Source organism: Musa acuminata, chromosome BXJ2-4 (genome assembly GCF_036884655.1).
Source record: "Musa acuminata AAA Group cultivar baxijiao chromosome BXJ2-4, Cavendish_Baxijiao_AAA, whole genome shotgun sequence".
NCBI lineage: Eukaryota > Viridiplantae > Streptophyta > Magnoliopsida > Zingiberales > Musaceae > Musa > Musa acuminata.
Genome location: NC_088341.1, coordinates 27,176,102 through 27,320,280, shown reverse-complemented (window position 1 = coordinate 27,320,280; position 144,179 = coordinate 27,176,102). Strand labels below are relative to the sequence as shown.

The window sequence follows — 144,179 nt, the reverse complement described above, 5'->3', positions numbered from 1 at the left end:
TACAGCCCCTATTTGAGGCATGTGGATAGCAAGAAGTGACAGCCCGCTCTTGATGTGTGGTGCACGCGATAAAGAGATTTAGGCAGCGATATGGGAGCGACTTCGCAGCCCCTATAGTATGGATCACCACTAGTGAGTACGACAGTTGACCTCCTTCATCCTCTCCCATAGATCTGTAGGATTTCAAGGATATACGATCTCCCTATGTAACATATCTTTCTTATACACGTAGTTTTTCAGTTTTACGGATTTTTACGCACTAATCTTTGCACGATAATGAAACCTTATTATTTTATAGGAATTCTATGATTTTATTTTCTATTCTTCCGTTGCATAGATGTTGCCCGAGATTTCCCAATAACATGTGCTATAGTAGAATAAGATTGTTGAAAGGCAAAATCAAACAATTATAAGAGCTTGATAAGTTATTATTCGGTACCTGAATCAATATGAGGAAAAGCTCTAAAGATGATTATATATATCTTAACAGGGTTCCTAATAAGTCAATTATATATATCTTAACAGGGAAAGCTCTTTTGAGTTAAGGATTGATAGAAAACTCATCTTGAGACATTTACATATTTGAAATTATCTTCATCTTCAATTCACATGAATAGAAATTACATTCAATGATTAATTTTAAATATTTTATTAGTTATCTATGAAAATTTAAATAAGCATAGATTTTATTGCTCTAATCATATTACAAGAATAGTTTAATTTAGTAACAAAAGATTCCTAAAAAATAAAGAATTAATAGAAGTAAAAATCTTAAAATTTAATCTTGATATTGAGGAGATACAGGTTGATACTCCTTTATCATTTTATATTTAAAATATTATTATTTCTTAAATCACTAAACTCTTTGATAAAAATGAATAATAAAATAACATGAACTCACTCATAAAATTGATATCATTGTTGATGAGCTTGTAGAATAAATCATAATCGATAGTTTTAATAATATCTTAAAGAAAAAGAGATATATTATTATTTTTAATTATGTATATCTATAAGAATCGAATTATAATATATGAATTAAAAGGATCTCTCATTGTTTTCATAAGTTATGAAAAGTAATTATTCTGAAACATTATATGATACAATAAAAGAAAAGTTAAAATTAATAGGCTAAAATGGTGTTTGAAAACTCGTTAAATTATATAATAACTATAAAAGAAACTATTATATAAATATTATTCAAAAGACAATATCAAACGATATAACGACTAGACTTGTGATCAAAAGTTTTACTCATAAAAAATATATTCATCATAACAAGATATTTTTTAATTTTTTAAATGAACTCATTAAGAATAATCATGATATTAGTAGCTCATTATGATCTTAAATTGTATCATATAGATGTAAAAATATGTTTTTTGAATATGGATTTAGATTTATATAGGTTCACTTAGATGATTCATAGAGAAAGTGAAAGAAATACAAATTTTGATATGTAAATTAAAAAATCTATTTATGACCTTAAACAAGCTTCTAGACAATGATATATAAAGTTTCTTGATATTATTACTTTCTCTATATTTAAGAAAAATACTATTGATTAATATGAGCAAGTTTATTATATTAGTCTTATATATGGATAATATTTTATTTGCTAATAGTGATTTTGGTTTATTGTACTACACTAATAAATTTCTCACTAAAAATTTTAAGATGATTGATATGAACGAGGTATCTTTTGGTATTAGCATTAAGATGTCTAGGGATAAATCTCGAGGATTATTAGAATTATCTCAAAAAGGATATTTTAACTTAGTCTTAGAAAGATATAATATACAACTTTATTCGATAAATGATAACATTAAATATTTTAGTCAAAATAAGTGTTTTTATAATAACGTAAAAAAGAATCAGATAAAAAAATATTCTTTATGTGTGCGTAATTGGAAGTTATTATATACTCAGGCCTATGCCAAATCATATTCTAGTTTTATTATTGAAATACTGAGTAGATATTAGAATTACCTAGGAATAAAAATACTAAAGGACTACAAAGAAAGTAATAAGATATTTGGAAGAGACGAAGTATTATATGTCATATATATGAAATAAAATTGGTTTGAAATGATGATATTTTTAAGTGTTGACTCTCTAAATTGTCTCAATAATAGAATGTCCACTTTATGATTTATATCTATATCGGTTGGAAGGATAATTTATAGAATAAAATAAAATAATATATTATTATATTATTAATAATAAAAGCTAATTTTGTAATATACTTTGAGACCATTAATCAAGTTTTATAACTATGAAATTGTATCTCAGGACTTGGTGTGGTCAGACTTAATTATCAATTCGCTAAAAATATTTTATGAGATATCATTATAGTTTTTTTCTCTAAGAATAACAAGTACTATTGTAGCTCTATACATTATGGTATAAAATACTTAATGATCAGAAAAAAAGAGTCTAGAAATAATTAATATCAATTAAGAACTTAATTTTTAATATATTGATTATTGCTTCATTCACTTACGACTTATAGCCTAGAGTGTTTGAAAGAATATATTATTATGATTAAGTTTATGAATAACTTATAAAATATATGATAATAAATGTCTGAGTGGATATTATAATTGATATTCTTATTTGCATAATCAAAATTATTTGTTTTTTCCATCATGTTCATTTTTATGCATTTACATATTATGATTGAACATGAATACTATTGACAAGATAAATTACATAATTCATTTTGGACTGTATTAGGAAAGACTAATAATATTATAATATATAGAAGGAAGTATGATAGTATGCAATCACTATAACTCGTATTGCTAATCACACTTAATATACTATTATTATATTTATTGAACTTAGTAGCTTTTTTTTTAATTCATGCACATATAAATGATTTTCAAATTTTTAAAATTCAATTGAGTAAAATTATTTTTAAATAAATTTTATTTTATTTATTTTTTATTTTGAACCTTTTTATATCTTTCTAATTAATAGGTTAAGTGAGAAAATATTAGATTATGTGACTCTATTTAATTAGGTAAAATATATTATTGGATATGATTGGATTTGGATTACAGTTATCAACTAATAGAAATGAAGTTCAATTATTATAAAATTCCTTAAGAGATAACCATGTGAAAGGGACTTTTTTAATTACTTATCCTAGATTTGTACTCATTTGTAAAAAGACAAGACCTCCTAAGAACTTATTGTGAATACATTGATACGTAACATTATTGAAAGATTATAAATCTTCTCTCATCTCCCCTTGGTTACGTGAACTAGTCAATGAGAGATTATAGTTCTTCTCTCATTTTTATTTTGTCCCTAATTCATCGCTCGTAACAGTCGTATGAAGAATAGGAAGAGAAGAGAATGTAAGTCTAGTTCTCCTTGCATATCGGTATTGCTATAGCTTTCAGATCCAACGATGATGCGGCTATAGATCTGATAAAAAAATTTTGAATGGCATCGAAAGGTATGTATCATAAATTGAATATATTGTTACTTGATTTTATATTTTGATATTAAATTTTTTTGCATAACAATAGCATAAGGATGATTTTTATACTTGCAATAGTGACCTTTTTGTATTTCTTCATAATGTGTATGACATCATAATTTTGCATCACCAATGAAATATATCATTGCTAATGATACTATGGAATCTTTTGGTTTGATCACTCTGAAGTATTATTCTATATGGAAGAAAAAGTTTTCTAACTCCTTGGCATCTCAAGCACTCATGTGACTTTATAATTTGAGAGTCTTTACTCTTAATGAGAGATGGCCATGAAACATTTTTCCGCTCATGCTCATATGCACTGCTTGCATGAGTATTGACACATGAGCAATCAATTCCCTTACTTTTTTAAGTATTGCACAAACTCTCTCATGTCATTCCTCAACCTTTTGACTTGGATCTCCAATTGATCTAGTTGTGATTCGGACTCTACCACCTTGAAGTGTAACCTGCTTAGAGAGTTCTACCGACTGTTAGTTTATAATGTCAAGCTGTAGTTCTAACTTAGTCATTCTTTCTTTGGTACTTTTATGCCATTCACGCTATCATTCAACTTGTGTCTCTTTTGCATGAGAGGACTTTTGTGTTGTGGAAACATCACTACAAATGCCATGCTTCTCTTGAGTCTATATGAGTGCTTATCTAATTCTCCGAAATGATCATGCATTGTCATTGTCCATCTTATACAATAATGCTAGTTTTGTCATGCTACTCTGCTATGGCAATTCCATATTTGCATAGCCTTCCTTAATAGCACTTTATCATGTCCTTAGTTGGGATTATCTAAGGCTTACAACACCCAAGCAAAATTTGTTCATAGGGGATAACCCAAACCTTAACCTCATGTAGTTCATAAAGGATCTATATAATAAGAAAATATTAGAAAGGTGAAAGTATAAGCAATATGTGCATGAAAAGAGCAAGATAACTAAGATTGCAAGTAACATAAAACAACCACCTTTTATTAGCACAAAAGGCTTTCGAAAATGGGCTAAATGAATGCACTCAAATGGGGTTCTAAAGGCAAATATAAGCCTAATATTCACTAACACTTTTGTTGAATAAAAATAAGCACACCAAAGATATTGCATCACTCTTGGAGGTCTCAAGGTGCTCAGATGTTTAATGTTTTATATCGTAAGACCATCAACCAAAGATCAACCTGCGACACGCTAGAATAGGATTGTTTTGGACTATTTTCTCCTTTATGTGACACTCACACCCAAAAATATTTTTGAGTTTTACAAGACAAACACAAAATAAAAACATTGATGATAAATAAAAATAGGATTAATAGTAGTAAATTCTGTCTCATACATGCTATTTTACATAAAATACTCGAAAACACTATGAAACGATAGAAAACAAATCATGAACATATGTCGATCACCTTGACTGCATAGGCAAGGCGAAGGTGGTGAAGGCCACCGAGAAAGAAAGGGAAGGAAAGGATATTTATGGGATTATAAAACATCCGGCACTATTTAGGAAAAACAAAAAAAAAAGGTACATTATGAGAAAAAAAAAAGAGGATATTTTCAAGAAAGTAACCCATAATGTTTTGTGCTAATATTTTATAAAATATAATTATCCTAGCTAATCACAATTTACCATCTTAATTTTTCTTTAAAAATGATAGTAATTTGATAATTCTTGGTTAGAACATGTACCATGCTAATTGACAAAGTATTATCCTTGTCTTCACCATTCATTTCATATTAAAGTAACTATCCTAAATTCTCGAATATATTCGGACCTAATAATGTCAAACCCTTAATCAGAAAAAAAAATTGTAATATCTCTAATTTAATCTCATTTTTGAAATAAAAGTATATTTGAATTGGTTTATAAAAGTTTATGAATGTGTTACCATGAATTAATTTGGACTTAAGGACTTTATCATATGGTTTAGACTCAACAAACTAATGGGTCATAACAGAATTATAATTCTTATCTGTTTATATCCTATAATGTCCATTACAAAGAAAATACAAGTTTTCTTTCGCTTATCGAGGGATGCAGTTGAATTTTCTTTTCTTTTTTGTGCTCAGAAAAGATATCTATTGTAATGCACATAAGAGAAGATTTGGTTTGGGTTATAAGGTTTAAATGGATCTACTTACTACTAATTTAAACTTAAATATTTTGAATAATGTGATTGTAACTTAAATTGAAATCATTTTATCTCAAAAGGATAAAATGCAATCGTATTTTCTTGTGAGCCTACAGCTAAAAACTTGTCTTCTCCTGTCCTACATTTCATAATTGTATTCCTTAGAATAGCTTGTTGATGGGGTCCTTTAAATGATGCCTTTATTCACCCAATAAAAAATAACATACGTGGATAGAAATTAATATCCTCGAAGGTTGGCTCTCACAATATTGAAAAATCCAAAAATCATGATCATTGATATAATGGGTCCATTATCCCCCATTTACATAAATGACATATAAAAGGTGGTTTACTATAGACTAAAAGACAAGAAAGGAGTAGTCATATCAACAATGTTGTGATGCTTAAGTTAAAAGTGTTGGACAAATTAATTAACATCTAGAAATGGACATCATACTTATTTAGGATTGTAAAGCTTTAGTTATTGGCTTACTGAGAGAAATATAAGTTACCATATTCACCTTTGGATTATAGTGTGGAACTTCAGACCTCATTTCCTTTTAGAATACTTCATGTTTAGCACATAATTTTTGTTTTTTTTTTATCATTTAATTCTTACATGGCTCATTTCTTGCTAATGCTCAGTAATGAGAGAGAGAGAGAGAGAGAGAGAGAGAGAGAGAGAGAGAGAGAGAGAGATAGATGTGAGTTCAATATGCAGCAGCCTGACGAACCTTGTTCAGTGGTACTGCCGATGCGTTCAGTAGACGTGAAAAGTATGCATATAAATGGAGGCAGTATGCTTCACATTGGACGTCGATGATTCACTGACAACGGCGCAGTGGTTTCGCGTGAGGCTGTGGAGGTCCGGCTGCAGTAGAGGAGGGCGGTCCGGAGCCTATACTACATACCGCAGGCTACGGGGGGCTCTTGACGACCACGATGTCCCACAGAAAAGGGTCCAAGTTGCTGATGTCCCAGAGATAAGATTCCACGATGTTGGCCGTGACGACGGTGGCTTCGCCCAGCATCGGACCGTGTGACGGCGACCGGTCCGCCGCCAGGAAATCGCCGAAGAAATCCCTGAGCATGAAGTGGAGGCCGACGGGAATGGGCGCCCAGTCATTGCGGGCGCCGAAGGGGTGGTGGGAGGACTCGGGTGAGGCGTCGCTGCAAATGAGGCGATTCAAGATACTGCTTCTGTTGTCTGCCATGGTGACCCAGCGGCCATGGCCAAGGTAGCGGTAGCCCATGAGTTGGTGGCTGAAACGGAGTCGGACATGGTTTCTGCTGTTGGTGATGACGTCCACGGTCCACTGGGCTTCGGACGGGACCCGACCTTCGTAGTCTCTGAGATATATCGATCTGCCGTCGGTCATGAGGGACCGTCTGCAGCTTATGTTCAGCAGGCTCACGACATTCTCTCCATCGAGGAAACCACATATCCCTGTGAATGGGAAACCAGTCAAGGATCCGTTTTCCTATCTTCCAATTATCACACGGAGAGATGGATATGTAGAGAGAGAGAGAGAGAGAGAACTACATGATGATGATGATGATGATGATGATGATGATGATGATGATGATGATGATGATGATGATGATGATACCAAGAAGAGCTAAAACAAGGCATGGCCATACATATGCAGCCATGAGGAGATGAAGAAGACGAAGGAACTCACCTCCCCAGTTTACATCGAACACCGCCAGATGATGAGTCAACTCGTACTTGGGTGGCAGCTGTAAGTTGAGCGGTGCAAAGCGATGGCTTAACCGGTTCCAGGCGCACACAAATATGTCATCAAGCTTTGTTGCCGCCTTCAACGCGTTCGTCAACTCGGCGGTGCTGGTTCTTGTGAATGCCAAGGTACCAACTCCGCGTTTCTCATTTACGTTCCCAGAATTGTCCGCCATAAGATAGCCGATGTTCCGCTGGCTCACCTGGTGCTTTCAGCAGAAAAAATAGATCCAGATTCATCTACGACGGAAAGCTTCAAATTAAAGCAGATGGGCTTCTGCTTGACAAGGAAAGAGAACAAGTTTCTTGATAGTCCCATTGCTTTAGAAATAACACAATCCAAGAACTATCAAGATTACCAAGTGCAAGAAGATCATAGTCATGCAGGGCCGCTTTGGGGTGAGACCAACGGACCTTGATCCCAGACGGGGATGCCTTCGCTGCTCGGGACGGGGGCGGGCATGGCAGCCGCTCGAGGATTTCGACGTGCCACAGATAGCATTCCATGCTGTCGCGCCCCCAAGGAATGCCAACCGCCACCGAGTCGTTCAGGTCGTCCTCATCGTAAACCCGGAGGTAGCGGAACAAGTAGCACCTGAACAGGAAGCCGAGGCCACCTTCGACCGGCTCCCACTCGACGTTCATGCTCAAGGGATCCGGGAGCTGCTTCAAGACCGGGTCGACGGCGGCGAGGTAGTGGCCGCACCAGCTCCGGAGGCGGAGTCGGCGCTTGTTCTTCACATTGGTGATCACCTCCACGGTCCACCGGGTGCCGACCAAGCTGCCATCTGCGTCCTGTATCACGCTACTCTTATCTTGCGCCGCCAAAAGGTAATTGTTGCAGAAGCTTCGCAGGCGGACTACTTTCGCATCGGTGAAGAACTCCATGCGATCCGACTCCTGCAAACAAGACACTGGTCCTTGATATCCAAGAACCCAAGATATCTGTTGTATGACAAGAATCGGTAATCAAGCTACTTGGTTTCCTACCTCCTAAATGTCAAAGGGATGGAGGTGAAAGGACACCTTGATTCTTATCCGTTTGTGCCCTTCATTAAGAGGGATTGTTATGAACCTACCTACGCGGTAAACAGAGGGCGGGCGTGCGTGCAGCGAATAGTGGCGGCGCTGTGAAATGATCGAGTGGTTAAACTTTATTAATTTTACTTTAAATTTTATGTGAAGAATTCTTATAATAAGTTTTATAATTTTACGATACTAGTTTATCCTCTCTAAGATACATTTTTATTATATCTATTTTATAAAATTTAAATTTTTTTTTTTATAAAATTCATATGTGATGATGATGATATGTGTTGAGTCAATATATATGTTCTTGATGTTATTATGATTCTTTGATTATTCTGAAGAAGAATTATGAAAGTTTGAAGTAGACTACGGTCCGTGATTTTTTAGTTTTTCACGTAAAAATTTCAGTGTCTCATTTTATGATTGATTTATTATTCTACTATTTATGATCGTTCTGGTTAATATTTATTTTTTATAATAAATTAATATTTTGATTAAGAAACCATTTTGATATAGGGAAAAGAATTATTTAGCTAACTTTTCCCAATTGTAAACATCTTGACGATGGACGTCGGAACAAGAACGGTGCCGGTTTCCCATCTCCGAACGCAGACACATCCGTCGTGGATCCTTGTTTGCACCTCCATATTGCTCATCAATTCAGAGGTGATCGTTCCGACGAATGTGAAGGAATAAAATCCACCTTCCTCATCTACGTGTCCATCGTCCTCCGCGACGAGAAAGCTGATGGGCTGATGGTCCAGCTAGCTCATTGAGCAGAAAAAGAAGGCGACGGAATGCTGCAAGAAGATTTCAGATTCCTGTGTGAGACAACATCCCAGAAGATTTCAGGTTCAGGAACTCCGAAAAGAACACGGTCCCAGAAGATTCAAGACTAGCGATATCAGAAAGAAGATTGATAGTATGACTCATGACGAGAGGATCAATGAATCGGGGTTTCTGGCGAGCGTGGCGAGGCAGGGGAGGAGGGAGCAGCTGAGATGCCGACGCTTAATGTGCAGATGGAGAGGACTACGGTGGAAGAGGATGCTTCGGCCTCCATGGAGAAGGCGGAGAGAGAGAGAGAGGAACGACTGAGGGAGAAAAGAAACGGTTTATTTAATGAGGGCTTCTCACTATGGTGGCTTAATAAACCCACTTTGAAGGTGTAAGTAATCTCAAATTATGCGTCCCTTAGGTGCATAAATTACGTGTAATTTTGATTATAATCAATTGCAATTGGAACTTCTTGATCCTTTCGATTATAGAAAAATCATCACTAATCATAATAATAGCTTTTGTGATGAGAGGAAAAAAGAGAGATCATGTCTTAGTGACTGCTCCATTGATCCAAGTGTTCTTAGTGACATTGATGCACATACAGACTTCAATGGCTGATCAAAGCAAGGGAGTTCTCATTTCCTCTGTTACGTCAAAAACATGTCGCCGTAACATGAGACAGTGCAGATGCACTATGGTCGTGAGGAGGGCCCGGCTTCGGCGGCGGCCAGGGAGGAGGAGGGTCCGACAACCATGGACGAGGAGGCGCCGGCATCGCTCTCGAGGATTTCGACGTCCCACAGAAACGGGTCCAAGGTGTTGGACGAGGACGGGAGTTGGACACCCGCCGCGTCGCTCCCCGGCAAGGGGTCGGCCCACAGGAAGTAGTCCTCGAAGTTGCACCTGACCATGAACCGGGAGCCCACGCGGATCAGCGCCCACTCCTTCCGAGCGTCGTGCAGGCTGCGGATCTGCCGGAGGACCGCAGAGGCATCCTGGCCGCCGGCCAGACGCTGCAAGAAGAAGTCGGACAGGGGAGCGGCAAGGTCGACGCCGAAGCAGTTCTGGAAGCGGAGTCGGAGCTGGTTTCTGTTGTCGGTGATTCTCTCGACGCTCCACCAGGCGCGCACCAAGGAACCGTCGTGCTGCTGCCTCAGCCCAAGCATGTCGTCGTCCACCGTAAGGTACTTGTCGTGGATGGTCCGCAGGCGGACTACTCGCGCCCCAGCGAGCGACTCATATGCCCCTGTTTACCGGAAGCCAGTAAAGATCAGAGAGCTTAGGATCTTTGTGAAGCATGTTGACTCACCTCTGGAGTTTGCATTGAACACAACCAGATGATGAGTGCACTCCAACATGGAAGGCACCTCCTCGTGGAGAGGAACAAACACATTCTGGTCTTGCCAACTCCGAGCGCAGACGTATACGTCGTCGAGCCCTGTTCTCTCCCGCAATTTGCTCGTCAATTCAGACGTGCTGGTTCCTAACAATCTCGAGGTAAGAACTTCCTGCGGATCATCTGCCTTTCCAGCGTCGTCGGCGATGACATAGATGAAAGCCCGGTCCTCCGCCTGGTGAATTGAGCAGAAAGAGAAGATCACTGAGGGTCGCAAGAAGACATCGGATTCATCTCCTAAATCATTCGTTCGGAACAAGAAAAATGGAAGCTCTCAAATCAAGGTGACGATTAATTTCAAGAACATCCGGGATACCTATCTAATAGAAAAGATTAAAGATCGATTAACAACTCCGAAAAGAATACGATCCAAGAAGTATCAAGATCACAAAGAACCGAAAGAAGATTAACAACATGACCCATTTGATCGTTGACAGACGTACCCTGAATCCAGACGGGGGTGATACGGTAGAGGAGGAGGGACCGGCTGCCATGGCGGAGGTGAATGCTTCACCTGCCATGGAAACTGCTGCAGGTACAATCTCCGATGAGGAAGGGATGGCTGCCATGGAGGAGGAAGCACCGGATGGTTCTGCTGCTTGGGACAGGGGTCGGCGAGGAGGGGGCTCGTCCAACCGGATGATATGTACCTCCCACAGATAGGAGAGTCCCATGTGTTCACCTGATGGCCTGTCGACCATCACCGAATTGGGGAATATCAGGTGGCCAACTCTCCCTCGGAGGTAGTCCCCGAATGAGCATCTGAGCTGGACGAAGAGGCCCTCTCGGACGGGATGCCACTCCGCCAAGATTCTACGGCCGTCACGGTGCTCCTGGAACACGTTCTGATCTTTGAAAATGCTGTGGAAGCAGCGGCGCTTCGAAGCGTCGGGGGCGAGGTAGCAGTTCACGTAGCTCCTCAACCGGACACGGGGATAGTTTCGGTCTCTGTTGACGATTTCGACGTTCCACAAGGCGTTGTCTGAGGCGTCCGGCTTGCTTAGGCTCACGTGCTTCTCGTCCTCGTTCGCCATGAGGTACATGCCATAGAAGCTCACCAGGCGGACCACGCTCGCTCCGGTAAAGAACTCCATGGACGATTCCTGCAAGCAAGAAACCCACCGGATCTCCGAGTCCAAAAATCGAAGAATTTGTTGTGTGACAATCAATACTGGGGATCAGAGCATCGTATTCCTACCTCTTCGTGCCAAAAGAACAGAGAGAAAGAGATGGGAGACTGGCTGAGGAAGACAACAGACGATACAGTGAAGGAAAGAAATGGCTCAAGGAAGACGAGAGAGGAGGAAGAGATAGGAACGAGAAAAGGTTCCTCAGAAGATGGATTCAGTCTTGGTTTCCCGCCATCTCTAACTAATTAGTTACTATCTACTTAATTCCTCCATCTATCTAAATTTGAAATTTAACAAGGACATATACGTAACATTATTGCGGCATAGGACATTAATCGACATCACAGACAATAACAGGGGAATACTTGGATTAAATGAAATATAACACACAATAAACTCGGCGTTACATCATACATGATTTGCTGCAAGTAGATGGATACGATTAGGTCACCCTTGATTGCTTATATAACAAGTCAACCTTGATTTGACTCATTCTTAATGACAAATCAACCTCTCTCTCTCTCTCTCTCTCTCTCATGCGACTAAAATCTTTGATTCTTGGAATCAAAGACTTGGTTTCTTTGTAGTCCATGGAGTTCTTCGCCGGAGCGAGAGTAGTTCGCCTGCGGAGCTTCAACAACAAGTACCTCATGGCGGAGCACGACATGAAGCGCGTGAGCCTGCACCAGCGTGATGCCTGGCTCGGTGGCCGGTGGACCGTCGATGTCATCACCAATCACCTAAACATGCCTGCGCTCCGTTTCCAGAGCTGGTGCGGCCATTACCTCGCCGTGGACAGGAAGGTCTTGCGGCAGATCCCCGATGGTTTCAGTGAACATGTAGGGTGGCAGCCGCTCCAAGAGGGCTCCCGTGTCCTTCTCAGGTGCAACTTAGTGGACTACCTCCGGGCGCATGACAGCCACATGCCGTGGGAACCCTCTGTGACGGTCGGCACCCCGTCATGGCGACAGTACCGGAACTGGTATCAGTGGCACGTTGAAGTCGTCGAGACGCAAGAGCAGCCGCCAATCCCACCGCCGCTCCAACCAGTAGAAGCAACCTTCGGCACTGCCATTGCCTCCACATCCACGGAAGCCCGACCCTCTTCCTCCCGAGGAGCGGAACCATCCCACCGTCCCAATGTTCCTACCCGAATTCTCAGCCGCGCTGGTGCTTCCTCCTCATCCATGGTTGTCATCCCCTCCTCATCGGCCAATGCGCCCACTCCGGCGACCGGAGGAACTGCTGCCTCCTCGTCCATGGCTGCCATGCCCTCCTCATCGGCCAATGCGCCCGCTCCGGCGACCGGAGGAGCTGCTGCCTCCTCGTCCGTGGCTGCCATCCCCTCCTCATCGGCCAATGAGCCCGCTCCAGTAACCGGAGGAGCTGCTGCCTCCTCGTCCATGGTACCCGTCCCCTCCTTGTTGACCACTGACGCTGCAGCCTTCTCCTTGACGGCCAGGGCTGCTGCTCCCTTACCCCTTACTGCATTTCAGCAGTTACAGGTCTGTTGGTTTCGCAGCAAACTGGCCATGTTCTTGGACTGTATTCTTTCTGAATCTTGAAGATATTCTCTGCCCGATGATGTTCTTTAACTTACTTTCGTCTTTCATTTTTCTTGCTCTAAACGTGCTTTTCTTCTGCTCGATGCACCAGACGGAGGATCGGACTATCAGCTATTTGATCGCGACTGATTATGGAAACGTATATGAGGGACGAGGAGTTGGCAGCTTCATCTTCACTGGATCCAGTACCTCTGAGTTGACGCGAAGGTTGCAGGAAGAAACAGGTCTCAACGACATCTACGTGTGCGCTTGGAGCCGGCTAAACCATCACTACATTCCTCTCGGCAAGCAGCTGCTACCCAAGTACGAGTTCACTCATCACATGACGGTGTTCAATGCCAGTTCCAGGGGTGAGTTTTCTTCTTTCCATGGCTGTGAGTTGTGTCTTCTTCTTTTCGGGACTGGTTTCCTTCTTGGTTGCAGCTGTGTACGGTTCGTTCGCCGGGAAGGATATCCGCCTGCGCAGCGTCCAGGAAGAAAAGTACGTCGTGACGAACAGGTGCCGGAACCCGGACAATCACGATGGCCTGGTGGACCGTGGCCGATGGACGGCGGAGGTCATCACCAACAGCAGAAACCAGCTCCGTCTCCGGTTTCGGAACTGTTGCGGCAGGCACCTTGCTGCTCGCCTAGAGTTGTTCATCTTGGATGGGCTCCGCGACGACGAAGCAGCGCAAGTTCGCCGCGCCCGCTATGAGTGGTCGCTGGTCCCCGTGGGGTACCGGTTCCTCCTGAGGTGCTTCTCCGACGACTTTCTGAAGGCGGTTCCGGACCCGCAGTATGTGGTGGTTCACGAGACAGCCCTAAGGTTGTACAAACTATCGAACTGTCACATGCAGGGCATCCACACGTTGGACCAGTTTCTGTGGGAAATCGAACTCGACTTTGCCGATGCATCTTCTTCGTCCCCACCCTCTTCCTTCCAGCCAGCATCCATGGCCAATAATATCGAACCACGTTAGTCGATGGGACCACCCTCCGCCGCTTGTTGTCTCTCAATTCCGTATGAATGTTGTCCTGATGCAAATCTGTGGATTCTCGATTGGTCTGTGTTGCAAACTGGCATCCTTGCTCGTTGTTTGAGCTCAAGTTCGATATGTCATCAATTTTAGTAGTGCTGAGATAAACTGAACCGAAGTTGTTCGGTTCAACCAAAATAAATTTGTTTCGCGGAGGATAAGTCTTTGTTGAAGCTTTTCACCGATGGTTACAGTGCACATATAAGATATCCTCCACCAGGTCAAAGATGTGCGATCATCAGATACAGCTCCACAAGTGAATGAACTCAAACAGTGATAAAACACAAAGGTTCAACTAAGACATAACTATTATACTCGTCTAAAGTATTTTGTTCCTTGCATATATATATATATACTTGAATCAATCTCTAAAGATTAGGTGGAAACTTAACGAGGGGTAGAAGTAACTTCTCCTCACATGTACCATGGTGAGTGAGGAAGTCAGAAGGCTAGTTCGCTTCAGATGGGTGAAAGAGAATATTGCTTGTTCAAACCTCTATCGAATCAAACTCAATTTGCTCAAGAATAATTCAACAACTCAATTTATTCAAGATATTCATTGTAACTTTAGAATCGGACCACAGGTGGAAGGAGTCATATTCTTAGAGCTAGCTTTCAAAAGAACAAGTAAGATAGTGTGTAACTCGTACCTAAGGATGAGACTTCTTTGGCTATTTTTGTCGCCACTATAACTATTGACATGCCCATATGATCTCTGAGTACTCCACCTAACTCAGTTATGAAATCAGATAACAAGGCATTTGCATGTACTCGAGAATCTTAAACATGGGGCGCAAATTTCAATTTTCAGTGATGGCTTGATTTGATGCATTGTTCTTCAACATAATTGAGACATCTCTATAATATTTTTGTAACATCATCAATTATTACAGAGAAGATAAGGTCTAGAGATCTCTAAGTATTTTTTAAAAATCTATTATTTCTCTTAGCTTATACATAATAAAACTATTATTTCTCAGCCAACTAAAAAAACTATCATTTGTCACTTTGGCTACTTTTATCACTTTGGCTAGATAGGAGACAAAGTATATCCCTCATTTAAATAATCTATTCATAGTATTCAGCCTATTTAAACAAGCTAACTAAGAGATAAAAGAAAAATGAGGAAATTTACGGCCTCCAATGTTTGATAAGTTGATTTCAAAATGAATTCACTAGAATTTGAAAGCTTCCAAACCACACAATCTTTATGGGTTATCGAAAAAGTGTTAGTCATACGGAGACTATCCCAAATGAGAACGAGGGCTGGGGAACGGGGGTGGTTGACCTTCAAAGCTCGTTCCTTGTGAATAGGAATAATATGATATCTCATATTATATAAAATCTCCGATGACAAACTTTAAAACTTCTTTCCGATGTTAATAGTCAAGTCAGATATAAATATATTCCCCATCATCAATAATATTAATAATATTGTATAATTCATTACTTTGAACCTACAATATGCTTGTAAAGCTCTAGGAGCAAATACTAGGGATAGAAATAGATCAGAAGTTACGGTTCATATACCTTCTTGTAATCTATCAAACCCAAAGTGAGTCCTTTTTTAAAGCAACTATCCAAATAAACCATTACAAGGATGCTTCGTTGAGGGATTTGGTGTTTTGAAGACCAATCCCACATGTATGCAGTGATTTACATACAACTTACCTAGTGACCTTATGAAGTCCCTTAGATTCCTCTCCTTATTATAGGAAATAGATCATCATTTGCTCTAACCGATGGATAATTTTCTAACGGAGAAAAAATATGCTACTTAATATATTATTTTTTCAATAATAATTTCTGGAATCAATTGAATACAGCCAGCATAGGAGAGATGGTGACTCTTTCAACACCTAGATTATGTTCATAATAGACTGCACGAGGGATATGTAATCTAAGTAGGATAATATCTTGCTAATCAAATGTATGTCTAAGAAAGTGGTAGGAAGAGAACCAATAGGCATGTGCAATAAGTTTGATACATCTGAGTATCTCATAGACATCTTGGAAAGAATAGAGAGACTTTTCTACATTGTCTTACAGTCCAAAATCATTACCAGGGCTTATGACAATGATAATATAGTTGAAAATTTTCTTAGATATTTGTATTATTTAAGTGATTGGTTAGATTCTGCATAATAATTAAAAAGAGATAAGGGCCATATGACAACCTTGTTTGAGACCCCTAGTCCCCTTTAATAATCTCACATTAATACTACCTTTAATAATCCCCTTTAATAATCTCACATTAATACTACCTTTAATAATCTCACATTAATATTATTTAAGTTAATAGTGAAAGAAGTGATTCTGATATTGTTAGGATCAAGAGCAATAAGAGGGGGGGGGGGGTTAATTAGTAAAACAGAAAACTTTCGACGATTAAAAATATAAAAACGATTTCGGTAAGAAAGCCGATTCGAAAATTACTTTAACTTGTAATTAAGCGAGATGCAGTTAAAGTAAAGATATAGAGGCAGTTTGCAGTTAAGATAGAGAATATAATGTAATTGTAAACCAAAATACGATGTTCGTACGATAAAAGCGATTTCGATATGAAAGCCGATTCAGAAATTGCTTTAACTTAGATTAGGCGAAGTGCAGTTACAGTAAAGCTATAGAGGCAATTTGTAGTTAAGATAGAAAATAGAAAGTAAATGCAAACCGAGATTTAGAGCGGTTCGGTCAATCTTGACCTATATCCACTTTTGGCTTCCGCCTCCGATGAGGTCACCGACGTCCACTAGAGGCCTTCCTTCAATAGACGAAGGCCAACCACCCTTTTACAGTTTCACTTCTTTTGACGGGCTTAGGAGACAATCCTTACAGAATTTTCTCTCCTCTCTTGAAAGATCAAAACTTAGAAGAAAAGAGGGAGGAGAACTTCTAGCCTTTACAACACTTTTGAGCTCTAAAAATCATAGAGTAAGATTGGATTTTCAGTGCCCTTTCATACAGGAAAGGGTATGGTATATATAGGCCCCAAACCGATTTGAATTTGGAGCTCAAAAATATCATCTCTCGGATTTCCAGGGTCCTGGCGGTACTATCGCCATACTAGGTGGTACGACCGCCTGACAGAGCTCGGAGATCGAGCTCTGGCGGTGCCACCACCTGACCGGGCAGTTCCACCACTCAGTCTTGCTCGGAGACTAAGCCCAGGCGGTGCCACCACTTGACTAAGGCGGTTCCACCGCCCAATTTTCTTGGGAGACTAAGCTCCTGGGCGGTGCCACCGCCGGCTAAGAAATTTGGGTCTGAATGGGCTGATCCATTCGACCCAATTTGGGTCTGTTAAGTGCCCAATTGCCCCTAGATTAAGTTAATGGCATCACCTCACATTCCTAGCTTAATCTACATGTTAACTATGATATTTCTTAAGACATTTACTGCAAATTACTCCGGTGCGTCAATCGCTTCTTCCGACGAGCTTCCGGTGAACTTCCGACGAACATCCGATGAACGCTTGGTGATGCTCCGGCGGACTTCCGGCAAATCTCCTGGACTTGCGACGATCCATTTGGCGAGTTCCGACGAGCTTCTTTGGCAAACTCCTGGACTTCTCGGATTTATTCCCGTAGAACCTCCGACGACCATCCGGACTTCTGTCGAACTCTCGAATCCCCAACGTGATCATGGTCTTGACTCCGACGTAACTCCTACTACATGTCTTACTGCCATAGTAGTTAATCCTATACACTTATCTCAACATATGGATTAGATAACAAATGACAATTGACTTCATCATCAAAATCCGAGATTCAATAATCTCCCCCTTTTTGATGATAACAATCAATTGATAACGGAGTTAACCTTAACTCCCCCTATCTATATGTCATACTTGAGATAAGTCATTCTTGAATTCAAGAGATATATTGATAAGTTAAGATCATTTATCCTTATCAATACTCCCATCATGATTCCTATCATGATGTATTTCTCTGAAAATAATGTCAAGACTTGACATCCATTTTCAAGTTTTACATTTCAAATGTGAAAGATAGCAATTGTAGTAATTCATCATATGGTAAGATATCAACATGTAAAATTTGATGTAAGTTCTTGATATCTTAACATAATGCAAATATTTCAAGTGTTTAGCAATCATAGCATTTCTTAGCAATCATAGCATTTCATCACTTGACAATATATCAATTTGTAGAATTACGATGTAAGCTCTATATATCATAACATAGTGCAAATATGGCATAGTGCAAATATTGCAATCATAGCAATTCTATCATCAATTTATCATATATTTCAATGCAAGCTTTTGATATCTCAACATAATTCAAATTTAAGTATAGCACTCATAGCATCAATTCATATAGCATTAAATTCAAATATAACACTCATAGCATCAATTCATAGGATACCAATTATACAAACATCTCAAGGAAAACATGACATGGAGATAACTTTTATTACTTCTTCCTCTTTATTTGTTATTATCTTTTTGTATGAAGGAGGAAAGTCATTTGTGAGCTTACTCGAATGAAGTTAAAATTAATAAGATATTAAAGCATGCTTCATTTTTACAAGGATCAAGAAATGTGTGTGAATCAAATCCTTGCACGTAAAACTATTTCTCAAAAGATATAAGAAGGAATCATCAAATCCATTTCTCAAAAGATATTTTTCACATGATAAGTCTATGAGAGATGCATTTGCTAGTTGATTCCATAGGTCAAAAATCAATAATGTGAATCAAACTCGATATGACATATGTTTATTAAGTCCGGAAGAGAATAATGTATCGAGAAAATCCGATTGTTAGGATCAAGAAGGTTCGAAAATGAAATTTAACACTTTCATGTATTCAGATAAGGTTTTGCTATAGATTTTCAAATTCAATCATGAAGATAAAACATGCTTATTATCATGTAAATTTTTGTATCCAAAACACATAATTTCCAACATGTAATTAAGGCATGTAATTATGGAAAATCATCATGACAATTAAGTGATTTGATCATTAAATTAAAAATGTCCAAAAAATAATCTTAACAAGTTCATGCATTCGGACATATTAACATTCCTAATTCTCTTCTAATGAAATCAAATTGTTCTTCACTTAGAGGTTTTGTAAAAATATCAACTAGTTGATGCTTAGTATCAATAAACTCTATGATTACATCATGATTAGTGACATGATATCGTATAAAGTGATGTCTAATATCAATATGTTTTGTTCTTGAGTGTTGAATGAGATTCTTTATTAAACATATTGCACTTGTGTTATCACATTTAATGAAAATATTTTTAAGATGGACTTTATAATCTTCTAAGGTGTTTTTCATCCATACAACTTGTGCACAGCATGCACTAACTGCAATATACTCAGCTTCGGTTGTTGATAGTGCAATCGAGTTTTATTTCTTAGATGACCAGGAAACAAGAGAATGTCCCAAAAATTGACATGTTCGTGATGTGTTTTTTCTATCTAGTCTACACCCAACAAAATCCGCATCAGCATAAGCAATTAACTCAAAATTCTCAGTTTTTGGATACCATAATCCAAGATTTGTGATACCTTTAAGATATCTAAGTATTCTTTTAACCGCTTTGAGATGAGATATCTTATGGTTCGATTGAAACCTAGCATAGAGTCCTACAATGAACATGATATCTGGTATAGTTGCAGTGAGGTAAAGTAAACTTCCTATCATACCCTTATAAGTTTTTTGATCGAAGCTTTCTCCACTTTCATCAACTTCTAACTTAGTGGAGGTGCTCATAGGAGTGTTAATAGCTTTTGAGCTATCCATATTAAATCTTTTCAGCAGATCTAAAGCATATTTAGTTTGACTAATAAAGATATCATTGCTTAGTTACTTTATTTATAAGCCTAAGAAAAAGGTTAATTCTCCATCAAACTCATTTCAAATTCAAAACTCATGGTTTTAGCAAAAGATTCACAAAGAGATTCATTCATAGAACCGAAGATAATATCATCAATATAAATCTGAACAATGAGAAAATTATTTTCAAAATTCTTGATAAATAATGTAGTATCGACCTTGCCTTTTGTAAAATTATTTTCAATAAGAAAAGTACTAAATCTCTTATACTAAGCCCTTGGGGCTTGTTTTAAACCATAAAGAACTTTAGTTAATTTAAAAACATGATTAGGGAGGCTATTATTTTCAAATCTAGGAGATTGTTCAACATAAACTTCTTCAGAAATAAAGCCATTAAGAAAAGCACTTTTAACATCCATTTGAAACAACTTAAAATTATTATTACTAGCATAGGCAAGGAGCATCCTTATGACTTCTAATCTAGCCATAAAAGCGAAGGTTTCTTCATAATCGATATATTCTTCTTGGTTGAAACCTTTGGCTACTAATCTAGCCTTGTTTCTAACCATGATATCATATTCATCTTAGTTGTTTCTAAAGACTCATTTAGTGCCAATAACTAAATGGTCATTTGGCCTAGGAACAAGCTTTCATACCTCATTTCTCTTAAATTGATTTAACTTATCTTGCATTGCGATAATCCATGAATCATCTTTCATGGCTACGTCAATATATTTAAATTTAATTTGGGAGAGAAAAGCGGCATTGGCACAAAAATTTTTAAGAGAAGAACGTGTTTGAACCCCCTTAGATGTGTCTCCTAGAATTAGCTTCTTAGGATGAGCATCTACATACTTACAATCCTTGGGTAAGGATGTTTCGGAAGTGGATGCATCCAAGTTGCTAGTTGGAGAAGGGGTTTCATTTAAATTCAAAGAATCGAAATTAACATCCTCATCAAAATCATTTTTCTTGATTTCGAAAATCTCATTGAAAACAATATTAATGGATTCTTCTATAATTAAAGTTCTTTTATTGAAGATATGAAAGGCTTTAGAAACCAAAGAATAACCAAGAAAAATTCTTTCATCGGATTTAGCATCAAATTTTTCTAAGGCATCTTTTTCATTTAAGATAAAACACTTACACCCAAAAACTTTAAAATATGAAACATTAGGTATTTTTATTATTCCACAACTCATATGGAGTTTTGGTGAGTAAGAGTCTTACTAGAACTCTATTCAATATATAACATGTAGTGTTTACGGCTTCGGCCCAAAAATATTTGGGTACGTTATGTTCATTCAACATGGTTCTTGTTATTTCTTGTAAATTTCTATTCTTTCTTTCTGCTACTCTATTTTGTTGAGGATTTCTTGGAGTAGAGAAGTTGTGGTTGTATCCATTAGATTCATAAAATTCTTGGAAATCACGGTTTTGAAATTCACCACCGTGATCACTTCGAATTGATAAAATCATAAAACCCTTTTCATTTTGAACAAGTTTACAAAACTTGGTGAAATATCTAAAGCATTCATTTTTGTGTTTCAAGAAATAAGTCCATGTGTATCTACTATAGTCATCTACAATGATGAAGGCGTATTTGCAATCTCCTAGGCTTGATATAGAGATTAGTCCGAACAAGTCCATATGGATCAATTGTAAGGGCCTAGAGGTGCTTATTTGATTCTTAGATTTGAAACTATCCTTAATTTGTTTTCTTAATTGACAAGCATCACACACATTATCTTTAATGAACTTGATATGAGAAATTCCTCGTACAAGTTCTTTGGATGATATTTGAGTGATTAGTTTCATGCTAGCATGACCTAATCTCCTATGCCAAAGCCAAGCATCCTCATTCAAAACTGAGAAACATATTTCATTGCAAAGATCATTGATGTCAATGGTGAATACATTATTATGTTTTAATGCAATCATAGATGTGTTTTTATGTGGTTTTTCAATGATGCAAGAATTAGATTCGAATTTGATGATATATCCTTTATCACATAATTGACTAATGCTCAAGAGGTTATCTTTTAAACCATCAACTAACAAAACATCTTCAATAAAGAAGTTGGATTTGTTACCTATGGTTCCTTTGCCAATGATTTTACCCTTGTTATTGTCTCCGAATGTGACATAGCATTCGTTTATGTTAATGAGCTTAGAGAATTGAGATGAATCTCCAGTCATATGCCTTGAGCATCCACTATCAAGGTACCATCTCTTGCATCTCTTGCTCCTAGCTTGTGATGGTGTATGTCTTTACAAGAAAGGATAATTTTTAGGCACCCATTTACTTTTGGGTGCCTCAAAAACTGATCTACATTGTTTATTATGTTGCATATAGTTTATCATGGTTCATTTAGGAACCCAAATCAGTTTGTTCGGGCTAATTTTCTTGAATGGACAATGATATATTTTATGTCCATGTTTGCAACAAAAGTTACATTTGCTTTGGTGCCGAACATGTAAGATATGGCCTTTTATGAAGGTGGTTGGATTTTGGTGAGGATTTCTCATAAATCTGATTTCATTTTTTTTAGGAACGTGACCCTCATTTGTGAGGATCATGTTCAAAGATTTGCTACCAACCTCGAATTTCTTCAAGGCATCCTTAAGTGGCAAATTCTCCTTTTATAGAGTTTCTAGATCATGACATTTTTCACATTGAGCTAAACTATTATGTTATTCAGTTTTTAATTTATCAAAATTGCTAACAAGACTATCATGCTTATTTTTCAGCAATTTATATTTTCTACTGATTATTTTATATTCATCAAATAAGTCATGGAAGGTATTTAATAATTTATTAAATAATAAATATGCATCAATTAAATTTGTTACATCCTCTCCGATGGCCATTAGGGCACAATGAGCAATTTGCTCGGTGTTAGACTCCTCTTCTTTGGACGTACTTAAGTCATCCCACGTTGCTTTGAGCGCCTTCTTCTTTGATATTCTCTTCTTGGCTTGGGGACAATCACTTTTGTAGTGTCCCGGCTTTTTGCACTCGTAGCAAATGACTTGGTCATTTTTTAGTTCAACTCTATTTTTGTGTCATTTTTAAACTTGTTTCTCTTAATGAATTTTTTTGAATTTCCTTGTTAGAAGTGCCAAGTCATCGTCACAGTCCTCATCACTTAAGTTTTCTCTCAAGTGGTCATCTAAAGTTATCATTTCCTTCCTGTTCTTTGGAATGATATCTTCTTGCTCTTTATGAGCCTTGCAAGTCATTTTATAGGTCATTAATGACCCAATTAGTTCTTCAAGAGGGAAGTTATTTAAGTCTTTAGCCTCTTGAATAGTAGTGACTTTAGGGTCCCAACTCTTATGAAGGGATCTTAGAATCTTATTTACGAGCTCAAAATCCAAAAAACTTTTGTCGAGTCCTTTTAGACCATTGACGACATCCGAGAAACGGGTGTACATGTCGCCAATAGTCTTGCTCGGTTTTATTCGGAAAAGTTCAAAAGAATGTATCAAAAGATTGATTTTTGACTCTTTCACTTTACTTGTGCCTTCGTGAGTCACTTCGAGTATATGCCAAATATCAAATACAGTTTCACAAACCAAAACACGATTGAACTCATTTTTATCAAGCGCACAAAATAAAGCATTCATAGCCTTTGCATTAAGAGCGAAAGTCTTCTTTTCCAACTCATTCCAATCGATCATTGGAAGAGAAGACTTCAAAAATCTATTTTCAACAAGATTCCAAAGTTCAAAATCCATTGAAATAAGGAAGATCCTCATTCGGGTCTTCCAATAGGTGTAGTCCGTCCCATTAAACATGGGCAGACGTGTAATAGAGTGCCCATCTTAGATTCTAACGTATGCCATCTCTCTTGGGTTTTAATCCGTTTGAGAGTTAACCCCGCTCTGATACCAATTATTAGAATCAAGAGCACTAAGAGGTGGGGGGGGGTAGTGAATTAGTGTAGTGGAAAACTTTCGACGATTTAAAATGACATTCGTACGATAAAAACGATTTCGATAAAAAAACTAATTCGGAAATCACTTTAACTTGTGATTAAGCGAGATGCAGTTAAACTAAAGATATAGAGGCAGTTTGTAGTTAAGATAGAGAACAAAATATAATTGCAAACCGAAATACGATGTTCGTACGATAAAAGTGATTTCGGTATGAAAGCCGATTCAGAAATTGCTTTAACTTAGATTAGGCGAAGTGCAGTTAAAGTAAAGCTATGGAGGCAGTTTACAGTTAAGATAGAAAATAGAAAGTAAATGCAAACCGAGATTTAGAATGGTTCGGTCAATCTTGACCTACATCCACTTTTGGCTTCCTCCTCCGATTAGGTCACCGACGTCCACTAGAGTCCTTCCTTCAATAGGTGAAGGCCAACCACCCTTTTATAGTTTCACTCCTTTTGACGGGCTTAGGAGACAACCCTTACAGAATTTTCTCTCCTCTCTTGAAAAATCAAAACTTGGAAGAAAAGAGGGAGGAGAACTTCTGGCCTTTACTACACTTTTGAGCTCTAAAAATCATAGAGTAAGATTTGATTTTCGGTGCCCTTTCATGCAAGAAAGGGTGGGTTATATATAGGCCCCAAACTGGTTTGAATTTGGAGCTCAAAAATATCATCTCTCGGATTTCCAAGGTCCTGGCGGTACTACCGCTAGGCTGGGCGGTACGACCACCTGACAGAGCTCGGAGACCGAGCTCTTGCGATGCCACCACTTGTCCGGGGCGATTCCATTGCCCAATCTTGCTCGGAGACTGATCTCAAGCAATGCCACTACTTGACTGGGGCGATTCCACCACTCAGTTTTCTTGGGAGACTGAGCTCCTGGGCGATGCCATCGCCGACCCAAGCGATGCCACCGCCGGCTAGGAAATCTGGGTCCGAATGAGCTGATCCATTCGGCCCAATTTGGATATGTCAAGGGTCCAATTGCTCTCAGATTAAGTTAATGGGATCACCTCTCATTCCTAGCTTAATCTACATGCTAACTACGATATTTCTTAAGACATTTACTGCAACTTGCTCTGGTGCGTCAATTGCTTCTTCCAGCGAGCTTCCGGCGAACTTCCGGTGAACATCCGACGAACTCTCGATGATGCTCCGGCAGACTTCCGACAAATCTCCTGGACTTGCGACGATCCACTTGGCGAGTTCCGATGAGCTTCTTTGGCAAACTCCTGGACTTCTCGAATTTGTTCCCGCAGAACCTCCAACGACCGTCCGGACTTCCGTCAAACTCTCGAACCCCCAACGTGATCATAGTCTTGACTCCGGCGCAACTCCTGCTGCATGTCTTACTGCCATCGTAGTTAATCCTACACACTTATCTCACCATATAGATAAGATAACAAATGACAATTGACTTCATCATCAAAATCCGAGATTCAACAGATATGTCATACCCAATTGATGAACTATGTTAAGAATTTATATATTTTTAATAAATATAGAAAAAAAATCTCATCTAACATAATCATAGACCTTGTGGAGATCAGTTTTCACACCCATTCTCGGAGGAGCTTTATGAAGATTAAATTTTTCTAACACAAAGACTATATTTTCACAAGTTGACCAACCCTTGAATAAAGCATGTTGGTTTATGATAATATCATCACGCACCTTAACAAGCCTATTAGATATAATTTTTGAAATAAATCTATAAAGTGCTCTCCAAATGAAAAAGGTCAAAAGTCTAACAAAAGATTAAAAATTCTTCTTAGGAACAAGGGTAAGAGAAAGAAGTCCTTATGGTAGAAACAACATCATTCTTAATAATATGCGAATAGGAAATATAGAAGTGAGCATTAAAATAAGGCCTTGTTCGAATTAACATTAAGGATAAGATATTCAATTTTTTTTTAATTTTTTTTGAAATATATCGCTCAAGGGCATACTTTGAATCAAGAGAAAACTTTCTGATATCTAGAATTATAGTTCCCATAAGTACAAAGAGATTGAAAGAAATGAGGGGTATTAGCATCCTCATGACTTTAATCGAAGGTCCCTAGATTTCTATATAAGGATGGATTTTTTTTGACGTCAAGGAGTTTGCACAGCTCCATAGAGAGAGTTTGTTCATGTTTTTAAAGACTTTCTATCTGAGGAAGAATCAATATTTGTTTGAATAAAAATTAATTGATCTCGAATAAATTGGAGAGAGCTATTATGATATAAATAGATAGAACTAGACCGAGCTTAGTTTTAAGTACTGTCAGTTTTTAAATCAAAATAAACATATGAGTGGGAGAAATATGGTTACTATGAATTATGAAAAAACCATGTTACTAAGTCCAAAAGTTGAAGAAGTGAAAACTCCTATTCTCCCTTCTAAGTTGACTAAATCAATTAATTGTTATTGAGTAATTAGAAATATCTTGGGGTAGAAATCAAGATTCAAAATCAACAATTCTAGATATCTAATTTTGGTTCACCAACATTATATCTAACTTATGATTCGTTGTGCTCCAATTGCTTTATTGGATCATAGTAAATGTTGTCCTTTCATTTTTTAGGAAACATTTATAAGACATTTCTAATATCAAAACATATTGTTTAGTATAGAATTTACCTTAGTTTTCTAAATATATGAAAAAAAATATTTGATATGATTTTTGACAATAAAATCTCTAACAATCTTTTGTTTAATAAGGGCATTGAGGCCCCTAATATTTTAAATTCTAAATTTGATTATAAGGAAAATTAAAGATCATATGGGTACTCAAGGGATCCAGAATAATGGGGGTGACTGTTTGCTTTACTACACATAATTACATTTGAGAACCTTATTTTTAAAATAGGAGTTTCATCATTGATCTTGTCATCCTCGTTTGAAGGAGAGAAGAACTATCTCATTAAGTTCGTAGAATCTGATTTGGAGGTCTTGCCTTTACCGTGATCTCTAGTGGACTTTATCTCACCAGTTTTGGAGTAAGAAATGCTAACAAAATTGATCATATTCGTATTCTCAAAAGAGGAGGAAGATTCAAGTATATAAATTACTATAAAATCTTTAGGGGGCACATTCCCCTTAGAATTCTCCTCAATAACAATAGCCTCAACTATCTTATATAGGAAAGTAGATGTAAATGAAACGAGTGCATTAAGAGTTTCAAGCACGATTGGAACATCTTTTTGTCATTGCTTCATTTGAAAAATCATTTGGACCTAGTATTATTAATAGGACAATTCTATATAGCATGACTAAATATATTGCAATATGAGCATCTTATTGGCTTCTAGTCATAATCAATCATGATAGTATAATTGTGCTTGTCATTTAGAAAGATCCGAAGATAATCGAGTAATTCTCTTAAAGAAGGGATATTGATATACACATTTACAAATTCAATTTATTCCCTTTTGCTGGTAAGCTGATCCATAAATAGGGGCAGCCTATACTACTAGCAATGGAACTAATAAACTTTGGAGTCTACATAAACAAAGGAAGATGTGGGATGACAGTGAAATCTATTTTTTTCAATTGAACTTAACAGCCCTTAAGAGTAAATAATAACAAGTCTATTGTGTATGTACCAAGGATGATTTTATGACTTTAATAAGATAATCCTGATTACTAAATTTAAAGATAAAGAAGCTCGTTTCCATAGAAAATACATCAAGAGGACAAATAAAATTTCAAAGAGACATATTATGACTTTTAATAACTTAAAATAGTGATCGAGATTCAACAAAGCATTGATTTGTAGAATACCTTTATTTGAGACAATAAATTTTCAATGGAACAAAGAATTGGTCTTAAAGTAATTTATTGTTATAAATAAGTAGCTCTAAGTCCAGTTCTAAGAAATCTTTCTAGCATATTAAGAAGGGGAGGAAGGGGTACCCTCCTCTACTCTAGCATAATTCATTGAAGCAACCTTTGGAGAGACATTCACAATAATGGTAACTTATAATTTTAAGTGAAGAGAATCTTTACCCATATTTACTTAGCCCCGTTTATTAACTAAACGAGGAATAGGGTTAACGCTACTACTAGATGGAGCTATCTATAATCAACGTATAAACTAATTTGGATTTGATTTATATTTTGAAATCTTGATGTTGAGATTATTATAATTTTATAATATGATGTTTTAATTTTAAATTTTTATGATTAGTAAATAATGATAATTATTTTATGACGTTAGAATGATTATTTGATTTATATTGATCTTTAAAGCTTAAGTAAATTTTAATATTGATTTAATTATTAAATTCTTATTTTTGAATTAGTATAATAGTTTTAATTTATTTAATTAGATATATCTATGTTTTTAAGAAGTACGTGTGAATTTCTATAATGTAATTAGTTTTAAATTTAAAATTATGAATTTAAAGTTTTAATTAATGTGTTTGAGTCATTCTTTAGTTATTTTAAGAGGAGTTCAATTGGGGTTTGACTTAAGTCAGGTTGATCTATAAGACCAAATCGACTCAACCCTAATGAAAATAATAGAAGATAAGAACAATTATTGAATAAGCTTTATTGAAGAAGTAAAAAAGCTTTATTGAAATAGCTTTAGCTTGAATACATTAACATGTCCCTCTCCTATTTATACAGATTAGGAGGGAGGATTTTCTCAACAGAATAGAGGATTTCCCTCAACATAGTAGAGAGATTTCCTCATATAGTTCGAAAAATCTTATCTGTTATCATGCCCCCACAAGATGGTGCTCTTGTCAAGGATATCAGTCTTGGATTGATGCAAAGCAAATAGTTTACGAGCTAGAGGCTTCGTGAGTAGGGCAAGAGTAGATCGCTGTTGCTGTTGTTGCTGTTCCTACGGCTACAACGGTTGAGAAAGCTACAGTAATAGAAAAAGCTATAGCAATGCTGTAGTAGAGGAAGAAGCTACAGCAGAGAAGTTGCAGCGATGTTGCAGCTATGCTATAGCAGAAGAGGAAGCTACAGCAGAGGTATAGTAGAGGAGAAAGCTACAATAGAGGTGTAGTAGAAGAGGAAGTTACAACAAAGGAGGAAGCTGCAGCGATACTACAGCATTGCTATAGTTGGAAAAATCTTATCTGCTATCAAACCCATGTGATCATATATGGCCTAGCCCATGTGGTTAAGTACAACCTAGCCATTGTATGTAGGCATGACCCAGCACATGTGATTAAGTAGAAACCTGCCCATGTGATAAGGTACGACCCAATCCATGTGGTCAGGCATGACCCAACCCATGTGGCCAGGTATGATCCAGTTCATATGGTTATATATGTCCCAACTCATGTGACTAGGTACGACCCAGTCCATGTGGTTAGATACAACCCCAACTCATGTGTCTATGTACGACCAACTCGCGAGCCAAGCATAGCCTAGTTCAATGGTAATGCTCAGCTCAACTTATGAATAAGGCTTAGCTTAGTCCATGAAGTTAAATCTGTCCAACTATGTGATTAGCATTAGACACATCATTGCTCCTCTATCTAGCCCGTTGTACCTCAACTCAACCTATTACTTGGAGCAGACATATGTAGCGTATGTGACCCATTTAAGACTTAGGTGGGTTGGTTCGATTTAGGCTAGCACTATACGACATAGTCCAATTTCCTCTCCTTCTATTGGTTTGAGCTCATTAATTGACTAAATCAGATAAGTTTGAACGATTAAAATCAATTTAGGATAGTTCTAGACTAACTTGACTAGTTCAAATCTACTTAATCTAATCGAGATCAATCAAATCTAGATTAGACTAGTATAGGGTGATTCCAAATCGGTTATATAAGGATTTGAGATTGTTTCTGTTAGATCATAATCGAATTGAGTTTGGTTTAAGTCAATTGAGCTATTCGAATTAGGGTTTTGGTTAATTGAGGACTATTGAGAGATTGATGTTTCATGCCTTTATGATTTAATTAATTTAAAAGTTTTATATGAAGATGTCATTTGAAAATAATTATTGATTATATATTTTCTTAAGTTTATGATATTGATATGATTATGTAGTAGATGTGACTATGCTAATAGTTCACATTCGAAGTGCAACATGTGAAAGGAGCTACGGGCCCATCACAAAGCCACCAATGAACATAGTCTAGTAAATTTACATCAAGTATGGTCTCTCATAATATTTAATTATATTGATTTCTTAATGCATGCGTGAGTGAATGAATGAGTGTAAATGAATGATCATGGATATTTATATATCCCTGCCGAGGGTAGGTATGATGATTCCCTTTGGGGATTAACGGGCCATCAGACATGATGGCTAGATAGTTCCTCCATCTGCTATTGGGAGTGCGATATTGATTATCTCCATCCGCTGTTGGGAGGAATCTATCCCATGGAATATGCCTCTCCATCTGCTGTTAGAAGAGTACACCATCGGGTGTGATGTACGCCTTTGTTAACTAACTATTATGTATGTGCTATATGTGGCTAATGTATGATTTTATTTATTATGTAAAAAATTATCATCATTTTTTTAAACATAAGTTTTATAATGAATCGATATATTATCATTTCTTATTGAATTATTGATATTTATTTATATTTCATGAATATTGAAGATTATTTTTATGATTTTTCTGAAGTTCATACATGATTGCTGATATGTTTTATCTTATATTTATTTTCAGAGTAATAGATTTGAAGCTTTGGTATAATAGACTTGTGACCTTACCAAGAACATGTGATTATTTTTTTTCTAATAGAATATTTGCTATTGTAAAGACAAGGATTTGAATTAAAAAAAATATAAAAAAATATATATTATATAAATTATAGATAATAAAATATTAATTTATTATTATTTTTATAAATCTGAGATGTGACAAATATCCCTACGTTGATTAAAAAATATATAACAACACATGCATTGGAGAGATATTAATCAGACGTGCACATAACCCAACAAAAGATATTTAATATAAAACTTAAATTTAATATACGAAGACAATATTCATAGATGATAAGTGATTTTAAGTCTGAAAAAAAAAATTACAAAGAAAAGTCTAAAAATTAATTAATATTTATATTAGTTGTTATATAAACATGTAGATGTTGGTGGTAGAGGATGTGAGAAAAAAATAATTAATGATCAGCGCCGTCTAGAAATGAATGTAGGCGGCTCTGATCAGACCAGTCACAGATAATTTTCACTTGTGGGTTTGGAAGACCATCACTTTAGACCGGGTGGCATTCTAAACCCCTCAATTTGAACCGAACCAACATGGAGTCATTGGCTTATCAAACACAAACAGTACCTTCACCACCGTCTCAACTTTTATCCATTACCCTTCACAAGCTTGCAGGGTTCTTGGGATCAAGAATTCAAGATATCTGTGTTCGCAGGAGTCGTCCATGGAGTTCTTCACCGAGGTGAGAGTGGTCCGCCTGCAGAGCAACCACAAGAAGTACCTAGTGGCGGAGGAGGACGGGGGGCGCGTGAGGCAGCACCCAGATGGCTCCTCCGACGGTGCCCGGTGGGCCGTCGAACTCGTCCACAACGACAGCGACTGCGAAGAAGAGGCCCGGATCCGGCTCAGGAGCTGCCTTGGCCACTACCTTGCTGTTCCCTTCGCGAGCCATCCCCGCCTCGACCACTTCACCGACAAGGTTGTCCTCCAACTCGTCACCGGCAATCACGACGTGGACTGCGTGGAATGGCAGCCGCTCCCCGTCGGCTCCGGCTTCTTCTTCCGTTGCTGCTTTGGAGACTTTCTCTTTGCCGACGCGGGGTGGCGCAACACGGTGATGGTTAGCAACTCGAAGCGCGTCACCGGCGACAGCTCCGACTGGTTTCTTTGGGACGTCGAAGTCCTCGAGGGTAATGTCAGGAGGCCGCTTCCGCCGCCTTCCTTCAAGTTTCGAGGCAAATCTCGAGCCCGCGACGGCGCCTCCTCCTCCGCCCCGACCAATGTAGTCGGCGACTCCGCACCTTCTCCCAGATCATCACCCTGTCGTCGCAAGATTCACCACCAATCTCGAACCAGCGACGTCGTTTCCTCCTCTTTCGCGACCATTCCAGCTGCTGTCTTTCCCGTCGCAGCCGACGACTCGTCTCCTTCTCCCAGCCCTCCACCCCGTCGTTTCAAGATTCGCCTCAAATCTCGAAGCAGCGATGGCGCTTCCTCCCTTTCCGCGACCAATCCAACTTCTGCCTTCCCCGTCGCAGCCGACGACTCGTCTCCTTCTCCCAGTCCTCCACCCCGTCGTTTCAAGATTCGCCTCAAATCTCGAAGCAGCGATGGCGCTTCCTCCCTTTCCGCAACCAATCCAGCTTCTGCCTTCCCCGTCGCAGCCGACGACTCCTCTTCGTTGGATGATCCCACACCTCCACCCCGTCGTTCCATGACCCGCCTCCAAGCTCCAACAAGCGACGGCGCTTCCCCCTCCAACGACGGTGCTTCCTTCTCCTGGGTAGTTGTCCCCTCCTCTGCCACTACCGTATCTGCTGCTTCCTCCTCATCCACCGTGGCCATAGGCTCCTCATCGATCGACACAACTGCTGCCTTCTCCAAGGCGATCGACGAATTCGTTTCTGCCTATGATCCCTCCGGGCTTCTCACAGGTCGCCATGCCTCCTCCTCCATGGCAGTCGTCCCCTCCTCTGCGACCAGCGACGCCTCCTCCTCCTCCACAGTTGCCATTGGCTTCTCAGCGACCGACACAACTGCTGCCTTCTCCAAGGCTGACGATGAATCCTTTTGTCGCTATGTTCCCTCCTGGCTTCTCACAGGTGGCAATGCCTCCTCCTCCACGGTGGCCATCGGCTCCTCAGCGACCGACACAAATACTGTCTTCTCCAAGGCGACCGACGAATCCTTTTCGTGCTATCTTCCCTCCTGGCTTCTCACGGGGGGTCATGCCTCCTCCTCTGCGGCCAACGACGCCGCTGCTTCCTCCTCCTCCACGGCAGTTGTCCCCTCCTCTGCGGCGAACGATGACGCTGCTTCCTCCTCCACGGTGGCGATCCTCTTCTCCCCAACAAACGCAGCTCCAGTCTTCTCCAAGGCAGCCGACAAATCCTTTTCTTCCCATCCTCCCTCCTGGATTCTCACAAGCAGCCATGCCTCCTCCTCCAGGACAGTTGTCCCCTCGATTGCGACCAACGACGCTGCTACCTCCCGGATTCTCACAGGTGGCGACGCTTCCTCCTCCAGTGCAATTATCCCCTCTGTGACCATCGATGCTGCTGCCTCCTCCAAGGTAGATTTTCCCTCCTCATCTTCATTGCACCGACTCGATCTTGAGGATTTTGTTCGACGAGCTTCTCTTGTACCCTATACGTATTGTCACATCGTACTCGTTTCTCTCATCATCAAGCAGAAGACCATCAGCTTCATGTCAACGCATTTACTTTCCCCTGAATGCACAGGTCGAGGGCCAGAGCGCGACTTTGCAGTGGAGAAATAAGAACTTCATGGACCTCCATGCAGCTTAAATTACTCCCTTCTCTTTTCAGACATTGCAAATAGATTTGAAGGACAAAATCTAAAATGGGAGTAGCAATGGAAGATTGATTCGGGTCCATGTTCAAGTTCAGTTGAGATCGAATTATGCTAGCGAATTAAGATGATCCAACTCGACCAGGTTCTCGTTAATTATTACTTTTACATATTTATTCCTAAAAAGTTTCAAAATAATGTGAACGTCCCTATAAAATTTAATGTAACATATGTATATTAATTGAAGTTTCATGATTCTCCACCCCTCCCATTTAACAACCATCCAAAACTTACACTAAGAAGCTATTAATCATATTTACTCATTTTAAATTTATGTAAAATTTCTAAAACATCCTTAACTCTGATTGTCCATAAGACAGATATGTAAGATTTTAAGTATTACATGAATATATATATATATATATATATATAGAATTTGGGATCCAATCATCTAACTCATCCCACCCGTTAAAAGAAAAGATCATCCTCATGGCACTAATCTTAAAGCTTACGAAGAAGCCGTACCTTTTCAATCGCCATAACCTAATTTGAACTGTTGAGATTTCCAAACCGCCCGCCGAAACTTCAAACACATCTCTTCATCGGGAGAAGTGAAATGAGAGATCAACGCATCAGTTGTCTCCACAATCCGCTTGCGGTCCGCTTCGCTTCATTTATGTCCGACATCTCCTCGGCCGCAGCATCTGCCGGAGTTTGAGGCCCGTCAGCACGGCCGTCTCTTCTCCTCTTTCCGTTTCCAGGTCCTCCTCCTCCTCCTCCTCACCCAACACCAGGCCTTCGTTTTTTTTTTCTTCTTCTCTTTTTTGATTCTCAAACACGACATTGAAAATATTCTTTGCTCTTTAAGACGAAAATTTTCACGATCTGCGTGCAATGTCGAACTTGTTGGATCTGATTATCATCCTAATCTCTAGATCCGCGTTTTACTTTCGAGTTTGTTTCTTTGGATTTCATCTATTTATTTGTTGTGGCCTTCCTTTCTGATTTCTTTGTGCAAAATGGGATTTTTTTGAACCCTTTCGCGTTGTTTTGATGAATACGTTCTGGTTACTATCTCTATTTAATGAAAGAATTAATGCTGCTGCAATGTGTTTCGTTTTGGATGTTCTCACTGCTTTGCCCTTAATTTGGTTGACGCATTGTTCACGCGGTGTTTTCTGGAGTTTCATCCGTTCACCTTTTGCGACCGCTTCTGACGATTTCCAAAATGAGAAACTTTCTCGTTGCTTTGGTGATCCGGAACTTTGTTCCGGTGAATTAATTTGTAATTTCCGTTTAGCAGCGGCAGAGCCAAAATTACTGTGATGTGTTGCCTTGTAGTATGTGTGTTGCTTTTTTCCTTATTTGTCTGATGCAATTTGAGGAAAATTTCTTTCTATAAGTTCAATGGATTCCTCCTGTGACTAAAGAACTATGACAAATTATTTTAGGTCGGAGATCAAGAATCATAGCTAAACTGGAGATGGAAGAAGTGTGCAGAAAATTGGAGGACTTGAGGTCTGAAATGGAGACCCTCAGAGAAGAATACCGGGCCAAGTCTGAGTTGTCCGAGAACTTGAGGCGAGCCCATGAAGCGCAACTTGCTCGGCTCCAAGAGGCGAAGGCACAGATTGAGAAGCAGTCTGCAGAGATTGATGGAAGGGTGGAGGAGATTTCCTTGTCCAAGAAAATGTACGAGGATCTTGAATCTCGGTTAATGGAGAAGGAGTCTGCTCTGAAGCAGCTAGCTCTCCTGAACGAGAGCCTCAGGGTCAGTACTAGGGAGAAGCTGATGGATTTGGAAGGGAGAAATAGAGAGCTTGCCTCGGCTTTGGATGAAGCAAACACAAAATTGGAAGAACAGGAGAGAGAAATATGTTCCTACAAGGAAGAGATTAAAGGGCTCAATGGTCTTCTGATCAAGTCTCAGAAGCAGTGCTCTGATGCAGAGCTTAGAGCTCAGGCTTCTAAAGAAGTGAGACGAAGAGGAGAAATGCTGCAGAAATTAGAGGAGGAGAAAATGGATGTTGAGAATCAACTAAAATGGAAAATGGAACAATTTATGCATCTCGAAGAAGCACATGGTAAACTTCAAGATGAGTTTCGGGTGGCCAAGAAGTTGTGGGGATTGGAGAGATCTACTTTGGTCGACAAGATTCAAACTTTGCAATTGAACTTTGATTCTCAAGCTGTAGTCATTGAAGATCTGAGTTCCAAGCTGAAGATGTGCAACCAAGCTTTGGCCCATGAGGAGAGTCGAAGGAAGCTGCTTGAAGTTCAGATTTCTGAATCGAAAGCATTGTATGACAACATTTTCTCAGAATACGAAGAAGCTAGATCAACAATTGAGGCATTGACAGAAAAAAGAGATGAGGAGATCGTCTCCTTGAGGATTTCTTTGGCTACTAAGAGTACACTCATTAAAGAGATAGAATTCAAGAGTGCGCACCTCGAACAAGAAAATCAGGAGCTGCAAACATCTTTGAGAGAATACCAAGATGCTCAAGCAATTGAAGCTGATACTGCTTCTTCCTTGAAGACTCTAAGAAACAAATTTCGAGCTCTGGAGCATGCCCACAGGAGATGTTCTGAGAAGCTGAAAGCCAAAGAAATTGAATGGAGGACCCACGTAGTGAAGCTAGAAAAAGATTTGGATGATTGTCATTGCCAATTAAATTCGAAAGATAAGCGGCTTTTGGATTTGCAGCTTGAGTTGGAAGACTGCCAGTCTTTATTAATGCAACAGAAGTTGGATATTGAAGAGATAGCAACCGTTCTTTTGTTGGTTGAATCGAAGTTTTCCAAGTCTTGCTCAGTTATTGAGAACTTAAAACTTGAGATGTCACAGCATAATGCAATATATGCAGGGAAATTTGATGTTTTGATGGGACAATCGGATAAGAACACTGCTCTTATTCAAGCACAAGCTGAGACACAAAAAGAACATGATGCATTTGAGTCATTGCAGAGAAGGGCTAACTATCTAGAAACTGTCGCTCAGAAGAATGGTGTGCTGGAGAAAGAGCTGGAGGAATGCAGAGGGATGCTTGAAGAATCATACAGGAATCTTGGTTACATAAAAGAACAGGCTTCTAAGAAGGAAATCCACATCTTAGATGACCTTCGAAGTGCATCAGATGAGCTGGATAGAGCAAACTATGCTCTTGCTGAGAAAACGACTGAACTGAGTAAAATGCAATGTGAACTGCAACAGCAAACTTCCATTATGGAGAAAATCAAGCTTGATTTAGAAACTGAATTGAATAACTACAGAGATGAAAACAAAGCAACTAGAAAAAATTTGGATTTTGCAATTGTTGCCAAGATGGAAGCTGAAAATAAACTCAGGCAAGTAAAGGAGGATCTTCTTGAACTGACAAAAGAGAAAGACAAGATAATAGAAGAGCTCAAGCAACATGTGGTCTTACTTGAAGAAGATAATGGGAGAATAGAGTCTAAGTTTGCCTCTCTGTTTAAATCAGAAGTTAAGAAATTCTCTGAAACAGAGAAGAAGTTTCTTGAATTTGCAAAATACACTCATAGGAGACTAAAAGAAACCCAGGGGCTAATTAATAAGCTGGAAGAAAAGTTCATATCAAGCGAAACTACAATTTTGATGACGTTCGAGCAAGAAATATTTAAGTATTTACAAGTCATGGAAGATTATGACAAGAGTATCACTGGACTTCTGCATGATGTTCTTTCGCTTGAAGAAGATGTTACCTGTTCTGTGGAAGCGACCACTGATTCTCAACTCAAAGACAAGCAACTTGAGATCCACTCACTTCTTGATGATTTGGAGTATATGGCTGCGACTTATGTGTTAATGGAGCAAGAGTCCAAGTTCCAAAGCATCTTTGCTGTTGAACTGGAAAAGGAGATTAACATGCTGCTGTTGAACTTGAAGTCTGAAGAAATTTCATCATTAAATTCAAAGAATTGCATAGAACAACTTAAAGTTCAACTGTCCATGCAAAGTTTGGAAAATGAGAAGAAGCATGTTCAAGTACTGGATGAACTAAATTTCTTGCAGATTGAGAAAAGAACTTTGGTGGACCAATTAGGAAAACTCAAGGACAACATAGAGGCCCTTCATAACAGAAATGCGAAGCTCTTATCAGAAAAGGAAGAGTTGATTCAACAGATGATGGGGTTCAACAATATGATAGGCATGATGTATCATGCAGATGAAGAGCTGATGAGAAACTGGGATGAGGTCTTGCAGAAAGCTGAAGATGAGAATTCTGTCACAAAATTTGATAAGAAATATCTGTTCAACTCTGACATAATTGATGATAGGAAGTATATTTCTTTAAAGAACAGCATACAACTGGTTTCTGGTAAAAGATCACCTCTAAATGAGCATAACTGGTAGATGTTGGAAGGATCAGAAGGTTGCAAATTTTACTTAGACATAGGTCTTGTTGTATCTCTAGTGAGCATTTACATGTGCTGCTTTAGTCACGGACAGTTGTTTACATAAATTTTTAATCACTGACCACTTTATTTAAATACATCAATATTACTCAGTGATGTAAACTTCTTGCTTTTTTTGTTTAAGCAAGTTTAAGTTAGCTTCTTATGTCTGAAGTTTTTATCTTTACTTAAGTACTTTGGACCATGGTATGCAATTTTGAATGGTATTGCTCGGTACGGGCGGTACGTACCGGTCCAATGACATACCGGTATGCGGACCGCTCGCTACCGGACGGACCGTGCTACAGTGCTACAGTAATATACTGTAACATTACTACAGTAAAAGGAAATCACTCGGTAAGCCCTGATGTACCGTTCGGTATGCCTTGATGTACCGCTCGGTATGCCGGTACCGTACCATACCGAGCTAACCTCGAAACATCGGTATGATACGGTATTACATACCTTATTTTGGACAAATTTGAAACCTCATCTTTTATCAAATACTGTGTTATTTGCCAGGCTAAACTTGCACAGCTTGTTTGATTGATCGATGGCAATATTTTGCATTATGCTGGATTGTCATTTAAATATGCCTTTTCTGGTCTATCTTCTAAGGTTCTGATAATTTGAAAAGGCAAAAAGGATGGAGTCATGGTATTAAAATTTTAATGTCTCTTTCTGAACAAGTGTCTTACCTGTTTTAATCAATTTTAATGGTATTAATTAAGAAGATATTTGTCAATGTCTCTTCGGAACATGTATTGTTGGTTTCACAAATAGAAAGAAGAAAATAACACTTTGAACAAAATAACAACCAAGAATTACTGCCCTCACAGTACCATATGTAGCCAAAGTATCTGATGTGTCCTAGATCTATGGACATGTGAGGACAGTGATTCTCCTGAGTTGGATAATATAAAAATCTCATCTTATAAGTCTATATTCTTTATGTTTACAGTATGAACATTGCCTTCTTTGGTATAAATTTATTGAATATGGTTCATATGTTAAGTTTAGTTTCAGAAAATGTCTAACTAGTTTTTCGAATCTATGTTGTTGAAGTACCCTTGCTGCAGTTATCTTGACTTCAGTGAATTTGCTCTTTGTAGAAGAGATCTTCCCGTATGTTGTTAGATAAAGTGCTTAGATTACTGTATGCTTATAGACCTTTTATTTGTGGCAGCAAATTTTGATGTTATAAATCTTACAAACTGTTTTTATTCTAAATGTTTTTATACTTATTTATAGGTTCTATCTAGTGAATAGCTATTCTGATCAAAACAACCATGCATATACATTGACTTGAGTCCATGCAGTTATTTTCTTTCCTCCCTTGCCAGTTATATGTCTTCATAGCTATGCCAGAACCAAGTGCATGCTCTTTCTAGTTTTTTTTCTCTGTTAGACAATAAAATGTGATCTTCTGCATGTCTCTGGCTAGACAGAACATATTCATGGCCTCAATTTTATTTAGGCATCATTTAGTGTGATTGCATTCTGGAAATTTGCATGCTAGATCATCCATTTTTTATCTTCTTTGTTTTCTCTCCTTCCATTAGTCCTCAGAGTACCCTATTCTGAAATCTATTTCTTAGTATCAAATCTCTCCAAATTGATAAGATATTGCAGACCAAGATGCATCTAATTGGGAACTAAATACATAGTGCCATCCTTTTCTGAAATCTATTTCTTAGATCTTATCAAGGCTCTTCAAATTGGTAAGATATTGCAGACCAAGATCCATCTAATTGGGAACTAAGTAAATAGTGCAACTAATTGAAAAGATGTACTAAACTCTAAAGCTTATGAGAACCAGCTGTTGGGAGTTGATGCAAACTTCATTGAATGGAGGACTATGTTTTGCTTTACATCTTTCAATTTAGCATATATGCACTATTATCTTGTACGAGTTTCACAAAATTATTGTTCATTTGTTCTAGCTATTGTTATCATCCTACATCTCTGCACCTTCAGTTTCAAAGAATAAATGGTGTTCCATTTTATCAATTCAGCATCTCTGTGATTTAAGAAAACTTTTTTCTATGTATGTAGGGTTTCCTGGGACTCAGTGGGACGATGCTCAATTGCAACCTAAGCTCTTTCATACTGGATGCTTGCGTTGCTGTTGCTGCCAACTCTTTTCACATCCTTGTTGGTGCCTTTGTCAAGTTCACAGCAGAGCTGGAGGGTCCAAGAAAATATTTCTTGATGCTTCTCCACTCATTGCTATAACAGCTGCAGGTAATAATCTCATGAAGCATGACCCTGTTGCACCTGACAAAGTACTGAACTTCAACCTGGCACTGTCCATGGCCTCAAGTAGTTGTGATTGCTGTTCTTGACCAAGTAGGAGGTTCTGTTGAATTCAGCAGTTTTGGGCACAAATAGTTTGGTTTCTCTTTAAAACATATGGAACATCTCTGATTACTTCCTTGAACAGCTCTCCTAACACTTGCAGCCATGAGTGCAGGTCACGAAGTCATGTCTACTGGCCTTCACTTGTTCTTCAGTGAGCACTCAGTCCCCAGCATCACATTTGAACTGTTTGGGCTAAGGCATTTTGGTGCCATCTCCAGCACAGTACCACTGAGGTTGCAAACTTGGATCTTATTTGACTCTGGTAACTTTTAAATTTTTTTTATCAATGTCATTGCATCTAAGAGTATAAACCTGGAGATAGATCATATGAGTGACAGGTTGACTCATCTGGATCCATACATGCTTATATAGATACACAATTTTTTGTACATTATTCATGTTCTTATCATCTGGATCTAATTGGCTCTATTGATTCCCATTCCATTTGTCTCTTCTTATATCGCCCATATCAACCATTGTTTTCCACCATCATTTCTCACCCCTCCTTTATTGATATCATCCCTAATAATGAAGAATAAGTACTATAAATATATGTTTGAGACGAGAAACGAGGTTGGGAGGGAATAATTACATGATGGAGTTTTTTTTTTTCTTCATAGTGATCATAACCGAAAATCGACCTTACCAAGTCTTGGATTGTAAAATTACTAATTAAGTTGGTGAATCAATTGATTAGATCAGTAGATTTTTAATGAAAACATTCAAATTATGATTATAATTATTTTACTTCATATAAATGTTATGATATAGTAGATGTATTAACACATATAATATATAATATATTTGAGGAAAGAGAAAAATTTATCATTGTTCTCCCTACTTTGCTTTATATTTGTTTTCCTATTTCCTCTATTTCTTTCTTTCTTTCTTTCTTTTTCATTGTCTCTTGATGCCTTTTCTTTTTCCCTTCCATCTATCAATCCATACTGAAGAGAATTTTCTTTTCTTGTTTTGTGCATTCATATGGGCATTAAATAATAATAACAATAATGATGATGATGTTATTATTTGAACAATATCATCACACAGTTGGATGGTGGGTTTTTAATCAACATTCAAATAATAGTGCTACTATTTATTTCATTATTTATTACTAATGTTATGTCATATTAATTGTAGAACATATTTTACAAAATAAATAAATTTTATATTATTTCTACTTGTCTTTTTTCTCTTATATTTTATTTTTTCTTCTTTTGTCAGACGGAAGCAGGATTCTAGAGCTGTATTTACAGGAGTCTCAGACATTGAAACACCACCCCCTTAAACCAAACCAAACCAAATTAGGTAGATACAAACGATGATTGCTAAAACTTGCAATTGCAAACCCAAATTTATTTTTTGAAGCATTTTGATACACTAAAATCCAATGAGTTATTCACTATTTTTAGTACTATCTTGTTCAGTAAATGATTCAAGTAGATGCTGATGTTATAGCATACTACTGCCATGTTTTCTTATTGTGGTTGAGTTACGTGGTGTGCCGTTCCTACTTGCTGAGCTTTTTAGTCATCTGCAGAGTCTTCGACGGAATAAGCTTCATTTGCCGTGTCCACACGAGCACTGCCAACTTTGACTTGGCTTCCAAGAGACAAAGTGGATGACGACAAATTCTAACAGGTATCACCGACTCATCATGTTTACTTGCCCTTGTTTGACCAAAAATTACGATAGTATTTTTATTGCCGTTGTCATCAAAGATGACAACGTGATGATAACATGTTCTTTTTGCCTTCAACAAGAAGTTTGATGCATTGCTACAGTAAGTATAAATTGCTGATAGATCTGAGACATTTTTCATCCTATCTTTTGTCGTCTTGAATATGACTCCGGTGCTTTTTTTTTATTTATGTTCTTCTTAGTTATCGATAATACTTTAATCTAACTTAAATAAATAGGATATATATATATATAATTCTTGAGAAATCCAATTAATCTTATTTCTAAATATACAATAAAATTTTCTATGATGCGAGTTTTGATCTTTAAGATGATAAAAAAAATCCAATTAATGTCACTAGTTTGGATGATATTCAAATTTTGATAGATCCCAGAGTTGGAACTCTTTAATCATATACAAATGTCAGCTTCATTAAATTACCATTTCATTAATCAACTATATATATATATATGACTTGGACAACGTAACCGCAATATTATTCAAATATAATTGAATTGACGAGTTGGAATCCTATTGTTCCTGTGTCATAGTAAAAGATGCCGGATCGGATCGGAGTCCAACCCGGATCCGAAAGGAACAACCACAAACGACAAGACAAAGTATCGATGCGATCTACTCGCTCTCCACGGTCTCGTCCACGCCACTGCCTTCGTCTGCCTTGGCCGCCGCTCCCCGGGCCATTTCCAGTGCCTGAATCAAGCCCTCGAGGCGCGAATCGGCATCGTCCTTCACGGACTTGGTCATCAGGTTCTCCGCCACGTCCGCCGGCGTCATCTTCACCTCCTCCATCAGCCCCTTGATGGTGTCGAACAGCGGGTGCGAGTCGATGTCCAGGTAGTTTTTGGCCAGCACCATGAACGCCTCGAAGTGGCAGTAGGACAGCTCGATGTGCTTGTCCATCCTCCCCCTCCGTATCAGCGCCGGGTCCAGCTTCTCCACGTGGTTGGTGGTGAAGATTATGAGCCGCTCCCCGCCGCAGGCCGACCACAGGCCGTCGATGAAGTTGAGCAGCCCGGAGAGCGTCACCTTGCTCTCCTCCTTGTCCTCCTTCTCCCCCGGCAGCTTCGGCTTGTCGTCGCCTCCCTCGTCCTCTTTCTTGCTCTTGGTGCTCTTCCGCTTGCCGGTGAGATCGAGCGAGCAGTCGATGTCCTCGATGACGATGATGGACTTGCTGGTCGTCTCGATGAAAAGCTTCCTCAGCTCGGTGTTGTTCTTGACGGAGGTCAGCTCCAGGTCGTAGACGTCGTAGTCCAGGAAGTTGGCGATGGCGGCGATCATGGTGGACTTTCCGGTTCCGGGCGGGCCGTAGAGAAGGTAGCCCCTCTTCCACGCCTTGCCGATCTTGGTGTAGTAGTCCTTGCCGTTGCGGAAGGCGATCAGGTCGTCCATCAGCTCCCGCTTCTTCCCGGGATCCATGGCGAGCGTGTCGAAGGTGGACGGGTGCTCGAACACGACGTGGCTCCACACCGTTCTCTTGTACCCATACCAATCGTTGCTGGGGTTGTTGGTGTACAGCTTGCGCTGTCGTTTCCGGAGCCCCACCTCGCGCCCCTCGCGCAGCACGTGGGCGAGGTACTGCCCGACTACGGAATCGCGGTGGCGGCGATGGAAGGTCAGCCTATAGTACCGCCGGGAATCGGGCGACGGGTACCAGGAGATGGACTGCGAGGGAGGAGAGCGAGACACGGAGGCCCACCAGAGCTTGGCGCCCTCAAATTCGTCGGTGACCTCCTCGTGCTCGTCCATGCTGAGCGTGAGGCTGCCGCTGTCCTTGCCGAGCTCGGCCTTGAGCCTGCTGGCGTTCTGCGAGCAAGAGTTGCTGAGGTAGGCCTCGATGTAGGTGTAGGCCTCGCTGCGCTTCATGCGTTCGCCGGAGAACTCGGGGATGGTGACCTGGACGTAGGGGTAGACGAAGGCGAAGAGGCGGCGGGAGTGCTTGGTGATGGAGTGCTCGAGGTGGTGGAGGGGGACGTAGCGGCCGACGACGGCCCACAGGAACATGATGCTGGCCGCGAGGGAGCCCAGGCTCGCCCACTGATCGCTCAGCGTCGCCATAGCGGAAGTAGGCAATTGTTCCGTGGGTTATCAAACGGGCAGCGCGGGCCGTCCTTTATAGAGATGGGATCAGTGTAGTCATGGTGTCAAGTAGAGCCACTAATGGAGACGGCCGTGTGACCTTTGAACGTTCCGTCATGGTGTGTTTGTTGACTTGATTGTTCTTGCGTCACGCAGACCAAACGCTGCGCTGGGCGGTGGATACTTGGAGACGAAGTCATCGGCCTATCTTGCGCTGCCTCGATCAGGGTTTGCCGACTTACCCTTCACGTCGGTGGTGGGACCACGACCCCGTCCCACAATCTCAGTCTGTGTTGTTACGAGAAACGCTGGACGCTGGCGCGAGAATCCCAGCCTTCCTCGTCTTCTTCTTCTTCCGCGAGAGGGAGGGTGCGTCAGATGATGACGTAATGTCTTGCGCTCGGTTCGTTTTTCTGCTTGTATAAACGTAGGAAGACGTAATGAATGTGGTGATGTACATATAATTAAAGAAGCACGTCACGTTCGATTAAAGAGTAGATGTGAAGGGAACGTGTATGTACCAAAAATGAATAGTATCTAATATACGAGTAATCAATCCTAATATTACGGTAGAATAATCAAAATAAATGGTAGGTAAGTTATTTTTTCTTCATCAATAGTCACCACTTGTGACGTGCGATGAGTTAGCTTTCCTATACAAAGTTGACCGTGTTTTTAGAATAAAATTTTCCACTGGGATATGAGATCATGTGAACCATTTTTTCTTTTTTATTTTTTGATTCCTTATATATTTCTTGATCTTCTAAAAATGCCAGCAAACTATATATTACATACATCATTTCCATATTTTAAAACTTTATTATTATTATTATTATTTTGACGTACTTCCTGTTGATCTTGATAAGAAAAAAAGATAAAGTTATCAAATAGATGAAGGGTAGGATAAACTACAATCTTCTATATTTCTATAAATTTTTTTTTTTTATAATTTCAAAAACTCTATCTCTTCTTCTTATCAAGATTAACATTTGGTATGAGAGTATAGGTTAAGCTATGACCTCCTCTTCTTCAAATACCATTCAACTCCAGATTCCTAGATTGACAAAAGAAAATTATGATATATGGTGTATCCAAATGAAGGTTCTTCTAGGCTCCCAAGATGTATGAGAGTTTATAGAAGATGGATTTATTGAACTAAGTCTAGCAGAAGAAAGAGCAATGAATGCAGAAAAAGAAAAACAACTCAAAGAAAGAAGAAAGAAAGAGAAAAAGGCTTTGTTCACGATCTACCAAAGGCTTGATGATACAATATTCGAGATCATTGCTCCAGCAAATACTTCAAAGGAGGCTTGGGAAATGCTTCAAAAAGCATTCGGTGGTGTTAATAAGGTAAAGAAACTTTGTCTACAAGTTTTACGTGTCGAGTTTGAAAAAATACTGAGATTGAAGACGAGTTTGAAAAAAACTTCTAAAATTATTTCTGATTACTTCTCAAAAATCATTTCTATTGTTCATCAAATGAGACGAAATGATGAACAAATAAATGATCAGAGAGTAATAAAAAAATACTGAGATTTCTAAATTTAAAAATTGATTTTATTGCTATTGCGATTGAAGAATCTAAAGATTTGAAAAAAATATCTTTCGAAGAACTTATGAGTTCCCTTCAAGTTCATAAATAAAGGATTACAAAAAGAGAAGAAGACGTAACTATGAAGCAAGCACTACAAACTAAGCTTGCTCTTGAAAAGAAAGGTAAATCAAATTCTCAAAGAGGAAGAGGATAAGGACAAAGAGGAAAATGAGGTAGAAATCAGACCAATCAAGAATCTCAAAACAATGAAAATATTGGAGAAAATTTTAGCCAAAGAGGCTGAGGTTATAGTCGAGGACGTGGTCGAGACCGTCATGATAGAAATTCTAAAAAGCCTAAAATACAATGCTATATTTGCAAAAGGTATAGACATTACTCTTATGAATATTATTATAATCCTAACAATCAAGGTGATAAGGTAAATTTTATTGAGGAAGAAAAGAACGAAAATCAGGTTTTGTTAATGAGTTACGATAATGTGAAAGAGGATCAGTCTATGACATGATATCTAGATACAGGAGCCTCAAATCACATGTGTGGCATCAAAGAGCTATTTTCAGAAATGGATACAAGTTATTTCGGGAATATTACATTTTGTGATTTGTCTCAAATACCAATAAGAGGCAAAGGTAAAATTCTCCTTGAACTTAATAATGGCAAAGAATTATACATTTCAAATGTTTATTATGTTCATGATATGAAAAATAGTATTATAAACTTGGGATAATTACTCGAAAAAGATTATGATACTGAGATGAGAGATATGGCTCTCTCAATTCATGATAAAAATAAAACAATGATATTACATGTAAAAATAACAAAGAATAGAATGTTTCCTCTGCATTTAAGTATTTTTAATTAATCAAATTATTTTAAAGCTTATATTGAGGATATTTCTACACTTTGGCATCTTAGATATGCTCACTGAAATTTGGAGGCTTTGAAACTTCTAGAGAAATATAATATGGTGATAGAAATGCTAAAAATTGATCACTTATCAAAATTATGTGAAGTATATGTCATGAGTAAGCAAGAAAGAAAGTCATTCAAAGTCAGAAGAACAAAAAGAGCATTTCGTCGACTTAATCTAGTGAACTCAAAAGTTTGTGGCCCTATCAATCCAATATCATTTGGAGGAAGTAGATATTTTCTTACCTTCACTGATGATCATAGTGGTAAAATTTGGGTTTAAATGTTAAAAGAAAAGAAATTTTTTTAAAGAAAATTCAAAGAATTTAAGAATTTTGTTGAAAGACAAAGTTGTTGTAAGATTAAATGTTTAAGAATAGATAGGGGTGGTGAATATATATCAAATAAATTTGAAAGTTTTTGTAGAAATAATAAAATTCTATATCAATTCACCATGCCATACACACCTCAACAAAATAATGTCTCAGAAAGAAAAAAATAGGACTATCTTTAATATGGTCTGATGCATGTTAAAGAAAAGAAAAATTCCTAAAGAATTTTAGGGAGATGTTGTTACTTGTGCAGTTTATTTGCTTAATAGGTTTCCCACAAAGCAAATTAGTAATATTACACCAGAAGAAACATGGAGCTTACAAAAACCAAGAGTTGATCATTTGAGAATTTTTTTAAGTATTGCATTTGCCAAGATATCAGAAGAAAAGAGAACAAAATTGGAGGATAAAGGTCAGAAATACATTTTGCTAGGTTATCCAGAGAATTCCAATGGTTACAAACTCTACAATCCTAATACAAATAAAGTTATGATGTTAAGAGATGTTGAGTTTGATGAACAACATATTTGGAATTGGAAAAGTGATGAGCAGCATAAGAAAGCTATAGCTTCAGAAGAAGAAGATGATATAATACAAACAAGCATTAAAGTGGCTTTGCCGAAACTATCACCTAGATCAGCTAGGTCACATGATTCAAGAAGTTCAATTATAAGAAAGACAAGACCGATTCAGAAGCTATACGATGTGACTCGAAGGATTGATACTAACAATGATAAACTTTTTTTATTTTATCATTTTGCAGGATATGATCCATTAACCTTCGAAGAAGCTTATAGAGATGAAAAATGGTGACAAACTATGAATAAAGAGATTCATGCCATTAACAAAAATAATACATAGGAGCTTACTACACTTCCAAAAGACTACCAAGCTATCGATGTTAAGTAGATCTTCAAAACAAAAAGAAATATAAAAGGAGAGGTGGAGAAATACAAAGCCCGATTAGTTGCAAAGGGTTATAAACAACAATTTGGGATTGACTATGAAGAAGTATTTGTAATAGTTACTCAACTAGAGACAATAAGATTACTTATATCTCTAGTAGCTCAAATGAAATGAAAAATTTTATAAATGAATGTTAAATCAACATTTCTTAATGGAATTCTTGAAGAAGAGGTATATATTCAACAACCCCCTAGTTTTATTATTCATGAACAAGAAAACAAAGTATATAAAGTAAAAAAGAACTCTTTATGGGCTTAAACAAGCCCCACGAACATGGAATTCTTGAATATATGCTTATTTTATTCAAAATAATTTTTCTAAATGTTCATATGAACATACTCTCTATATGAAATCTAATTCTAATGAAGATGTCTTATTTGTATGCTTGTATATAGATGATTTAATATTTACAAGCAATAGTAGCTCCATGATTAAAGACTTTAAGCACTATATGAAAAAAGAGTTTGAGATGACCGACTTGGGCTTAATAACTTATTTCCTCGGTATCAAAGTTATACAAGATAATGGAGGAATTTTTATCTCACAAGAAAATTATACAAAGGAAGTTTTAAAGAAGTTTTGATTGTCATCCTACAGATACACCTGTTGAATATGGCACCAGACTAAAGTAGGTGAAGGTAAATATATTAATCTAATTTATTATAAAAGTCTAGTCGGATGTTTAAGGTATTTGACATGCACTCAACCTGATATATTATTTGGAGTTGGTTTAATAAGTAGATATATGGAAATTCCTAAGACATCTCATTTAAATTTCGTTAAAAAATTTTTACGATATATTAAAAGAACAATTGAATATGGAATATTCTATTCATCAACTAAAATGTTAGAGTTTATTGGATATAGTGACAGTGATTGGGCTGAAAGCTACGGTGATCGGAAGAGTACAATTGGATTTGTATTTTATTTTGGTGAAGCTACATTCACTTGGTTTTCAAAAAAAGCAACAGATCGTCACTTTATCAAGTTGTGAAACAGAATATATAACAACTTCTTCTAGTGTTTGTCATGCAATCTGACTAAGAAGATTACTCCAAGAACTTCATATGCCACATGAGAAGTCAACTAAGATTTATATTGATAATAAATCAGCTATTGCCTTAGCCAAGAATCTAGTCTACTATGAAAGATCAAAGCATATAGACACAAGATTTCATTTCATAAGAGATCATATCAAAAATAAAGAAGTGGAGCTATATCATATCAAGACAAGTAAATAAGTAACTGATATACTTACAAAATCTCTCAAATTTGAAATATTTCAACAACTTCAAAAGAAACTTGACATGTTAGATGGAACAAGCTTAAGGGGAAAAAATATTAGAATTAAACTTGTTCAAGTGTCATAAAAAGATTTATTTCATCAAAAGAAAGGTTCATCGCATCAAGAGGGAGATTCATTACATCAAGAAAAAAAAGAAAAAATGGATTAAAAGTCTATGGAATGATAAGTCAAATTGATTATTAATTCTTGAAATGATTTCTTGAAAGAGAATGATTCATCTTGAATATAATTAATGTAATGTATCTTTAGAGACTATATAAATCCAGTCATAAAATTAGATAAAGTTTTTAAAATTATAAAAAATTTTCTTAAGAGAAATATAGAAGATTGAAGATTGAACCTTATATTTATTAACTCTATCCCCTCTTCCTATCAAGATCAACTTCCTCCTTCCCCATCCTTCATCTCTCCCCTCGGCATCACTACCTCCATCTTCCTCCTCTTTGAAACATTCACTCTTCTTCGAGACCATCCCCCTCTCTGGAACTTGCTTCATTCTTGAACTTGCTTCATTCTTGAAATCCTCTTCCAGTCTAAAGTCTTCCTCTCCTTTGAGGTCGCCTTCTGCGGTGACAGCTCCTCTTTCTGGGCAAGGCACCGTTGACTGAGGCGAGATCCCCAACCTCTCTTCATGTGGAGGAGGCTGTCGCTGCTACTTCATTGCAGAGGTGTTACAAGGGAAGCATTCGTGTTGTAGCAGAAGCTCCTGACCCATCTTCTACTGTGAAAGATGGTACTGATTGGGGCACTTAGGGCTCCCATTTCCCTTCTTCAAGCTGAGGCACTGTCTCTTGGGAAAAGGTTCCCGGTTCTTGCTTTTTGTCTTCCAGGATTTTTCGATGGGATTAAACAGTCTTCTAATACTCTGTTGAGAGTATTCTTGAGTTGTGCAAACTCTCTTTATTAGTTGTGTTAGATCAGAGTGAGGAAATGGTGGAGGATGCCTCTCCATCCTCTCTAGACCCATACAAGGTGGATGAATACCTTTAGATAGAGTTGCTAACATTACAATATCGTGCTCCTCTTCGGCGCATGAAACTTCAGATTTATGATGGAGAAGGTATAACTAATAAGAGCAAAGACTCCTGCTCCTCCTCTTGAAGATCTTTTATGCTTCTTCCTTTTCCTCGGCAATCAGCCATCCAATCTCCTGTCTTCCTCGGAAGAGCATTGGTGACACTGTTGTGCTTCGCCAAGACTTCCGTGTGGTCGTTCTCCCCAACACTGAAGTCAACCACTGGACGTATCCTATTGCACCTTGCTGTTGCCTTTCCGGTCGCCGAACTCAGTCGAACATTTCGATATGCACCGATTGCAGCCAACACTCCTCACTAGTAATGAGCAAGCAGTCGCAACCCTCTACCATTGCTCTCTGAACTGCACCGACTGCAGTTCTTCTTCAATGACTCTCCGCCTCTTGAGTGATATCGTTGCACTCTCCAGCAGCCACACAATTGGGTAGTTGCGGTGTACCAATTTCTGGCATAAGCTGTATCACTAGACTAGGAACGGACTCCCCGACTTCACCCTTAATCCGGCATACGCAGCTCGTCTGAGGAGCCGCTGCCCACACTCCGATGGTGAACAGAATCTCTTCTCCACGCTCTCTTCTTCTTGCTTGTTGTTGTAGATTCCCCATCACTACACGTTGCCAAGGACAACCATCCTTGCTATGATGGGGATATAAAGCAGAATAACCTTTATATATGAACAAATAGTAGCAGGCCATGATATGCAGCGGAATTAAATGAAATCACAATCAAATAAAACACCAAGATATACGTGGAAAACCCTTCCAATATAAAGGATAAAAACCACGGGGCAAACTAGAAATAATCCACTATGAGAATAATGAATATACAAATCTTAATCTCTTGCCCTAAACCCTAGCAACAATCACAAGAGAATAACTAGGATACAAGGATCACGTCACTGTCTACAATATCTAAAACCTCCCCAAGTAATCACACCAAGAGTCTACTATAGATTTGATCTAACCTGAGATGAGAACACTACTAAATGATTAAGAACAGTCTCTCTGCGTTGTCTTTATTTTCTTCCTTTTCTTTTTCTTATTTTTCTACCTTTTTCTTCTCCTCTTTACTGTTGCAAAGCTCTCCACATTGCTGCCCTTTTCTGCCCAAAAAACACAACCACATTCCTTATAAAAACGCAGCCACCACACCCCCTTATATTGATCTAGGGTCAGGTTAAGAGGGGGTATGGGCTGTGGGCTGAATATAGGCTGTCAGCCCAACAACCTCCCCCTTCAGCCCATAAGGGAGGCTGTCCCATGACTCCTCAATGTGAAGCCATGCTAACCAGCTGTCGGCATATCTCCTGTCTTTCTTTTGGTAAAGTTTTTGTCAACATGTCTGCTCCATTCTCATCTGTGTGAATTTTCTGAAGCTACAACTACTTCTTTTCAAATACATTTTGAATCTAATGGTATCTGACATCTATATGCTTTGACTTGGAATGAAACATTGGGTTCTTACACAAATGGATGGTACTATGACTATCATAATATACCACATAATTTTTCTGTTTCAGCCCCAATTCTTGTAAGAATTCTTTCATCCATAACATTTCTTTGCATACCTCTGTAGCAGCAATATATTCTGCTTCTATGGTGGAGAGAACAATACACCTTTGTAACCTGGATTGCCATGACACAGCTCCCCCTACAAAAGTAAATACATAACCTGAAGTAGACTTCCTCATATCTATATCTCTTGCTATATCAGCATCTGTGTAACCTGTCAACACACGTGGTCCACCTCGAAAGCTTAAACAAACCTTAGAGCTCCCTCTGAGATGTCTAAAAATCCACTTTACTACTGCCTAGTGCTCTTTGCCTGGATTTGCAAGAAATCTGCTAGTAACACCAACTGCATATGCGATGTCTGGCCTCGTACATACCATTGCATATATTAAACTTCCAACTGCTGAAGCATAAGGAACCTTTTGCATTTTCTCCTTCTCCTCATCACTTGACGGACTCTGTTCTGAGCATAACTTGAAGTGACCTACAAAAGAAGAACCAACTGGTTTTGCATTACTCATACTGAATCTTTCCAATACCTTCTCGATGTATTTCTCTTATGACAACCAAATCTTCTTATTTTTCCTATCACGAGAAATTTGCATACCCAGTATTTGCTTTGCTGGCCCCACGTCCTTTATTGCAAAAGACTCACTCAACTCCTTCTTCAATTTGTCAACTTTAGACATATCTTTCCCAAGAATAAGCATGTCATCAACATAAAGTAAGAGAATAATAAAATCCTCACCAAACCATTTGATGTACACACAATGATCTGAAGCTATTCTTTTGTATCCATTTTCTGTCATAAATGAATCAAACTTTCTATACCACTGTCTTGGAGCTTACTTTAGCCCATACAAGCTCTTCTTCAATTTGCAAATAAAGTTATCTTTACCTTTGACTTTGAAGTCTTCTAGTTGCTCCATATAAATTTTCTCCTCCAAATCCTCATGAAGGAAAGCTGTCTTCACATCTAACTGCTCAACCTCCAAGTCCTGGCTAGCAGCAATACCAAGAGCAACACGAATAGAAGATATTTCAACAATAGGAGAAAAAATCTCTTCAAAGTCAATACCTTTCTTTTGACCAAAGCCTTTCACAACCAATCTAACTTTGTACTTTGGTTGAGAACAATATTCTTGAGTCTTCAACCTGAAAACCCACTTGTTCTTCAAGGCCTTCATTCCATTTTGTAGTAGCACCAAATCATAAGTGCGGTTCTTCTTAAGAGCATCCATCTCTTCCTGCATAGCAACTAACCACTTCTCTTTCTGCTCACTTTTAACTGTTTTCTAGTAATTCTCTGGTTCACCTGCATCAATAAGCATCACATACTCATCTGTAGAGTACCTTTTGGAAGGTTGACATTGTCTAGAAGATCTTCTCAACTAAGGTTCTATGGGAAGTTGCTCTCCAACTTCTTCTTGCTCAAAATGTCCTGCGGGTAGATCAACATCAGGCTCTACACTATCTTCCTGCACATCTCCCTCATCACCTTGATATACTGGAGGAGTAATTGGGTCATAATCTGCTAATCCTTCTATAGAAGTATTGGTTGGTGCTTTCTTCTTCAAATCTTCAAAAGTTTGATCCTCAAAGAAGACTACGTCTCTGCTTCTAAACACCTTCTACTTTTCTGGATCCCAAAGTATGTAACCAAAATAATCATGTGAGTAGCCAAGAAAAATACATTCTTTAGATTTACCATCCAACTTGGACCTCTCATTGTCTGGAATATATGTAAATGCACGATAACCAAACACTCTCAAATGCCTATAGGAAATATCTTTCCCTGACCATACATGCTCTACAACATCACCATCTAGGGTTGTACATGGTGATAAGTTGATTACATCAACTGCAGTCCTCAAAGCCTCATCCCAAAACCTTTTAGGTAGCTTGGCCTGTGAAAGCATATATCTGATCTTTTCCATGATGGTGTGGTTCATCCTTTCTGTAATTACTTTATGCTGAGGTGTACCAGGAACTGTTATCTCATGTTGGATTCCATGTGACCTGCAATAATTATTAAATAATCATGTATACTCACCACCATTATCTGATCTTATATATTTCAATTACCTTTTTTGTCTCCCTTTCAACCCTGGCATGAAACTCTTTGAAGACATTAATAACCTAATCTTTGGTCTTCAAAGCATAGGCCCAAACTTTCCTAAAAAAATCATCTATAAAAGTGACAAAATAAAGTGCACCACTTATACCAAGAATATTAACAAATCCACCAAGAGTTTTTGTCCTCAAAGGACCACATACATCTATATAAACACAGTCTAAGACATGCATTTTTCTAGATAAAGCAGGATTAGCAAATGAAACTCTATGTTGTTTACTAGCCAAATAATCAATACAAGGGTTCAGATGTATACCTCTGAGGTCTGGTAATACCTCTCTCTTGGAAATAGCTTGCAACTCCTTCTCACTCATGTGTCCCAGCCGCCTATGCCACAACTCCATGGTAAAATCTTTTTCTGTAGCATTTAACTGCTCACCATAAGCTTTAGCCTGTAGCCTGTACAAAGTATGACATTTCTTTCCATTAACTATAACAAGAGAATCGTTACTGAGCTTTCATTGCCCTCTATGAAATCTGCTATCATAGTCTTCATCATCTAGCCTTCTAACTGAAATTAAATTAAGCCTCAAGTCAACCACATGCCTCACATCCTTAAGCACCAACTTGCAGCCAAGATTGGTCTTTAAATGGATATCACCCATGCCTATGATGTCTGTTGTGTCATAGTTGCCAGTTGTTTTTCTTTCATAGAGACTTTCTAACTTTTTCCAAAGAGAATATACAAAAATTTCAATAGAAACATAGTGAAAGACACTATCATCAAGCCACTATCGAATAAACCCAACTATTTTTCAATCTAACCTCTTCCACTCATCATCTATCATAGTTGTGGGTTTTGCACTATCCCCCTACAAAGGTCTATACAAATCTTTGCAATACAAGAGATCTTCCATTCTTGGTTTCCATATCATCCAATTGTTTCCATTTAAACTAATCATGCGAGAAACATTACTGGCCTCCATGTTCAAATATAAAAATTAAATCACAAAAACCCTTGCTCTAATACTAGTTGATGGGGATATAAAGCGGAATAACCTTTGTATATGAACAAATACTAGTAGGCCATGATATGCAGCGGAATTAAATAAAATCACAATCAAATAGAATACCAAGATATAAATGAAAAACCCCTCCAATGTGAAGGGTAAAAACCATGAGGCAAACTAGAGATAATCCACTATGAGAATAATGAATATACAAATCTCAATCTCTTGCTATAAACCCTAGCAACAATCACAAGAGAATAACTGGGATACAAGGATCACGTCACTATCCACAATATCTAAAACCTCCTCAAATAATCACAGCAAGAGTCTACTATAGATTTGATATAACCTGAGATGAGAACACTGCTAGATAATTAAGAACAGTCTCTCTGCATTGCCCTTGTTTTCTTCCCTTTTTTTCTCTTATTTTTTTGCCTTTTTCTTCTCCTCTTTACTGCTACAAAGCTCTCCACATTGCTGCCCTTTTCTGCCCAAAAAACGCAGCCACCCCACCCTCTTATATTGATCTAGGGTTAGGTTAAGAGGGGGTGTGGGCTGTGGGTTGTGGGCTGATAAAGCCCACATGGGCTGAATATGGGCTGTCAGCCCAACATGCTAAGCATTTGCTAGGTCCAATCTGCACCACAACAATGCCCGAGGCGTGGCCTTTGGCAAAGTTGCACCGAGGTGAGTGCAACTTCGTCGCGTCCTGCTCCACCTCGCACAACACACTTTGGAGGAGCTTGACACCGTAGGGGAGCTCGAGCGGCCCGACGATGGTGTACCCGAACTCCTTCTCCACCTCGATGAGCAACATCCAGAACAATGGGTGGGTGATGCACTTGGTGCAGACTACTCCCACTCCCACTCCCTTGTTGCTCATCACTGTGTCGCTGCTAAGAAAAGTACAACGATGATCTTCACCGACAAAGCACCCGTGCTATCGGAGTTCCATCCAGTAATACTCTTCATGTTCTTCACTGCCCATATCCCCAACCACAAGAACTGCTACACAAAGATATGCAGCTTTACTTAATATTGTACAGAGCTAAACACCTCCTTCAATAAAGAACTCATTTGCCAGCAACTCACCTCAAGCGACACTGATCTACACCAACACTTCTTCCTCCTTGATCACTGTCATCATTGCAGCAACAGTCCCAAGGAAGAAGTACGACCTACCACATATAAGCCTTATCTCCATTATATTGGTACATATCTTCCACATGTCCTCATAATCTACATCTAACGCTCCAGTTACTGTTCTCGCAGGGAACCATAGTACTTTTCCATATACTAGCCTTATCTCCATCATTGCAACAACCCTCATTCCCTTCAAGTTATCTAAAAGTGGCAACTACGCATCCTGGAGTGCTCAATTTTTTAATCTCTTATTTGGCTATGATCTACTAGGCTATATCAATGGTCTCTCCATTGTCCACCAGCGTTGCTCAATATCCTAGGAGCACCTAGTCTAGTATCAAATCCGGACCACAAACTATGATTATGCTAGGATCATCTCATCCTCCAAGCAATTCAAGCTTCGATTGCTGGATCCCTCGCCCCACTCATATCTTCGTGTGACACTATTGTCGAAGCCTAGTGCAAGTTACAAACCACTTTAGTAAATCGTTCACATACTCGTACGCTAAGTATCGTATCTAGTCTCATGAAAACAAAACAAAAGGGAAGTACTATTGTCGATTATCTACAAAATATAAAAATTATCATCGATGACTTAGTCTTGATAGGTCGTTCCCTCAGTCATGAAGAAGTTACTGTCCATACCCTCAACGGCCTAAGGGACAAGTACAATGAATTGGCAGTAGCAATATGAGCATGAGACTCACCGATGTCATTCGAAGAACTCTATGATAAATTGACTGACTTTGAGATATATCTCAAGCGCGAGGACAAATTGTCAGGACCATCATTACAGTTTAAGTTAGTCAAAAATATATGAGGAGGGCAATTAGTATAACAAGACTGTCAACAAAGGTTTGACCAAGATGCCTCTTAAACTTATGAGCTCCAAACAAACCATCCTTCCTCCACATCATCAATATTTCAATCACAACTGCCAATGTGGCTACTTTAATCATCAGAATTCCTAGTGCCCTAACCACACAAACCAACAAAGAGTTGTTTGCCAACTATGTGATAAAGTCGGTCACTCTGCAAAGGTCTGTCGATCTTGACCCAGACTTTTTGCTCAATCACATTGGCCTTAAACAAATATCACGACTACTCCAAATACTAGTAATAATAATTAGATTATGAACTCTAGCATATCTCACTACATCACCTCTAATCTACAGAACTTATCCATCCACAACGACTATAGTGAAAATGATGACATTATCATCAGTGACGGTAAAGGAATCCCTATTACTCATACTGGTTCCAAAATGTTTAATTCACCTACCATAATTTTTATACTCGATGATGTTCTATGTGCACCTCACATTAAATGAAATCTCATTTCTATTTCTCAATTTTATAAATAAAATAATATCTCAATTGAATTCTTTCATAACTTGTTTCTTGTCAAGGATTTGAGCATGGGGGTATCCTTGGTCCGAGGCTAAAGTAAGGATAATGTTTATAAATGATCGTCAGTTCCACAAATAAAATAGCTTATTGTTTATTCTTTAGTTGCTATCTTTAGTTGCTACTCCAATTGATGTGTGGCATCGTCGTCTTGGTCAACCCTCACCCTCTATCCAACATAAATTACTTTCTCATTATTCTTTTCCTACTCTTAAAAACAGTAGCATTATAACTCATTGTAATGCTTGTCTCAGTAATAAAAGTTATAGACTCCCATTTGGAAGATCCTCCATATCTTGTTCTAAACCATTTGAAATTATTTATACTGATGTTTGGGGCCCTACTCCAATCACTTCTTTGATAAGTTTAGATTTTATGTCATTTTTATAGACTATTTCATTAAGTACATGGATATACCCTCTCCATCATCATAAATCTGAAGTTTCAATAATTTTCATCAACTTTAAAAAGTTGATCGAAAACTTCTTTCAGTCTACAATTAAAACAATTTACTCTAATGGCGGAGGTAAATATGAAGCCCTCACATCCTGCTTCTCAACCTATAGTATCCAACACCTTAAGTTACCTCCATATACTCCTCAACTAGTTGATTTTGCTGAACGTAAACATCGATATATAATTAAAACTGGTCTCACACTTCTACATCAAGCCTTCATGCCAATAACTTTTTTGTCTATAGCATTTCAAACTGTCGTTTACCTTTTCAAACTGTCGTTTACCTTATTAATCGTATGCTCACTCTAGTTCTACAATACCAATCACCATTTGAAAAACTATTTCTCAAATCTCTAAACCTTCAAAAAATCAAAGTATTTTGTTATTTATATTATCCATGACTATGTCCCTATGTCTTATACAAGATAACAGCAAAATCTAAGCCTTATATTTTCATAGGATACTCTTTTGAACATAATGCTTTTCGATGCTACGAACTCCAAACTCAAAAAGTCTTTATATCACGTCATATTATTTTTGTGGAGTCTATCTTTTCATTTCAAAACTATGAGTCTCTTATCATGCAAGCTACTTCAACAAATATACATCATTGGAGTATACCGTTGATCCCCTCAAACGAGCCTATCATGATATCATTCAGTCCTTTTCCTAAGGATCTACACTCTCTAGTTCTCCCGGTTCAACAGCTCCTCACTCCCTCCAAAGCTTCTCCTCTCCCTCAAGCTTCATCTACTATTGAAATAATATCCTCGAAAACATAACCACCTTCTTTACCCTCTTTTGGACCTAATAACACTAATGTACCATAGCCTACCTTGACACATGTCAATGCTGTTGAATCTCGGATTTTGATGATAAAATCAATTGATGGGTTAATTGATCTAATCCATATTATTGAGCTAAGTGTGCAGGATTAACTACGATAACCAGAAAACACAAAGCAAGTATACCGGAGTCAAGTTCGATGGACGTTTAAGAGTCCGAAGAATCGTCGGAGATGTTGCCGGAACCAATCGAGAAGAAATCGGAAACCTGTCAGAATTTTCGGAAGTTCGCCGAAGAAATCGTCGGAGGTTCACGGAGATCACCGAGAAGGCTCGGCTACTCGTTAAAGTCATCACAAGTTCGGGAGCTTTCCGGGAGTCCTTCGGAAGAAGTTCGTCGGAAAGCTCGTTGAAACAAGACTCGACGTTCGCGGTTGAAAGCTTGCTTAGGATGTGTTTTGTTATGTAGTTCACTTGTAATTAGGATTAGGATTAAGAGATAATCCTATATCCTGGTTATGGGCCAACTGGGCCCAAAATTAGACTTGGTTTGGGCTAAATTTGAAGCCCAAATAGTCAACCAAAGAGTCTGGCGGTGGCACCGCCCAGCACTGTCAGTGTCTGACACTGACAGGCGGTGGCACCGCCAGCATCGGGAACCCAACGAGAATTCAAATTTGGAGCCCAAATTTGAATCCTCTTGAGGCCTATAAATACCCCTCAAATCTCAGCTGAGATCACAACTTTTTGAGCAGCAAGTGATTGAGAGAAAAGTCTTAGAAGAGTCTTTGCCTTTCTTGTTTTCAATTTGCTAGTGTTCACCTCCTTCTTTCTTGCTGAAAATCTGTAAGAGAGTGAACCGCTTGTAAAAGTTGTAAGAGGGGTATTTACCCTTCCCTTTCAAGAGATTTGCTAGTGGAAGGTGGGAGCCTCATCGAAGAGGGGCCTCGCAAGTGGATGTAGGTCATTTGACCGAACCATTGTAAAATCGGCGTAATCTCTGGTTTGCATTTACTTATTGTCATTTATATTACTGCAAACCATTTACACTTTAATGCTATACTGCTTTGTCTCCGTCTTACTTATCTCTTCAAGTTAAAACGCAATCGAAACGGTTTTAAACGAAAACGTTGCTTTTATCGTACGAAGTTTCCGAAAAGTGTTTAAATCGTGAAAAGTTTATCGCACTTCACCGCTGCACTAATTCACCCCCCCCCCCTCTTAGTGCCGCTCCGATCCTAACAATTGGTATCAGAGCAAGGCTCACTCTCATATTTGGTTTAATACCCAAGAGAGATGGCTTACTCCGGCATGCATGAGGGTCATTCTATCACACGTCCACCCTTGTTTAATGGGTCGGATTATACTTATTGGAAGACTCAGATAAGGATCTTCCTCATTTCTATGGATTTCGAGCTTTGGACTATTGTTAAAAACGGATTTCAAAAATCTTCTCTTCCGATGAGCAAATGGAATGAATCGGAGAAGAAGGTTTTTGCTTTAAATGCAAAGGCTATGAATGCCTTGTTTTGTGCACTAGACAAAAATGAATTTAATCGTGTTTCAATTTGTGATTCGGCTTTTGATATTTGGAGAACTCTTGAGGTCACTCATGAAGGCACTAGCCGAGTGAAAGAGTCCAAAATCAACATCCTTGTGCACTCTTACGAACTTTTCCGAATGAAACCAAGTGAGTCCATCGGAGACATGTACACCTGGTTTACGGATGTCATCAATGGACTCAAAGCTCTTGGTAAAGATTTTACTAACTTTGAACTAGTAACTAAAATCTTAAGATCCCTCCCTAAAAGTTGGGATCCAAAAGTTACGGCCATTCAAAAGGCCAAAGACCTTAAAGCATTCCCTCTTGAAGAACTCATTGGGTCTCTAATGACCTACGAAATGACATGTCAAGCTCATGACGAGCTCGAGAACCCCCTTCCAAAGAACAGAAAGGATATGACACTCAAATCACAAGAAGACCACTTGAAAGGAACATCAAGTGATGAGGACAGTGACAATGACATTGCACTTTTGGCTCAAAAATTTAAAAAATATTTAAGAAAGAACAAATTTAAAAATAATACAAAAAATAAATTTGAACAAAAGAAGGACCAAGTAATTTGCTATGAATGCAAAAAACCGGGACACTACAAGAACGATTGTCCTCAAGCCAAAGAGAGAACATCAAAGAAGAAGGCGCTAAAGGCAACGTGGGATGATTCAAGCGCGTCCGAAGAAGAGGAGTCCAACACCGAGCAAGTTGCTCATTACGCGCTAATGGCTTTAGGAGAAGAGGTATGTGATTTATTTAATGAAGATTTATCTTTTGAAGAACTCTCTATCGCTTTTCATGAATTATTTGATGAATGTAGAACTGTTAGCAAGAAGTTAAGTATCTTAAAGAAAGAGCATGCTTTGCTACAAGATAAGTTTGATAGTCTTCAAACTCCTCCATGCTCTAAGTGTGAGCATTTAGAAACAATAAAAAATGAAAATTTGCTTCTTAAAGAAACCTTAAATAAGTTTAAGGTTGGTAGCAAAGGATTAGATATGATCCTTGCACACAAGGGTCACGTCGCAAATAGAAATGGAATTGGATTTGTAAAAGGATTACATCAAAATCCTACCACTTTCATAAAAGGACCTACATTACATGTTTCCTCTTATATGAAATGCAACTTCTGTTGCAAATCCGGACATATTGCCTACAAATGTCCATTTAGGAAAATTAGTTCACAAAAATTAATATGGGTCCCTAAAGGAACTATAAAGGATTCAATAATAAATAACAAAGTTAGTGGATCAATTTTTGAGGCACCCAAAATCAAATGGGTACCTAAAAGTCATCCTCTTTTGTAGACAAACCCACAAGCTAGGAGCAAGAGATGGTATCTCGATAGTGGTTGCTCAAGACATATGACTGGAGATCCATCTCATTTCACTATGCTCACTAGCAAAGAAGAAGGGTACGTCACCTTCGGAGACAACAACAAAGGCAAAATCATTGGCAAGGGAACTATTGGTAACAAATTTAGTTTTTCCATTGATGATGTTTTACTAGTTGATGGATTGAAACATAATCTCTTGAGTATTAGTCAACTATGCGATAAAGGTTATATCGTTAGATTCGAATCAAATATGTGTATTATCGAAAAACCAAACAATAACTTGACTATGATTGCATTAAAACAAAATAATGCCTACACCATCAACCTTGATGAACTAAGTAATGAAATGTGCTTCTCCGCTCTAAATGATGATGCTTGGCTTTGGCATAGGAGATTAGGCCATGCAAGCATGAAACTAATATCTAAGATCTCATCTAGAGAATTAGTACGAGGGATTCCAAATATGAAGTTTACTAATGACAAAGTATGTGATGCATGTCAACTAGGTAAACAAATAAAAACTAGTTTGAAACCAAAAAATCAAATTAGCACCACTAGACCACTACAATTGATCCATTTGGACTTATTCGGACCAATTGACACAACAAGTCTAGGAGGAAGCAAATATGCGTTTGTAATTATGGATGACTATACTAGGTACACTTGGACCTATTTCTTAGTCCACAAAAGTGATTGCTTCAAGTGCTTCTCTAAATTTTGTAAACTCACTCAAAACGAAAAAGGTTTCATGATTTCATCAATTCGGAGTGATCACGGTGGCGAATTTCAAAACCGTGATTTTCAAAATTTTTGTGAAGTTAATGGATACAATCACAACTTCTCCACTCCGAGGAATCCCCAACAAAATGGAGTAGTTGAAAGAAAAAATAGAAACCTACAAGAAATGACAAGAACTATGTTAAATGAACATAGTTTACCTAAGTATTTTTGGGCCGAAGCCGTAAATATGACTTGCTACATCATGAATAGAGTCCTAATAAGACCATCCTTATCAAAAACTCCCTATGAATTGTGGAATAACAAAAAACCAAATATTTCCTATTTTAAAGTTTTCAGTTGTAAATGCTTTATTTTGAATGAAATGGATGTCTTAGGAAAATTTGATGCTAAATCCGATGAAGACATCTTTCTTGGTTACTCTTCCGTTTCTAAGGCTTTTCGGGTTTTTAACAAAAGAACATTAGTAATAGAAGAGTCTATTCATGTAGTTTTTAATAAAATTTCTAATTTAAAGAACAATGATTTTGATAATGATCTTGGTTTCGATCATTTGAATTTAAATGAACCTCCTCCTCAAAATAGCAACTTGGATGCACCTTCTTCCGAAATTTCCTTACCCAAGGAATGGAAGTATATAGATGCTCATCCAAAGGAGCTAATTATAGGAGATACATCAAAGGGGTTCAAACTCGTTCCTCTTTCAAGAATTTTTGTGCTAATACCACATTCCTTTCTCAAATTGAACTTAAATGCATTGACGAGGCCAGAAAAGATGATTTTTGGGTTATTGCAATGCAAGAGGAATTGAATCAATTTGAGAGGAATAAGGTATAGAAGCTTGTTCCTAGATCTAGTGACCATTTAGTCATTGGTACTAAATGGGTCTTTAGAAATAAGCAAGACGAAAATGGTATCGTGGTTAGAAACAAGGCTAGATTAGTGGCCAAAGGTTTCAACCAAGAAGAAGGTATCGATTACGAAGAAACCTTCGCTCCCGTGGCTCGATTAGAAGCCATAAGGATGCTCCTTGCCTATGCTAGTAGTAATAATTTTAAACTATTTCAAATGGATGTCAAAAGTGCTTTCTTGAATGGTTTTATTTCCGAAGAAGTATATGTCGAACAACCTCCCGGATTTGAAAATTCTCTTCTTCCTAATCATGTATTCAAATTGACTAAGGCCCTATATGGCTTGAAACAAGCTCCTAGAGCTTGGTACGAAAGGCTTAGTTCCTTTCTTATTTTAAATAATTTTACTAAAGGCAAGGTTGATACTACATTGTTTATTAAATATTTTGAAAATAATTTTCTTATTGTGCAAATTTATGTTGACGATATTATTTTTGGCTCTTCGGATGAATCACTATGTGAATCATTTGCCAAATGTATGAGTCATGAATTTGAAATGAGTTTAATGGGTGAATTAACTTTCTTTTTGGGATTACAAATCAAACAACTTAGTGATGATATATTTCTTAACCAATCTAAATATACATTAGAATTGTTAAAACAATTTAACATGGATAATTCAAAAGCAATAAACACCCCTATGAGTACTACGACTAAGTTAGATATGGATGAAAATAGTGAAAATTTCGATCAAAAAATATATAGGGGAATGATAGGTAGTCTACTCTACCTCACCGCGACTAGACCGGATATTATGTTTAGTGTAGGACTTTGCGCTAGGTTTCAATCAAATCCTAAATTATCTCATCTTAAAAGTGTTAAAAGAATATTTAGGTATCTTAAAGGAACTCCAAATCTAGGACTATGGTATCCAAAATCTGAAAATTTTGATTTAATAGCTTATGCAGATGCCGATTTTGGCGGATGCAGGATAGATAGAAAAAGTACATTTGGAACATGTCAATTTTTAGGACATGCACTTGTTTCTTGGACTTCCAAGAAACAAAATTCAGTTGCACTATCTACGGCGGAAGCCGAATACATTGCTGCAAGTGCATGCTGTGCACAAGTTGTTTGGATGAAAAATACATTAGAAGACTATGGAATTCACTTTAAAAACATTCCCATAAAATGTGATAATACTAGTGCCATATGTCTTACTAAAATTCCAATTCAGCACTCTAGAACTAAGCACATCGACGTTAGGCATCATTTCATACGCGATCATGTCCTTAACAATGATGTTGTTCTAGAATTCATTGACACAAAGCATCAATTAGCATATATATTTACAAAAGCCTTGAATGAAGACCAATTTGAATTCATTAGAAGGGAATTAGGTATGTTAAATTGTCCCAAAGAATAAACTTGTTTAAATGGATTTTCCGTAAAGTTTTTCATTCTCTCTCCGTTCCTCGGTGAATCTGATCCTTCTCTTTCGATTCTAAATAACTTGTTAAATTATCTTATCCTATCTTGAGTCAAACACCGCTCCCATCTGATCAAGATTAATGATTTTATGATATATTGTGAATCTCGAAATTGATTTTGATGGCTTGATTATGAGTTTCAAGTTGACAATTTGAATTTAAATGAGTTTGTATTCGAATTATGATCTTGACTTATTGGAGTTACTACTTGAATTTTTAATCACAATCTCTTCCTTGTACACCTACAATTTTTTATTATAGAAAGAAGAGATTTGATAAAATGGATGAATGTTGAATTTTCCTTTATGATGAACTCGGCATAAATATTTTAGCATACTTAATTTTGGATGATAAAATTTTTGTATGATCAATGTTATAATCACAAATTATGTGCTTCAAGTCTCATTCCCTTTTTGTTGATGACAAAGGGGGAGAAAAGTGATGACTTGTACCATTTTGATAGCATGACTTATATGAATTGCAAAAGCTTGTATGAATGTCTTATATGCCTTACAAAATGCCTTGCAAAATGCTTTGCAAAATCCTTGAGAATATCACAAGATTGATTGATCATATTGAAAGCATGCCTTACATCTATATCATGAAATTCATGTTGAAAATCTTTATCTCCTATCGTAGTAAAAATCGTCCCATATCATTTGACTTATGATTTTCATCGAAGTTTCGCATTTACTATTGCTTAATGAGAATAACGATAAGTTCTACGGTTAGAACTTATCGGTTTATGCTTGAATTCAATGGATGAAATTCAAGTGTTTTCATCTTCTCATAATATGGTATATAGATAGGGAGAGTTATGTTTAACTCTGTCATCAATTGATTGTCATCATCAAAAAGGGGGAGACTGTTGAATCTCGAATTTTGATGATAAAATCAATTGATGGGTTAATTGATCTAATCCATATTATTGAGCTAAGTGTGCAGGATTAGCTACGATAACCAGAAAACACAAAGCAAGTATACCGGAGTCAAGTTCGATGGACGTTTAAGAGTTCGAAGAATCGTCGGAGATGTTGCCGGAACCAATCGAGAAAAAATCGGGAACCTGTCGGAATTTTCAGAAGTTCGCCGAAGAAATCGTCGGAGGTTCACGGAGATCACCGAGAAGGCTCGGCTACTCGTTAAAGTCATCACAAGTTCGGGAGCTTGTTGGGAGTTCGTCGGAAAGCTCGTCGAAATAAGACTCGACGTTCGCGGTTGAAAGCTTGCTTAGGATGTGTTTTGTTATGTAGTTCACTTGTAATTAGGATTAGGATTAAGAGATAATCCTATATCCTGGTTAGGGGCCAACTGGGCCCAAAATTAGACTTGGTTTGGGCTAAATTTGAAGCCCAAACAGTCAACCAAAGAGTCTGGCGGTGGCACCGCCAGACTGGGCGGTTGCACCGCCCAGCACTGTAAGTGTCTGACACTGACAGGCGGTGGCACCGCCACTGACAGGCGGTGGCACCGCCAGCATCGGGAACCCAACGAGAATTCAAATTTGGAGCCCAAATTTGAATCCTCTTGAGGCCTATAAATACCCCTCAAATCTCAGCTGAGATCATATCTCAGTTGAGATCATAACTTTTTGAGCAGCAAGTGATTGAGAGAAAAGTCTTAGAAGAGTCTTTGCCTTTCTTGTTTTCAATTTGCTAGTGTTCACTTCCTTCTTTCTTGCTGAAAATCTGTAAGAGAGTGAACCGCTTGTAAAAGTTGTAAGAGGGGTATTTACCCTTCCCTTTCAAGAGATTTGCTAGTGGAAGGTGGGAGCCTCATCGAAGAGGGGCCTTGCAAGTGGATGTAGGTCATTTGACCGAACCACTGTAAAATCGGCGTAATCTCTGGTTTGCATTTACTTATTATCATTTATATTACTGTAAATCATTTGCACTTTAATGCTATACTGCTTTATCTCCGTCTTACTTATCTCTTCAAGTTAAAACACAATCGAAACGGTTTTAAACGAAAACGTTGCTTTTATCGTACGAAGTTTTCGAAAAGTATTTAAATCGTGAAAAGTTTATCGCACTTCACCGCTACACTAATTCACCCCCCCCCTCTTAGTGCCGCTCCGATCCTAACAAATGCCTCTCCACCACCCATACTAATAACGCAACCTATAGCTCCTGGATATCCAATGATAACTTACTTCAAAAGTGGTATCTTTAAACCAAGATAGGTTTTTTACCTACATGCTATCATAAAATCCTCTCTTGAGACTAGTGAATGTACCATAATTACTCAAGCCCAAAAATCTCCATATTAGCGTAAAACCATGTGTGAAGAATATGATGCCCTCCTCTATAACTCTATATGGACCTTTGAACCCTTTTATCCTGCACAAAATATTCGGGTATAAATGGGTCTTTTGAATTAAGCAAAACCCAAATGGGTTCATTGCTAGATATAAAGCACATCTAATAGCCAAAGGGTTTCATCAATGACTTGGAGTTGACTTCACAAAGACTTTTAGTCTCATTGTCAAACTATAATAATTTGGCTTATCCTAAGTTTGACCATCTCAAAAGACTAGCAATTACGATAATTAGATATTAATAATGTCTTTCTACATGGGACTCTAACTAAAGATGTTTTTATGCAGTAACCCCTTGGCTTTGTTCATCATCAGTATCCAAGACATGTCTGCAAACTATAAAAAGTCATTTATGGACTCCGTCAAGTTCCAAGAGCTTGGTATATTGAACTTGGATCGTTTCTGACATCAACTATCTTCATTAACTCTAAGTCCAATACCTCATTATTCCTATGACAACAAAATAAAAATATAATATATCTTCTAGTGTATGTGGATGATATTATTGTCACAGGTAATGATCCCTTGGAGATTCATGCATTTCTAAAGCAATTGGCTAATCGATTCTTCCTCAAAGATCTAGGACCCTTGAGTTATTTTTTGGAAGTGGAAGCAACCTTTACATCCTCAAGTCTCCTCCTATCACAAAGAAAATATATTCAAGACTATTATCAAAGATAAATATGCATGATGCAAAAGAAGTTGCAACTCCTCTCTCTACTAGTGAATCACTCAAATTATGTGATGGTAGCCCTACTACAGACTCAACTCAATACCGATAAGTACTTGGCTCCTTACAGTACTTGGCTCTCACCCATCTAAATATATAATTTATAGTCAATAAATTATCTCAATACATGCACCAGCCTTCTACTATGCATTGGTCTATGGTTAAATGAATTTTGCAATATCTTAAAGGGACCCTCAATCATAGCCTCTTTCTCCATAAACACACCCTACTTCATCTTCATGCCTTTGCTGATATTGATTGGACGAGAAACTTTAATGATAGAATATCCATATCAGAATATATTATTTTTCTTGGATCTAATCCAATTAGTTGGAGTTATAAAAAGTAAAAGACAGTTGCATGATCAATAACTAGAGCTGAATACCATGTCATCGCTACCGCTGTTGTTGAACTCAATTGGGTTACAAATCTCCTCAAGGAACTCAACGTCAGCTCTACCCTTACTCCTACAATATATTGTGACAATGTTGGAGCTATCTATTTATGTGTCAATCTAGTATTTCACTCACATATGAAACACATTGCCATCAACTTTAACTTCGTGCAAGATCAAGTTGTTAGATATCAACTATGTGTCTCTCATGTATATATGACTAATCAACTAGCAGACTCACTCACGAAGCCTCTCGCCTGCAAACTATTTTTGTTGCATCAGTCCAAGATCAGTATCCTTGACAGGAGCTCAATCTTGCGGGGGCATGATAATAGATGAGATTTTCTCAACTACATAACAGATTAGACATGATAATAGATAAGATTTTCTCAACTACATAACAGATTAGACTTCCCTAACTACATAACATATGAGATTTCCCCAACTGCACGAGGAAATATCACTTCTCAGTTAAGGAAAATCCTCTCTTTTAATATATATATATAAATAGACTCCGTATCAAACTAATTGATGCATGCTTTTGCCTTTACACTTCATTCTATCAATAACCATGTAAACTTGGTAAAGTAGTCAAGAACTTCTTTCAGTCTACAATCAAAACAGTTACTCTGATAGTAGTGGTGAATATCAAGCTCTCATATTTTATCTCCCAGCTTGTGGTATACAACACCTTAAAGTCACCCCCACATACTCCTCAACTAGTTGGTTCTTCTAAACGTAAATATCGATATATAGTTTAAACTAGTCTCACACTCCTCCATCAATCCTCCATGCCAGCAACCTTTTGGTCTGTAGCCTTTCAAACTATTGTCTACCTCATCAAAACTATTTCACAAATCTCCAAACCTTCAAAAACTTAAAGTATTTGGTTGTTTATGTTATTCATGGCTATGTCCATATGCCTCGCATAAAATAATATCAATATCTAAGCCTTGCACTTTCATTGGATACTCTCTTGAACATAATATTTTTTGATGGCATGAATCTAAAACTCAAAAAGTCTTTATATCACATTATGTTATTTTTGTGGAGTCTACATTTCTATTTCAAAACCTTAAGTTTCCTATTATGTGCCCTACTCCAACAAATATACATCACTGAAGTACACCGTCGATCCCATTAAATGAGTCTCTCACAACACCATCCAGTCCTTCTCCTCAGGATCCATACTCTTTTCTTCTCCCGATTCAGCAACTTCTTACCCCCACCATTGCTCCTCTCCCCTCTTCACAAGGTTCCCCTACTATTGAAATAATGCCAACACAACCACTACCTGGGACTAGTGACACTGAAGTACCTCTAACCCGTGTCAGTACACCTCCAACCCGTGTTGGTATATCTCCACCACCCATACCTACAATACAACATATAGCCCTTGGGCATCTAATGACAACACGATTCAAAAGTGGTATCTTTAAACTATGACAAGTCCTTGACCTACATGCTATCACAAAATCCTCGTCAGAAACCCATGAACCTATCACATTTACTCAAGCCCAAAAATCTCAATACTAGCGTAAAGCTATATGTGAAGAATATAATTGCTCTTCTCCATAACTCTACATGGACCCTTGTACCCACTCATCCCACACAAAATATCATCGGGTGTAAGTGGATCTTTCAAATTAAGTAGAACTCAGATGGATCTGTTGTCAGATATAAAGTGCGTCTAGTGGCCAAAGGGTTTCATCAACATTTTGGTATTGATTTCACAGAGACATTCAGTCATGTTGTTAAACCCACAATGATCTGACTTATTGGGTTTGGCCATCTCAAAAGTCTGGCATTTACGGCAACTCGATGTTAACAATACCTTTTTACATGGGACTCTAATTGAATATACCTTCATATAGTAACCTCCTAGCTTCATCCACCTTTAATATCTACGGTATGTTTGTAAACTACAAAAAACTATTTATGGACTTCATCAAGCTCTAAGAGCCTGGTACATCGAACTTGGCTCATTTTTTACATCACATGGCTTCATCAACTCTAAGTTTGATACCTTACTATTTTTCCGTCACCAAAGTAGCAATACAATATATCTTCTAGTATATTGCGGATGATATTACTGTCACGAGCAACGATCCTCTAGAAATCAAGGCATTTCTTAGGCACTTGGCAGATCATTTCTCCCTCAAAGATCTAGGAACCTTAAGCTGCTTTTTGGAAGTAGAAGCAACATACACATCTTTAGGACTCTTCCTATAATAAAGAAAGTATATTCAAGATCTGTTATCAAAGACGAACATGCATAATACAAAAGCGGTTACAACTCCTCTGTCTACTAGCGAGTCACTCAAACTATATGATGGAAGCCCTACTACGGACCCAACTCAATACTGCCAAGTACTTGGCTCCTTATAATACTTATCTCTTACCCATCTAGATATATCATTTGATGTCAATAAATTATCACAATTCATGCATCGGCCATCTACTATGCATTAGTCTATAATTAAATGAATCTTGTGATATCTTCACGGAACTCTCAATCATGGCATCTTTTTCCACAAACACTCCCCTATTCATCTCCATGCCTTTGTTGATATAGATTGGGCAAGAAATTTTAATGACAGAACATCCACATCGGGGTATATTATCTTCCTTGGAGCTATTCAATTAGTTGGAGTTCTAAGAAGCAAAAGACAATTGCATGATTTACAACTACTGAAATTGAATACTATGTCATTGCAACCGTTGTTGTAGAACTTAATCGGGTTACAAATCTATTCAAGGAACTTGACATCAACTCCACATCTACTCCTGCAATATATTGTGACAATGTTAAAGCCACTTTCCTATGTGTCAATCCAGTATTCCACTCACGCATGAAACACATAGCCATCAACTTTCACTTCATGCAAGAATAAGTTGTCAAACATCAACTATGTGTTTCTCAAGTACATATGACTGATCAACTAGTAGACTCACTCACGAAGACTCTCGCTTGCAAACCATTTTCATCGCATCGATCCAAGATTGACATCCTTGACAAGAGCACCATCTTGTGGAGACATGATAATAGCTAAGATTTTCTTTGATAATAGTTAAGATTTTTCCAACTATATAAGGAAATATCGTAGCTTTACTAAGGGAAATCTTCCATCCTAACGTGTATAAATAGGGTGCCATAGTAATAGCGATGGCTGTGAGATCAGAGTTGTTGTCGTCGAGGAAATCTTAAGTTTGGCTCTAATACCATGTTAGAAATGAAATAAAAAAGATGTTATTTTTTATTAATATGGTGCTCCCTATTTATACACATTAGGAGAGAGGATTTTCCTCAACAGAGCTATGATATTTTCTTATGTAATTGGAGAAATCTTAACTGTTATCAAGGGAAATCTTAGCTATTATCAGTTACCCTTATCATGCCTTGACGTACCAAGGGCAGAAGATGATAGTCCAAATGACTCGGATTGGCAAAGTCTCAATGTGTTTCCTTGATCTCTTTTGAATGTTGTTAATCTTCACGTATCATGAGGGAGGGTAGCGAAGCTACAAATTAGTTGCTCCTCGGGCATAGTTGAATTTTTGACTTGCTTGATGGCAAACTTTAATAGTCGTAGATCGTTATTTGCAATATATGTTTCTTTCTTCGGGAAAAAAATTTTTGTTTTTATATTAATAAATAAACCAAGGTTTGTAATTTTATACGAGTTTCGAATTCAGTTTGGTATAGTACGGTATAAGTATATCGAGTAGTATATTTCGCTATACCGCTCGGTATATGTATATAATGATGGCTCTACCCGCATGAGAAGAAGGAGGTTCCTTCCTCGTTGCCTTCTGGGTTTCTCACACGAAAAAAAAAAAAGGCATCACCTTGCTCGGTTTCTTTTGTTAGGAAAAAGAAATTGCTTCTCCAAGCGACGTCACCAAGGTTTCATTGTCGCATCAAATCTTTAGATTTTCTTTTTTCTTCTTCCTCTTCTTTTTTCTCTGTCATCGACCTCTTTCTTCTCCCTTTTCTTTCTTTCTCGTCACTGATTGATTTAAGAACGGAAACAGTCATAATCGATGTTACCGCTCAATAGCGGATAGTCTATGTACCGGTCTGCTGATATATCTTCTGGTCTGATACTTCATTATTCCTATGACAATAAAATAGAAATATAATATATCTTTTAGTGTATGTGGTTGATATTAGTGTTACAAGCAATGATCCCTTAGAGATTCAAGCATTTCTAAAGCAATTGACGGATTGATTCTCTCTCAAAGATCTAGGACCTTTAAGTTACTTTTTGGGAGTGGAAGCAACATTTACATCATCAGGTCTCCTCCTATCATAAAGAAAGTATATTCAAGACTTATTATCAAAGATAAATATATAGGATGCAAAATATGTTGCAACTTCCCTCTCTACTAGTGAATCACTTAAATTATGTGATAGTAGCCCTATTATGGACTCAACTCAATACTGACAAGCATTTGGCTTCTTATACTTCTTAGCTCTCACCTGTCCAGATATCTCATTTGTAGTCAATAAATTATCTCAATACATGCACCAGCCTTCTACTATGCATTGGTTTACGGATAAATAAATTTTATGGTATCTTAAGGGGACCCTCAATCATGGTCTCTTTCTCCGCAAAGGAGAAACACACCCTACTTCATCATCATGCCTTTGCTGATGCTAATTAGGTGGGAAACATTGATGATAGAACATCCACGTTATGGTATATTATTTTCCTTAGATCTAATCCAATCAGTTTGAGTTCTAAGAAGCAAAAGACAGTTGCATGATCTACAACTAAAGCTGAATATTGTGTCATTACTACCACTACTGCTAAATTCAATTGAGTTACAAATCTCCTCAAGTAACTCAACGTCAGCTCTACCCTTACTCCTATAATATATTGTGACAATGTTGAAGCTACCTACTTATGTGTCAATCTAGTATTTCACTCACATATGAAACATATTGTCATCGACTTTCACTTCGTGCGAGATCAAGTTGTCAGATATCAACTACGTGTCTCTTATGTATATACGACTGATCAACTAGCAGACTCACTCACGAAGCCTCTCGCCCACAAACTATTTTTTTTGCATCGGTCTAAGATCGGCATCCTTGATAGGAGCTCAATCTTGTGGGGGCATGATAACTTATAAGATTTTTTCAACTGCATAGTAGATGAGATTTCCCTAACTACATAGCAGATAAGATTTCCTCAACTGCACGAGGAAATCTCGTTGCTTAGTTGAGGAAAATCCTCTCTTTCAACATGTATAAATAGACATTGTATCAAACTAATTGATGTGTACTTTTGCCTTTACACTTCATTCTATCAATAACCATGTATACTTGGTAAAGTAGTCAAAAACTTCTTTCAGTCTATAATCAAAATAGTTTACTCTGATAGCAGCGGTGAATATCATGCCCTCACATTATGTCTCTTAGCTTGTGGTATACAACACCTTAAGTCACCCTCACATACTCCTCAACTAGTTGGTTCTGCTGAACACAAACATCGACATATAGTTGAAACTAGTCTCACACTCCTCCATCAAGCCTCTATACTAACAACCTTTTGGTCTGCAGCCTTTCAAATTATTGTCTACCTCATCAATCGTATGCTCACTCCAGTCCTCCAATACCAATCACCATTTGAAAAGCTATTTCATAAATCCCCAAATATTCAAAAACTTAAAAGTATTTGGTTGTTTATGTTATCGATGGCTACGTCTCTATGCCTCACATAAGATAACATCAAGATCTAAACCTTGCACTTTCATTGGATACTCTCTTGAGCATAATGTATTTCGATGCTATGAACCTCAAACTCAAAAAGTCTTTATATCATGTCATGTTATTTTTGTGGAGTCTACCTTTCCATTTCAAAGACCTGAGTTTCCTACTCTGCGCCCTACTCCAATAAATATACATCACTGAAGTACACCGCCGATCCCATTAAATAAGTCTCCCACAACATTATTCAGTCCTTCTCCTCAGGATCTACACTCTCTTCTTCTCTCGGTTCAATAGCTCCTCGCCCCCACCATTGCTTCTCTCCCCTCTTCACAAGGTTCCCCTACTACTGAAGTAATGCCAACACAACCACTACTTGGGACCGGTGACATTGAAGTACCTCCAACCCGTGTCGGTACATCTCCACTGTCTATACCTGCAACACAATCTACAGCCCCTAGGCATCTAATGACAATACGATCCAAACGTGGTATCTTTAAACCACGATAAGTCCTTGACCTACATGCTATCACAAAATCCTCGTCATAGACCCATGAACCTACCATAATTACTCAAGCCTAAAAATCTTCATACTAGCATAAAGCTATGTGTGAAGAATATGATGCCCTTCTCTATATCTATATTGACCCTTGTACCACTCATTCGACACAAAATATCATTGGGTGTAATTGGGTCTTTTAAGTTAAGGAAAACCCAAACGGATCCGTTGCTAGATATAAAATGTGTCTAGTGGCCAAATGGTTTTATCAATGTCCTGGTATTGACTTCACAAAGACATTCAGTCATGTTGTTAAACTCATAACGATCCAACTTATTCTGAGTTTGGCCATCTCAAAAGGCTAGCATTTACAACAACTCGATGTTAATAATGCCCTTTTACATGTGACTCTAATTGAAGATGTCTTCATGCAGTAACCTCCTGACTTCATCCACCCTCAATATCCATGGAATGTTTGTAAACTACAAAAAACTATTTATGTACTTCGTCAAGCTCCAAGAGCTTGGTACACCAAACTTGACTAGTTTTTTATATCACATGGCTTCATCAACTCCAAGTCTGATACCTTGCTATTTTTCTATCACCAAAGTAGAAATACAATATATCTTCTAGTATATATGGATGATATTATTGTCATGGGTAATGATCCTCTAGAAATCAAGATATTTCTCAAGCACTTGGCATATTGTTTCTCTCTCAAAGATCTAAGAACCTTGAGCTACTTTTTTAGAGTGGAAGCAACATACACATCTTCAGGACTCTTCATATCACAAAAAAAGTATATTCAAAATCTATTATCAAAGACGAATATACAGGATGTAAAATCGGTTTCAACTTCTCAGTCTACTAGCGAGTCACTCAAACTACATGATGGAAGCTCTACTACGGACCCAACTTAATACCGCCAAGTACTTGGCTCCTTACAATACTTATCTCTTACCCGTCCAGATATTTCATTTGCGGTCAATAAATTATCACAATTCATGCATCAACTATCTACTATGCATTGGTCTGTAGTTAAATAAATCTTACGATATCTTCATGGGACTCTCAATCATTGCCTCTTTTTCTACAAACACTTCCCTATTTATCTCCATGCCTTTATTGATTCTAACTAGACAAGAAATTTTGATGACAGAACATCCATGTCAGGGTATATTATCTTCCTTGGAGCTAATCCAATTAGTTGGAATTCTAAGAAGCAAAAGATAGTTGCATGATCTACAACTGAATCTGAATACTGTGTCATTGCAATCGCTACTGCAAAACTCAATTGGGTTACAAATCTACTCAAGGAACTTGACATCAACTCCACCTCTACTCCTACAATATATTGTGATAATGTCAGAGCCACTTATCTATGAGCCAATCCAGTATTCCACTCACGCTTGAAACACATAGCCATTGACTTTCACTTCGTGTGAGAATAAATTGTCAGATATTAACTACGTGTTTCTCACACACATACGGCTGATCAACTAGTAGACTCAGTCACGAAATCTCTCACTTGCAAATCATTTTCGATGCAGCATCGGTCCAAGATCGCATCCTTGACAAGAGCACCGTCTTGCAAGGGCATGATGACAACTAAGATTTCCCTTGATAATAGTTAAGATTTTCCCAACTACATGAGAAAATATCATAGCTTTGTTGAGAAAAATCCTCCCTCTTAATATGTATAAATGGGGTACCGCAGTAGCAGCAATGGTTGTGAGATCATAGTTGATGTCACCGAGGAAATATTAAGTTTGACTCTAATACCATGTTAGAAATGAAATGAAAAAGATGTTATTTTGTATTGATATGGTGCTCTTTATTTATACACGTTAGAAGGAAGGATTTCTCTTAACTACGATATTTTCTTATATAGTTAGAGAAATCTTAACTGTTATTAAGGGAAATCTCAACTGTTATCAGCTACCCTTATCAAGCCTCAACATATCAAGGGCAGAAGGCACTGGTCCAAATTCCTCGAATTGGCAAAGTCTCAATGTGTTTCCTTGATCTCTTTTGAATGTTGTTAATCTTCATATATTATAATCCTTGATCTCTTTTGAATGTTGTTAATCTTCACATATTATAAGGGAGGGTAGCTAAGATACACATTGGTTGCTCCTTGGGAACAGTTACAATTTTTGGCTTGCTTGATGGCAAACTTTGCTAGATGTAGATCGTTATTTGTAATATATTTTTCTTTCTTTAGAAAAAAAAATTATTTTTATATTAATAAATAAATCAAGGTTTGTAATTACGTATCGTACCGAAGTTTCGAGTTCAGTTCGATATAGTACGATATAAGTATATCGAATGGTACATTTTGTTATACGGAAATAGTCGCAATTGAAGTTACCATTCGGTAGCGAATAGTCCATGTATCAGTGTGTTGATAGATCGGTATGTACCGCCCGATACGAAAAATACTATTCAAAATTAAAAATATTGAAATAAACAATTATATATTAGTTTTTTTCTTTTATACGTAACAAAGTAGAGATTGAGTTTATTAAATATTTGGATGTATGACCAGAAAGAATAGTCCTAACAGATACCCCATCAAGATTAGCATCTCGAAGGAGAACGATTGTGATGATCGAGCTATCAAAAGTTAATTGTTTCTTCAATATAACCATTAAATATGTTTTGTATCATTTATATTCTATTTCATCAATTAATATAGGAGCTTTTATTATTTATCCTATAAGATAAATGTCGTTCCTATTATGAATTATTCAATTAACCTGAATTATCATGATTATTAATCAATATATGTAAGTATTAAAATTTTAAATACTGAATATATTCCTTATACATTCACTATGAACTTAAAGAGACCAATGCAAAATCAATAATTCATGTGTAATTTTATTGTTAAAATATAAAAAATATTTTAGATCAATCTTAAATCAACCATTAACATGTAACAAAATTAATATTAATTGTAAAAAAATAATAAGAAATATGAGGAAAAATTATTCAGAATTAAACAAACTACTCATCATATTTCATAGTCATATTCTAAATAAAAGAAGACTTACAGTTATTATTCACTCGGTTTATTTATTATGATCAACATATTCAAAGAAAGAACAATCATGAATGATATTAGAGTATATGTTTTTACTTCTCAACTCTCAATAATGATGATGGATGAGAGATAGAGATGTCAAAGATTGACAATAAAAATTATGATCAATTGTATCTCTTTGACCTACTTTGATCCAAAATATGTGAAAAATATAATTTATTACTAATAGAAGGTGGCAATTCTAGAAGCATAGGTCACCTATCCATGCGATGATGGGTGGAGTTTGGTTGGATCTATTTTTGCATTCTATGGCTTCGCTATTCCAACCATAGACTTAAGTAATGCTGAGCAAACCCTATCATGCTTGGGAGTTTGACGAAGATGACATCATATCAGAGATATGGATTCTTCTAATCTAATGATGTATACAAAATGAAAAGAGATATATGAGCTAGCTAGCGATCGAATGACAATCCCCTTTCGATGCTCAAGCTAAAGGATGCTCCATGTAAATGAGCTTGATAATCCCAATGTCACTATACCAAGAAGACTATTCTGTTTGGGAGAGATACATCATTTCTCCTAAATCAATTAGCAAATTACCTTATCGTATGTATCTATTTGTGTTGGAGTGATCATAGAGATTCTAGGATAAGAGATATCTCGATTAAAATGTATCTTTGATAATGGAGAATTACTGTAGCTGTGATAGTGCCAAGCTCTTGGTAATAATACATAGTCATCATTATCGATGAGTATCAATTGCACGACACACTATCGATACTTAAATTATTTTATTATTTTATATTAAAATAGATACTGGAGATATATTTATATCAATTGCACAACACAAATAAGGTGGAGCCGACATGATCTCTCAACCGATTGGCCGATCTGCTTCGGGCCCCATCTCGAATCGCCACAAAACTGTGGCGACAAAACTAGTCGTGATCAGATGAAATTATTAACGCCAAATTATTCCATCTCCGCCTACTCATCAATCTACTCACTCTCCACCGTCTCGTCCGCGCCACTGCCGTCGTCTACCTTGGCAGCCGCTCCCCGGGCCATTTCCAGCGCATGAATCAAGCCCTCGAGGCACGAACCGGCATCGTCCTTCACGGACTTGGGCATCAGGTTCTCCGCCACGTCGGCCGGCGTCATCTTCACCTCCTCCATCAGCTCCTTGATGGTGTCGAACAGCGGGTGCGAGTCGATGCCCAGGTAGTTGTTGGCCAGCACCATGAACGCCTCGAAGTGGCAGTAGGACATCTCGATGTGCTTGTCCATCCTCCCCCTCCGTATCAGCGCCGGGTCCAGCTTCTCCACGTGGTTGGTGGTGAAGATTATGAGCCGCTCCCCGCCGCAGGCCGACCACAGGCCGTCGATGAAGTTGAGCAGCCCGGAGAGCGTCACCTTGCTCTCCTCCTTGTCCTCCTTCTCCCCCGGCAGCTTCGGCTTGTCTTCGCCTCCCTCGTCCTCTTTCTTGCTCTTGGTGCGCTTCCGCTTGCCGGTGAGGTCGAGCGAGCAGTCGATGTCCTCGATGACGATGATGGACTTGCTGGTCGTCCCGATGAACAGCTTCCTCAGCTCGGTGTTGTTCTTGACGGAGGTCAGCTCCAGGTCGTAGACGTCGTAGTCCAGGAAGTTGGCGATGGCGGCGATCATGGTGGACTTTCCGGTTCCGGGCGGGCCGTAGAGAAGGTAGCCCCTCTTCCACGCCTTGCCGATCTTGGCGTAGTAGTCCTTGCTGTTGCGGAAGGCGATCAGGTCGTCCATCAGCTCCCGCTTCTTCCCGGGATCCATGGCGAGCGTGTCGAAGGTGGACGGGTGCTCGAACACGACGTGGCTCCACGCCGTACTCTTGGACCCATACCAATTGTTGCCGGCGTTGTTGGTGTACAGCTTGCGCTGCCGTCTCCGGAGCTCCACCTCGCGCCCCTCGCGCAGCACGTGGGCAAGGTACTGCCCGACTACGAGATCGCGGTGGCGGCGATGGAAGGTCAGCCTATAGTACCGCCGGGAATCGGGCGGCGGGTACCAGGAGATGGACTGCGGGGGAGGAGAGCGAGACACGGAGGCCCACCAGAGCTTGGCGCCCTCGAATTCGTCCGTGACCTCCTCGTGCTCGTCCATGCTGAGCGTGAGGCTGCCGCTGTCCTTGCCGAGCTCGGCCTTGAGCCTGCTGGCGTTCTGCGAGCAAGAGTTGCTGAGGTAGGCCTCGACGTAGGTGTAGGCGTCGCTGCGCTTCATGCGTTCGCCGGAGAACTCGGGGATGGTGACCTTCACGTAGGGGTAGACGAAGGCGAAGAGGCGGCGGGAGTGTTTGGTGAGGGAGTGCTCGAGGTGGTGGAGGGGGACGTAGCGGCCGACGACGGCCCACAGGAACATGATGCTGGCCACGAGGGAGCCCAGGCTCGCCCACTGATCGCTCAGCGTCGCCATTGTGGGAGTACGCAGTGGCTTCGTGGGGTCATCAACGGGCAGCGATGGCTGCTCTTTATAAAGATGGCATCAGTGGATTCGTGGTGCGAAGCAGAGGAGTCCGAGGGACACCTCGTCGGAAGATTCCCAAGGCCTTCTGTTTAGGTCGATGGCTCATTCTGATTGTTTGTTTGCTTGTCTGTGCCGTGTCGGCCGACGGAAACGTTTGGCGGAAGGAGCTTGGAGCCAACAGCATCGTCCGTGGGCGGCGCCGCAATCGGGTTTCACCATGTTTTCCGCTAACATTTGTGGTGGGACCACCACACTACGTACATTTTGGACCCGTCTTATTTCATGCAATCCTGTACGCTGTCTCAACATGACGTAGATGGGCATGACGTCGTATGGCACACCCCAACTTTTGAGCTCATCACCATTTTTTCTGCATGCGTCGACTTAATTACTTAAACAACGAGTATTCCACGCATTTAATATAAAAAAGAAAAAAAATAACTTTTGTTCTTTTTTCTTTTTAATATAAAAACAGTAGAGCGTGAACTGTTAATGACTATTAAAAATGTTTACATTTTTTCTCTCTCTTTAATCGACTTTCAAATTTTTAAAATAACTTATTTATCCCTTCAAATATTAAATTTTTATGTATAAACCTTTTGAATATTTAAATTCTTCAGACATGTCATTCCTATTAGAAAGAATCCAAAATTACTAGATTGAAGGAATATATACATATATGTATGTATGCAATCTTATTATCATAATATAAAAATCTTTTAAATCAGTCTTAAATCGACCATCGATGTGTAGCAAAAATAAACACAATCATAATGATAACAACAATAACAAATAATAATTAATAACAAGCGGAAAAATTACTTAGGCTCTTACATACTACTCAACATATATTTGTCGATATTGCCAAACAAAGCTGCATTAACTACAGACACAGATCATTGGACGAACATCTAAGTCAGGCAGTGCTTAACCGAAAAGTCACGTTCTAGATAAACAAAAAGGAAAACAAGACTTGTGGGCATAACTCACTCGATGTCCTTACCATTGTTAAGCTGTCCAAGGAAGAAGAACGATGGTGAGTGATTCGAGAGTCGTGTACAATTTCACCTCCCAACTCCACGTAATAATAATGAATTAGAGATGGCGACGTCATTGATTTGGCTACCGAGTAAAGAAGAACGTCTCATTCAATCAACTTGAGGTTTTGACTCCGAGTAAAAGTTGCATGGAAATTTCTGCACAAGACAAAAGAGTCACTTAAAGTAGAAGGCGATGTCTATGATAGTGGTATCCACCTTGTATTGTACCTTTGTGTTTCGTTGGATTTGTATATGAAGATGATGAAATTTATAGGTGTCCTGTTATAATCATCCCTATTTATTTTATGAATGATAGTGGATCAAATTTAATTAGTTAATCTGTGGAAGGTATATATAGAATAATTGGCAATTGTCCTCTCCTACAAAACTCTGAGACCAAAAATATTATGCATTGTCATTCTTCATATTTTCTATAAAAGTACTTTATTATAGGCTCCCACAAGAGATATATTTATACATATAATTATATTATTTTTTTTGGATTTCATATTGATGTGGATAATCTATACAAATACAAAATTAAAAGAAAGAAACGAAGAGGGTTAACTAATTTCAAGATTCGAAGATGTATTGAAAATTGACATAAGCATGTCAAATAAAGATTGGCACCCTTTTCACATATCTTTGATATATTAGATTTTAATCCATTGTGTTAATGTTTTCAAATTACATATCTATTTCTAACAATTGATATGAGAATAATATGCTAATGAAATCTAATTATCTAAGATCATTATATATATATATATAAGAGATTAAATTTGTTTAATTATTATTTTACTATCAAATTAATATTATTTTCGAATTAATGTGATGTATTATGTTCGTTCCGTGAGACTGTTTCATGGCCTGCTTGCAGGAGATCAACACCGGTGAAAGTGTGTTGGAAAGCGTGCTGCTTGTGTTGATCGACGGGCGTCGTCGCGCACTGTGAAGGGCAACGGCCTGCGTTGGTCATCGGCCCTGTCGGGCTGCGTGAAACGGCTGAAGCGGCGAAGGGTGTGGTGGGCTTGTTCAGGGCGGTGGCCTCCGTTGTTCTCCGACCTCAGCTACTGCACAGGTGGCAGCGTTGCTGAGTGCGACGACGGGCCAGCGGTCGCGGCGGCCTACTGTGGCTGCCGACTCTGCCATAGGCAGGGGCGGCAGTGCTTCTGTATTGATGATTGGAGCAGAAGGGGGAACTCTGCACGGTCGCCGATGAAGTGCTGCTGCGGCCATTGGTGCGTTCTCGGATGCTTCGTTGGCGGTCGGCTCGATGTTTCGGTGCTGGGCGACAGTCAGTGCGACTCCATGAAGTCGATCGCCGGATCGGTGGAGGGTCTCCTGTGAAGCCGACGACGATGGAGGCCATTGTACCGCTGTTGGTGTTAGGGCTAGCCGCCGGGAAGCCATGCATGGCAGAAATGACCATGACAACGAGATCACTGCGCGGCAGCGGCGGCGACGGATGACGACCCCTGTAAGGATGCGCCGATAGGTTGCCGGTTGGCCGCGGAGAGCTTGCGTGGCCAACGGCGGGTAAGAGGGTTGGCAGATGCCATTGTGAAACACAGTAGAAGCTGCAGTGGAGAAAAGGAGTTAGGGATTACGGTTTTTTCACCTATTAAAAGGACACTGTTACCCTCTTGCAACCATTTAATTCCAATGGATTAGCCTTATTCTAATCTTTATGAAATTAATTAATTTCGGCTGATATCCCATATTTACATTTATACCCTTCAGATTTAGCATTATTGTTTGAACAACCATAATAACAGAAATTATGTCATAAAAATAATAAATTATTTATTAAAATTAAAAAAAATATTTTTTATTGTTATCCTTATCATATGATTTATTATTATTCAAATTTAATTATTTATATTATTTAAAAAATTTAAATATTATTTTTAGATATTTATGGCTACTAAATACATGAGGATAGAAGAAAAATTATGAAATATGGTTTAATTTCACATGAGAGCATGATGTTTATTCTTAATTGTTGCTATTATCCAATTATGTTTATTGAAATTTATGCTCAATTATTATTATATTGTTATATTGAATAAATTTTTAGATAATAATAACATTAAAGAAAAGTTAAGTGGATATTATTTACAATTTATATTTGTAAGTTTAATCTAATTGATAACTATTAAGGTGGCATGAATTAATAAATTTATAAAATTATATTAAAACATTTTTTATAAATTATATTAAGAATATAATATTTATGACAGCATCCATAATTAAGATATTTAGATAATTCTAGATAAGAGTTTTTTAAACTAATTATATAGTAAAAATAATAATATTGTTCTATATAGCCATATCGATTAAGGTTGTATACTCATAGATAATAACAACACATGCATGATATTAGTCCTCCATAATTATTATTTTGAATGAGCATTATAAACATTAATATTTCATCCAAAGGTGAAATAGAGATGATATCAATAGCTCATTATATTTTTTGACATTAATGATGTATTATTTTATTAACAATGGTACCTCTTATATATGATTCTATTGTACTTATAGTTTTTGGATTAACATTATTTTGAATTACTTGAGTATATACAATTTATATTAGGTGTATTATATTTTGTTTGGATTTATTAAAATAATTACGTACTTAGCTATTGAAAGTTTTGTGGGATAAATAATTAAGATGAATGATTTAAAAATATCTAATAAGCTCAATTTTATGATAATTATTAATAATATTTAGATTGTATAGTAAAAAAATAAATTTTAAATTTGTTAACAAGTAATTCACTAACACATCGATGAAAGAATTGACTATAGTTTAAAAGTTACAAAACTCAAAATATTACGTATGAATGTCGATAACTTGTTTCACATGTAATTTATTCATAATTCTCTTCCTTCTTGGTTTGACTTATTTAAAATTTATTATAATATAAATAAAAAATAAGTGAAGTTTTAATGAGCTAACTAGTATTTGTTTAGTAAGAATTAAAGTTAAAGTAGAAAAAGAAACGTAATATTTTTAGATACTACTGAATGAATAAGCAACAATAAGAAAATTAAATTATAATTCATCAAATAAATCAACTAAAATTATAAATTTATATAAACTCATTAAAGAAAAAGTCTTCACAATAAAGTGCTACTCTTGTGATAATAAAGGTTATGTGAAAAAGGACTATATGATTTTATTCGAAAAGAAAAAACATAAGTCTAACATATATATATATATATATATATATATATATATATATATATATATATATATATATAATTCATGTAAGATTTCAAATTGTTGACACTTATAGGTGTATGTAAATAAAGTTAAAAGATAATTAGATAGAAATACCAAAATAATCAAATCTGATGGGAGCGATGAATTTTTATAATTTTGATTCATTTGTTAAATTCTTAGAAAAGCATATATTTGTGTTTGATATTCATTATTGAGAGTATAATAGTATTACTGAAAGACACAATTGTACCCTTATGGATATGATTAGAACGATAAGTTTGATAATATAAGATTCCTTAAAAATGATAAAACTAGTAAAAGTAGAAAACTTTATAGATTTGGTATTTAGCATATAATACTCTTTTATCATTTTTTTTGTTCGAGAAGTTATCATTCCATGAATTACTAAATAAATTAAAAAATAAATAACATTGATGAACTTTCAAATATTATTATTGATGAACTAATAAAACAATCATAATTGACACCTTTTGAATGTAACTCAAGGAACAAAAAGATATACCATTGGTGATGATTATGTGGCATAAGTATAATAATCATAAAAGATCCCTTGATGTTTTCATAGGCTTTGAAAAGTAACAATTTCAAAAGATTATACGATGCAAGGAAAGAAAAATTAAAATCTATGAATTAGAATGGTATTTAGGATGCCATTAAATTACACAATAATTTTGAAAAAGTCGACTATATTTGAGTCTCTAGGACTAAACTTGATTTAAAAGATAATATCTAATAATATAAAGCAAGACTTGTGGTCAAAGATTTTATTTAAAGAAAAGATATTGATTATAATGTGACTTTTTCTTTTATTTCTAAAAAAAGACTCGTCGGCAATCATCGTAACTTTAATAACTCATTATAATATTGAGTTATGGATATGAAAATGACTTTAGAATTTAGATATATATATATATATATATATATATATATATATATATATATATATATATATATATATATATATATATATAACAGCCTAAAGGGTTTGTAGAAAAAGAAAAAAAATTTGTTTGTAGATTTAAAAAATCTATTTATGACCTACAAACAATAATATATAAAGTTTCGTGATATTATTACATCTTTCAAATTTAATAAAAATATTATTAATTGATATATATTTAAAGATTAATAAGAGTAAAATTATTATTTTAGTCTTATACGTAGTTGATATTTTACTTGTTAATAATAATCTTGGTTTACTGCACAAAATCAAGAATTTTCTCATTAAAAAATTTAAATTATTGATATAAATGAGACCATTTATATTATTGATATATAGATCCTTAAAGATCGATCAAGGATTACTAAGATTATCTCAAAAAGAATATATTGATTAAATCTTGAAAAGATTCAATATATAATTTTGTTAAAAAGTTTAATCTAAGCCAATGTCCTAAAAATGATTTGAGAAAGAATCAGATTAATGATATTTCATATGCATGCACAATTAAAAATCTACTATATGCATAAATTTATACCAAACCAAATATTAGTTTTATAATCAAAATAGTGAGTAAACATTAGAGTAAAATATTAGAAGGTTATAAAAAAAGTAATAAGATATTTGTAAGGAACGAATGATTATATGCTCACGTATATAATATATTAGATTAGATTAAAATGATAATATTTTGAGTTATACTATATTGATTGTTAGTCTACCTTAAAACCTATATTTAAAGAATATATTTTTATGATTAAATTTATAAGTAATATAAAAAAAATGATAATGCATGTTTAAATAAATATTATAATTAATATTTTTACTTACATAATTAAAGTTATTATTTATGTTATCATATTTTTAATTTATGTATATAAATATTATATTTGTACATGATAATTGGGTTGTCTTGACAAGATAAATTATAGATATTATTATGAATTGCATTGAGAATGATTAACAGTATTATAGTACATAAAAGAAGTATGACACAAATGATATACAATCGTTATGACTCGCATTGAGAGTCTAACTTAGTATAGTATTATGGTATTTGTTGGATTTATAAATATATTTTCTAAAATTATGAACATATAAATTATTTTTCAAAACTTAGAATCCAATCAAGAAAAAATATTTTAAAAATAAAAATTATTTAATTATTATGATTTTAAAAATTATATTTTACATATTTTTTCATTTATAAGCTAAGTGAGAGAATGTACTCGTGGCTCCTAACCTAATTGATGGGGTATATTAAAAATAATGATTAGATTTTAATGAAAGATTTAAATGTTAATATTTATGCATGTTCAAATCTTAAATATTGATCTTAAGGGAAGGGAATATACGAAATGTTTTTATAGACCCTCCATCTCTCTCTCCTGCTTTGCAAGAAGTAGGAGAGAGAGATAAAAAGGACTAGCTTGAAGGAATCGAAGATCAATCGAAAACAGTAGGAGATATTTTGATTATCATAAGCATATCAAATAAAATAAAAATACATACCTTTTTTTTTTTAATCTAAGATATGTTAAATTTGTGTTAATATTTTCGCATTACATCTCTATTTCTAATAGAATGTACTTAAAAAAATTCTTTATTATCAACTTATCCTCATGTGGATAATCTATACAAGTACTATGATATTATTGAAATATTTTCATTATCCTTACAAGATAGCATAGCATAGTACAGTACTCATGTGAGAGTTATATATATATATATATATATAAAATCAAAGTTGGGTGATAGATGTTGAGTTTCATTAGAAATTGAAATTGTGTTTATAGTTCAACCAATAAATTTGCAAAACCCACCAAACACAAAGCTTATACCATAAAACTTTTTAGGATTAGACAATCCTCATAAAACAATCACTTAAACTGAGGAAAATCCATATTTTGCAAGACATGTAAAAGTAAAAGTATTAATTTTCTAGTTAATCAAATTGAATAGTCTATGAACAATACAAGTATCGCATGTAAATAATAGACAGTTATGGAATGATATTTTTTTAACATTTGTATTATATAATATATAATCTAGAAATCAAGTCAACGTCAAGTCATCCTTTAATATATAAACAATACAAGGTATATATATATATATATATATATATATATATATATATATATATATATATATATATATATATATATATATATATATATATATATATATATGTATGTATGTATGTATGTATCCTTAGCTTGATTTAATTTGACCTAATTTTACCAAATATGTGAAACATAATAATTATGTTTGTTTTCACAAAATGAAAGCAAGCGATATCATTTAGCTTGGAATCTTGAAAATAGAGGTCAGAATATGGATGACATGACTCCATTGAGCGTTGGGAAAGATAATTTATACATATATAATATGCAGAATTCTATTTTTGTTTTATCTCTAACAATTAGCATGTTTTTGTTTGCAATTAATTTATGACCATATTTACAAATGTACTTATAATGGTTGCTTTAAGGCACAAACTAATCACTCCAATTAATACAACTTCACCAAATCATATTTTGGAACACATATGTCTTAATTGATCCGATCGATCAGATTCAAGGATCCTAAAATTTTAAGAAAATAAATAGTCTATTATCAATCCAATGCTTTCTTATAAATGATAAGGTGATACAAACTATCAATTTTGTTTTAATGTTGGAATCCCTAAAAGAAGTATATGGTTTTGTCATTAGAAAGTATATCTATTTAATTATGTTGACTTTAAATTGAGTTATAATCATAGATAAGATCAATTCAATTTGTTCACACTTTTGATTCTGATTCATTTTGTTTTTAGATTGTTTTTCTGAGATTATTTTTAAATTTTAAAAAACAAAAAAAATGTTTATATTTTCATCATTTTTCCCTTTTTTTAATCCCAAAATGGTCTTAGCAGGATTAAAAAAAAAGAAAAAAGACACCCATCATAAGGTAAATGGATTCATTACTAATAAATTACAATATTTTTAAATAAAATTAAAGTGTTTTTGACATATTTATAAGGTAAGCAAATGCAAATTAATTCATCAACCTTTGTTGAATTTCGGATAGGTTTTCTTATTGATTTATGAATAATAATATGTAAAATTTTGATGAATAGAGTTATAATATTTTACGAAGGTATCAAAAATACTATAAAATTACTTTATATATATATATATATATATATATATATATATATATATATATATATATATATATATATATATATATATATATATATATATATATATATATATATATATATATATATATATATATATATATATATATATATATATATATATATATAACGCCACAAAATACTATAAAATACAACGCCACAAAAGGATACAAACCGAGACACCATGCCAAACAAAAGCGGATTCGGGTAGATAAATACCGGACCCAATCTCACCGACCCGAATCAGACCCATATTAAGAAGGCCCCAACCCAACGTAACCCAACCCGGTCCATGATAACCAGGCCACCTCTGTAAATATCAGGAGGTGTCGAGACCGGGTTTAGGGTCCGAGAACACGGAACGCCAAGGATAGAGGAAAGCGAAGAAGCAGAGGAGGAAGAGAAGGATTTGTTGTAGGGTTTCCTCATCCGGTTGATCTCTCGGAAGGAGAAGCGGCAGGAGGGAGGGCAAGATGAAGACGACCAAGGGAGGGAAGGTGATGAACCCTACCGACGCTTACCGGAAGGAGCTCCGCAAGAAGGAGCTCAAGCGGGTACGAAAGACCAATTTCCCTCGATTCGATCTTGCCCTTAGGGTTTCCTTTTCTTATGATGCCAGAATTGTTTCGGGCCACCCCCCCCTGTTCTTTTCCCTTCTTCTCGATCATTATGCTATAACCTAGTCTGCCTGTTTTTTCTTTTCCCTGCTAAATGGAGGATATCCAATGATTTTATATATGTTGGAGTTTCTACGAATTTCGACTAAGAAACATCGAATTTTTGGTAAAACTGGGAAATTTAATTATTCATCTTCGAAATAATTCTTGGAATCAGTGTCAAGAAATCATTAGGATTTCTGCTATAACCTAGTCTGCCTGTTTTCTTCCCTTCCTAAATGGAGGATATCCGATGATTATATGTGAAATTTATTCTTTATCTTCGAAATAATTCTTGAAATCAGTGTCAATGTCAAGAATCAATGTCAAGCTGTTGTTGATGAAATCTGATCATAGTTCGTCTTAATAGCATCGCAACTTTGTTTTTTAATTCTCGATTGGTGGAAGTGTATTTACAACCAGTAGGAATCAATGTATCACATGACTGTCTTTCATCATATCTTTTGCTTAGAATAGCAAATTTGTTGCATACTCTTGACTGGTCTTCTGAACCTATTTGATGAAAAATCACAAAAAAACTTTTTTTTAAACTTTATAATGACAAACTTGATCAATTCATCCCTTCACGGAAAGGTAAGAAAAGACAGTTATTGCAATTACAATGACTAGGAAGCATTTGTATTCGACTGAATTTATTTGATTTCATATGAAACTAGGATTTGGTTGCTGTTCTCCATTGTGTTTAATGGGCCCCATTAGGTTTTTCTTCTTTACAACATAGGCGATCAGGTTTGAAATCGGGGAAACTCTCTTTGCTTGCAGTGATAAGATTACTTGTCCTGTGATTCTTTGTCCTCATCTTCCTCTCCTCCTTCCCTCCTCCTCCTCTTCCCTTCTCTCTCATTTTCTCTCTGGTCTGAGCAATACTGACCTGTATTGAGTATCATTATGGCAATCTCTATTGGCACCTTATGGGTCCGACGGCAACTGGTATAGTTGCCGGATTGAGATTCTAAACCTTCGGTTTGAATGGATTTGGCCCCAACCCAATCAAAGTTGTGTCTGGTCCAGGTTAGTTTAAATCTGGAGTTACTCTGTAGAAAGAGAAAGACCTATTCTATGTTGTTAGTTTGAGATGTGATTTGACTTTGACATTTTTGAGAAAATACTGAAATATTGAATAAACTCAATGGTGTTAGTGAAGATAAAAACTTCTATGAAGAAACGACAAAACCTTAGATATGAGGAAAATCATAACAGTGAAGAGAAACTCTATAAAAAAAAGAACATTGAACATTGAAGATACAGAACAAGAAAAGAGGTCAGGAAGGAATTATAAAAGTTTGTATCAGTTGTCAACATTGACCTGTTCTTTTTGAGGGCTTTCATGAATCATGCATACTCATCAACCACTTAAATTGTAATTGAGAACCTATGCACATTCTTCTCGACCTTAGAAGAATTTATATCAGTCTAATGTTGAGCCTCCATGTTATAGATCCTAAGAAATCTCAAAGTATAGTCATGTTATATCACCATGGCAAGAAAAGCTAACTAACTCCATAAGCATATTGGAATTACTTGGGGCTGCAAATTTTTATATGTGAATAGCTGTCAGTTCATTTCAAGGTTTGATTTGGGCAGTATTTACTGGTTCACCAGCCTACTGGTACACGGACTAAGGGAAACCATCCGGCATGCCTGATACAGGACTTGTACCATCTGGCACACCTAGTACAGGGTGGTACATGCCGTGTACCTGACCGTTAAGTTAAAATCATTCCTTGATAATTTAGTGCTAATATTAAATACAGTGCTTAGAATGGCCAAATGTTAAGATCCTTTGTTTTGTAGCTGCTCGTGAGGATATAGCCATCCGTTAAGCTCCCCGATTATATTGTTTTGTGCCTCATATGGTTGTGTTTTTAAAGGGCCAGGTTTTACTGTTTTAATTTTATATTCATGTGATCATCCTTTTGCTGGTTTAAGAAGTTCTGGTTTATTAATGATCCATGTCATAACCTTTCCTTGCTGATTGGTAATTATGCATCGGCCTTGCTGGCACCACAGATAATAATAAATTTGGTTAGTTCTCCTTTTGCTTTCTTTTTTGGCATGGACAAGAGATATCTTGCATTTCATTGGAAAATTGACATGAAATGAACTTTGTTAGATATTTATTTTGTATCTGGCTTCACATATCCAAATGAAGTGCCTCTCTTTTTAGACTCTGTTTGATATCATTATTATTTATAATTTTATTTTTCTTAAAAGAAAATAACAGATTACCTAACATGTTAAACTTTTATGAAGCATGTGTTATGAAACATTTATGTATTTGTATATTTACGTATGTATGTATATATGCACATCTACACAGATACATACACATACAAGCTATGATCGTCTTTTCTCTTTATATTTATTTGAAAAACTTCTGAAATCTCAGCTTCTGTTTTGTTGACTCCTGTATCAGCTTTCCTGCTTACAGCCATATTTGAACCATGATTCGGCCAACAAAATCAGTTAGTTATGGTTATGCTACTCGATTCTTTTTAATACAACTTCTTTCACAGAACAAAAAGGAAAGAAAGAAGGTGCGTGAGGTTGGGATCTTGAAGAAGGACCCTGAAGCTATTAGGGAGCAAATTGAGAAGTTGGAAAAAATGAGTAAGTATTCAACCAGGATGCTCAAATTTTAGGTTTTTCTAGAGAGAAATTACTGTGGATGATTTTCTATGCTTTCCAATATATTAGAATTTCACACAGCCTATTATGTACGTGCATTATTCATACAGCAGGCAAGCTCCAACTGTCATTTTATTTTTTTAAAAATAACCTTTTTCTGTATGGTTAAGTGTTTAATGAGTTCCACACTGGTAATTTAGGTGCCTCTTTCATGTTCTCATGGAAGTTTGAGTTAGGAATCACAAAGTCTGTCTAATGTAAATAGTCAACTCATAAGCCTACTGTGTGTGTTGACCCAAGTGTATCCGTTCCACTTGCTCTTCATTGATCTCAATTTTTTTCTTTATGATCACACTTCCTAGTTATTCAGTATTGCTAGATCTTTAATTCAGTTGTAGAGAGAGCCTAGAGAATGGATGCATGATAGGTGACATATGATATTTGTGCTAATCAAAATATCAAATTATGTTCAGGTTTTCTAAGAAACTCTTTTCTATTGGTTAGAGTTGGCATATTATGCTTACTTCCAGAAGGATACTTTATTGGTGGCATAACAAAGCCAGCCATTTGTTTTTACGCTAATTCTTTTGGAACCATGATAGTAATATGTCCCCAAATTTGTGACGTGAGAAAACAGATGACCTTTCTATAGACATGGGTAACTATTTAGTGGAATATATAAAACAGCTATGGGAAATGACATGAAATAGATATTGTTATGATAGTGTTTATAGCGGTGATTTTTTAAATAAAATGGACAAACATTATAGTATTTTTGTGAGTTGGAAAGTCTTGGAAAGGGCTCATCCATGTGCTTGTTCAATATGAATAAAGTTTACATCAACTGTATAAAAAAGTTTGAAATCATTTATAAATAACTAAAAACAGAGATGCATGAGAGAACGAATCAATTTTCTTGTTTTGATGATGTACTTGTTTTGAAAGACTTCTCACTCCAGTGGGATAGGATATGGAACATATAGAGAAGGGGACAAAAGGAATCTAGGGAGAACTTCTCATTCATTATTCTTCAGAAATTAAGTAGCTAATTTTTTTTCTCAAGTAGTCTCATATATAAGTAAAAATAGTTGCTAGTGCACCAGGTCCCACCAATACAGGCTCTTTTGTGTGCAAGCAGATGTTGTTTCTGTGGCTTGAACCCTGATCATTCAATTGCAAAGGTGCAACCTTGCCGTGATGACGAGGGGCATCCTTAAGGATGTCAGTCATAAGAAATGTTATTGACTCTCTTTGAATAATTGGCTGAGATTAAGAAACAGCTGTCTGAGATAGCTGCTGAGTGGGTCAGAGGCCTGTACCCTTCTTGTTCCTTTGCTTTCCTTCATCTTCTTATTATCTGTCACGACCAATGGGGGTCAAGTGGTCCCTCATTTATATATAATGATCAAAGGTTTTTCCATTCATTTTTGAGGTCGTTAATGACCAGCCAATGTTTCATTTGCTTCATGAGGAAGCTATTTTCCTTCTATGCGCTTGACCGACTATGTGCTTGTACATTGAGTTGATGGTTACCCTGAAAATTACACTCAACAGATTATTTTTTTGAACAAAAGTGTGTGCTGTTTTGTGCATTTGTATTTGGAGGATAAGGTGATAGCTTTGACATCATTCCATAGTTGATATCAAGTAAACGGGTTTATGATCAAAGAATCATGTTGGTGCACTAGACTTTTTCTCTGTGGATGCTGCTGCATAGATTCCAACACTAGAAAAGCAATAAGATATAGGTAAATATTTAGGAGAATAGAGAACAGAAAAAAAATATAGATGAGGCTTAACTGGCACATGGATATTCTTTTTTGGTATTTATTGTGCATACTAACTCATTAACCACAGCTCAGTCATCTCTGTTTAAATAAAGACTAAAATTTTTAATATGGTAGGGATCCTCAGAATGAATCACTTTACCAAACATTTCTATCCCACTGTCTTTTGGTGAAAATTTTCTTCCGTGCCTTGTGTTTTAGGGATAATGTGCTACCAAGTGCTGCTAATTTTCAGCAGCTTAAAATACATTAATTAGAACAATTTTAGGCAAGATATTGGAAGAAGCCTATTTAATCTGACGTCATTTTATGACTTCTAACACAATTATTAGATTGTATATGGAATTTAGCTAATGAACTTTAGTTTAAAGAACGAGAACAATCTTCTATACATTACTATGATACAACCCAAGTATAATGGACTGAACGTAATTTAACTCATATTGGACTTTATGAAATAACTCTAGTTCAAGATTTAACATTGAACATGAACTCGTTCATGAACATTATTACTAATAAGATATCTGAGTCATCAAGAAGCCTTTTTTCTGTGGGGTGATTAAATTGGATAAATGTTGTGTGTTAACTAGATACCAGAGAACTAAGTGCTAAGGATTTTGGATATCTTTAAGAGAATGTCATATCCCTTGCACTGAAATTAGATGGAGTTATCTCAGGGTCTGTAAATTGTTCTCTGATTCTTTCATGGTGCAGAGGCAGATGGTGCTCTTGACAAGGCAAGGAAGCATAAGAAAAGACAACTCGAGGATACCTTGAACCTAGTGTTGAAGAAACGAAAGGTTCTTTTATTTATTTCTTTTGCAATTTCGTTATTGTTTTGCCTTAATTCTGATTACACTCTCCGATAGTCTTAGAAGCAGCTGTCAGGTTACTTTTTAAAAAATAAAATAAAATCTTGAATCTCCCATTTTTGTGTTGTATTATTTTAGTACACACAGATGTTTTTGTAAAAAGAAGATAACTTAAAGCTCTGCTTATTTGTTGCTTCCCTTTCGTAGATGAATGTTACCCTAGTTCTCATTCTCTAAATACATTGATCAAATTTGGAATTTTCACATCTGTATCTGCTTTTTTTATAAATATACATTTACATACAATTAGAGAATGGTTATGGAAAGAAATATGCACGTGTGCTGAAACGGGTACTAAAACATGGACCCCAAGTCTCATATTGATAGGGATCTAGAGCTCTCTGGTGGGCCTTTGACATATTAGTGTGACATGTTGTAACAATCAAATTCTATCTTCCTTCCTGACTTTTCATAGTACTGCAACAATATAAATATAAACGGAGAGATCAGTATTGATGGTGACAAAAGTCATGGACATGGAAATGGCGGTGGAAGCCAGAGGGATCGCATGATATATAGCAAAAATGACCCTAGGACAACTGGCCTTTAGAAAACTTGTTTGTTTTAGCAAAATATTGTTTCAATCACCAATAGAGATTGATATGTTTAGCCTTGCCATATTCTTAAAAGGCTTCTAATTTTTTAATATAGAAACTATCCAAAAAATTAGTAAATTCCGTAATATCCTTATGGCCTATATACTTTTTCAACTCAGTGTACCCAAAATACCTGTTGAAAATGAAAATCCATCATGAAATATTAATCCAAAGACTCCCCCGATGGAACAAAAACTTGTCTTAATTATATTATATAAATTTAAATTATATTAGAATTAATTTGATGCTTATTAGACTTAAACTTATCTAGGACTCAGACCTCGATTGCACCAAATACAATGATATGAATTAGATAAAGTCCATAAGATATTTAAGATAAGCGAATATGAGTGTTCATTGTTGATTATATACCTGCAATAATGATTTTATATATTGGATAATATCTTAAGATATATGATTAAGAATTATCTTTAAATCCATCAAATGGGAAAAGAAAAGTAATAATGAGAGACTAAAAACATGGTTCCAATCATGATTTGGATTCAGTCACTGGTGGGTGTATAATGTTGTGCTTGGTCTGACAGTTCTAAGTCTGAGTTTGTTTCAGCCGTATAAGCGCTAGAATTTAGAAGTTTTAGATATTAGAAAAAAGAAAATGTTGTATAATATTTATATGAAAATGTAGATTTTAATACAGTAATGATATCATTACTACAGCAATTACTTGAATAAATAAATTATTTTCATATCCTTATATTTTGTTGGAATTTATAATATTAAGGTTTATGATGCTCATTTCATTTTCTTTTGTGGGAAACAATGAACATATAGATATTTTTTTTTTTGCTTTTACAGTGAAGCATGAAATCACTGTATAGACATCAGCAAGCACAGAGAAAATATGGATCGAGATTAAAGTAAATAATTTTTTTCATATCCATACCTTTTGTTGTAAATTATTTTATTTTAATACTAAGGTTTTTTATGCCCATTTCATTTTCTTTTGTGGAAAACAATGACCACACTGAGATTAAAAGGTCCAACTTGATTTGGAAGAATCAAGGTTTTAATTACCTGTTGTTCTTCTTTTGCTTTTACTAAATGTAATTTTTTTCCTACTATCTTGTGTAAACATTAAGATAGATTCCTATCCTCATTTATTTTAGGGTATGTGCTTTCTTAATGAACCATCCCCAACAGAATCAACTTAATCCAACTAGTCATCAACCTGATCTCAGGTTGGTCATGATTGAAAATTCCCATTTGAAAATAGTTTGTGTTGGGTCAAGGTCATAAGATGTCTGTTGCTTTGTATTAGGGTTGGCCTTCAATTTTCCTCTCTTCTTTTAAGTCTTATTAATCACAAACTAATTAGATTTGACCCATATTTATTTGTCTCAGCCTGTGGATCATGAGGACTCTGATAACATGAGTTTTATGTTTTATTATACAGGGTTCATGCTGTTTAGTTTCTTCTCCGTGATGAAAGCTATGTATCAGCCAGTTGCCAGCTTATCTAGGGATATCCTGTTGTAAGCATGTACATAGTTGTATTGGTCATGTACACCATGCACTACAATAAGAAGTTTCATATTAATCAAATAGAATCCTGGACTGTGATCTTTTAGTTGTCCAAAAAATCATCTCAGCTATTTTAATCTCAAAGAGAATCAGTGATTCATAGCTCCCTTGCTACTTTTTGGTCATACAGATGGAAAACCTTTTACAGCACTGTCATAGAAAATGAGAAAATGGAAGTGTGAATAAGAGGTACTTTTTATCCTTCACTAGAGTCTTGAAGTTGAATGTGGATTGATTTAGAATGTCGGTACTCCAAGGAACAGTTTGCATATTTGCTGATGGTATCTGTCTTCCATTATTGAAGAAATGCAAAATTCTACTTCTTTTATGAAATGATAAGGTTCCCAGTTAGTTAAGCTTCATGTTTTCCCTCTTGCAGACAATTTTTTTGAAGAGAACATATAGGATTGCTTTCTTATGCGTGAATAATTGTTTCCTGGTAGATTGGTCAAATGATTACTCAAAATTTGAGCCTCCGTAGCAATGATCTGTTTGTATGTTTTGCTTATCCATTGTATAATGTTAATGGTTGCATTTCTGGAACTTAGAATGGTTTCTCATGTACAATTAGGACCAACATCATATTATAATTTATCTTGGTATGCTGTACGTTGAATGTTATGATGTGATAAGAAGCCAGAGGAATTCTAATTCACTGGAAAAACTAGGAATAGATTCAGATTGGAAGTTTGAATGGAAGTGAGAAGATGAAAATTATTATGCAATGTTGAATTCAGTTAAGTGACTTATGAAGTTGAATGCAAACAAACTGTTATTAGGCTCATGATGAAATTAGGTGAATCATTTTGATGTCTGTACCATTGCTGTATGGATGTGTTAATATTGTATGTCAATATATGTAAATGTGCTTACATGTAGCTTCTGAACAGGAGTATGAAGAGAAAATGAGGGAAAAAGGTGAAGCACCAGTGATGTTTAGGTGAGGGTTATGTCATGAGTTCTTTGTGTACTAACTTATTTTTCTAGCTTCATATTTTTAATCTTACACTCATCATCTTTGCTGTTACCAGCCACTTGGGGCCCCCTCGAAGAAGAACAAATGCAGAGGAAGAGGAAAGGGTTAGACATCCAAAGCCTGAGGTATGTGTCTGGATCAAGTTGTGTAATTGAAATGCAATTTTGATCAAACTAACTAGCTTGTGGATGCAGGACTCTGTTTACTATCATCCTACATTAAACCCAACAGGGGCACCGCCTCCTGGAAAACCACCAATGTACAAATCATCTATAGGTCATTATTGTGTTCTCCTTTGCCTGTGTTTTCTCATTAGTGTTTTTTTTCTATCTAATTCATTCTATCGTACTCCAGGACCCAGGATCCCATTGCCTGCTTCTTCATCTGTGCCACCGCCGCCACCTCCACCTCCACCACCTTTACCAAGTGTTGATGAACTGACTTCTCGTGATGACACTACCATACCCCCATCCGTACCTTTGCCTCCCCCACCACCAGCTCAACTGAAGGCTGTTGACAATTTAAGTGCATCATTACCACCACCGCCTCCTCCAGGACCCCTGCCCAAAGAACCAGCTCCAGCTTCAACTTTGCTGCCTACCCCACCACCACCACCCCAACAGCCTTTACAACCACCTCCACCAGGCACCACAGCGAAGGAAGCTGATAAAGTTGCAGACTCATCAGATAGGCCAGTATTAAAAGATTCTAATATGGTATGTTTGAGATTATATTTGCCATGTCTTGTCATGCTTCTTTGGAATCTTAATTTGTCATTCTTGTTTTTGAAGTTCTACCATCCTGACATGATGCATGAGTCTTTTTTGTGTCTGTATTTTTTCCCTTTCCTTTTGTTCACTATGCATGTCGATTTATTATTGAGCTGTCATTTTGTCTTTTTTAGAGATCTTTAATGTTTTTTTTTCTTTTGTAGATTACAGCCGTACTTCCTCCGCCACCGCCCCCTGGACTGCCACCAAAATCAGCAAACCACCAAACTGATTCCACGTCATCTGAATCTGTCCCCAACAATGCTCCAAGCTCAAATGATAGTTCAAATATGGCTCCATTGCTGCCACCACCTCCAAGACAGCCACCACCTATGACTCATAGGATTCCTCTGATAAATCCTTTGCAACCTGATATGACGCCTCATGGCATTGCACACTTTCCTCCTGATTTGAGACCGCCACTGGTAGTTCCTGGTATTTCTGGGAGACCTCTGCCGCCTCCTCCTCCAGGAATTATTCCACCAACAATTGCTAGGCCAATGTTTGCTGCACCTCCAGGACCACCACCTTATCCGAGGCCCCCATTTCAGCCAGGTCCCCTGATCCAACATGAAGATGATTTTGATGCCTTGAGGCCTTCAGTGCCTCAGAAGCCATCGTTTGTCAAGTCAGCAGCATCAACTGTTGTCAAGAGACCATTAGCACAGCACAATCCAGAACTAACAGCTATGGTATGTGTTTTTCCTTTTAATTGTCATTGTATTAGCATTGCACTAAACTGTATGGAACCTTTTTATGCACTGGGCTAGACCTCAAACTTACAGGCATTTTTATGATTGTTTTACTTTGCATTATATATATGATATATCTTCATGGTGCTGGCACCTTAGGTAACCCAAGATCACTGTCTTCTGGTTCGTACAGTCCCTATGATCTGATCTATGTTCTTTGAAGTTGGCAGATGCCAGTCTTGACAACAAAAATGGTTTGGTTTCACATTTTGAACACAATAACTTCAATTTTTTGACCATAAACATCATCGTTGGGGACATTGTATTAAGAACATTGTCATTTACTTGGAGATACAGAGAAACATAGTGTATAATTCATAACAGGTAGTTAATGAGCACCCCCAGATTATTCAGCTTGCAGAAATTTTTTAGTAGCTACATAGTGTTTATGTAAATGATTAGAGGGAACAAGAATCCTTTGAAGATTAGTGTGATGTTCAACATGAATCACACCATTCAACAGATTTGCTGCCATATTGATTTGGAACATCATCAAGAGAGTGGCATCGAGAGAAACAAAGTCTTCCGAGGTAGTATTGACCAAGTATCCCCAGTCATTTTATTGTATTGAAAACAGGACCCTTCTAAGCACCCAAATATAGATCTAATGAATATTTTGATGGATTGTCATGCCATGTCATGGCATGAGGGTACATGTTGACCAGTTAAGATTAGCATGGCCTGTTGAGGTATCCCTTCTTAATAACTTGATAGGTTTTGAGTACACTAAGCAGGCGAACACCACCGAGGCATCTTCTATTATTCTTTAATATGAAAAAATTTAACCATAAGGCACTAGGTAGCAATTTTGGAATTTTGTTGTACATAAGCCAATGTCATGTGCTTGCAATTTAATCGTAGAACTTCTTAGGCTTTATTGATCCTTTCTTTTATGAACATCTTCCTTTGGATTCTTTGGAGCAGGTTCCTGCATCAGTGCGCGTGAGGCGAGAGACTGCTGCTCCGAAAGCCAAACCAAAGCCGCAGCCCTCTGCTGCAATGGGCCCGGCTACAAAACCTTCCGCTCTAACATCTGCTGGGAAACCAGATACAGCAACCACATCAGCCCCCAAGTTGCAGAGTATGGATGACTCATACATGGCCTTCCTGGAGGACATGAAGGCCCTCGGTGCCCTCGATGAGTAGGGCTTACTGTTACCAGGGAGATGAGGCAAAACTGGTATTTTCCCTTGTCGATATACTCAACAGAAAAAAAGAACATTGTCAATTAATTGTAAAGGCAGCTGTTGCCCCCATCCCATTATTGTTCCACCTGGAATCATCTTTCCTGGCTTTTTCCCGAGACGAGTCATGTAACCTGATCGCGCCCACCATTGGTTTCTGGCTTGGCCTATAAACAAATTGTGATCAGGTTGAATTCTCGCATGTTTTCAACAGAAACGTGTATGGCAACTACACTAAATTGTTACTGCTGTGCGGATCATTTAGCTGTCATATTTTTGAGTTACTATTGCGTGGATTCGATCATGATCAGATCATTTAAGCCAATAGATCATTTAATGATCATAATCATATCGTCAGGAGTCATTTTACATCTGATCTTGGAAATGGATTGAAGTCATTATATAATACAAGATGTTATCGGAATCAGGGGACACTACACTATAATCGGGAGCGGTCCGGGACACTTCACTATGTATGTATGTATCGACATGTATTGGGTATCAGCTCAGACCGGTCTGCTTGGATTGGTATATGTTTTTAAGTCATATTGATATATAGTCATATTGATATATGTTGATATACTGATATATGATGTACATACGAATTTCAGTAGAGTCTATTTGATAGGTTGTCTGATTTATAAATATTATTCGTACTAAATCGTGCCATCATAAGCAATACAAAGATTATAATAGTTTTATTAGATAATAAAAGATAATCGCAAGCCTGAACGAACATTGAGATGAGATTTAAAGGTATAAAGAAGTTAAACAAAACAATTATGTTAATGAGTGCAGCTTCGCCGGGTGTGACGATCATGCTGTTTGATCGTGCTTTTGTCAATCTCAGTGATGTAGAATCAAGTAATTAGATTCATAGAATCATATTTATGCCCAAGGAGGTGATAATATCAAAGCACTTGAATGTTTTTAGATGCTTTGAATTGTTGTGCATTGCCAACATTTTTTTATATATACATATAGAGACAAGTCTGGTGGTCAATCATTCCTCCATGATCTGTATGTTTTGAGGTTTCAGAATAATTTGCTAACAAATGAGCACACACATCTCTATCGACCCTCGTTTACGACAAGTCATCAAAATTGCAGCAGTTTAAACCAATTCTAACAATAACATGACCACACATTAGTATAATCAGCTGTAGGTGCTAATTTTAGCTGGCAGCACACAAGAATTCTAATCACAATTTAATTGGATAAGCAGCTGGTGAGGACCAAATGATAAATTTGTGGCCAACAAAAAATGTATTTTACCTTGAGATGCAGCAGTCAGTTAAAACCATCATGAGCCACATCAAGTCGGCAATGATAAAGGGTAAAGAACTGAGATAAAGACACTAGATTTTAAAGGCACTAAAAGAACCTTGAATTTTGTCCTTGAAGTACATGTTAAATTTAGAATACGACTAATTTTTCGGTTAAAATTGATACATGGATTGATGTCCTCTCAGCTAAATTGAACATTGTGCCTCTGCATGAAAAGAAAGGCAACAAGTAAATCCAGAAATCTGGCAAATCATCAGCACAAAAGGCGTATTGTACACGGAACACGTAGCACAGGATGCAATGAATTTCTTCCTCAAAATTTCCATCAGGTACTGAACAAAGTTGGGATCTCAAAGTTTGAGGAGGTTGAGCACCCAGCTACAGGTTTCACCTCCAAGCCACAAGTTGGAAGCAGTCCCTGTTTGCTAACAAATCTTGTCACCGGCCTCGTGAAGCTGATAGCTTCCATGAACTAGAAGCCTTTCAGTTCCACACACCAGATAATACTGCAAGCGAATACTCGCACAGCGCCATGAATGAAAACAGACTGCCTAAAAGTTGTCCCTGTCTTCATCTTTAATGATTGGGCCATCATCAAAACTCGTGCCTGGGGCGAGCTCATTTAAGTCTAGGAACCTAATTCTTTGGGCACCATCTGCTTCATGCCCATTGACATCTGCTTTTTGAGTAGCTGGTTGCTGCTCTTTATCTGCAGCCTTGGTATTGTTAATTTGGTCCTCAGTCACTTTGTTATCAGCTATATCTCCATTGTCTTCTTGATCCTGAGAATCTTGACTAGATGTTGAAAGTTGTAGATCATCTGATGCATCAGAATTTGCATATGTTGCATTTGACTTGCCAGGCTTCGCCAATTCTGTGTCTGTATCTGATAGCTCATACTGTTGGTAATTTACACTTCGTCGTGTAGCTCTCTTGCTACGTCTTAGGCCTGTCTGGAGTCCATCGACTGATCTCAGTTTCGTTTCCTGCCTAGTTCGACCTGGAAACTTCTTATGACGTTGTTGCTCCACTATATCTTCACTAGTACTCAAGGAGAATTCATCCTCTTCCTCGTCATCCTCTGCATTTTCTTCCTCCCAATGATACTCCTCATCCCCCTCCGAGCCACTTGACACCTTTCTCTGCTTTCTACTTCTCAAATATTCCTCATCATACACTGCTTCTCCTACTATGTCATCATCACTGTCAAAATCTGCATCGATATCTGAAACAGTATCAACAAAATCTTTCTCCATATATCTCTGAGGCCTTTTCCTCCGCCTATTGCTGAGTTCCAAATAATAAAACAGTAAGATGAATCAAATTACAAACAAACTACACATCAAGAGACAAACATGAAAGGAAGAAACCTGCGGTCAAGAAGCTCGTCCTGCTGTTCCATATCAGTTTCTTCATAGTCATCGGACTTTGGGGACCCTGCATCATGGTTAACTAGCTCTACTTGCGAAGAGCCATTCCATTTACCATTAGTCAATACCTCAGGCCTCCCAACAACTTCTCTTCTAATAACAGTCTCAGGTGAACTTTGTCTTCTCCTAAAACATATGACGTAGCACTGAAGCATTACAAAGCGGTAAAGTAGAAACACATACTCTTCAAAAAGTTAATTAATGCAGGAGATAAATGAAAAAAAATGAAGATGACTGCATACATACTTGGTTATTTTGATCGCTTCATTGATGGAGCGGTCATAGTCATCTGAAAATTTGTTGTAACATCAAACTACTATTAAGTTTGGTCAAAAATAAGAAAAGAGAAGCTAAAAACCTACAATTAAAACAATAATTTATAACCAATATCCAGATTTTAGGATTCAAACTATTATTTATGCAAACATTCCAAAACTGGCAAAATTAGCTGAAACTGACAAAGATACCAAGTTCATATGAAATTGAATGGGACTCTTCAGATTGGACCAACTAAAGCAATTAGTTTGAGCTGAGGCAACCTCTTTTAAGACTGACTGAAATTTTATATTGACTGGTATGAAGGTTTCAAGTCTTGACAATACACCAAGTGCCATCCAGACGCTAGAATGGCACGTCAGTGTTGTGCCATGTTTTGGCATGGGTGGTATGCCCATAAAGCAGCAAGCTCAAAAGAAAAAAGATAACAAAGGTTCACAAAAAAATGAATTAAAAGTGCAAATAGTAAGCATGCTAACCTGGATATGCCTATTCTGCTGCTAACTCCAATTTCACATCAAACATCAAGCTCAATGGGTAGTGGCACATATAGTTTCTGCATAAAGCAAACTCTGTGCTTCCTAAACCCTAGCCCGAACAAAGTGCTCTTCGTCCTTTAGGAACAAAGCCTCAACAGATCTTAACTTATAAAAGACTAGTAAAAGTTAAGACCAATTTGGTCTCTGTTTAAGAGTAAAGTTTTAGGAATATCTTAAAATGGAGCCACAAAGACTCCCTCTGAGTCTGAGAAATGGTAGAGACTGGCCTTATACCCTTTTGTCCATCAATAGAACAAGACCCTTGTCTCTCAAGCCAGGGACCCATTTACAAGAAGGTTCCACCCAATATTGGGCAAAATCATGCAAACCTATAATCCATGGTATGAAGCACATACTAAGAGGTAGTTGACTGTCAGCATCTAAGCTTGTGAGTCTAGATAGATCTTTAGCTACTCAACTATTCACTCATCGTAGTGACCTAGTCTATTTTTCTATAGCATGATGGATTCTAATGTTTCAAAGTTTCTTCTGAATCTACAGTTACGCAGCCTCAAATGGCTAATCTTTTTTTTATGAAAAGAAAATATTATTAACAAACTAAAAGAAAATGGAAATTAGGTCAGACAATCTGGATAGATCGCCCAAATTATTATCAAGTGATGGCATTTTCATTTTCATGAAAAATTGCAGTTTCTCTAAATACAAACAAGTCTCATATCTATATGTTTCATCATACATCCAGCACAGAAACACGAAAAGGTCTTGATTGCCTCAACCGATCAATCAGCCCTGATATTATTCAAGATGCAACCGTGTGCAGTTGCCCACCAATATGGCAAGACTCAATTTTTTTTACAATATAGCTAGACCAGAATCGGGTCAAAAAGGACTATTAAACTTACTTCCAATGCAAGAATAAAAAGATAACAGACAATGAGAGAAAAGCATGAGAGATAGTCAGGGATAGAGAGCATTATAGGTAGTATTCTTGAATCTCACAAAAAAAGAATCACATATATCTTTCTGACCAACCAATTGTACATAATTGCAGCTATACAAAATCTATCCTATCACTGTTTGTATCAGATATGGACTCCTCACCAAATTGTAGCCCATGGATCTCTTCCCATCATCTGTTCGGTAGGAATTTCTTCTTTAACAAGTTTTAATGCTTTTGTTTCTTTTTCAGTCCTTTTTGTTCCTTTTGTGGGGTGAGGTGGTTAAGGTTGGAGAGCAGGATAGAGCTAGATCCTAAAGTAGATCTAGACATAACTCAGGTTGAACCCTCCTTAATATTAATTAATAAATACCAAACATACTCAACCAGAAGAACATCGACTAAGATACCTATTGCTGCAAATATTTTATCAATCAAGCTGAAAGAATCAATTATGATACAATTCAGCATTGAGCATTCCACAATCAAACTTGTTCAGTCTTTTCAGTTGCATGTCATCCTCATAAGAGGCATTGATCAAAGTTTCGATCAAAAGGACACCTCTCATGTATCTAATTAACAAATCTCGTACACGTAGCCATATGATGAATGCATATATTCATCATATGTATCATGAAGGCATGATGAGTAGCATATATGATCATCGAACACAAGAGTGGCACGATGAGTTGCAACATAAACAATTGCTGCAATGCCAAGTCCAGCAAGTGTTAATGGTCAGGCAGATCAAGTTTAAGTCAAGGGCATATCAATTGGTTTATGACATTAATTTTGGGTACCAAACAAACTTTCATATCAATTAGTGACAAAGTGTTTCATGTTTGGAAAAATAGCGATTAGAATTTATCCAAAAAATATTATATACAAAAACCTTGACAAGAGTGTGGATGTAAGAATCATAGTTTTCTAACTTTCTTATTTGTAATACATAGTCCAAATTAAATATAATATCTAGAAATGATCTTATACATAGAAGGTTGTCAATTCACGACAAAAGATGTGACACCCCAAGTTTACTCCGATATCGAATGTGGAAAGCCAATTAAGTTGGTTTGTAGGGCTACAGTTGGTTAGCTACTACTAACTTGGGGTTAAGAACTTTGGATCACTGATTCAGGCATATCAAGTTAATAAGTGAATTATCTCATTAGGTTGACAATTGACATTAAAGCAGACCCAATATTGAGCATGATGAGGGTTCCCAATATGAAATGACTACTTGTGGATGGTGCTGAAGGCACTATAGCACATTATAGTATGGAGCCACCCTATGCTAGGACTCACGTGCACTGTACTTGGATAATGCGTGCTATATTAGACCTTAACAAGGATATCAAATCTTATATTGAAGAGATTGTTGCATCGCAAGTTTAGTCCCACATTAGATGTGGGAGATCAATTAAACTAGTTTATAAGACTAAAATGGGTCTACAATCATTAATTTGGGTTTAATCATTTTAAAGTAAATGGTTTAAATAATGCATTTGTTACACCATCAGGCCTAATTATGACAAGAGATAATATGCATAGTTTTGCGCAAGATTCACAATTTTGACTACCGGTGGTATACTGACCATACCAATGGAAGTATACTTGTATTCTTGTCTTGCTAGGCATTGCCTGGTACAGGAAAACACAGTCGTGTTGACATATGGCTCAGCCAATTTTTGACTTGTGCTAGGGGGTGTCCCAACTGATGCAACATTGTGTGATGCTGAAATAATCAACAGACCCATATCATGACAACCCTTGCGCCTGTCTTTATTGTCATCTACTTTTATGTTTTCTTGGTATATTCTGCCATGAATCTTAGCAACTTGACACCCACTTATTTCACTCAAAATTAAATCCACAATGATCAGGTTTGGGCCAATCTCCTATAGCTGTAGTCTCCAAACAATGAGATTATGTCAAACAGTACTCACATTTAGCAATCACTTTTCCTACAAAACCTCCTAATCAATGCATAATTTAGACCATGACTATTGTAAATACTTCCTAGGCTTAAGGTATCACACAACTGGGCAACTTTGATGTACCATGTGCCCGACGAAGGCACCAAAGTGGTGCATATTTTATCCTTTGTGACTAGGTAGCAATTCACTATCCAATATGCAAACCATCCAATATCGATCAAGGAATTATATGAAAAGATAGATTTCTGATTTCTTATCCTCATTGGTCAAAGGCCAGCATAAAAGTTTCTTCAGTTTGATAATCACTGAGACAAGCAAACCGTTTCTTTTTCCTATTAACCAAGTGAGCAAAGTAAGAGTCTGTCTGTGGATGTCAGATTGAATAGGAAAGCCAGAAAGCTCAAATTTCTTTGCTACAATAGAACTTACCAGTAGATGCAAGACCATACTGCTCAACTGTGCAAACTGGTACTTCTTCCAGCATCTCTCCATCCTTATGACATCACAAGGTTCCTTTAGATTTGTTGATCTTGTGATGTGTAGTGGCTTGGCTCAGGATGGCATGCATCTTCATCCTGAATCTTTGCTCCTTTGATCGAAGAGACATAGGGGCTTTTTAAATCTTAAGCCTCCCATATTTTTCCTCTAAATCTCACTTCTTTAAGCCCTTTATAGTGAGTTTTAGAATTTCTAGCACAAGCTAGAAATTTATCCAAAATAAATATTTCACAGTAGACAGTTTAGTAACTTCTACCACAAACTTATCACAATCGGAACATCCCGATTACAGATCATGTATGTCATCATAATGTTTGTCAAATTATTTCACTATACCAGTCATCTTGATTGCAACGAAATCTACTTTAATATTCTATATCCAATTCCATTGGACGCAGAGGTCCTTGGATCATTTTGTAAAGGACAAAAAATGTTCTGTAAGTGCTTTTATGAACCTGTATTTATTCCAATGAACTTGTGGATCTATGGGTTTTCCAGAAAAAAGGCATATGGCATATATATAGATTTTGCCAACCACACTGGTAGCCCAATACTGTACAGAAGAGGGAATGAGTATAGCATCAGCCAATTCGAAATCTATAAAAGTACAATAAGTTTATGATACATTATATTCTTGATCCCAGAATTTCTGGAGATTCTAGGGTTCCTCTAACCAACAAGAAAGAAAAATAGATATGTTGGAGAAACAGGTAGTTTATGCACTTAATATCAAATAAAAATGATAAAAATGAGATAAGAAAACAGTGGACCAGAATATTATGTATAACATATTATTAATTATATCTTAGAACATCATAGTAGAAAATCATTAAACTTGAAATAGTAGAAAAAACGGTCATACCAAAAGTATATGTGACAGGTTTTCTGTCACGGAGGGAGCGACCAGAGCAAAGCCCATCTGCAGTCACAAAGGTGTCAAGGAGGAGGGCTTCTCTGTGTTGCTTTTTCAACAGCCTCTCTTTTTTCTGTTCAATGACCAAAATACACACCATTGAGAAAATTACTTTAAGATCCCTGAAACCAATTTGCAGTATATCCATGCTCATGTAAACTGCAACCAAAAACATTAGGGTGGAAAGAATCCATACTTTGTGAATTTTCTCGATCTCCGGCAGGAAGTCAAACTTTAATTTCTTCCCAAGCGAGGCTTCCGTTCTGTTTGTACTTGAAAGAAGCTTTTCCTAAAAACAAGGATTCAAAATTAATAAGAAAGAAAACCTGAAAGATACAAAAGAGAGACTGAACAACCACCAATGAAATTTTACAAGATATTCCTTAACACTATATGGGGGCAAAGAAATAGCACGAGAACAAATTTGAGATCATTACCAACAGAAATCAATTCATGATATGTCTAGTGAGGATAAAGAACAAGAAAAGTTAGTTTCACATGCTTGCATGTTTCATCCATAAGTACTATGCAACAGGACATCGGCATAAAAAGCATGCTACCGCAGTATGGGATGGCATAGCATCACTTATGATCATCCGTATTTCATTGCCAATTCCTACTGATAGGCAAAGATCATGCCAGCACAACGCAGTATGCTATGAGACAACCTTAATATGAAGATAGATGCAATAAGCAGCCACACACATAAGACAACACAATATGACCATAGTATTGAATATTATGGTAGAGTATATAATTTAAACTATTAAAATAAGTAACACAAACAGTTACTGTATGATGAGGTTGACTCTAGTGGCCCTAAAATTTCAAAATCTAGTAGCTAATTGAATAAAACACTCAAAAGAAATGTCACGAGTTTAATTTATGAACGAAAAGAACCCAAACTTATTGAACTGATGAAGTACATCTAAAATAACATTCATATATAAACAGAATATGTTGCAGAGAAACGTTGATGCAGCAAACATACTCATTTTGAATTTTTCATCACAGCTCTTAAGTCCCTAGAGTTTCTTGAAAGTCATAAAATTCTCCATAAATAAAAAAGAACTGTGGCTCAGATATATAAAATAGTTAATCTGTGATATCATGTAAATACACATTTACTTTATAAAATGCTCACTCCTAGAGAGAAGAAAGAACAAATTAGATGGCATTGTCTACTTTTGTAATTCGTCTCCTGCTATATACCGAACTTGGAAAGTGCTAGGTACTTTTATAATTAAAAGATAAACTAAGGGGAGACACTTATTCCTCTCTTTCTTTTCATTCTCTCTATCCCTCTTTTCCTACCTTTTCTCTTCACTCCCCCTTCTTTTTTTTCAAAGGAAGTAAAATTAAATCAAAGTATGAGTACAACAATTACTATACTCTTCAGCGCACAACATCGGACTCAGAAAAGGAGGCCAGTTAGACTTCCAAATCTGACCAGCATAAAAAATTTTAGCATGAACAGCTAAACACTGGGCCGATCTATTTCCTTGACGATATACATGGGAAATTTATACGAGGTGGAGTTTCCTTCATATTCATGATGTTGATAAGAGTGAGGTCATCCACTTCAACCTCAAGCTTTGATACACCTTCTATTTGAGCCTGGTTCAATCCCAATACTGGTTCATGGACGGGTTTACAGCCTGCCAAGATACAGTACCCATTACTCGAACACATTAAATAGCCAATACCACCTCTGCCTGTGGAAGAGTTAACAGCATCATCAGAATTCAATTTTACCCAACCATGTTGGGTTTTGGACCATTTGACAGATCTAGAAACCCAATTCCCACTGTTGCCTTAAGACAGTTTTACAAATTTAGAGTTCATCAAAAAAGCAATTAGGGGAGGTTTTAACCCTTTAAAGGGGAACTCATTCCAGGCCTTCCAAATCATCCAAAGGCTGTAAGTCACAAGACCCCTCAGTGTTAGGTTGCTAGCTTTGGTCATTCCTGGTCCCTCTAGAAGCCAAGTACCAAATTTCCACTCATCCAAGAAAGAGAAGTTGATATGTAATTTTGATTTAAGCAGATTCGTGAGAAAGGGCAATTAAAGAAGAGATGGCCAGCGTCATCAAAATTATCACGACACAAGTAGCAAGAATGAGAGGTCCCAATCCCTAAATTAGCAAGTCACAGAAGTAGGGAGTTTGGAATGTAAGAGTTTCCAGCAAAATATATAGTAACCCAAGGGATTACAAGAATAGACCAAAGGCTAAGCCACAAATCTGTAATGAATGCAAGCTGCTAAATCTGTATTGACCACAAGCTGCTGGTCCTTATTAAGAAAACTTGCAACTGTGTGCTACGTCACCACCACCACCACACCTGAATACCACTGGCCATGGACCACGAGTCTCATTGTGGCACACAAGCTATGTTGCCCATGGGCTGCAATTGTCACCCCGGTGCACCAGCATCATTGGCCATGGGCTAATTAATGCTGCCACACGACACGTGCATCACCACTGATGTACCACAATCATCATAATCATCACATTTCCAGTCACAGGCTCCGGAGAGAGGATGGCTCTGCTTTTTCTGGTCATGGACCACACATGACGCCGCATTACCTTTGAGCTAGCCACTCACAAATTTATCATTGCTGAGCAGTCATTGTCGTTCTACCGTTATATTGTCTTTCTCAGTGAGCAAGAAAGTTTTGACGGAAAAATGTTCTCCCAGGTGCATTTCCTTTACTCTCTCTGAGACAACGGTTGTGTCAAATCCTCATTTTCCTTTTATCCTACTTGCCTGTTCCTTAGCACAACCGTTATTAATCAAGAAAAGATTCAACAACTTCCCAAGATCATAGTACACATGTAAGAATTAGAAAAGAATAATAAAAGAGTAACCAGAATTCTCATGATTGAGCCAAAATCATAAATGGACAAGGGCAATATAAAGTTCTAAAAATGGATCCTTTGGTCTCTCACTGTTTGTATTGTACATTATGTGCTTAGTTATGTTCCCAATTCTCACCAACTTCACTAAAAGTAACCAGCTGTGTCTATTATCCCCCTAACAAGCAAAGCATAACAATAACTATCAATATAAATGAAAGAAAAAGGAAGATGGAGTTTACTTTCCTAAGATACAACAGAATTTTCCCTCATAATGTTATGTGCTGATTTTCTATAGTTCATTTTTATTCATAACAATTAAATAGAGTACAGATTCAGCTGCATCACCAATAGCATTAGTTTAAAGTGCTAAATTACAGATAAAATTAGCAGCAACTACAATGGGGAAACTCACTGAAACTTCTCGAAATTCATCCAAGTTGGTCGCAACAGCTTCCCACTGGATGGATATAAGTGGAACAGATGATGATCCCTTTCCCTTGACCTTCTTTACCTCAACCTGTCTAATTTCACGGTACAATCGATGGCCAATAATTGGATCATCTTCATACCTAAGTAATAAAAAAATGAAATTATGATGGAAATGATCATGATACATGCAATATGACTATGTGAAAAGCAGTTGGAAATAACTATGAATGTGACTTGGGTCACTTCTAAAGATAACCATGAAGTTAGTCAGGATACCAATAAGAAATCCCATGTGAATCACCACCGATCCTTTCTTTGCGAAAAGCTGACAGTTGAATGCCTCGTTTCAAAGAATCATCAATAAAATTTCGAATGTCTTCTTGCTGCAAAATAGAAAAATGAAGTCAACATCTAGTACAACATGGACCCATCTGAAAGTAATTTAAAGCAGCATCAATGAAGTTAAGGCTACATTTTCATAACTCAATTAGTAAAGTCATCATTTGTTGATTCATCAAGAAGTTGGAAATCTTACATCCAGAATTGACAATTATATCATATGTAACAGCTGCAGCATATGATACAAAAAGTCTGCAGAAAAGCTTAAACTAATTTATAAGTTAAAGATTATCAGATGGTCTATACGGCACACAAGCCAAAACCGTTTCCTAGGAGATAGTATTGATTAATGTAGTACACCGAAGAGAACTACAATGACAAATGAAAAGAACCATCTGATTTATCTAGCAATAATAAGCATTATTAGAAAGGAGATGTATCATTTAACAAAATTGTGATAAAAGCAGCAAACAGTACCTGAGAACCTTCATTAATTAATAGAGTATAAAGGCAGGAAGAAGCCATGCAGCCAACTCTAAGTAGTCGAGATTGAAGGTTATAACGTTATCATGGACTACCAGTGTATAGTCAAATACCTTGATAGTTATCTTTTTCATTTACATAACTCATGATCCTTTGATACAAAAGTCTGGACAACATGATTAAATATGGAAAAATTAAATTCACAGTCAGAAACCAAATTAAAAAGGGAACAAATTTTGCTACTACCTAAAGCTAAAAGTGGTATATAAGCAAACAACCAGGCCACATGCTTTTAAAGAAAAGTTGCTCTTAACAGACTCTAAGTACCCAGATGACTTTTATTAAAAACTACAAACACCACATTTTTCAAGGCATATAGGGTCTTTTTATGGATAATGAAATTCTTTCATGTTGATTTCAAAAACCAAAACTGCTTATGGCATGATTAATGCTTAAAAGCTTGAAAAGCAAGACACAACATAACATGTTTGGCAACATTGTCTCTTTCTATTTTGTTGTGGAAACATCTCCATTATCTTTGAGATCTTGGAGGAAAAGATTTCCGGAACATGACTGAGTCCTCTTCTTGCTTGAGCAAAGTTCCTCTTCAATGAAAATGATGACAGATAAGGGAAGTACCAAGAACTAAAAAAAAATCATATTTTTAAAACAACCCAAAAAGAAAAGAAACAACACAAAAGAGGGTCTAAATCAATGATTGTAATTTCGTACCATACCGAATTATCGAGCTCAGCTCGGTACAGTATGGTACAGTATACCGAGCGGTACATTTCGATATACCATTCGGTATATATATATATATATATATAAAGTTAAAAAAAACCGACGTCGCCTCGATACTCCCTGCGCTCAGTTTCTGCTCGTGTGGGTTCCTTGCGCAAAAAAAAAAAGAAAAAAAAGGAAAAGGCGACATCACCTCAGCGACATCGTGCAAAAAATAAAAAGGCGACGTCGCTCGGTTTCTGCCTGCGTGGGGAGAAGAAACCGACATTTCCTTCTCCTCGCGCGAAAAAAAAAGGCGACGTCGCTCGGTTTCTGCCCGCGTGGGGAGAAGGAAACCTCGGTTTCCTTCTCCCCACGCAAAAAAGGGCGATGAAGCGACGACGCTGCCTCGTCGCCCCATTTCTTTTGCCAGCGTGGGGAGAAGAAATGCTGCCTTGACGACGCTCGGTTTCTTCTCCCCGCAATGTCGCCGAGGCTTCTTCTCTCTCCACGCGAATGAGAAGTCACCGACGATACCGAGGCCTCGTCGCCTCAGACGAGGAGGTGACATCATCTGCGGTGTCCGGCAAGGGAGGGCAACGACGGATCGGGATCGTCGAGGAAAAGCAATGCCGGATCTCCAGGTTTCCCTTTTCTTCTCTCTCTTCTTTCTTCTCCCTCGGCTAATACTACCCAGTAGCGGGCAGCGACGGTCAAAATCGACCGTCATCAACCGATTTAAGGTGGTAATGGAGCGGAAACAACTCCAATCGACGGTACCGCTCGATAGCGAGCGGTCCGCGTACCGGTCTACTAACGGACCGGTACGTGCCGCCCGGTACGAGCGGTATTATTCGAAATTAAAAACCTTGGTCTAAATATTAATGAACTTCATTTGCAAGGCAAGTGTTAGCAATACATTCTTTATGTTTATGTGCAATGTAGAAGACAAGGTCCAAGAAATGTGAACACATACACAACTGGTGAAGTTTGTCAGTTGGAAGAAAAAATGTTAAGACTTTGTAATTAGAGAATTAGCATTTACTACAATAAGGCACCTCAACACGGATGTCACATAGTGCTTTCAAAATCAGTATCCGTGTCCTAGGATCAAGAGTCTTATACGTCTCAATCTCCGTCCTGAAAAAGTTTAAATTCAGAATGGTATCAGGTGAATATGTTTTAAGTACTTGAGCCTCCATATAATTGAAGAACTTACCCATGGGATGCAACAATCGGTATCTCCCCATCAGCAACCTGCAGTAATCGATCATCAGCTTAGTTATTCCATGATATCATCTCTTTGCTGTAATATTCTCAGCAAAGAAATTGAACAAACAGCATACCCAGTGCCACCAATCTCTTAACTTCCTACAGAGAACTGTAACCCAGGTTGCACGCCCTAGTGCCATGCGAGTAACAGGAGGAATTGCCTGTCAACATGTCAATAGGAGCGATAATTACTACAATGCATTATTGAAATTTTAATAATCAAACTTATTCAAATCCAGATTCCCTCAGGTTACAATCATGTAAGTAACAATAAGGAATGACACAATGATACCCTAATAATGCTACTGGGTGAGAGATCATCTCCTAAGCAAGGTTCGCCATATCACAGCGTACCACTCGGTATGGGCGGTACATATTGATTCGATAGGAGACTGATATGGGCAGTAAATAGGTACAACCCCATATATCGTATGTCGATATGGCTTGATATAGCTCGATACATACCATACCGACAGCTGGTTAAGACATCGGTATGGACCGGTAAGACGATCCATGCTCCTAAGCCAGGATGGTTATCAGGTTACATTACAGGAAAAAATAAACAACACAGTAATAATCTAAAACAAATTTTAAATGCAATTCATGGCTTAAGCACAAACAGAAAGAAAAACCAAGGCCAAAACCCTAAGCAAGATAATCTCTACCACACAGTAAACTAATATGAAAAGCAAAATAATGGAGTTTACTTGATAAGATGTAACTCTTTATATCACATATAAGACACTGAAAGATATTATATGGATGCTTAGACACCTTCCTAACTAGCAAGTATGAATCTCCAGCTCACCAGAAATAAACTGTAATGCAATGAATTATGCTAAAAACAATAACCAGAGTGCATTTATTTCTACCACATCCAAACCAAACTGTAACCCTATATTGGATAAACTCAGGTGTGAAAGAAAAAGTTAGAATGGTTTCATTTTTATGGACAAAACACATAAAAGACTCAATTGAATATATCAATACTACAGAATGACAATTTAGTAATTAACCTAATCAACAGCCTCTTCATGTAATTGAAACAGCCTCCAGATGGAGCGTTAGAAAAAATAATATCTTATACAAGTAGGTTAGAGGTAATAACAAGTGGCATTTCCAACTTTGAACTAAATGGTTGGGCAACAGTACAGACAAAGGCTTGTTGTTGGTGATCGACAGGATCGAAGAATTTATATAGCAGCCAACACCATGTCAACATGCCTGTTAATAAATCTACATATTGTTCTTTAAAGAAATTTAATCAACTGATAAAAGTCCCAATACATCTCAAACAACAAGCAGCTCCCTACATGATTACAAGCTCAGCCATGATTGATTAGGCAGTCGAGCTTAATTTTCACAAACCAGCTAGACGTTATTATTTAGAGAATATCAGAAGGATATACCTCATACGATACTGCATCAGTAATTCCTCAATGATCTTGTACTAACTTAAATAACTAACCACAAATTTCCCAAAAATTATTGGCCATCTGCAAACTGTCATGACTTTGAGCTATATGAATCTCTGGATGGACCTACGAACAAGAATTTCCATAAATGGAATTGGCAGTGCTTTTGACATGACTAATACCTACTGTGATAAAAACATTTAGCACGATTACTTATGTACTTTTTTATCATAAAAATTCCCAAATTTCATGTCAGTGTTACACGTGTCAGAAAACAGTCATTCATTTAGTACCATAGAGATGGAAATAGCCTTCTTGCTAATAACTAAAATGCCAAAAGTGTTATGGTACATCTGTCCTTTTACAGGCACTCAAATTCTGGCAATCAAATGTAGCTTCAATTGAAAATAACAGGAAAGTAACATTCTCAATAAAAGAAACAATAACATATTGCTAAAAATTAATTATCTTCAATTGAAAAACTGTTTTCCTAGATGGCATTATATCAAAAACAATGTTCTTCATGTGTTACAACTGGTATACAAGATTCGGGAGTCAAAAAGTACAAAACATATTCAAAGTACTTCTAGGAGGACAAATCGGATGAATCATTCACTGTTTTTAACAGTTTGCCATAGGCAATGCTGTCAGATTAATTTTCTGGTCATTTTACACAAGATCATTATTAGGAGGATGAAATTGAAAAATCTCATGTCCTCAACTTTCAACAAGAGATTAATTGTACAACAAGCTTGCACACTCAGACATAGAAAGCAATTTTTATAGCTTCTGAAAACCAACAATTTCAATAGGCGCTTGAGCGCTCACCTAGGCGCTCGAGCGAGGCGAGGCAAGACGAGGCGAGGCGCCTCGTTTAATGTCTAGGCAACACGCTTTAAAGTGGCGCCGCCTGGGCAATCACTCGAGCCCAGGCACTGGGTGCTTCGGGCGAGCGCCCGGGTTAAACCAGGTAACTGAAACAGCGTTTTAGGTATGGTTAGGTAGCATTTGCATTAGTTGGTTCAATCGAACCAACTAAAGCACCGATATCAGCCTCCCAGCATCCCTCTCATGACTTCCCCAGCCCTAACCCTGCTCGCGATTCCGCCGCCAACATTTCCTCTCTGCTGCCGCTATCTCTCTTCGCTGTCATTGCCTCTCTCCGCTGTCGCTGCCACTGTCGCTGCTCGCCGCTGCCACTATCGCTACTCGCCGCGGCTATCGCTGCTCACCACTGTCGCCGCTCGCCACTGTTGCTGCTCGCCACTATCGCTGCCGCTGCTCTCAGTCAGCAGCCTCGGCCTTACTCTTACTCTCTTCTCACATCAACTCGACTTAGTATACTGTTAACAGTATACTGTTAACTGTATACTAATAACAATATTTTTTATTTATTAGATTAATAATATATTATTTGATTTTAATACTATAAATTTTTATTTATTTGAAATTATTGTTAGGGTTTCAAGATAAATGATAAATGTACAGAGCAACTCGATAGATTCTCAAATGACATAAAAAAAAATATCTAGTAGGAATTTTCACGGATGCAGCAGCTTGCAAGAATCACAATAATTATATCATATTTTCAACATTTAATATCATATTTTTATTTAAATAATTATATCTATTAATTATATTATATATTTTGTATATTTTAACACCTCATTCTGCTTGGGCAAGCGCCTAGTGCCTCGGGAGTTTTTGGAACTTGGAACCTAACACTTTTTAAATCACCGTTAAAAACTCATATCGTCTTATAGAAGGCACTGAATAACAAGTTAAGGCACTTCATTCAAATATTTTAACTCCCAAAACTCAGAGACAAAGGTGTGCCATCATTGAACTACAAGTCTACAATCAACCTGAGTTCTAAGATTAAGCAACACTTTGAGTTTAAAAAAAGAACTTATTGGATGAGGCAGCAACCAAGATGGGGTTTAGGGAGAGTCAATGCATACAATCTTACTCCTATAAATAGGGATGTTACTTTCATGTCTCAAACCCTGGTCACCTAGGCCAAACAGGAGCAACCTTATTAGAACACTAAGCTTGCCGTCTTAGAAGCAATCTCTAACTAAGCTTCACATCTTAAGAGCAATCTCTAAATTACGAAACATTTTTTACAATGAACACATGATCAACTGATCCTGGAGAAACTGGAGCAAATGCTGATTACTCATATATTAGGGCAAAAGAGGGGCTTATATGAGTGCTAATTGGGGGCACCAAGAAAAAGGGGATTAATTGTATTGTTAGGTTATGCAACCATGAAACACGTACACACCCACCAAGAAAAAAACTGTTGGACTTGGATAACTAGAAAAAACAAAAAGTTCCTGTTCTAAGGAGCTAAGCTATCTTTATGTCAGACACAATGTAACAAGATTTAAATTGGTGAAGGGACAAATTTAAACTGACCTAAGCTTCAATAGATATGACAGTTCTTCCAAGTCACTAATTTTGGTAGTTCACTTGTTGCCATCAGGACTGATCAATAGCATCTGAACTAAGATACCTGTGCTTCAGAATAATTTCTCAATATCATAGTATTAGTATTGCTTGTGGTAGTACTAAACACATATTATCCCAAGAAGAATCTTAAACTAAAATACCCTTAGTTGATTTAGAATCACCATAAAATGGTTGACATCCATTTTCTGAATGTGTTATTTGTTTTAGATTTTGTACTGAATACGGACTCATCGACCTTTCTTAAATTCCATGAAGCATCAAGGAAAACAAGAGAAGCAAGGATGTCCAAAAGCAAAAGTTTTGTATTTCACATGAATGCAAATCATCAACAAATAAGACCTCACAAGTGTACCATTAAAAACTAGTGCTCCTAATTTTAATCTCTTAATAAATTGTGCTCTCCTTCTTTCTTTCAAAATTCTTTTTTATTTATTTAAGATAATAACCTAACAGCTACTATATAAATCAAAAATGACTAAAATTATTTTAAATTAAATTCAAGAAATATGCAGTAGTCTCTTTAATGGCAAGGCACATATCTGCATAAATTATTCAACTACTGTCATTTTCTTTTTACATAGATCTTCCATGGATTCTTAGTAGCATCTCCAATCGTGAAATTGAATTGCAGAAAACAGTCTAATGCCAATCAAAATGGAACTTTTGGCCCAAATAAGCAGAAAGCAGGACAAACTTTCTTGGCCATGGTTGAATCCACAAACCAACTAATGATTAATAAAGCATCAAAACCATTGACATGATATGTCAAACCCATTAGTCGTCTTTGCAATTCAGCATTAATTGCAACATTTGAAAACAGACACTCCTGGTATTGACATCAATGTAATTATACAAAACTACCTACCCATTTTCAACATTTTTTACAGTGCAGAAACATTTGTCAGATAATGTTATTATAAGTTCTGTAAGGATACTCGGACACCAAAAACTAACTAGGTAAGAGAGGTAGGAAGCAAAAAAATAATGGTGGGTTTAAACATGGGCCCAGTACTATGACATGTTAATTAACATGGCATGGTGACCCACTTGGTTATAAACTTCATGTCCTTGGAAAGACAGGACCTTTTAAATTTGCAAAACTTCAAGGAGTACACTAATATGCCAATTTTGACTTATAATATTTCCTAGAAGTTTCACAAGAATAGAATGATTATGAACGCAAATAATACTAGAGCAACTAAATTCATCTCACTGCCATTTTATTATATTCAATGTTTATGCTTTTGAGCAGGTTCACATGCATATATCTTTGTATCTTCTACACGGACATATATCAATAGCTTTGCACTTGACCAGGGCTCGATTCTGGAACCTAGTATCATGACCATCAATTCTAAGTATGAATCATACATATATGATGTTGCTCCTTCCATCAAATAGGCACAATATCCAATGAGGGAGAAAATTGTGTAAACAATTAACATCAGACACAATAGAGAGCAGGACTATAGACTAGTCATACTAATAAGTGAGAATCATGTCACATTTCAAGCCATTGGATCCTGTAAACAACCCAAAAATCATTAATAAAACAATCAATATATGCAATTCCGTTAAACTGATAGCAAGAAAAACATATTACTAACTTAAATCTGCAATGTCATATTACTGACACTCTATCTCACAACCAATGTCCTAGAACAAAATACTAAAAGCCAAAACCTGGTACTTAAAGAAAGCACAATTAAGTGCAGTTCTCCACATAAAAAGAGATGCAATCTATGGATGGATGGAACATATGCAATCTAGTGAAACAAGAATAACATGTTAACGAATCAAAATATCACTGACTGAATGATATAAAGATCATGCTTATGGTTGTAAGAACAAGCATTGACCGAGTAAGCTAGCTAAGTTGCATCAAAGAATATTTTTGTTAGCTAAGAATCACCAGGTGAAATTAAAGAAAAGAAGTTGAATGCTTTTTTAGGATAACTCATGCTACAATTCTACTCGAACAGCACGATTTCTCAGAAAGGCAAAACCAATCAGAACTTGCAACTATTTTCCTAGCCAAAAACTTCACAGTTCTTGAAAGCCAATATGCAATGTAACTGAGAGCAGGACAAGCAGCTGTGACGAAAAAGCTACAACCTTTAAATCCAAACAAAAAAAGAACGAACCTTTAGCAGAGGCATGTGCACATCATCCAGCGTATTGTTGGGCGTGATCAACGCCGTCTCAAGCTCCTCCGCTGAGAACTCCACCGCGATGTTCAACAGTGGCCTGAAAGTCTAGGGAAGCAAAAACGAGAACAGGAGCAACCCTCAGAAACCCTAGGGAACAAAGAAAGATCCCTGAAAAGGGAGACACCTTTACGACAGGAGGCGCTCACATGGAAGAAGTCGAGGACGGCGGCGAGCTCCCACATCGAGCGGAGCTCCCACCGGAGCAGCTGCGACGGCGGCGGAGGCCGGACAAGCGGGGTGATCACCCTCCCAGCCTTCTGCCGCTCCTCCTTCTCCCTCCGGGTGACGGGACGGCGTTCCGGCAGCGGCGGCAGCGCGGCAGCGGCGGCGGGGCGGGTGTTGCAGGCACGAGGGAAGCGGGTCTTGCGGGGGAAGGGTTCGGCGGGTGGGGAAGGCTCAGGCGGAAGGGGCCGCAAGTCGTCCTCGGGTTGGGAGGATCCGTCCGCTGGCGGGGCCGGCGCGGTAGGGGAATCGTCGGACATAGGGGAAGGGAGGGGTTAAAGGGTAGAGATCGGGAAAGCGGGAGCAGCGGGGAAGCGGGTGCGGAGGCGGGAAAGGGTTCGAGTGAGGAGGAAGAGCAGGCGGGGAGGAAGCGACGGCATGGGGAAGAAGCGGAGGCCATAAGAGAGGGGGAGGGAAGAGGCATTGGGGCGAGCTTGGAGGAGGGTATTATGGGGATTTCGGATCAATTTAACTTCTGTTTTTCTTCCTCTCTCATTTTGGACGACGCTGGAGGGTAATATAGACATTTTACTCTTTTTTCCTCGAGTACTTCTCTCTTTTTACATTATTTATTCTTTAGGAGGTAGTTGACGGTATTATGGTAATTTCCTATAAATTTGATCTTTTTCTCGTTGTTATCAGGGGAGGGAGGATGAGAAGAGGGCATCAGAGGATTTCAGATCTAATAAACTAATCTTTTTTATATTTATTTTATCTCTTACTCTCATTTTTTATGAGGTCACAAGTGGTAATTATGGGGATATTAGAACGTAATTTTTATTTTTTAAATATTTCTATTTATAGTCCTTTTTTTTATTAATATTTATAAATTTACTTTTATAAAATAAATATAAATATTTTTCTTTTCTCCCTCCTCATCTTCTTCTTCCTTGGCTTTTTTTTCTTCCCTTGATCCTTGTTGGATGAAATCAAGGATACAATGAGTGAGATCGAATAACATAAATTACGAGTGATGTTGATAATATATATATATATATATATATATATATATATATATATATATATATATATATATATATATATTGGGAATAAGATATCAATCAACGGAGAATATTTAACCCTTTTCCAAATACCTAAAATACGTTTAAAAGATATTCCTTCTTTTTATAGTGACTTAATTTTTCTACTTTCACCAATTTAGACGTTCATATTTCTTTTGGGGTATTTCTTGGACTGGTTTAAGGTAACTAAATACTTTATATATTTGATAATAATTAATGTTAATAGAAAATATAACTAAATCCACAAAATCTATGACATTGGATGACATGAAAATAATAAACCAATATTTTTTATAATTAAATAAGTATGAAATATGATAAGGTAGCAATAAAAATATAATAGCAGTTTTAACAGTAAAATATAAGCCTTTGTTTTTCTCTCTATAACGAGAATTCAACATTCATATAAACAACAAATGTACCACAGGTTATATTTTTTCAATATTAAAAGTTGTTTCACTATTTCTTGCATGTCCTCTAAGCAACAAGTTTCAAACAACAGCCAAAATCTTTATCAATAAATCTAGTCAATTTATCCAAAACATTATCTTTATTTAATATTTTAAATAGTAGATGTATTTTCTTAATTTATAAATTTCGTTAATCTTTATTGGCAGTTTTTTGACCTAATTTAATAACTACCAATCCAAAAGTTCAAAAATAAATTCCAAAAAGATGCTACGAATTAAAATTCTAAAACTTCATTTTTTTTTTGGATAAATAGTCCTGTGATATTTGATTAATTATATAGGATGGATTTCAAATATGAAACCACATTTACCATGTGAAAACATCTTGTGTAACCAAAAAAATCATCTAAAGCATAGAAATCATGCAAAAAAATGGTCAAGATTCATGAGAACCCTTCTTAGGTAACCTTTGAATTGGATCAAAGAATCACAAAATTTATTTCACTGGCGAAGAAAAAAAAAACTCAAATGCTCCGATGCTCTCACCACATTATATTACCCTCATTCACCTTATGCACTAGCTTTCTAGTGATAGTACAAATCAAATATCGACTGCTCAACATTCGACTAATGTAAGTCATAAATTAGCTTATCTACACCGAACGCACTACTTTTTTGTTATGCATTCCCCTATCAGAAAAACCAAAAAAAATGCACATTCCATTATTACTGTTGTGTAATGTATTTTTTGTTTAATAGCACCCAAACATACCAATGAATGTTATCAACTCTACTACATTGAGCAGATCCATTAGCCTATATGTCCATGCAAAGATTTAGATGAACAGTGGGTTGAGAGAACGATTAATAGATGAATATTTCTCCATCAAACTTAATCCCAGCACGTACAATTTATATTACAAGTTTTCTGATCAGAAAACAAAAAAGAAAGAGAAAAAAACATAACAATAGCACGAGTAGAAGCACCCCAGAACTCAATTTGTGTATATTTTCAGTAGTGGCATGAAGAGTTTGATGGAAAGGAAAGCATTCTATGAATCCAAAGTTTGTTTTAAGAAGCTTTTGGGTCTCAAAATATGAGCAAAAAATATTGCCCACCTCATGCAAAATATTATTTTCAATAACTAACAGGGAGTCTTTGGTACCTTCAAAAATAACTGTAGTCTCTAAAAGTTGCTGTTCTTCTGGCTGTGCTAACCATTAGCAGCGAACAACAGAATGAAAGTAAATGCTAGAAACACTGGAGATGGATCTTAAGACGAATTTCATAGGAAATTTACTTTCTTCTAAGGTAAATTTCCTATGAAATTAATCTTCAAAATTTCCTCATGATTCCTAACAAGTTCTAACCCTTGTAGCAATCTTATTATGGATTTGAGGAAAAGAAACTACTTTCAAGCCCAGTTTGGTAATGTAATTACTGTTTCAATAAAATAAACTATTATCGAGTTTCAACATTAAGCACATATTTATGAAGTACTACTATGTACCGACTAAGCTAAAAAATAGACTATTATCTAGTTTCAACATCAAGCACATATTTATGAAAACACTACATGGTTTAAATCTAAATATGGAGCTCATAATTGGCGAGAGATTTTAAAGTGCTCCTAGGATAGATATTATACATGTCATAACAGATTATTAAAAGAAAACTATTGGATATCGAAGAGCTTTAGTAACCTAATTTAGCATGTACAAGAAACAAATTGAGGTACGTACAAGTTGTCAGACAATGAATGATAAATGGTACCACAGGTTTCACGAAGGTCCAAGTTATTATCCAGTTAACTCTCCATACACTGTCGCTAGAAGCAAAAAGGACTCGCACTAAAAGGACTTACAGTCTTTAGGTCTCCACCATAAGCAGAAGATCTTTAGCAAGAAAAACAGCATAATATCACAGCAGATCAAACTATGTGGAGAGAAAAAAATAAAGAACTATTGCTGTTGGTGTTTTATCTCAAGTTAACTTGGATAAGGAATCTTAGGCTAGTGAGCCAAAGTGTATAGAAAGAGAACTTATAACCAGTGATTTCAATAGGTGCTTGGGCGCTCGTCGCGCTCGGGCGAGGCGAGGCCCAAGTGCCTCGCTTCGTTTCCAGGCGGTGACACTTCAAAGAGGCGTCGTCTAGGCACTCGCCCAAGCCTAGGCGTCGGGTGCTTCGGGCGAGCGCCTGGGTTAAACCAAGCGACCGAACCAACATTTTGGGTCTGGTTCGGTCTTCGGTGCTTTAGTTGGTTCAATCGAACCAACTAAAGTATTGATATCAGCCTTCTTCTCGTGACTTCCCAACCCTAACCCTGCACGATACTCCGGCTCCCACTGCCACTGTTGTCGCTCACCGCTCCCGCTATTCGTTGCTGTCGCTGCTCACTCTTACCGCTGTCGCTGCCACTATCGTCACTCGTCGCTGTCGCTGCCACTGCTCTTAGTCAACAACCTCGATCTTCCTCTTACTCACACTCTTCTCACTTCGATAGTATACTGTTAACAGTATATTAATAGTATCCTGCTAACCGTATACTAGTAATAGTATTTTTATTTATTAGATTAATAATATATTATTTTGATTTTAATACTATTAATATTTATTTATTTGAAATTATTGTTATTGTTTTGAATTTTGAGACTTTTTGTTAATGTGATATTGTGATTTTATAAGATTTTCTTAATTTAATATCATATTTTTATTTAAATAATTATATTTATTAATTATATTATATATTTTTATATTTTAGCATCTCACTTCGATCGGGCGAGCGTCTAGCGCCTCAAGTATTTTTTGACCTTGGCGCCTTTTGGTGCTTAGCACTTTTAAATCATCGTGTATAACTGGATAGTTAATGTAACAATTCCAAATCATACTAATATGATAAATTTACGCTCATAAGATCCACATAGGCAAGAATGTAATGCACACATCTTAACTAATAGTGCCATAGCATCAAACCAAGAATAGAATATTGCTCATAAATAAAATCAACGAGACAAGAAAGATAAGGAAAAAAGGAAAAAACAACAGTACTTTTAATTCAAAACTAGCAGTTCTAGGTACCAGCAAAGCACTAGTGCACTGCACTGAGGACTCATGTCCATAATTGTGTACCTGATATGAAATTAGAGAAAGTGGCTGCAAGGAGTACCTGAAGGAGCTTGATATTGGATTGATCCATTGGCTAATTTACATTATTCCAAAGTTTCTAATATCTGGGTGCTACTCCACTGAATAAGGAAATCATGTAGAATTGATGGAAATAAGTCAAAAATTAGCTTATCCAGTTCTACAAAGTGGATCTACTTGATGTTTCTTTTATGGCAAGACATTACCGCATAACATCTTTAAGCATAATCAAATCATGAAGATAATTAACCTAGGAAAGAGAAGACAAGTAACCTAAACCTCATCCTTCTACATGCCCTTATTATCCATGAGAGAGTAGTCTGTTGCAATCATGTCACCCTTTTGAAGGCACTCCCGACCTGCATATGAAGCCATTCTGTTCCTGAAACTTGCTCATATTCCCTTGTTGCTTGCGAGCTGAATGCCAAACTAGAGGTAGTATCATATGGCTGAGCATTAAACTGAAAAAACAAAAAGAAACATTAGGCTGATTTTTGTAAACTAAATTTAAAAAAGCACACAAATTGTAGAAAAAGCTATGGTCCATTGAGTCAAAGAAGCATACATCACCAGTTCAACAATTTTGCTTTATATATCTTGGTTAGTTTAACCCACATGGTGGGTGAATGTACAATACAGACATGCAATTGTAAATGTGCAGCACAAAACCATCTTGAATGACGTGATCTGAGTATACTTCACAAGATCAGTACAATCTGAACTTGACCTACACTCAGATGCAGGTAAAGGTTCCCTAATCTAAAACCTACCTGCATAACAAGCGGTCAGGAAACTTTGGTTGTTACTGGAAGGATTTAAAGGTCTAAGTGGCATTTCAATAATCTTCTAGAGGAAAAAAGTTGAGTCAGGTCAAGCCTCACTACCATGTGGAAATGTGCTTGACTAAATCACGTATACATTTATAGCTACAGAGCAAATGTTCACAAATATGGAGCATTCAGGCTAGGAGTGGTACGAAATATAATAGCAATCATTGCTTCAGTGACAAATTATTCAAGAAGCATATTTGGCCAGCAAGATGCAACTGAAATAGAATAATACTCGTTAGAATCAATAAACATAGGTGTTTGAGAATAAAAAAAAAATTCCAACACCCTATTGACAGACCATAAAAAGTGCATATTTAATGTTACTTCAGACCAAATAAAGTGTCAATAAAGAGTTTAAGGTTACTTAATCAATATTTAGGCACATGAATAAAGTGAACATTTGGTGTTTGTGTGATGTTAGACTTACATCTTTGGGAGGAAATGCCTCAATGGCAGTGTCCATATGGGAATTAACAGCTTCTAGCTTCATAGATAAAAACTACAACATCAAGATTGCCAATTAACTGCAGAATCATTGAGGTATAGGAAAAAATAATGTGAAATGCTTGAAAATCACATACCTCAACCTGACGCTGTAGAGCCTGAATATAGTTTATTATCTCATCAAGAACCGATGCTTTACCAATTACCTGCTCAGAAAGAATACTGTTAGAAATGCTCAACCAAACATAAACCTGACTAACATAACTATCATAAGTAAATAAATCATAAAAAATATTTCCCTTCATATATTCTGCAGAAGAATAACGCGAACTGAAGAATTAGCTATGTACCTTGTTACAACCAGGCACCAGATCCTGGAGAATCTTCATTCTCTCGCTTATCTTTTCTCTCCTTGCCTACAGATAAATCATACACATCATTATAATGGCTCAATGTTTCATGATGGAAAATAATACCAACGAATTTTTGGTCTATAGTTTCAGCAACCAATAATCCAGAAAGTGCTTAAGCATGTTTTATTACTTTTTGTCTATGCAATGCTTCCATGTTTTATCATCCATGAATTTTACTATTTCCAAAATATCAAAGTTTAACTCAAAAATGGCATTTAATGTTCATGTTGAAAACTTTGATAAAAAATTGGTGATACCAATGTATTGGTTACGATCATGCGAATAGCAATCATGCTTACTCTTTCTGCCAGGCTGTGACTATCCGTCGCTTGACCTCTTCTGGCTCTCACATGGATATAATCTTGCTTTGGTGCCTCAGGAGGTTGAGGATTTTGGTCAGCTAGCTTGCTAGAGATGCCCAAACTTGCCTCAGCCTCAGTTTTTATATCGTCATTTTCATCAGTAGACTTAAAGGTCTTTAGACGTTTAGCCTCAGTATCAGTCTGCACAAATATACAAACCAATCAAATATAAAGAAAATCCGAACAAATTAATAATATTATTTTAAAAAAATTATCTTGGAATATGTATAATCATATTCATGCTGATACTTTCTCATAAATATCTCTCCAATTGGTAAATTGAAGTAAAAAGGCATGATACATTTAATCTTGAAAACAGGTACTGCATAATATTTTGACTTGCCATACAAAAAGAACCATCTAAAACTGATAAACTTTCTAAGGGGGGCAAAAGTTGACTAGAGAAAAAGAATTTGGCAGGTGCATGCACAAAAAAGGTCACAATATAGAAATATGAGCAGAATAATTTAGCAGCTAAGGTGCAGCAGATTGACATGGGGTGTTTGCATGGCATACTTATGCAATAAATCCTTCAAAAGGAAAGAAACAATAAAGGACAAGGCAATGCTGAAAAATACATGTATAAATAACTTAGTTGTTTGCAGCAGTAAGTGTACCATGAACAGATGCTTCAAAATGGTAACCCATGTTTACATAAAAGAATATTGGTATGGATACTCATTAAAGATGGGACATCCATCAAAGAGATTGTTTCAGATGCTTTTTGACATTCTCCTATTGTTGTTGAGCTAGTAGTGAAAGGTGTTAAGTCTGATTTTGGCAGCTCTCTTTTTAATGTAACTACAGCATGTGAGGTAAGTTGTCTACTTCAAACTAAAACTGGAGCAGTTAGAAAGGCTAACTATAGTTAAAATTCCAGCTATGTCTTAAGAGAAAAAAAATGCTAACAATCAGCTCAGTAGCTCAAACTTAACATACTTCGGGTTGTAAGGAGACTACAAGCTGCCTATAAAAGGAATCGAGTAAACAGTACAAGATTTTACGAGGGTAATAATTGACAAGCATAACTATGCATTAACATCTCTAATTGCTCAATATAATGATCTTGCCCATCAACAGAATCTACGTGCAGGACATCCTCAATCTATATGATTATAGCCTAATATAACTAACATTATAAAGGAACCTATGACATTTTCAATTGAGTTGTTGCTAGAAGAAAAACCTATCTAAAAGCTTTACAAAATAAGATTCTACAAACAGGGATAATTTTTATAAACATTGATATCAGTGATTTTCTAGAAAATTACAGTTGGCATAAAACATTTATGTGAAAATGGAATAATTAAAATTGCATGTTGAGCCCCAAAAATGACTACAAGTTACAAAAGACATCCTCTAACTTATAAAACTTGTAATTTTTAGTCAATAAAGTGGGTTGAAATATGGTTTCAAGAAACCATGTCATTTTTCATAACATATCAAAACAAATATGATTACTATGACTTTCTGTACTTTTATAAACACATCTAGTACATAACAACAGTGACAAGCCATAGTGTCCATCCTATTTGGGCCAACTATGTGGGTTTTTTTTTTCTTTTTTGCAATTACTAAGGACAGTCAGACCATCTTTATGGTTTATGATAATTTTTTCTTAGTTACTCCTATACCTTTTCTCACACCGGTGATCATAATTAATATATACTATATGACCAATACATATTAAGTCTCCTTTGGAAATGTTCATACACTTGTAAATGGATTTTACTCATCTTATCTTCTATGAAAAGTACACTCAATTGATCATGAATGTAGACATTTCTTGTTTTCTCTCCTAGTAACACCACATATCCATCTCAACATCTTTATCTCCACAATATGAAAATATTCCTTTTAACTTAAAAAGCACATAACGACCATACAAAAGTCAGGATCCATCTCCATTTGATATCATCATGTTTAGTTTCGTGTCCTGTATATTCATGTTCTTAGAACTTCTTATCCATCAATGTCAGCATATCCTCTATTCTTCTCTTATTATTGCTAAAATGCACTTCGTATATTCAGTTTTAGCTTCCAATTTTGACATCATCACAAGATTACAATTAGCTTCAATTGAACTATCCTCATTTAAACGATATCATTAGCGCATAACAAAAATCAAGCAAGTGTATTGTGAATATGCCCATCAGGTCATTTATTACAATTGTGAAAAGATAAAGGACTTACAAGTGAATCCTTCATGTAATTCTATAGTCTTTAAAAGCTTGATTTACAAGCTTAATTTAAAAGCTTACTGCGCTGTACTCAGAAACAACCTCATTTACTTGAAGTGAGTAAAAGAATTTGTCACCTTAGTGTTTTTTGCTATTTCAATGGTTAGAATAGCAGCAGGTGATAAACAAAAATGAAATAAGGACTTGAAAGACGGGAAAGCTCCTAATAGCTAATTTAAGCAAACAAGAAAAACCAAATACAACAATTATGACGCCATCAGCATCAAATGCAACCAAATAGACCTGCCTTATGGAAATACCAACTAACAAAATCAAAATATCAACTTTTCGAAACAACTAGCAACTAAAAGTCACGACTTTGACCCATCGCGTCATAATGTCACGTAAATCCAGGCCACAATTCGAACCAATAAAGCACAGATCACGACCGCATTGAGCTACCAATCACGAAAAGATAACCACATCAACAAGGTTCCCAAGAAACTACCAGGTCGTCCCCGCTGCTGGTAGACTCAAGCTTGGAGGACTCGTCCTCGGCGGCGCGACCGGGGGGAGGGTCCCCCCGTCGCCGCCGCCCCCTACTCCGCCCGCTCTGCTCCGTGACCGTGGACCCCGCCACAGAGGCGTCGCCGCCCGTCCGCCCAGCCCTGGGCCCCGATGCCGAGGGCGGCGGCGCCGCGACCATCGGGAACCGCCACATCTCCGGCAGCTGCGGCATCAATGGCGGCGGATCCATATGAGGGAGCTCACATCGACGACAATGACGACGGATCCCGACTCCGGAGCGAAGGGATCGAATCTGTAGGCAGTGTGGATTTTGTGTTTTGGGGGAGGATGGGGGCTGAGTGACTGCGTTTGCTTCTCGCTTTCGCGTTCCTTCTTGCCTTTTTCTTACAATTGTTTATAAAGCGAGAAGGGGGGAGCGCATTAAATATGTGGCCCCGCGAGAGTGGTGGGTGAAGAGGCGAACGAGCGACCACTAGTTTCAGATTGCCTGCATCTTCTATTGTAGGAAACACTCATGCTCTACGCGAAGAGCAGATGGACCCCACTACATAGGTCGGGTTCTATCTATCTGATTCGATGAAATCTCTATTCTCTGGGTCGAGAAATACAGGAAAATCGTCCCGGGAAGCAGTCGAGCGATAAAAAGGGGGTTATAGATGTGCTGTTTCTCGAAGAGTAGGAAACACGATTTTTCCCGTCAAATAGATGTTCCCGACCCAAGAACTACGCCGAACTGTATCCATGTGATTTGTAGGAAATAAGTTTCCTGTCTTGAAAATGACAGGAAAACAACGTCAAGGGTGGGGAGGGGGCACACTTGGTAGCGTAAATGCTGTATACTTTTGTGCTTCAAGTAGGAGTGTTCTTAACATAGCGAAAGATAAAACGGGTGGTATCCGAGGCGAGATTTGGGTTCGCAAATAGACCCAATCGTTGAGTTAGATTTGGGTTCGTGTAAATGTAATAAGGGTTGCAATTAGGTGAAATTGTCTTGGGTCAGGTCAGACCGCAGAAGCAACTGATGAGAGTGGATGTAAGGGACCAAATAATTAAATGAGGATATAAGTGATAGTAAGGGTATGTTTGAAAATGAAATGTGTATTAAGGTCCAATGCATATTTCAAATATGAATTGATGTTTAATATATATATTTTTTTATTGTATTAGTATTTCAGAATTTATGAAATGATAATATAATTTTTTTTAATTTTAAAATATCATATGATTATAATATCATAAGACTAGCTATATATATGATTTGGTGAGAAACCAAAACAATTTATATCTTCTATAGGATAAAATTTTATTTATTTATTTCTAAATATTATTTTATATTTATTTATATGATTATAATTTATATTTTTTGTATATCTAAACCATATAATTTTTTTTGTAAGATTATATTTATTTATTTATTTATTTACTTATTAATTTAAATTAAAAATATGTTTAATTAGAAAGATAGATTTATCATATAATAATTAATAGATTTTTAAATATAATTTTACCAAGTAACACTTATGTCAATGCACATTTAAAATACAGTTTTTATTTATTATTTATCAAACACTCAAAATATTTGACAACTACACATTCATTCAAATCCCTCTCTCTAAATATACATAAAAGTTATAAATATATTTTCAAATGTAGCCTGAGTACAAGACTGTTTAACAAGTTAAAACTTTTATGATTTTTTGTAAAATAATTTAATCAGAGAGAAAATATGATTTATGACAAAAAAAATTGAGCCATGAATAATTTTTGTGGAACTTGATCCTAGATGTAGAATTTTTGAATATTTTAGTCATTTAAATATAGTATTCTAAAATCAATTTTTTTATATTCGAAAATTAATCCTATAAAGGACTAAGCAACAAAACGTAGTCATAGTCTGATCAACAGAAAAAATAAAAATAAAAAGAAAAAAATTACTGTTTCTTATAAATCTAGCATACCATCAATGAACAACACTAATTATTCTAAAATAATTAAAATGTTGATGAATATTATAAGCTGTATTGACCAAATGTAGTGGTTGAATCACCATAAGATACAAATTTAACACAGATAAATTTGTGAATGTAACTTAGTTTTGCATTTCATTTTGGATTTTTAACATCCAAATAGAATTTCCTTCAAAAAAATTTACGATTTGAGAACCTCTCTCTCTCTCTCTCTAGTGAACTGAATGTTACAAGTTCAATATGATGTAATTCTCTCATCTATCTTTTTTTTCTAATATTTAAAGAGAATTAAATTGATTTTAGTAATGATTTTGATGTTCCATATTTAATCATTAGTGACTGTAGACCTTCTCATCATATGAAGTATATTAATGTACAATTTACTTACAAGTGACCGTAGATGAATAGATCTTTCCCTGAGGCCACGTCACATTTACATACGTTGCATGCATTAACATGCACGTAGAGATCACAGGCATCGCTTTCCTGTTACTTTTTTTCCTATTATCACTCTTTCTTGGGTGAATTTTCATGAAAAATCTTTACTCTTAAGAATTTCTCACAAAGCATTTTTACTTTAATATTTTTTACAGAAAATCCTTATTTAAAAAAATAAAATAAAATGATCCTTGTAAAATCGACTAAGTTCATATAGGCTTCAACCTAAGAAAAAAACAGCTTTACTTGAAGCAATTTCTTTTCGTATGCTTTCACCTTTTCAAATAGATGCGATCGGTGGTGTATGACGTTTTATCTCTGAAATTTTATTTTTTATTCTATCACTGAATTGATCTTTTTTCTAGTCGAAAATCGCCTAGCAATATCGAGTGAGTTCTTGTGACGAAGGTTTCCTATTCGATTGTCGTCAAAGAGTGTCCGAGTCTCCCTATTCTTGCCAGTAGCATCAAGTAGGCTTGTAGGGTTTCACCATATTGTCACCGTCAAATTCCATATTCTCACTAGGAACATTGAGTTCCAGTAAGGAGACTTGTAGGGTTTCAATGCATTATCGTCAAAGTATCCATCTGCACTACAAACTTCTCTGCTGTGGGGTTCCTTCCAAGCCATCAACAATCTAGTATCTCTCCATTTATGCAAATGAAGTTTTCAGTCTATCACTCAATCTCCATAATTACTTACTATCAAAATATTCATATATAATTTTAGTTGTATGATTTTCTCATTCTACAAATACACTACTCTCGAATAGTCACACTGAGTTATGTGACTAAAATAACTTAATCAATTGAAACTACTAAGACTAAGACTGATCCACCAGTAAAGAAAATGTACACACATAGAAAGTGTGCATTTTGGAGAAAAAAGAAAAAAAGAATCAGTGTTGAACTAAGAAAACACTGTCAATGAACCTAGATGAGTTTCCCAAATTTATATCTAAACTTAAACATTTGACATAGAGGTGGAGAGCCTATATCAGAGACACTAATTGTTTGAGAGTAAGTACTTGGAGGAACATTTAAATTCATATTAGATTGTTTTTATTATTTTTAATTCCTCCTTGATCTCATCTTATATTAGTTGAATCTTAAAGCTGATGATCCTTTTCTAGTTTCAAGTCGTACATTGTTTCTACAAAGTTTCCTAGTTACAATGGAACTTAGCTAACCTAATAGACATACTTAGGAGGTTGACAACTATTTTTCTTGCTTCAATCTTGATAGAATAACAAAAGAAGAAAATGTGTAGTTTCAAATATCAGATTGGGAAAGTTGGAGATGCTTATGCCATACAACTCTATCAAGGGTTAATAACAACTTGTATCGATTGAGGCTTGAGATATTCTTTCCAACGGTCGATTAAAATAATTTACTATCATTTTTTGTTATTTTTTTCATATTTATTTTGTTTTTATTAAAGCATGATAGATTCGTATCATATTTTTTAATATTTTAAGCTCCTAAATAGATGGACGGTAATAATTTTATCAAGAAAACTTTTTAAGAGATGACAACTTATAGTAAAAATTTGGTCTAGAAAACACAAGTCCTCAAATTAAAAATAATGTATCAAAGTACTTTAAAATTTTAAAGAAAACTATGATGGATATCTATCATAATTTTTCTAATTTAAAGATTTTTTATTATCTTTCTGACTTATTCAACATTTGAACAGTGTATTATTTTCTTATTTTCTTTCTTTTTATTTATGTCAAAATATGATGGATCCATGTAATATTTTTTAACATTTAAACTTCTAAATAGGTGGTAAAAATTTAGTAAAACTCAACTCCTATTATTATATTATTATACGTAGTTTCTGAGGTCAAATAAAAAATAGTATATCACGTAAAATATTAGTCCTAATCATTTAAAATTTTATGAAAGCTTTGATTATATCTAGATGGACATCTGTGGTACTTTTTCTATTTGATTTTTGATTTTTTATATTTATTCAGCATTTGAATAATATGTCATTTTTTATTTTAATTTTACCAATATATGATAGGTCTATGTACTATTTTCTGACATTTGAGCTTCTAAATAGATGGACAATTTATGATAAAAATTAGATCCAGAAAACATAAGTATTGATATACGATATACTAATTTTATGATCAATAAAAAACAATGTATCACATACAAGGAGAAATCCAAATCATTTAAAATTTTCATGAAATTTTTATAATAATCATGAAGCTAGTTCAAAGCTATTGTGTTAACCATTTCACATCCCTTTTCACATACTAATTCTTTAATCTGGATGTATGTGTTATATATATATATTTGTGTATATATTATTTTATTAAAGCAACTATAGATTATTATAGATTATCATAGTCATTAGTATCAACTGTTGACACCTTTGAAAATTTTAAATAAATTTAATTGGGCAATACCAGTTTATTTTTTTATTTATGAGAAGATTCTAGTAGTTGGAGAGAGAATCTAGAGATTTAAGCAACAAGAGACTTATTCTATCGGTTAAAGCCCAAAATATTATTTAAAAATAATTTTCTAATAAAATTACAATAATCGTAATATTTTGACTCTCTTAGAAATAAAATTATATCAATGCATAACTATGTAATTATAATAATCAAAGTCACTATGTAAGATAAGTTTTTTATATAATACAACAATTCTAAATCTTTTTTAAATATTAACAATAATCATTTTTGGAATATAATCAATATTTGTTATAACTTGATATTTGATTTTATATAATCTTGACAAATTCCATTTATGAAATTTTATAATTCTAAAACTATCAATTTCACCATTAGCTATTATCACCCATTACCAATTCGAAACTATACATTTTAGTTTTATCTTATAACTTATAGTCGCAACATATTTGATGTTAAAGTTTTTTGAAGTTTTTTAAAATTCATCCCTATCTCGAAATATTAGTACAAAGATATTATTTGGGGTTACAAAGTAATATATATAATAAAATAATTTTAACAACATTCAAATATCATACCTGACTTAAATAAAAAGATTATTATAGGCACAATCATCATCTTCAGTGAAAGGAAGTAATGTATTTAACAAAACATCATCATCATCTTGACTATAATCATATTTAACAAACACTTGTTCAATATTATCACCTTAAATAACTGGTTGATCGACAACGTCTAATGCATCATAAATATTAAGATGAATGTTACCTTCAACCTTTTCTTATACTCTTTCTTCGACTAATTTATTTACAAAGACATCATCACTATCATCATCTTTATCACAATAAAATGAGTCATTCAACTATATGATATAAGTGCCTGAGCTATCTAGAATTGGCATCTACACAAATATAATGTCTCACTTAATGTCTGTCTATCAATATCATCAGGAATTGAAAATACTTCTTTGATCCTCCCTACAATGAGATTATTAAAAAAAAATATCATACAACTTAATATAATAGTAAAATGAGTCATAACAGCTCCTAAATTTCATAAAGGAACAAATCCAAACAAGCAAAGATGATTTAATACCAATCTGTTCATAGAACAAAATGATTTATTTACCACTCTCTATCCATGAAAACCCTATATCAATTTTATCCTATCTAAATAACTATTAAATGATCAAACAGTAATAAAGAAAATAATATACTTTATGATATTTTTTGTCTTCTTGATTGAATGCACAAACAAAGGAAGAAGAAATGAAAGGACGAAGGGGCAGCATCACCCACGTATACATCTAGAACAAAGACGAAGACGACGAAGGAGAAGGAAAAGAAAACAAACAAAAGAGAAAGAAAAGATGGGTCTTCATCGAGCTCAGCACCATCCACCTATGGTACATTGTATCTTTATTTTGCAGGTTTTCTTAATAATGTTAAACCACCAATAAACCAAATCAAATCTAACCAATATTGAACCTGAACTGATCATCCAAAAACTACTATTTTTGGTGGAAAAATAATAACTTAGCTATCCGAGTGTAAAAGGATAAAATTGTTGATCAAAGGGTGCTATGCTGAAAATTCTTAAAAGTATAAACTTTTTATTATGATAAGTATATATAAACTTAAAAGTATATATATATATATGATAAGGCATATACCGACAACACACACCCTCAGGCAACAACTCGTAGCCACATCATCATCATGCGACCTACAGAACCAAGGTGACAAACTGTGTCAGCGCAACAGGTCGAATTCGGATTGATGTCGTATGTGGTGCGTTGAGCGATATGATGTTGTCCTGGAAAGCCTAGGGCAGCGTCGCTCGACGTTAACCCTTACGATGTCATCCTGAAAATCTCAAGATGACACCGCAGGGTATGCCCCCCCCCCTCTCGAAAAGCCCGGGGCAGCACTGCTCGGCGTCGATCCATGCAAATCAATTGGCGCCCACGTGGGAAGTATAGTATGGGTCGATCGCCCCAACGGTCGGGTCATTAATGGGCCGAGTACGATCGGCTCTGCATGCAGGTATAAAAACTCACCCCCTAGTCGGTGCAGGGGAGGGACTCAAAGACAAATGGCTAACTTAATATTCGAAATGGTCGAGCTGAAAAATCTCTCAATCCCGACCTGTATGTAGGGTTCCGACAAGCATGCGATGAGGCATTGGACACGAGAAGACTGACGCCCACCTCTGCTACCCGAGTGTCAAACGGGGTGACTTTGCGTATCTGGAGTTGAACCTAGTCATACTGACTCCCCGACCACGACATAAAGAGACACTAACTAATATATATATATATTGGATACTGTGCCTAACACAGCAAAACTTATGACGCTTTAAAGTAGGAGAAGGAGAGAAAAACAAAAAAACAAAAAGAGTAAGCGAAGGATAAGATCTGAGGAGGTGCAGAGGTAGCAGCATTAATGCATGTAAAGCTGCAACGATGTTGAATGCCACTCAACTGTGTTTGAAGCTTTTGGCTTCTCTAATTACCTCGACAGTGTATCCTTTTCCGTGAGGAAGACTTGGGAAACTAAGTTGCAGGAATTTGCTGCGGTTTCGGATTGAAGCCTTTTTTTTATTGGAAGAAACTAATAAAAAGAATATACAGAAGATTTAAGCTAAAAGAATATCCAATTTTGCAATCTAATCCAACGTGATTCAATTTAATGTTTATCTCTCAAATCTTTTTTTTATACATTTAGATAAAATCATATTCTGGCATATAAAATTAAAATAATATGAAAAGAACACACTTGTTAGAATAATGTGATGATGATACAAGTTGTTCTAATAACAATGACTAATAAACTACAAGAATAAACAAAAAAAGGCAAGCGCATAAATGTTACAAGTTGCACTATATTTGTAATACTTCACTTTTATATAAGAAAGTATAAAAATTTATATTGACTAGATTTGTAGCACTCCACTTTACTCTTGAAAGTTTTACATTGACTTATATGAGGGTCTAATTAGTGTATTATTATTAACTTAAATTTAAAAATTTTAAATCAATGATTCAGGTTCAACAAAATCAATGAGTCAATTATCCTATCAAAACATATTATAATAATTAATATCATAGTAAATTTAGTATTAAGACGTAATAAGATATTCGATTAGGAAAAAGATACTTATAGATTGGATTATGTCTCGTACTGATTCGTTTATGTTGGGAAGATACACTATACTAGGGCTTGACTTAATTATATATTATAATAAGTCTAAGGACCTTAAGCCCTTAAATTAAGATGATTAAGACGGTGTATGACTCGATTCTAAGATATACTGGGCCTTATAATAATAAAATTAATAAATCAATTTTCTTTCATCTTGAGTGAATCTTATGCGAGATATTTTAGTTCCTTATCTTGTAACTTCAAAAATTTGTTGTGTGAAAGAGGTTAATTTATGTAGTCATGATCTGTGATGATTAAAGTATCTACAAACAAAAATTCATATATTTAGCCATTCTAATCAAAATAAGTCATTTAAATGTAGCATATATTTGTATATTTAGCTCCAAATCAATTTATCAAAGTTACTATATCACGTTTCGTTGCTTACTATTTTACATGCTATATGTTAAAATTTTAAGGGTCATATATGTATAATTAAATATGATAAGTCATTATTTTGATTAGTCAAAATTAAAATGATCTAATTAAAATAAAGTTATTTGACTAAGGGACATAATTATTATGAAATTTAATTGTATAGATACCGTTAAAGAGAAATCTAAAATTCTTAAGGATACTCTATAATTGGAAAGTTAAATCACCGATTAATTCAGAAAATACTCGGATGGATTCATCAGGTATGCTTTTGTATTAATATATTTCTTAATTATTGTAGGATTTTATGCATATTATTGTGGATTTAACAAGTTTTATGGAAACATTCTAAAATCTTGTTTTGGATCTATAAAGCATGTTTGAACTAAAATTCAGTTTTGGTTCTATAAAATATTTGTTTGATCCATATTTGATATGTTAAAGATCCAACAAATGATATCAGAGCCATCCTATAATGATTGCTGAACATCTAGGTTTATTTTTCATGTATTTTAATGATGTTTTCATCAATATTTTGGAGTGATTTGGTTCTATCATTATCGGGAAAGACGATGGTTTTATGTAATCATTTTATAGCATGCTTCACGTTCAGTTCAATATCTTTTTCTGATATTATATCACTTTAATTTTGAGATGTCTTTTCCTCTTCGTGTCTTTTCCTTTACACATTATATAAATTTATTTTTAAATTGTAAGCATAAATTTTCCAAATTCCCTTTGGATTTTATCTAATTAATTAAATTCATATAAATTTAATTAATAATAACTTTGTTACAATATTATGTTGGTTTAATTATGTTGTTGCAATATGCAAATTTAATTAATAATAATATTATTGTAATATTATATTGGTTTAAACATAATATTGGTTCTATAAAATTGTTTGTTGACATAAATTGAATGGTTTACATGTATTAAATATTTAGTCAATAAATTAAGGTCAAGTCAATTTGACTAATATAGTTCAAATTTAATTAGTGATTGTTTAATATTAGATCGAGTAATTTAATGCACGAAGTCATAAAAATGACCTCTCATATATAACATTTCTCATGAAATATTAAATGTAGTGTGTATTTACATCTATGCGGTAACTACCCGGCCCAAAGGAAGGTTAATGATTGGCAAAATTTTATACATACCTATGGTAAACACGTGACAATTATAAAGTTATACATGTGAATAATAAATCAATCCAAAGATGGATTTATCATTTGACATGTCTTATTGTCAGTGATCATTACAATATGACTACTACTAGTAATTAATATTGAAGTCCAAAGACAAGATATTAATGTTGCACTTGCTATCTTGAGATGAGTTATACTATTATTTGAATTTACTTAAGTTTATGGTAATATATATGAACATAATTTCTGGTTATCTATTGTTCTCTTGTTTAGGTTTTCTTGCAACAATATATGCTAACCTCAGTTCTATATCGGTTCTAAACGGAACCAACTTTAAGGATTGAAAGGAAAACATTCTGATCGTTTTGGGCTGTATGAATCTAGACCTTACACTAAGAGAAGACCAACCTGCTTCTCTTACGAAAAATAGTACTCATGATGATAGGAGATATGAGAAATGGGATAGGTCTAATCGCATGAGTCTCATGATCATTAAGCACGATATTCTAGAAACCTTTAGGGGTGCGGTATCCGAAGGGATTACTAAGGCCAAAGATTCTCTTACCGAAATGGAAAAGCATTTTCTTAAAAATGATAAGGTGGAAACAAGTACTCTACTTCAAAGCTTGTTTTTCATGAGATACAATGATAAAGGAAATATAAGGGAATACATCGTGGAAATATCTAATCTTGCTTTAAAGCTTAAAGCATTAAAGCTTAGCCTCTTAGAGGACTTACTTGTCTATTTGGTTCTGATGTCTCTCCCTACACAATTCAATTAATTTAAGGTCAGTTATAACTGCCAAAAGGACAAATGGTCTCTTAATGAGCTCATTTCATATTGTGTGCAAGAAGAAGAAAGATTGAAGTAAGAAAAGACTAAATGTGCCAACTTGGCCAACACCTCTAAGGACAAGGGCAAGAAAAGAAAATACAAATTTGAAAAGAATGAGGCTGATAAGAGTCCAGTACAAAAGAAACAAAATAAGGATGATACTTGTTTCTTCTACAAGAAATCTGGGCATTTGAAGAAGGACTGTGTCAAATATCACACTTGGCGTGCTAAAAAATATACGTTCCTTACTTTGGTTTGTTCTGAAGTCAATCTAACTTCAGTACATAGAAACACTTGGTGGTTAGACTCTTGAGCAACTACTAACATCCGTGCTTCAATGCAAGGTTGCCTGAGCTACCGAAGGCCTAATAATATTGAGAGATACATTTATGTGAGGGATGAAAAATTGATAGATGTGGAAGCTATAGGCACATTTAGATTGTTATTGTATACTAGATATTATTTGAATTTGAAAGACACTTTTGTTGTACCGTCATTTAGACGGAACTTAATTTTTGTTTCTTATTTGGATAAATCTGGTTATTCTTGTTCATTTGGAAATAATTAGTTTACTTTGTCTTTAAATTCAAATGTGATTGGAACTGGTTCACTTATGGCTTATGACAATCTATATTTACTTGATACTATAGCATCCTATCATAAATCCCTAAATGCAGAATTACGAGGTACTAAATATAAAATTAAAAATTCGGGTGTATTATGACATAAACGTTTGGGTCATATCTCTAGAAATAGAGTTGAAAGGCTTATGTTAGAAGGGATTCTTGATCCCATTGACTTATCAAGTTTAGATCTTTGTGTTGAATGAATTAAAAGTAAAAAACCAAACCTAAGAGATCATGTGTATATAGAGCTACGGACGTCTTAGAATTGATATATACAGATATTTGTGGGTCATTTCCTACACCTTCGTGGAATGGTCAATAATACTTTATATCATTCATAGACAATTACTCTATATATTGATACCTATATCTAATATATAAAAAATCTCAGTCTTTGGATGTGTTTAAAACATTTAAAGCTGAAGTTGAAAATCAATTCGGCAAAAGGATAAAAAGCATCATATATAACCGTGGAGGGGAATATTATGACAGAAATGACGGCTCAGGTGAACAATGTCCAGGACCATTTGCTTTATACATAGAGGAGTATGGAATTGTCCCTTAGTATACAATGCTAGGGTCACCTAGCGTGAATGATGTAGCTGAAAGACGAAACCACACACTTAAAGACATGGTAAGAAGTATGATTTCTCAATCTACTTTACTAGAGTCACTCTAGAGAGAAGCAATAAAAACTAAAGCTTACATTCTTAATAGAGTACCAACTAAAGCAACTACAAAAACACCTTATAAGTTTTGGATTAGAAGAAAGCCTAGTCTAAGACACTTTCGTGTTCGGGGTTGCCCAGTTGAGGTAAGACCTTACAAGCCTAATGAAAAGAAATTGAAATCCCGAACAATGAGTAAGTACTTTATTAGTTATTCTAAGTGATCTAAATGATACAAATTTTATGATCCCAAATCAAGAAATATTTTTGAGATGGGTATTGCTACATTCTTTGAGGATATTGAGTTTGGGGGGAGAATAAGATAAAAGACTTTACCTTTAAGGAAGAATTGGTTCAATCTGATCCAATTCATATAGTTGCCACTGATGTGATAAATTCAGTACCTCAAAAGGACATAGTCATTTCAACTCCCATACAGTACGTGGAAATTGTTCATGAGGAACAAACTCAACATCCTCAAGAATCTGTGTCGCAAGAGCTAGCATCTTTGCGACGATCCACTAGGGAAAGGAGGAGTGCTATTTTGGATGATTATATGGTATTTCTCTAGGAACATGAAGCAAGTAGTGGTATAATGGAAGATGGTCTAATCAACTTTCGTGAAGCCATGGAGGATTTCAATTCGGATAAGTGGATTGAAGCAATGAATTAAGAGTATAAGTCCATGCAAGACAATAAAGTTTAGAAACTTATCTCGTCACTAGAAGGTGTAAAACTCATTGGTTGTAAATGGAATTTTAAAACCAAAAGAGATTCTAATGGTAATGTGGAGAGGTATAAGGCACATCTTGTGGCAAAGGGCTATACTCAAAAGGAAGGGATTGACTTTAAAGAGACCTTCTCTTTGGTTTTAACGAAAGACTATTTTAGGATAATTATGGCTCTAGCCACACATTTTAATTTGGAGCTTCATCATATGGATGTTAAAACAATATTTCTCAATGGAAAAATTGATGAACTAATTTATATAGTACAACTATAATACTTTGTATTAGGAGACCCAAAAAAAATGTTTTGTAAATCGATAAAACCCATCTATGGGCTAAAATAAGCATCCCGTCAGTGGTACCGAAAATTTCATTAAGTAATTATCTCATTAGGTTGTAAGGTGAACGTTGTTGATGATTGCGTGTAGCATAAATTATTGCCTGAAACTAAGAGATTTCTATCTAGAAATTTTTAGATGAAAATCTTGGTGATGCCTCTTTTGTATTAGGAATCCAGATACACCGAGATAGATCTCAGGGTATTCTAGGATTATCACAAAGGAGCTATATCGATAAAGTACTCAAAAGGTTTGGCATACAGGATTACAAATCAAGAGACACTCCTGTCGTGAAGGGAGACAAGTTCAGTCTCAATCAATGCTCTAAAGAAATATGAAAACTCAAGAATTGTATAAGATTCCCTATGCATTAGCTGTAAGGTGTCTAATGTATGCACAAGTTTATATAAGTTCGGATATAGCGTACATTATTGGAGTGTTAAGCAGATACTTAAGCAATCCTAGAATGGATCATTGGAAGGCAGCTAAAAGAGTCATGAGATATTTAAAGAGGATAAAAGATAATATGCTCACATATAGGGGATCAGACCATTTAGAGATCATTGGGTATTTTGACTCCAATTTTACTGGATACCAAAACAGTAGGAAATCTACTTCGGGCTACATTTATATGTTGGCTGGTGGGGAAATTTCTTAGCGTAGTGCTAAGCAATCTCTTATTACTTCTTCCACAATGACAGCGAAATTTATAGCATGTTTTGAGGTATCCAATCATGAAATTTGGTTGAGAAATTTTGTCACAAGATTGCAAATAGTACAAGGGATTGAAAGATCACTAAAGATATATTATGATAAGAAATAAGTTGTTTTATACTCCAATAATAATAGGAGCTCGACTAAAGCAGAGCACATTGACATCAAGTTCCTAGTTGTGAAAGAAAGGGTATAAAGTAGACAAATTTCCATAGAACACTTAGGAATAAACTTTATGTTGGTAGATCCTCTCACAAAAGGTGTACCACCCAAGGTCTTTCATGAGCATACTGCTCATATGGGTATATTAGAATTTGAGGAAATTTCAGTTTAATGGGAGTTTGTCATATATTTGTTGTATGTCCTATGCGAGATTTTATATTTATATAGATATTTTCTGATTAAAAAATAAAGCTTTAGTTTATTATATTTTGTATATTATGGCTATTAAAATTATTAATGATCTTATAAAGATAAAGTTGGACCAGTTGAAACTTGACATATATAGATCACATGTAATTTTCATGCTATACATTTTATAATCAATCTATGTCATTTGGTTATGTTAATATTAATGATCATTTGATGGGTTTAGCTATGATTGATATAGTGAAAACCGCTTTGGTCATATACTAATATGACTAATGGACAAGATTGTTTTGTATGTCCTGTTTAATAATGACAATAGTTTTGAGATCATCAAGTATAACACATTTATAAGGATACATATATGACCCAGTGGGAGATTGTTGGAATTTTAAGGGTTACACATATATAATTAAATGTGTTAAGCTATTATTTTGATTAGTCAAAATTAAAGTTATCTAATTAAAGTTATTTGGCTAAGGGACATAATTATTATGAAAATTAATTATGTAGATACCATTAGTCATATTTTTAACTTAATGACGAGATAAGTTAGGAATATGAAACTCTTGAGGTATAATTGTAGATTCATCAATTATGAATATAATCATAATTGTAGATTTATCAGTTGTGAATATAAATAGGGTTATGATCCCCGGTTACAAAATTGAATAAAGTTTCTATTCACCTGTCAAAGAGAAATCTAAAGTTCTTAAGGATGCTTTACAATTGGAAGGCCAAATCACCGATTAATTCAGAAAATACTCTAAAGTTCTTAAGGATGCTCTACAATTGGAAGGCCAAATCACCAATTAATATGTTTCTTAATTGTTGTAGAATTTCATGCATATTATTATGGATTTAATAAGTTTTATGGAAACATTCTAAAATCTTGTTTTGGATCTATAAAGCA

At 36.4% G+C, this 144,179-nt stretch overlaps 7 protein-coding genes across 9 annotated transcripts; 2 read left to right on the top strand and 5 right to left on the bottom strand.

The window, feature by feature from the left end:
- Nucleotides 1–9,863: 9,863 nt before the first annotated feature.
- Nucleotides 9,864–11,661, bottom strand: LOC103981919 (uncharacterized). Its single transcript, XM_065101764.1, has 3 exons — nucleotides 11,011–11,661; nucleotides 10,481–10,742; nucleotides 9,864–10,417 (listed from the first exon to the last, which is right to left on the bottom strand). Exons 1-3 carry the CDS (start codon nucleotides 11,659–11,661, stop codon nucleotides 9,864–9,866), a joined length of 1,467 nt encoding a protein of 488 aa, XP_064957836.1.
- Nucleotides 11,662–34,059: 22,398 nt separating this feature from the next.
- On the top strand, nucleotides 34,060–37,998 carry LOC103981911 (uncharacterized protein At4g38062). The gene is made up of 2 exons (XM_009398670.3): nucleotides 34,060–34,237; nucleotides 34,928–37,998. Exon 2 carries the CDS (start codon nucleotides 34,960–34,962, stop codon nucleotides 37,849–37,851), a length of 2,892 nt encoding a protein of 963 aa, XP_009396945.2. The 5' UTR covers nucleotides 34,060–34,237; nucleotides 34,928–34,959; the 3' UTR covers nucleotides 37,852–37,998.
- Nucleotides 37,999–42,409: 4,411 nt separating this feature from the next.
- On the bottom strand, nucleotides 42,410–44,057 carry LOC135610190 (AAA-ATPase ASD, mitochondrial-like). The gene has a single exon (XM_065104367.1). It carries the CDS (start codon nucleotides 44,008–44,010, stop codon nucleotides 42,568–42,570), a length of 1,443 nt encoding a protein of 480 aa, XP_064960439.1. The 5' UTR covers nucleotides 44,011–44,057; the 3' UTR covers nucleotides 42,410–42,567.
- A 33,915-nt stretch (nucleotides 44,058–77,972) lies between these two features.
- On the bottom strand, nucleotides 77,973–79,790 carry LOC135610189 (AAA-ATPase ASD, mitochondrial-like). Its single transcript, XM_065104366.1, has one exon. It carries the CDS (start codon nucleotides 79,634–79,636, stop codon nucleotides 78,194–78,196), a length of 1,443 nt encoding a protein of 480 aa, XP_064960438.1. The 5' UTR covers nucleotides 79,637–79,790; the 3' UTR covers nucleotides 77,973–78,193.
- An 8,653-nt stretch (nucleotides 79,791–88,443) lies between these two features.
- On the top strand, nucleotides 88,444–100,192 carry LOC135610187 (protein EARLY FLOWERING 5-like). 2 transcript variants are annotated; one of them, XM_065104364.1, is made up of 9 exons: nucleotides 88,444–88,658; nucleotides 91,298–91,391; nucleotides 93,911–93,996; nucleotides 97,097–97,146; nucleotides 97,238–97,307; nucleotides 97,377–97,458; nucleotides 97,537–97,898; nucleotides 98,117–98,644; nucleotides 99,629–100,192. In XM_065104364.1, exons 1-9 carry the CDS (start codon nucleotides 88,578–88,580, stop codon nucleotides 99,848–99,850), a joined length of 1,575 nt encoding a protein of 524 aa, XP_064960436.1. In that variant the 5' UTR covers nucleotides 88,444–88,577; the 3' UTR covers nucleotides 99,851–100,192. The 2 variants fall into 2 exon arrangements, with proteins under 2 accessions (XP_064960436.1, XP_064960437.1); XM_065104365.1 differs by lacking the exons at nucleotides 88,444–88,658; nucleotides 91,298–91,391 and adding exons at nucleotides 96,079–96,157; nucleotides 96,337–96,395 and having other exon boundaries at nucleotides 93,952–93,996.
- Nucleotides 100,193–101,238: 1,046 nt separating this feature from the next.
- On the bottom strand, nucleotides 101,239–120,524 carry LOC135610186 (DDT domain-containing protein DDR4-like). Its single transcript, XM_065104363.1, has 12 exons — nucleotides 120,019–120,524; nucleotides 119,807–119,917; nucleotides 113,847–113,933; nucleotides 113,720–113,757; nucleotides 113,559–113,640; nucleotides 111,232–111,338; nucleotides 110,939–111,095; nucleotides 107,863–107,955; nucleotides 107,616–107,739; nucleotides 102,852–102,894; nucleotides 102,546–102,731; nucleotides 101,239–102,462 (listed from the first exon to the last, which is right to left on the bottom strand). The coding sequence occupies exons 1-12, from the start codon at nucleotides 120,352–120,354 to the stop codon at nucleotides 101,727–101,729; spliced, it is 2,100 nt and encodes a 699-aa protein (XP_064960435.1). The 5' UTR covers nucleotides 120,355–120,524; the 3' UTR covers nucleotides 101,239–101,726.
- Nucleotides 120,525–124,774: 4,250 nt separating this feature from the next.
- On the bottom strand, nucleotides 124,775–129,866 carry LOC103981906 (transcription factor BHLH089). Of its 2 annotated transcripts, XM_009398664.3 has the most exons (6): nucleotides 129,410–129,866; nucleotides 126,659–126,862; nucleotides 126,297–126,362; nucleotides 126,084–126,152; nucleotides 125,930–126,001; nucleotides 124,775–125,133 (listed from the first exon to the last, which is right to left on the bottom strand). In XM_009398664.3, the coding sequence occupies exons 1-6, from the start codon at nucleotides 129,656–129,658 to the stop codon at nucleotides 125,002–125,004; spliced, it is 792 nt and encodes a 263-aa protein (XP_009396939.1). In that variant the 5' UTR covers nucleotides 129,659–129,866; the 3' UTR covers nucleotides 124,775–125,001. The 2 variants fall into 2 exon arrangements, with proteins under 2 accessions (XP_009396939.1, XP_064960434.1); XM_065104362.1 differs by lacking the exon at nucleotides 125,930–126,001 and having other exon boundaries at nucleotides 129,410–129,811.
- Between the last annotated feature and the right edge of the window lie 14,313 nt (nucleotides 129,867–144,179).

Coding starts and splice junctions, on each gene's coding strand:
- LOC103981906 (XM_009398664.3), bottom strand. CDS start 129,658: ATGGATCCGCCGCCATTGATGCCGCAGCTGCCGGAGATGTGGCGGTTC. Junction 126,863..129,409: donor CCAGCAGCGGGGACGACCTG/GTAGTTTCTTGG, acceptor ATATTTGTGCAG/ACTGATACTGAGGCTAAACG. Junction 126,363..126,658: donor GTCACAGCCTGGCAGAAAGA/GTAAGCATGATT, acceptor ATTTATCTGTAG/GCAAGGAGAGAAAAGATAAG.
- LOC135610190 (XM_065104367.1), bottom strand. CDS start 44,010: ATGGCGACGCTGAGCGATCAGTGGGCGAGCCTGGGCTCCCTCGCGGCC.
- LOC103981911 (XM_009398670.3), top strand. CDS start 34,960: ATGGAAGAAGTGTGCAGAAAATTGGAGGACTTGAGGTCTGAAATGGAG.
- LOC135610186 (XM_065104363.1), bottom strand. CDS start 120,354: ATGTCCGACGATTCCCCTACCGCGCCGGCCCCGCCAGCGGACGGATCC. Junction 113,934..119,806: donor TGCACATGCCTCTGCTAAAG/GTTCGTTCTTTT, acceptor ACATGTTGACAG/GCAATTCCTCCTGTTACTCG. Junction 111,339..113,558: donor TATGTGACATCCGTGTTGAG/GTGCCTTATTGT, acceptor TCTATTTTGCAG/CAAGAAGACATTCGAAATTT.
- LOC135610187 (XM_065104364.1), top strand. CDS start 88,578: ATGAAGACGACCAAGGGAGGGAAGGTGATGAACCCTACCGACGCTTAC. Junction 97,459..97,536: donor AATGTACAAATCATCTATAG/GTCATTATTGTG, acceptor ATCGTACTCCAG/GACCCAGGATCCCATTGCCT. Junction 97,899..98,116: donor TATTAAAAGATTCTAATATG/GTATGTTTGAGA, acceptor TTTCTTTTGTAG/ATTACAGCCGTACTTCCTCC.
- LOC135610189 (XM_065104366.1), bottom strand. CDS start 79,636: ATGGCGACGCTGAGCGATCAGTGGGCGAGCCTGGGCTCCCTCGTGGCC.
- LOC103981919 (XM_065101764.1), bottom strand. CDS start 11,661: ATGGAGTTCTTTACCGGAGCGAGCGTGGTCCGCCTGGTGAGCTTCTAT. Junction 10,743..11,010: donor CACCCCCGTCTGGATTCAGG/GTACGTCTGTCA, acceptor TCAATTCACCAG/GCGGAGGACCGGGCTTTCAT. Junction 10,418..10,480: donor GTTCAATGCAAACTCCAGAG/GTGAGTCAACAT, acceptor TCCGGTAAACAG/GGGCATATGAGTCGCTCGCT.